Genomic DNA, 124,217 nt, shown 5'->3' on the forward strand with positions numbered 1-124,217 from the left:
TACCAGGAACACATTTTGCTATGATGACACATATGCACACTCAGAATCTGAAAACAATACCAGCCATGCTGTGGCAGCTGATAACAAATGGGAGAACCACTGGAATATTAACACATATGTTGCATGACTGCACAAGAAAACACGCACTCTAGGTTAATGTTAAATTGATTTAAATGGCATTTCTATTGCATCCTAATCAGATCACTTCACAATGCTTATAAAGTAGCATGCCTGTTATCAAGCAAGACTGACTATCACTGTCTTTAATCCAACTGTCCTTAAAACCAAGAGTTAATCGTCGGTTGTAGTCCAAGCTGAAGCCATTAGGACACATCAGTGGCCCATTGTGTATTTGAATTAGGCTAATTCATCTATCTTCTTAAACAAAAAGTTGATTCTTCCTAAAAATATCTTTCATCAAAACAAAAATAAAACAGTCTGAGGGATCTAAATCAAAATCGAGTTACAGCTTTCTCATTCTTTATAGCTCTGCCATATAGCATCAGGAAGATTAAAAGCATATGGCCTTAATACAGCTCTAGACAGACACCAAAGAGATCAAACACACTGCAGATAACTGATTTATACTAAAACCCATATGTAACCTGAACACATCTTTATGACCCTGGGTGGAATCACAGATTATTAAATATGCCGTGTGAAATGTATATTCATGAAATATGGGATGGATTTAATGGATTTCTATAAAATTTCAGTTTCCATGTAAAATTCTCAAGAGCTTTTAATACAAGAGACAGATATTAAAACAGTTTGACAGCTTTGCAGCACAGGCCACAGGTTATCTGTCTAAATAGTTTCCTGAAACACCAGGAGGTTTCCATTGTTTGATTTTGGTTTTTTTGCTCAACCGAAAGTTATGGCTCAATGTTGGACAAATTACTCTTTATCTAAAAAGGTACACAAGATAATAACCCTTTTCTCTGTATTATTGTAACTTAATATAGAAGAGAAATGTCCTCTAATGGAAGGTATTGTATTACTTTCACTCAAACACTTTCTATCACATACTGTCCTGATATCTGATACTCAAAATGATCCCTTTCTAGGGTAGAATAACCTGAAAGTACAGCCAGTTCAGTCAAAGCACATCCACATGATGTATTTAGATTGCATGTGGATTGTTTAAAAAAAGTATCATTTAAAAATCATTTGAAGCACAGATAGAAAATGTTGTATGACAAGATGATCATAACTATATCACACTGAATTAAAACATGTTAAGTAGCCGAACCTCCCTGGAAGTCGCTCACCGTTAGGCTCTGAATTACCGTGCGGAGAGTGCAGTTTTGGTTAGCCTTTCAAATTTAGCACGTAGCAAATGACTGGTGTGTGAAGGATATGTTTACAGTCGGATCAAAGAGTTCACTCAAGGTTGTTTCAAAGTGAATTAATACTTTCAAAAAGAACAACAGATGTTCCTGTTTATCATTTGAAACCTACAGACCTTAGCTTACAGTATAAAGGCTTTTGTCCAATGTAATAAATAACTCAAGATGCAAGCTACCCAATGTAGGGCTGTGAGATGATCCTTCTCTCTTAAAAGGAATACAGAAAGAATACCTTACCCCTAATGTTGTTGTTGGTTGCCCAGACACACTCCATCATCACACTGCTTTTCTATGACAGTGAGAGTAGCCTCACCATATTAACACATGATGGTGGTGCTTAAACTAATCTGTAAGCTCAGGGGCAGGGCCTACTGCGAACACAGAGCTAAAAGTAGATTGTATAATGTTCACTCAAAGTATCACGTGCCACTAAAACAACAATTCAAAGCGGACAAAGAACAAGAGGGGGAGGTGAGGGGTCAATGGCAGAAAAAAGAAACATTTATCTTTGGGGACCCCTCACTGACCTAATGTAAAATAAACAGACATTATGTGGCTGAGAGATACTAATGATTAAAAACCAATGTATTCAACACAGGTCCAGGGTCTGTCCTTTAAACAAAAACATTCCCGGTTTCATAATGAATGCTAAATTAGTCTACATTTCTTTCAAGAAATGCCCAAAAAGGATCTGGATAAATCACAGATGGTGATAACGGAAAGAGTCTGAGGGAACAAAAACACAGACACCCACACACATTATGTACATACCTTGACCTTCATCCATAATTCAACATTATTGGGTGGTCTCACTTTTGTCAAACATCCCAACTGAATACCACACAATACATAAGACTCGTATTCCACCTTATGTTATGATTTAGCCTCATTACCAAACCAAAGACAAATATTTCTAAAAAAGGAAACCAGGCTTATGTCCGGCACTGTACTGTGTATAATCTTAGGATCAGTTACATGTGGTAAGCATATGTAGAGTCATTACATCATTATTCCATGGCAATCGCATCCATCTAAGCAAAAATAAATAGAGGCTTTAAAGTCAAGGCACAATCTTCACTGAAATGTCAGACAATTAGGCATTGTGGGTCTCTAATGAACCCAAACACAGGCTGTGAACTACACCATTTTCTCATCATCCAGCTAATAAAGGAATTTAAGTAATGGTTAAACTGTTGGCAGATGTTTCCATGTATGTACATTATCTCACGTACTCCTCCCTTAGTAAATGATGTTACTCCCTAGACTAATATTACATAACAGTAATCATTACAAATTACTTAAATGGAGAAATGACAGATTTAAGGAAAAATATGTATAATAATAGATAAATAAACCTTTTCAGCATTATTGCAACATATAGGCCACATGTTGCACTTTCAGTCTCTTGGCTGTGACTTGTGTGACATTAGGATATGGAAGATAAATACAAAGGCGAGCCTTGGCGCCTGGACAATATCAAGAAATGTGATGGCCATTCCCCGGTCATGCGCTGGGATGAAAATATGTCACAGAATGACACTAACCAACAATGTGATGGAATGAGAAGCTGTGGGAGTCATGTTGTCTGGTTCAGCGCAGAACTGTGGCATGCAGAGTACATCACTGAGGACTCAACACTAAACTGCTGTTGGACACAGGAGTTGTATTCAACACTTGTGATGTCCATTAAGTGGTAAAAATGTATAAATATTACATCTGTAAGGCATTTTTGAGACCTTTACCAACTCACAGTGTCTTCTTACTGTTTAACTATCTCTCTGTAGTAAAAAACATGACATGGCACATCACTTCAAGTATCACAGGAAAGGTTCAGAAGCTCCTTTGCTTTTAATTGTTCCTGTGGGATTTATGAATGAGGGAATAATGCAACATATCAACTAATTAAACCATTGCCATCAATCCACATGATGTTTAACCTGTTTTTCTTTTAAATGGCTGATTGGAAATGAAAGGGAAAAGAGTCAAAATGGCGACATTTACGCTGATCTTGGCCCTCTGAAAAAGTTTTTAGGTTTTCTATTTTCATATATCAAGGTGCTCCAACATCTAATACAATGACATGTGTGAAGCTTTATTCTTGTATTGTTTTTTTAGATCTGATGACATGATGTCTCCTGGCAGCTACATACCACAATGAAAACACAATGTCCTTCATTCCATTGCTATCATAGTGACAAGACGTAAAAATAGTCAAAGGAAATATGCTGGCCTTTTCGTACTCAAAAGGTATGTCACTTCCCCTCTTGTTCAAACTTCCGTAACTGATCCTGCCAACAACAAATAAACAGAGTCGCTGACCTTGGCCATGACATAGAGATTACAATGACATAACAGGAAGTAGCATGAACTGAATAACACTGCAGCAGCCACATTTGTTGTCAAAGCACAGACTTCACTGGTGGAACACAATCTGCATCATTTGAATGATTAGTTAGTTTGACAAGAAGCAATGTTAGTTTAACTTAGACACTTCTGATACTCTCGGGTTGAAAAGACTGCTACTTATCAGACAGTGTAGTGTCATTTGGACAACAATCTTGCATAGAAGGCCCTTCACAATGAACATAAACAGTGTGAGCATGTCTCATAAATAGTACTGTTTTACAATCAGTGGGACAGCCGCGCAGCCCTCCTCCCAGCTGAGGGCCCAACAGGTCAGCCGGAGCCAAATCCCAGGTTGAGTTTTTGGGGGCCCAACTCCTGTTTAAAGGTCCCCTATTATACTGTTTTTCATCAATATATTATAGGTCTCAGATATATACAAAACATGTCTCTGAAGTGTTTGGCTCGAAATACCAAACAGATCATTGTAGCATCCCATAATCCCCTCTGTTTCAGCCCTGTTTCAAAAGTGCTGATTCTCTGTCTGTTACTTTAGATGAAAATAAGGAGCCCCTCCCCACGCCCCTCTGAGAGATATTTGGTTAAAAAGAACACAATGGTGCTCTAGGAGGAGAGTCAGGTGATAAGGTGTGGGGGGGGGGGGTTACAGTACCTTGGTTGGTTATTGGCTAATGGTTACACAAGCCAACAAATCGTTATGACATCATAAAGTGGCCAAAATCTGATCAGCTCATTTTCAGACAGGTTTTTATATAAATGGATCAGGACAAAAAGTGAGCAAATCATTTTTCCTGAAACTTTCAGAATCTCTTTACACAGAGGGGATACATGTTTATGTATAAAAGACATTAAAAAGTGGATTTTGCATAATAGGTGACCTTTAAGGTCAGGTTCTGATGCTTTCACTGCAGAACCAGTATACATATACATCGCCTGTGCTTTGTATCAGGACTTAAGACGGGGAGAAAGGCCAGAACACTTTGCATCATCCCTCATCTGATGACCAAAATGACAGCAGCCACTAACAGCTATCAGCTTAATCTCCAAAATATACCCTCAATGACCGTCTGGGAAATGCTAGGGAGTTTTTTTAATTGACGGATATTGTGGTTATGGTTCAGTTATGTAATATTATTATGACAATAGGTCTGAAGTCATGACTGTGAGGGATTGATTGACAGAGGCCATGAGCTTTTAGAAAAGGTGTCTAAATCCAGCAATGACTGTCACACAGGAGATGAATGGCACACGCACTTTCATCATTGACGAGTCAAATGGCATCACGAGCCTGTACTGAATGCCTCAGAGGTGGCAGTCATGGAATGAAGGGTACATGGGTGTTTTGTGGGCATGTTCCACTCACCCGTGAGATGGTGAGGGGGAGACAGAAGTCCTTCCCTCCTTGCAGTCTGAAGCCCCAGGGGGCGGGGCCAGCCAGGGAGACGCTGTAGCTGCTGCTCATGATTCACCTAGAGACAGAAGAAGAGATATTTTTACATTTGATAGTGCATGAACCAATATTTAGAGGGATATCAAACACCAAGAGACAAAATCCACACTGAAAAAATCCCAGACAGAGATAACACAACAATAAGGAAGAGAAAAACGGGAAATGAGTATGTAAACAAACCGTGTGTCACGTAGTTCACAGTCAACTTAGTGTGTTCAAGTCAGTGCACTGTAAATGGATATTCTATTTGACCTGAAGAAAAGCATTCCTATGACGAGTGTAGATTCAAAAGGTATGCCAGGTATGTTTTTCATCACTGTGTGTTATAATTATTTCCTTTTTGTCATCCAATAACATATCACCAGACCTTTTTGGGCTACTAGCTTACATTTGATTACAGTGAAACTATTTAGATTCAAGAACAACTGTCTATTAATAGTCCTTTTCTAAAGCTTTGTCCTAGGCAATGCCATTTACGATAGGGATATTACTGAGTCTGTCATATATCATATACAGCACAGGGCTCGACTAAGGGTTGCCACATTGCTATTGCTAATGAAAATGCACATCCTCAAGCAAATGAGTGTGACTTGTAATAAGCAACACAAAGGTAGTCTGAAAAAAAGAAACAAGGACAACTCAGGGATATTTATAGTGTTAGCATTGACTACCCTTTGTTTATCTAAAATAATCTCAGATCAGTGACTCTGGAGCTGCACTTTGGACCCATGATCTCAGTGTCCTCTCATTGAACCCACTGCTTGAGAAAATGATTTTCTGACAAAAAGGTAGCCAGACTGAGAAAACAAACTATATTAAAAAATGAACTGGCATTATGGAGGTACTGTCAGCCTATTGTAGATAGATCATATTGTCCTTACAATACATAAGGGGTAAAACAATCAAACCAGTGGCAACTTCAGCATTTTTAAAATTATGCATTGGTAGGCAAAGGCATTGTATCTCCTTTTTCCAAAATACTTGGCTCCCTTTGGTATTCATCTTTTCAATAAGGCAAAGCCTAGTGAACAGTCCTGTACCTGTATCATCCTTAAAATAGATTCCTGGTGTTGAGAAATGGTCTTTAGAAAAAAAGACGTTATATAAAATATGTCGTAAGCACATCCGGCAAAAATATCTGTTTATCCCTAATATATAACAGAGTGAGCATTAACCTTTCCTCAGGCAACTGTCTGTCTGCATTCACACCAAATCAGGCGTTGTGGCAATTAGCTAAGGGTTGTGCAACGGTGTGTGGGAGTGTCAATTAAATGGTACATTTGTGTGACAATGAATGCCAAGTCATTTCACAATGATTACTGCGTTTGTACTCCCTCGTGGCAGGGTTGTACAGATCTGGACAGCTGGTTACGTGATTGGCCATGCTACCGCAGCATGACATCAGGATGATTTCTCCAAAAGACGACTCTGTTTTTTACTTTTCACAGTGGGTAACCCATGCAATCCGCACATCAACATACTACCCACTTGAAAATGAATGTAGGTCTTGCATTTTTGGCTCAGCCTGCTGATTTTCTGTGAATGCAGCATAAATGCTCGACACACCCTAGATGGTCATAGACTTGATACATCTCAGCTGCCAACTCTACGTTTCATTGGAGAGAAGGTTTGCCAACATCTCAATGGCCAAATGCCCCATCATCTACATTACCTCATGGATGGATACCAATACCATATCCTGATTATACATGTGTGCATTCAAATCAAATGGACAGTTCCAAAAGTGAGACAAAGCGAAGACTATTTGGTGCAGTAAAATATTTCATGCACTATTAAGTTTCACTGGTTGAAGCCCTGCCTGTCATGCATTCCTTTTCCACTGAAAATTTGAAGCTGAAAGCTATTTATTAGAAGCTAAATTGAGGTTAAGTACAGTCACATGCTTACATTTAGTGCATTATTAAATATATTAGGTTAATGATTGGGGAAATTGGTGTACCATATTTGCAGAATGCACTTTAATTTACTGGAGTATTCAGCCAACAGCCTCTAGTGGATCTGTCTGTGTGCCTGTGAACCACGTTCAGAAAGAAACAGATCATGTGGAAATATATCACCTCTGCCCTGCACAACAGGGAGGGTGAATGTGGACATAAAAACATAACATCAAAGGCTGACCCACAAGCCCTATGTCACAAACAGTACACTGCAATCACTTGGGAAAAAGTGAAATGTAGGATAAAAGCCAAGTCTAACACTGATGTAATGTTAGTGGCAATCAAATTGCATTTTAGAAAGAAACTGAGAACCAAATAATGATGTTGTAAAGAACTAAACATCTGACATTTCTGCTAAACTAATGAATGAATAGAGGGGTGAATAGAGGAATTAAAGTATAGCTATCATTTGGTGCTGTACAATTTGAATATCTACTGCTCTTTTATTTCTAGCTTCAGTAAAAAGGATATCACGTTTTCCTCACATAGTCCATCCTTAAACAAAGCAATTCAAGATTCAACTATTGCTTTTGTGCACTTGGCACTGCAGAGAAAACACATTTTTCTGATCAGTATTTCATGAATAATAATGCCTTGTCATCCCAGAGGCATGCCATTCTCAGGTTGTAAGTCATGCTGCTGTCACACAAATTCCCTCAGGGACCCAGCACCACCTGCTGCAGACCATCACCTGGTCCTTGTACGAGACACACGTCAGATCAGAGGGTTGGCCAACAAACTGACTCATCATCTTTCCGGGAGGGGAACGGGCTCTTCAAAGAAGCCAGCAACTAAGCCACACAGAAGGCATGAGGGCGGTTGGAAAATAAAATCACGTGTGAAAGTGATCGTGAGGAGGTGAACACCTGGAAAACAAAGAGCACATAGCTCTACTATTTATACAACACACTCTCAGAATCAAACTAGAGTACACCATGGCCACATGGAGAATATGCAGGTCTATAATAAGAAATAAACTACTTATAGACTGCTGTCTCCCTCTTCAAGGTGATCGAGGGTCGATGTGAGCCAAGACGTTTATTTTTGGGGAATTTACAAGACCTAACCCACATCCATTATCACCAATCAATTACACTTACTCTGTTTATACTCATCATATTGCATTATTTGAGACACATCTTTGAACAACTGTTAACACAGAGATAAAGAACACATTTCAGATGTGAAAGCAAACGTAGGTGATGTCCTAACCTCAATATAAGGAACTTAAGGAACTGTTGCAGACCTTGCTTAGAATTTCATTAAAGTATACACCCCTTAACTGCTAACGCTCATTTAATGTTAAGGGGTGATAGTACAAAAGTTATTATAGACATAGATACTATACGTTTTATTCAAATTTCTTCAGGACTCAATGTCTTGAGGTCATTGTTCAAAACAGCCCTTAAGGAATACAAAGCATTGCATAGCTCTGTTAACTATGTCAGTTGTTCCCAAGAGATTATTGCGGTATTACATTTCATAGCCAGCCAACTGGGGCATTTCAGAAAAAAAAAGCTACATAAAATGCTGATAGAAAAATGTGGATCACACACAAATCATACCCACATTTCAGTTGCATTTCATTCCCTAATAAGGAAAAAAAAAACATTAGCTCATCTCATGTCCCTGCTTGTTTTGCAATCCATAATGATATCAGGCATAGACATGAGCAGACACACCTTTCAGTGTTCCCAACCCTCACCGAGGGAAAAGCAGTTTATCAGCAGCAATCACATCAACACTTCTCTAAGCCTGTATACATCTGGGTATTTTCCACTTAGGCCTTATCTTATAAGTTCCTGTCATAATGGCACTTTTTTATGCCCAATATTTCAGCACATTCACACCAAAAACAAGATAACAACACAATCCTTTCAGCGCAGCACACATGAGGCCTGCCTACTGTGTTATCATACATTTATACATTTGTGTAGATGTATTTTAACTTGCTTGATCTAATTTGTAGGTAAATTACCAAAATAGTCTAAAATTGCAATTCAGTGTAGCTTTCTAGTCATGGTTGGATTAGACAAATATTGCCTCACAGGAGAAAAGCTCTACAGTAATTGGGAATCAAACAGGGGTCGACAGGGTTGTGTTTTACTGCCATTTAAAAGCCTGAACTCCATGCCCTTTCACTGCATGTGCCAAATACAGATGTTTTATTAAACTCATCATTAAGTATTGGGAAGAAAACAGTTATCTTGGTTATGGTGTAGATAGAGTGTATGACTGGCCTCTTTAGACGTCATGCTCATTTCACAATGTTTCAGGAGACAATGTGTTGCCAGGTGACATCATTGCAGGACAGGACATTGACTCACTTCACTAGTGGGCTGTCTATGACATCCACTTTAACTTGTCAATACAAGACAAAAAATATCTGATAAATTAGTCAATGTAGCACATACTGTGAAAGTATTTTCTTATGTAAGACTACGACAAATTAAAACTTAAAGAACAACTGATTGAAAGTCATATAAAAGGCATTTGTCATAATCCTTGTATTGGGACAACTTGTACCAACCTGAATTTATTGGACACTTTCTGTACACCAGCTGATTATACATGTTTGTTCTGAAAGCAACTCTTGTTCCGTTTAACACTTTCTTACATTCAGAATTCATAAAATATATACTTTAAATGCCTAGGGCAGGCTTTAAGTAGGCTACCTCAGTGTGTCAGTCTAGACCAATAAATATACTATAACTTTTAGGGGTAATACTCTAACACAATATTTAGCTTTAGTTGTAGACTTTAGAGAAAGTGATAACTCCCTAGGTCACCATCAGTCGTGTGTTTACTTTAGGGAACACACATTAGCGTCATTAAAGTCCAGCACTCCTTGTTTTTTTTTTCACGGAAGCTGACATTTAATGTGTATTTGGTTGCCTCAGTCAGTGGGTGTGACATAAAACACATGTCTGACATTAATAGTGCACTTTTCTTATAAACTTTAAACCAACTTGTTTGTAAGTAAAACAAACCTGTTACTGTGTTAGGAGCAGCGTAACAAATCGTGTTTTTTTAACTAATGCCTAAATATTTCGTATGCCATATGTTCATTTAATTGCAACTTTGTAGCAGGCACATAAAGCAGTTAAATATAACGGTAACACAAGCAGTGGCTTCCCCTGGGCCGCTATCTGTGAGAAGTTGTCAGATGTACCGGACTCACCTTGCCTTGTGAAGCCGGGTCTGGTGCGGAGGGAGAAGTGTGACTTTAGTCCGTCTGTTCTCGGAGTCAACTGGACTGAGCGGAACTGAAGCTTCCGCATATAAGCCAGCCCCATCTGGCTGCGGGTAGGAGGGCTCACAGCAGCGTGTGTGTGGGTGTGTGTGAGTGTGTGAGCTTTCTCTGTGAACGCACAGCGGCAGGCATGGGCATGTCAGACCGTGGGACAGAACAGGTGAGGCTGAAGAGTGAACTCCCAAAGTGTCCCTTTGTTGTCGGCTCAGGTGAAGCTTAGCCTGCAAGCCCTCCTGAGGTCATACCTGGCCACAAAATGCAAAACTGACGAAATCACTACGAAAGATCTCGATCTCTTTGTGAACATGTCAAACAAATGAGTTGTTGTGATTGAATACATTAACTTGGGAGAAGTACTCAGATGTTGTACTCGAGTAAAATTAGAAGTACAGTAGCTAGAGTAATAGACTATGTTACAAGTAAAAGTCCTGCATTCAAAAGGTTACTCAAGTAAAAGTACAAAAGTATTAGCAGCAAAATATACTAAGTAAACAAGTACTCATTATGCAAATTGGGTTATTATTTGGGTTGGTTATAATTATTGATGCATTAATGTGTTATCAAAGCTGGTAAAGGTGCAAGTGAAACTAGTTAGAATGACTTGGTATACTGCAGGGTATTGTGAGCAGAAGATTTATTTTTTAATATTGAAGTTAAATGCATCAATCTGGTGCACTTTGAGAGCAAAATTAAGAAATATATGGATACCTCTCAACATCCATATGAAACAGAACTGTAAACAGATTTACTTTTTCTTTATGGATATAAAAGAAAGTAAAGCCTGACTCCTACTGGCGGCTGGTTAAATGACTCCTCGTCCCTGAGTACACTCATCTTTCAGCAGGAAAGGAGAGAGGGAATCAATTGGAGCTGCCAGGGAGGACACAGGGGAATCCAGACGGTGGTTTATGGGATGCAGAACTTGGAGCAGGAGGCTCGAGAAGGCTCCCCGTCAGACACCATTTCTAACACAGGCACAGCATTTTCTGTATTTGCAGTCGGCTCCTTGTCCGGCGACAACCGCTGTTTGTGAGTCTACTCCAGGTGTAACTTAAAGTGGACCTATCATGCTATATTTGAATAATATAGTGTAGGACCATACCTATATAAGGCATATTTATACTTTTTTTTTCTTCAAAATACCAAACAGATCATGCATTTTAGCCATGCCTCATTTTGCTCAATTTGACATTTTTTATCTCTGTTTTTGCAAGGGCAGATTATGTGAGAACAGCACCATCTACAGGCCTGGCATATGTACTACAACGTCTCCAGCGCTTTCGAACGGCAATGGCCGTGGCTGTCTCCTAGCCGTAGCGCCACTGTCCTGACGTCAGGACAGTGTTCAAATCTGCATCAGTTTTTATCAGATCCGTTGCAGCCCCTTTTTTAGAGATTTGGGTATGGAGGAAAATAGAGAGGGTTGTGTTTTCTGACACTTGGTGAGTTCCCTGGAACACCGGGGACACATATTCATGTTTAAAAGACGTACAAAAGTGCATTTTGCATGATAGGTCCCCTTTAAGTCTTATTTAAAGTGGACCTATCATGCTATATTTAAATGATATATTGTAGGGCCATACCTATATAAGATATATTTATACGTTTCTGTTTTCAAAATACCAAACAGATCATGCATTTTAGCCATGCCTCATTTCGCTCTATGTGCTGTTTGCTGTCTACGGGTCTGATTCTGCTGACCACGCCCCGTGCTCTGATCAGCTGCTGGGCTGTCAGAAGAGGGGGAGAAAAAGAGATCTCCGTCCTCCGTGTTTTATTATATAGAGTCGTTATTCATTTGTTTTAAAGCTCAATAAATAACAAAGAAGACCTTTGACCGGCACTTTTCTAATTTTGTCCGGAAGATTTAAACTTTAACGGACATCTTGACCGGTGAAAGAAACTGAAACTGAAACTCTGCCGCACGGTCACCTCGTTCCTTGGAAGAGGCGGAGAGGTGGGTGTTTGTCATCTGCTGGTGGACTAACCGGAGAGAATTACAGTGCTTGCCTCGACGGGGAGGGATTGCATTGAAATAAAGCAGCGGGAGCAAACGCTTGCCTCGGGGAGGGAGAAAAAAAGCCACAGCGGAGAATAAACAGAAGGGTAACCATGGTAACTATGGGCGGGAAGTCTTATTCGCTGCTTTTGTGGCAGACTACAGCGCCACTTACAGGCCTGGCATATGTACTACAGCGTCTCCAGCGCTTTCGAGCGGCAATGGCCGGCCGTGGCCCAACCCCACATTCCCCTGATAGGTGGAGAGTTGGCCCAATAGCCGTAGCGCCACTTCTGTGACGTCATAGAAGTGTTCAAATCTGGATCAGTCTGTATCAGATCCGTTGCAGCCCCTTTTTTAGAGATTTGGGTATGGAGGAAAATAGAGAGGGTTGTGTTTTCTGACACTTGGTGAGTTCCCTGGAACACCGGGGACACATATTCATGTATAAAAGACGTACAAAAGTGCATTTTGCATGATAGGTCCCCTTTAAGAGTTCATTATATTTCAACACTTCAGTAACTAAAGGTAAAACATACATTTAGTAGAGTAAAAGTACAATTTACCTCTGAATTGTAGTACAAAATAGCATAACATGGAAATACTCAAATAAAGTACAAGTATCTCAACATTTTTTTTTACAGATGGAGCATCTTATTTCAGACTCCAGCTTACTGCTTCCTGCCTACTACCTGCCAGTTACCTGCCTAAGACCTGCCAAAGACCAGTATCTGGGAATGTTAAGCCCTCCCACTATTTTCCAAGAGGGCGTTGCCAGATTTTCAATTTCAGGATTTAACCAGGAGATGGCGCTTCCTTCACAAAAACAGGAAGACAACTTTTCATGGACTTTCAGTTTTGTTTAGAAGAGCATTTGAACACATCAATATTTTAGATCAAATGAAGTATATCTAATCTTGTAATTCAATAATATATAGTCTTTATATATTAAATAACTATGGCCAAACTAAGACTTAGTTTTTCACAAGAGAAAATGCAGATATTATATAAAAAACTAAAGTTAAAATCTTGTTTTTAATGCCCCAAGAGCAATAAAAACACTTGGTAAAAAAATCTACAGAATACATTTAATTTAAGGGGAGCAGTTACTGAGAAGTATATAATGAGAACTGCTACCAATGGTGGCCTATTTAGTTTATTAAGAAATACATATTTTTAGCTTATTTCAGACTCCAGCTTACATACATTTCCCGCCTAAGGATAATATTCCCACAGTGCAGCATAATGTACAGTATCACACTGTATTACAAATTCAAAGTAAATGACTGTGGGTAATACAGCAATTTACTGCCTAGATTACAGATTTTGTTTACAGTGTATGTTGCATGTTTTAAATGTATTGTATTTACTTGTTTAAAATGAAATGTGTTTTAGATTGACTTTTAAAATCTAACTAACTACAGATGAAAAATAGCCTCCAAAAATCCTGAGTGAGGCTTTCATAAATTGCATTTAGCTGACGCTTTTATCCAAAGCGACTTACTATTTAATAAATGATATATGATTATTCATAACAAATATGAGTGATGTGTGATTATTATTTATGCTATATACTGATATAGGGCTAAGTAAGCAATCAATCCTGCAAATTAACCCTTAGTTGTTCAATATATTTATTCAGACAATGTGAGTAGAAATACAGAAATTCTGCTCCCACCTAAGGCCAACGTTGCAATATTACAACATTTTCCCCCAAAACGTAAACATTTTTAAAACTCTTTCATTTCTGCTCCAGAGGCCAGGGGTTAAATTGGGATTTGATATGTGGGGGGGCTCTGTTAGAAGGTGCGACGGGGGGGGGGGGAGAGAGAGTTAGACGCTCGTGAATTGTCAACGGGGGGGGGGGGGTGGTGTTGGCCAGGGATAAGTCCCGACTCTCCCGACGGCCAATCCGTGCCTCCCCTGTCTGCACGTTGCTGACACACACCGCTGCAAACTCTCTGCACGGAGGAGCCGCGGAGGAAGAGACACACGTTCACTGAGCCGAAAAAACTATATCCGGTCACAGTGATCTGCTATTTTAAAGTAAATTCAACACATATCGACCCTAAATATAGCATATATTAAGAACGAGAAAGTGTTAACATCGTTTTTTGTAAACATATGACAAATGTGCGAGGGTGATGACATCAGAGCATCGTCCTATGGGCTTAGCCCCGGACAGCCCCGGCCCAATTTAACCCCTGCCAGAGGCTATACAACAACATCTGAAAGGTCAAAAAAACAAACAGGGCTAGACAGCCATTTGTAGCATATCGTCACCTTCTTAAACTAATGGCCTAAGTCATATTTGAAAGTTTTTCAAAAAACAGAAAAAACTTAACCAAATATAGAATATATGATATATATTAATTATTTCACACAAAAAGGTTATAACAATATATGACTATTGACGTACAAATAACACTGTCTGTCAATTGTGTAAAATAAAAGGATTAGATTACTTAGGCCAATTTACGAACATGTTGTTGTGACTTAGGCAATTTGAAACCTGACTTAGGCCTTATTACTTCTGGAGTAAGTGACTTAGGCACAACAGTGCACTTCTCTTTCCCGCACTACTGTGACAGACCATGGGGCTGGGTCAGCCACTAACAGTTTAAAATGCTAGAAGAGCATACAGAGACTCAGAAAACAGAGGGCAGTTACCGTGGTTGGCCCTTTAATTCAATATAGCAAACTCAAAAGGTACAACTTAAATCACTCTTAGCTAAATAAAACAAAAGGCAAGTCAATCAAACCCTGAGGAGGCATGTGCCTCTCCTCACTACTCCCTCCAGCTCTTCTTTGCTGTGTTTTTAATTGTAACCCTTTTCCATTTAAATCAGTTTCTCCCCTGAATCTTTCTCAGTCATCTTGGTGTGTGTGTGTGTGTGTGTGTGTGTGTGTGTGTGTGTGTGTGTGTGTGTGTGTGTGTGTGTGTGTGTGTGTGTGTGTGTGTGTGTGTGTGTGTGTGTGTGTGTGTGTGTGTGTGTGTGTGTGTGTGTGTGTGTGTGTGTGTGTGTGTGTGTGTGTGTGTGTGTGTAATCAGACAATGCAATGATCCATTGCAGCTGGCTTCACAATAATTCAATTTATTTATCACGGGGGCGGTATCAAGTCAGACTGGGGGCCGGCTCTTCATCACGAACCGATCACGGGCCGATCACGGACCGTGCACGAGCCAATCACGACCCTCGTGTTTCAAACTGTCCAAAATAAGACGCTCCATCTGTAAGTGTAGTACTTACAGTACAGAGTAAATGTACACAATTATTTAGGGTGGTATAAACATAATGACTAACAAAAACTAAAAAAAAATATTTTTATTTTTGTTTTATTGTGTGTCCTTTGTAGAGGACATCGGGTGTTAGTTATGCGAAGCATAGTATACAAACAACATTACCATGCAAGTACATTTAGACAACATTAGAGCACAACAACTCAATGCAACAAATATTGAGCCCTCATTTGTAGTACTCCATCCTTTTTTGAAATGCAGAGATACATCTGACACTTGAGGCACTTGATGTATGTTTTCCCCGTGCATCCGTCTGCCATGAACCCTACAGAAACCTACGTGTTAGTTTTGGCCCATGGTGGACTCCATTTGTGTTGTGTAAAATGGGGGAAATAAAAAGTTAGCAAATCCCCATGTCCTCCTCAGAGGACATTCATAAAAACATTTAGTTTTAGGTCAAATAAGTATTACTGTACACTGCTCTGAAAACTCACTAACTCCTAAGATGTTCCCTTACTATAATTAATTAAAATATTGAACTCACAAGACTGGTAATTACAAAATTACAAATTGACCATTTCTCTTTCTATAAATAGTGCTTGTGTTGATGGACGCCATTTTGAAATATAATGAAATTATCTTTTTCAAAGCCACACCCCCACATATATGTTTGAAAAGCCCAGGATGTCCTCTGTGGAGTTCAATTGGACTTAATGCTGTGGCATGTATAACCTCAAAGTAATGGACCAAAACCCAATGTGCTCCACAGAGGACAAAAATGAATGGGTGGGTCTCTGGAGGTTAAATTATTGTTAAGTCTGTCAATTATTTAACACCTCACGTACCACAATAATATGTAGCTCTGTAAATCAAATGTGTTTCTTTTAAAATATAATATTTTACCATGCAATATTTGCCCTTGTTGTATCTCTAAGTTGAACAAAAAGTGCATTGTTTTTATTTTGAGTCAAAGAGAGTTGTGTCATTATTGTAAGGAAGCAGACTGTCAGCGGTTACAGGAATGTAAGCGATATTTTTGTATGATGTTATGAAAGAAGTATTTAAACGTTGCTGGGTGTCAGCTTGCCTTGTTTCATCAGTGGACAATGATGTCATTCTCTCCACTAAATACCTCCTATATAAAGGACAGACAAGTCACATGCCATCCTACTATTACCCACCAGATGTTTAGAGTATGTGAAATATGAAATTATCAATAAATATATCAAATATAAAAATCCAAATGGAGGAAATGTTCATTGAAATGTAGAATTCAAATGATTATTTGCTTATTTATGGTCCATTATGCAGTCACAGTGATAAGGCATGTACAGTAAGCAGGTTTCAGTCACTCTGATTGTACTGCCATAGTGTTGGTCTGCCCTCTAGTGGTCATCAGAGGAAGTGCATGCTTCACTGTTTAAATACTGTGGATTTAAAGCCGCTCAGTAATTCATTGCCTGGGGCTGAGATGTGTATCGTCTATCGTTCCCTCCTCCGCTAGTTTCTTGTCTCCATAGACATCGCACCTAGCCTGAGGCTGAGCTTTTCATAAAGCCAATTTAAGGAAATGGAGATTACAAAAAATGGTTTTGAATAGTGTGTCTCATGACTATCAAAGGTTTTAATTAAAACTAAAAGAAACAATGATTATTGTTATTTCACACGTATATTGTTTCGCTTTAATATTCTTTCTGAAATAATCACAAAACATTGCTGAGCTACTGTCACTGTATGACTCGTTATACCTAGAATGATCACCAATGAATGACTCAAATTATACAAATATGATGGACAAAGTTTTAAAAAGTATGATTTTTAAGATACAGATTTCCATACGATTTTCTATGGACATATCTTTCCTCTAGCACCACCAACAGGCCAATTATTTGAGCTGTATAGAAAAATAGCAATCAGCAGTCAAATCAAAATTATTGAAATTATTGAGCACATTTGTTGTTGCCCTGACAATGCACATTCGTGGGGAAATATTTTAGTCAAACAACATCAAATTACTATGCAATTATTTTAATCATTACATTTTTTTTTATTTAATCAATGTTGTAATTTGCAGATTAATCAATAAAAGGTGAAATAGTTGAAGCCATTTTTCCTATGTTTTAACAGTTTCCTTTCTTGTCTGACTGCTACTGAAAAGAAGCTGAGTTGGTTAGGAGAGTAAGAGGTTTGGCGGCAGCAGGGGAAACCCTCTCCAATTTTGGTCAGTTTATTTATTAAGACAGACATTTTTCATGTACTCAAAGGTAAAACGCTGCGTACTTATTTGGTGGAGGAAAGCCTGTAATCCCTCAGTTTGTAAAGTGTGATTATAGCATAAGCCACAGATTTAAACAGGAGAGGAATGTGTGGACTAGGGTGTCGGCTTTGAGAGGAATTTGTTAACACATTTTCAAAGTACTGATTCACACTATTTAGGGTATTCTAAGTGTTTCCACTGTGCTTTAAGTATGTTTCTACTAATGTATTACTCAAATTAATAAATGATTACTTGTATGATGTATTACTCTGTCTAATCTGACCTTAAACAAAAATATACCATTACTGTGACTTGCATCATTTTAGTTAACTGTGATATTTTGTTAAATAGATACATTGATTTGTGTAACATGCTAAAAGGCATGTGCTATTATATTATTGATCACCATTAACTGTACTAAGCCAGCGAAGCCAGATGCTCTTAGTTGTTTTCATTCTGCTGCGCAGGTCAGCTGGGCATTCTTTCAGCTACATGTCTGCCATGTCAATATATGGTTATAAACTAATGGCTAAACCCAGCAGAAATCCCCCTGTGCAATGTGACTGAAGCACTGAATTGCAGCAGTCCTTCATGCAAGGCTTCAGTGCATACCTCAAGATCATCTTTACATAACTGGAGGAGCACACTGTCAGGACATCTTGGAATTAAAGTTCAAAGACTTCTCAACCAGGAGCTCTCCGGGTGTTTAAATTTAAAAGGGAGAACACACTTCAAGTGTCAAACTAGATAATTGGCATCATCCGTGTATTGCCTTGTATTAAATGAAACTGGATGCATGATCCCCTTGCCAATAGAATAACACATTCAAAAGATCCATATGATTAATGAACATTTGTCACCCTGATGCTTCAGATGATCAAAGCACATGTAGAGTGTGTAATCTACTCTTAATGCTTCTCAAGGCGTGCTAAACATCGACTGAAATTGGACAAACATTTGATTTGCTGGGTTAAAAAAAAGAAAAATTAGTGGGGAAATTATATCCTCATCCACCTGCTTCCTGAGAGTGCTTTAAAAAAGGTAGACCAAGATACTATATTAATTCTGCAGACTCTCACACATGACACAGAATTTGTAGTAATACTTTTGGAAGGCCATGTAAATCATAATTGTGCTATAATGCATGTATAAAAGAGTAGACCTTTATATGAGATACATATATATGAGATCTTTTTATATATATGCATAATACCTTATATCAAAGTTTATTATGTGTGAATTGTAAATTCAAAGCTACAGAAAGTTGTAAAGACATTTCTCTGATGTGCTAACATTTAATTATTAATAATAAAAAAAAACGTTTTAAATAACATTTTATGGTCCATGATCCGGATTATTCAAATGTGTATAATAGCCTTTATAAGAGATTCTGCGTTTCAAGCTTTATACAGTAGGCGATTGGGCAGAAACATGTGTTGAGAGCTACATGAGAAGTTTATTTCTCACAACAAACACACACATGAATGACCATAGTTTAAAATGTAACAATAGCACCGGAAGCAACAAAGATGCAGTAATCAAAGAAGGAGAAGGTGCAAAATGTCAGTGATTGTTGCGGTGCTAATACTGTTCCTGAGAACATGCAGGCTTAATCCTTATTATAAAATCATAACGCATGATAAATGAAGATACATCAGGGCATCAAGTGTCTTTATGACTATGGCACATGGTAGCTGTTTATGCAACATGACTCCCTTTGGTTAGCAAAACACTTTATATCAAACATGTAACTCTGGTTTCAGAGTAGCTGCAGTGAATGAAAGTTACCGGTTTTATATCGCATGATACAGCACATTATATCAGAAAACGTACACCAGTTGCTGGCGCCTTACATGTATTATATTGAGTTCTGCAAAGATTTATAAAGGCATAATAGACTAATTAACTTGCTAATTGTGCATTATAGACATTCAAATATCAACCACATTTAAATGAACAAAAGGTGGATATAAAGTCAACTCATGAATATATTTGCTTTCTCATAAAATAAAATAAATAAAGATAATTGATAATAAATATGGTTGTTTAATTACTTGTTCTTGTTATACAGTAAGTGTTTGGCCCCTTAGACACAGGTGCATTTTAGAATAAAATTGCCTTATTTTGAAGGTTATTTAAAGTCGAGATTTCATTTGTAAGATTTCTATACGAATGCATAAAAACATTTAAACAAAGGAATTTGATTGCACTGTATTGCTAAACGCTTGAGATAAAAGTTTAAAAGCGACTTAAAAGACATTCGTAAACAACAAAAACAACTTTACTCTTCTGCTCACACATAGACAAATAAACACTTTAAACATTTAGCTTATAGAAATCTCTGCACGGACTCAAACTCTTGAGCAGAACAGTCTGGAGGCTGCAAATGGAGCAACAGTTCTCTCTTCAGACTCTGTGAGCTTTGTTTTTCCTCACAATAGCCAGGGTCTAGAGGGCCTTTCTTTAGGTCGAGTCTGATGACTGCTTGGGAGTGCACATACGCGATATTGTCCAGAGAGTCTGGCTGGAGGAGGACTTCCAGCTCCTTCTCACCGTTCTCCTTCTGATCTTGTTGAGTCTGTTCTTGCCCATCGTCTTTATCTTGTTCTGCTTCCTGGTTCTTGTCTTTATTCAAACTTTCAGGATTCTCCTCCATTCTCCTCCCAATGGCCAGGCGCATTACTGTGTTGACAGACTCCAGCGATAGGGTGTGATCACATCTGTTGGATGAGACTCTCTTTGGGATGTGGATCTAAAACACAAAAGTAATCGACATGATTGTGCTGACCAATTACGTCTTCAAAGCCCCAAAATGATGAGAATATGTCCTACCTGTTCCTGGCTGTGGCTTCCCTTTCCCTTGGAATGGTTAGCCAATGACTTTGGATCTTTGTCCCTCAAAGCTCCAAGGGAATAGCTGGACTTCCGACTATAGCCCTCATCAATAGGGTCCAGCTCCACGTCACTCCAAACCTGCTACAAGGGATATGCACATTTGTACATTCACATGTAAATCAAGGCAAGAATGTACTACAGTAATTAAAGTGGGGACACATATCTATGTATAAAAGACATCAAAAAGTGCATTTTGCATAATAGGTGACCTTTAAAGTTTCAATTTCGATTTAAAAAGAAAGCTGACTTATTGATATTTGTAGTAAAAGTGTTAAAAATCAGTCAACCTAGGGGAAACACTGAATGCGACTCTGTATGACAACTCATATTACCATTCAATTGCGGTACTAACAGGATTTATTTTTCATGGTTTCCTCGTGAGAGAGAAATGGCATATTTATTGTTATGAATGCATAGAATTGTTTCAAACCCACATAATAACACAAGGAGTTCCAGGGACTTCTATTTGCCAAAAGTGTATATAACAAAACAGGGTAAAAAACAAATGCAGAAAATAATGTGGCTTTCTGTGCATTTGATTGTTGGTTTTTGTAAACCACTGATAAACGCCTGTTGTTCTGTATTCACTGAAACTACTCAAAAGCATGTGAAGAAGCCAAACTCACTGTGTCGGCCGTAGACATGGAGGAGACTCTGTGGAACCTGTTTTTGGAGCAAGACGACTGTCTGCTCAGCATCGAGTCCCTGAGGGAGGACTCGCTGTGTGACACTGATATGCACTTCTTCCTGGGGGGCTCTCCTAGGAAGTGAAGACAGGGAACATTTTCTGCCATGGTGTCCCTGTTGAAAAAAGAATGAACTTTCAGCACAACCCCTAGATTTCCATTCAAGCTTAAGTAAGTGATTAGACGGATGACTGCACTCACCTGTATTTAGAGTGAATGATGGCGTAGATAAAAGGGTTGTAGATGGCTGATGCCTTGGCTATAACAGCAGGCACAGCTTTTGAATAGGGAGTGAGGAAGCTTGCATATCTGAAAGGTGTAAAGATTGAGTAAAATTGCCCAATGGCTGTAACAATACTAGTTATGTAGTTTAAACCTGTCTAATAGCAATTCATTATCTCATGTTTAAGGATTTTCTACAAAAAGTGAAATATGGATCACGGTTGATGGCTGAAATGAGTTACACAGTGCAACCAAGCATCCTGTATTATGCCTGAGGCTACTTTACTGTCTGTACACAACAAAGCAAGTACACATAATTAGACCGTAAACAGCCCTTGTCATACTGTATATTTACCCAGCCCAGGCGATGAGGGTGACACATGCATAGGGCGACCAGGAAAGCACAAACACTATGATGACCACAGAGGCAATCTTGGCCAGCTTCCATTCAGTCTTGATGGACTGCTGTTGGATCAGCGTTGACTTCCTCACCTGATACCCAAACTTCTCAATATCTCTGTTAGGAAGGAAAAAACACATTCGTTATTCAGAGGCTAAATAAATTAAAATAAACACAAAAAACTCAGTGTTGTGTTTGCATACAGTTGTTATCATGTAACATGGACTATGGTAACGAACAAAGTGTATATTGGAATGTTCTTATTCCTGTACTTGGATAAGTATTTTAGTCATTGTTTTAACAAGGTTTTTACGGGAAAGAATATGAAATAAGACAGAATGAGAGCAAAGCTGACGTTGCGTAAAGATATTCCTTTAAGTGAATGATGTCCTTAAGGTAAATACTTAAAGATAGATACATTGTAACTTGGTTGATACAACAATAAAAGGAATCCTTGCTTGGCGGCATTAAAAGTCCCTACTGTATACAAACCTATATAAATACGATTATATAATAAACCTAATGGTTACATTACATTACATGTCATTTGTTAGACGCTTTTATCCAAAGCGACTTACATACTCAATACTGTGGACAATCCCCACAGGAGCAATTTGGGGTGAAGTGTCTTGCCCAGGGACACAACGACATGCTGACTGCAGTGGGACTCGAACTTGCTACCCCCTGATTCGAAGTCCAGCACTATATCCACTGAGCCACAGCCACCATGATGTATTCAGTCTTTGAGAATACCTCTGAATTGGGTAACAGCTACATTCTTATACTGAGGGGTGAACTTAGAGGCTAATAGTGACCACAGACAGTAATGTGCAGCATCTGTAAAATATATATATACATATGTGCACAAAGATAAATCATGAAGAGGAAGAACTAAAGGGAGATGCAGAAGCAAGCATCATAATATACATAACATGCTTGTGATTTCATTAAACAAATTGCATTGCATAATGTCAAGCCTCTAGGACATCTCATTACAGTAGTGTTGTGTGAGCTATAGTGGTTCAGCATATGCTATAATCTGCAGATCAATTGTACAATGCTGATTTTAAAGGTATTAAGGCTTGCTTTGAATTAAATCATATTTTCATCGTGTTTAGTGCATTCAAATGCTGCATATTCACCTAGGTTAATTCATTCACCTGCTTGCACTGCGGATGGCCAGGAACATGCACAGATAACAATAGGATATAATGCCCAGAGGGATGAAGAATACAAAGCAGCATAACATCAAAGTATAGCTTTTATTGGCAGGAGTAGATGTCACATAGTCCCATGTGCATGAGGTCATCAGGCCCTCGGGTATGTACGAACCTTAAGAAATAAAATGACAGATAAGAAGGAAGTCTAAGGTTTAAAAGTAAAAAAACTGAGGATAGTTGAATAAAAAGAGGAAGGAGATGAAAGACTAAGTTACTTACTCCACCCTAAAAGGGGTGCGAGGCTCCAGGCCAGAGAGTACAGCCAGACCAGGGCGATAATGAGGCAGGTGCGTCTCTTTGAGGTCCAGCGAATGGCCTGCAGAGGCTTGGTGATCACAATGTAGCGATCAAGAGAGATGGCCAGGAGGTTTATCATGGAAGTTATTCCAAACAAAGCTCCACAGAAGGCGTAAATCTTACAGCCTGTGGAGGAAAACAGAGGAAAAAGGGTTTTATTGATGTGATTTGTTCCTCTTTAGGGAAAGATAAGACAAGACAGAATGGAACTTTATGTATCCCCTTGGGGAAATTCAGGCGTGTATAGCAGCAACAGTGTCAGAATGAAAAACAGGATTCACTCAAGGTAAAAATAAAGATAAAATAGAATACAAATTGAAATAATAATACAGCAAAAATAAAGTGATAAGATACTATTGAAACAAGATATCATCGCAAAAAGTTGAGCAATTGTATGAACATGTTAAATGTATTTACATAAGTGTGCAGATGTGAGTGCAGCGTTGTATAACTATAACAAAAATACACAATTTAAACTGTTCATTTAGCCGAGGGTACATATCTGTATATTCTGATACTCTAAAATAAATACAGTATATTACATGGGAAAAGGACATTTTAGTGTTATAAATATATATGTGTACTATATGTTATTCATAGCTCCATACGTAGACAACATTGATGGATACATATAGGATGAAGCTGTTTGTAAGAGTTTATTGTACTGTAAGGAGAAAATACCTGTTTCACCAAAAATCCAGCCCTTGTAGAGGGAGTTCACAAAGAAGATGGGTGACTGCGTGATGGCCATGAGGAAGTCACTGACTGCCAGGTTCATAATGAAAAAGTTGGGAGGAGTCCGTAGTTTTTTGTTACTGAAACACACAACGATGGAAAAGTTTCAAATCAAAAGTGTCAGTACAAAAGCAGAGCAATATGATAAATGTATCTCCAGAATGAGTTAACCTTAAGAAAAAAGACAATAACTATCTTTTTGTTGTGTTTAGTTAACATTCATGCCATCCCACTTTGTTGTAGTACATCCACTGCGTTTCAGAAACACCTACATACAAAATCGGATTATTTCTATTAGCTTATTATAGTTACTACATTATTTCACTTTGTACCTAAACCACACTATACTGGGATACCTGTTAAGACTGTAAAAGTATTTTAAATGTCAGTCTGTGAATTTAAATCCAGGGTAAGGTTTCATAACAAGGAGAGTCTCATGGTTTTGAAAGGTTGTTTTTTTAAATGACTTGTCCTTAGGGGCTGTGCTGTACAGACATGTAGTGGGATATGGATTCATAACCTGGCCAATGCAATATCCCTCCAATAACTCTCAAATCCTCATCTTTTCAAACTCAATTCCACCTTGCTTACCATAATAGGCAGGGGGTGGAAATCAATTTCAATGGCACATCCATTCACCCACTTTCAATAGTAATATAGCTGTATTTGAAAATGCATTCTAACAACAGCATGTACTGAATACTAACTTTAAAGGGGACCTATCATGCAAAATGCACTTTTGTACGTCTTTTATACATGAATATGTGTCCCCGGTGTTCCAGGGAACTCACCAAGTGTCAGAAAACACAACCCTCTCTATTTTCCTCCATACCCAAATCTCTAAAAAAGGGGCTGCAACGGATCTGATAAAAACTGATCCAGATTTGAACACTGCCCTGACGTCAGGACAGTGGCGCTACGGCTATTGGGCCAACTCCACCAATCAGGAGGAGACAGCCACGGCCATTGCCGTTCGAAAGCGCTGGAGACGCTGTAGTACGTATGCCAGGCCAGTAGATGGTGCTGTTCTCACAGAATCAGCCCTTGCTAAAACAGAGCTAGAAATTGTCAAATTGAGCAAAATGAGACATGGCTAAAATGCATGATCTGTTTGGTATTTTGAGAAAAAAAATGTATAAATATGCCTTATATAGGTATGGTCCGACACTATATTATTCAAATATAGCATGATAGGTCCACTTTAACTGAACAGTTTGTATTCCATTCCAAGCAGACTGTTCACACTGAAGTAAATCAAGTATTACAACTTCTCTGCATTATGTATCGATCAGAATATCCGAGCTACCATTAAATGAAAACACTAAAAAGGTACGTCTACATTACCTTTTCCACTCAATTGAATATGTTTCTGTTTATTTAAAGACGATTTAGAATTATCTACACTCAGCTTTTCCTCTTAACTCTACCTCAACATTACTTGCCATTATTTGTCATTATTTTATCCGCTGGTTAATTATTTAAAACGTGTGCCTTGCAGACCAACATCGGACACTCTGACGAACCGCAATGTATTTTGAGTATGTCTAGAAAGCTTGCATCTAATACTCAGAAATTCATGCTAATCTATTATACATCCAGGCATTTATCAAGTACACAAAATACAGATGCAGTCGGAACAACTGCATATTCAATTTTACACCAATCTTAGAACAGGATATCAAGAAAAGCACTATTCTCTTGAGACGGATTCACACCAAAGATTGAAACTCTTAGCAGGGGATTCACCAGATCAAAGGTGAACACACAACAACTGTCCTGTGAACATACTATAAAATGTTGGAAAACTAACAAATATAACATACAGTAGACTCCCCTGACTCATTGCAGCCAGCCAAACCGTTACAGTCAGTAAGGACAGTGACAGCGAGAAAAGAGTCAGACAAAGTAGCCACTTTATTAGAGAAAACCAATTATAACTGACCTTCTAAATGTATTAGGAGGACAGCAAGGAAACACCAAATGTCTACAGGATATCCATAAAAGCCAAGCAGTATTGGCAGCAAATGGATTTCTATAGTATTCATTTGTGTTTCTCCCGAGACTGCCACACAACAAGGTATATCTCCCAGAACAAATAAGTACCTTAACTTTTGATTGTCAAAGCCCATACTGTCAATACTTTCAGGAAAGTCTAATTGCAGCATTTCTTGGGGCATGCTGGATATGTAGCCATTCATCCAATCTAAACATTAACTTGTAGAGTTGTATGAAAAATACTGAGCTTGGAACCAGCGGGCTTGCAGCAGATGATGCCAGTGCTTTTCTAAGGCTGTGTGTTGGCACAGATGGTCATGTTGAAGGCTAATGCATGGTAATGGTGTGTGCTCAATAATATTCTGGTAGGGTGCCATTGCAAACACATACAGACGTCAGATTGTTTTTTGGCAACAGTCTGTATAAATAAAAGCTAATGCCTTTTTCTTTACATCGAACCAAGCCGCCAGGAAATTTGTCAGCCGACCAATGTGTGACGATTTTCTCTATTTGATGAACTGGGGACATCAGATCATGTTGTATATCTTTTAAATGCATGCTTCAGAATATGAACTATTTATCGCAGCTTTTGATGTCTTTGATCTGTGGTGTAATCAGTGTCAGTGAACATTGGTCAGATGGTCAAAGAATATTTGTTTCCTGACCAAAATGAAAACAATTATACAATATGTTCACATAGTGACATATTAGTTACATCAGCTCCATTTAGCCTACGAGCATAGTCCTCCTTGTTCTGCTCACTCAATGTGAAAAGACCAAAAAACAGTACAACAGACAAACAAGTCGGAGTGTATTTGTGTGTTTACATGCAGGTGAGTGGGTATATATATTGAAGAGTGACTACCATGGAGATTGAGTGATGCGACATTTGAGATGGTTGTGTGTCACTGGAGGTTGGACCTTAATGCAGAAATCATGTCAGGCCGAGGATTTGATCTAACACTTGGTCCTTCACTGCATGCAGTGTATTACTATATACCCAGGAGGAACCATAGTGCACTGTATGTAACAAAAGCTGGTGTTAGCTTCAGTGACTTTACAGTCATTCATTCTAACCAAATCTTTTTGTATTAAAATAAACATGGAGAAGATGAGATCGGAGTTTTTGACCCTGAAGATGTGTTAAAATTAGAAAAAAGTTTTCCAAAAATACATTAGCTGGCAGAATGGTTGTTCATATATTCAATGTCAAAGGTTGCTCCCAAAATAGAGATATGAATGGATTTATAATAATAATGGGGCACATACATTATGGGATCTCCTCTTGGTATAGTAGTAGTTAATTGGAATAACCTGAGCTGCAATACTATCATTTGAGCTAGTGTACCCTATTTACGCGGTTTAGGTGGTATTGTACTGAGTTTATACTGTAAGGGAGAAGCTGACTTAATTATTGAATTGACACATTGATATATTTAGTACAGCTAGAAAATCACTGAACTGCTTGCTGATATGGAATGCCTGGAGGCTGGTGCAAAGACCTCTGCCTGTGCTTGTGACATCAGTGCTTTCTAATGTAAGAGCACATTGTGTCTGAACTGAATGTGGGATTCAGTCCTCTAAATCTCTGCAACATCAAAACACTGCACACTGTGCTGTGCAGGGTTGAAAGTACATCACATGAACTGCTAAAAGCTAGTCTCTAAATATTTGGCACGGGTATATATATATATATTTAGTTAAATGTTACTAGTTATAGTATTCAATAAAATGTACATATTCAATCAGATACAGCATCTCTCAATCCAGTCAAACATGCTATTTGATATTTGAAAGCTTCTAATCCACTATTTTTCAGTAGTACATTTTGTTCTTTTTACTTCACTGCATTAATCTGACAATTTAAGTTCTAAGTTAATTTACATATTAAGAATTTACAAAACAAATGGTGATTTCATAAATGTGCAATATTATAACACTCTAAAAGGGAACATTTTGGGACGATGAAATCTATCGATAGCTTTTGACAATGTCAACAGCAGAATAATGCTTCCTTAATCTATACAAGAAACAACATTTTAAACAATTTATGTAACTGCAGAGGTAAATTGCACACAGATGAAAACAGACTAATGAGTGGGCAATACAGGATTTTTTGGCAAAATTGCTTTGAGTTGGTTACTTAGCAGTGATACCAGGATGTTTGCCAAACAGGGAAATTGGGGTATTAGCCAATAATTATTGAGATCTCTGTTGTGCCATACATTTTACAAAATATTTAAGTGAAAACACTTTTAGATACCGGAAAGGATATTACATACTAAAAAAAGATGTGTTACTTTTTCCATGATAAATTGAGTGGAAGGCTTTAAAAAGATCAAATCTAGTCTGTTCCAGTTGATTTCCTGGGATCAGTGGGTTTATAATGCATTAGGTACATGTCTCGGAGAAAAGGTGTGATGTGAACTGAGAAGCATGGTTTGCGGGTTATATACAGGTACTATTAATAGGTGTGTGTCCTGTTTACACATGCTTAAAAAAAAGACTTGCAGCAGCAAAAGTGCTTATTAAAGGCTTTTTTTTAACACTCAGTGACATTTGACATGTGAACATAAAGAATAAGTGTTTTCTATTTATCATTGAATTGAACTGTCTTCCATAAATTACGCTCGACTTGAGTATGTGTGTTGAATTAACTTGTGTGTTAAAAAATCATTTCATTTGGCTTCTCTTATAGATACTATGCATATATTTCTCAGTTGTCTAAGGGTAGGCTAATGTGATAAGTCCCCTGGTTAAATACATGCCCCTCTTAAATTGGCAAGGACAGACACGCACATTCTTCAAAATGACCTGTTCACTTACCAGAGGAAGGCGTACATGACCAAGGCGTTTCCTGTAACACCCAACGTTCCAATCACCAAGACAAAGAAGGCAACGATATAATGAGCATGAGCATGGACATCCACCGGCCGATAGAATCCGGGATCCAGGTCCATTTCTGTAACAACCACACGCACACACATGCACACACACACACACACACGCACACACAGATGTCAGCATCAGAGGGTCTATCTCAATGGAAAGCTCGTCTCACAGACTTTGATTCTAACCCGATCTCCCTTTCTGTCCCTCTGACCCACTAAACTCTCTGGCACTATGAAAAAGTACTTATTCATAATCAGCGAGTAAAATGTCTTCAGGCAAGAAAACAAGATAAGACATAATGGCATACAGTACAGCCTGCATACTGTCTGTTTATTCAGCCATTCCTACATATCAACACTTTATTCAGTTTTGTCAGTTTGGTTCTAAGTAATTTGTCTTGTTCTTATTTGTCTTAGTTGAGGTTTCTTTGTAATAGTTCAAACATTACAAAGTGTCAGTATTTAAACCATTACATTTGTTTTCATCGTTTTCTATCAATTTGAAGGCAGTATTTTCCAATAGGAAATCAGAGGATATCCACACATTTCCTCTCAGTTGACTGTTGATTCAAATTTGAACTTTGTTGAATTCTACAGGAAATGTTGGGTTACTGTTGGCACTGTGACAACATTTGGAAGTATATCTGTAAGTTGTGGGGACAAATCAGTACTGTTCTCGTGCCTACACTGTAAAATACAGTATGTTGTTTGGTTGGCTGGACATTACACACTGTCTATCATGTCTGGCTTTCAAGCTGCATAGGGAAAAGTATTGAAAGGCTTTCACACAAAACAGTGCTAAAGGCCTTAAAACTATACACCTGAGCAAGCATGGCTAGATGGTAATGTCCGTTTGTCTGTAGGTCCTATTCTATGGTCAAGATTGAAAAATCTAAACAACAAATACATTTCTATAACATTTTGCACAGACACTAATGTTCTGTGGATCATGAATGATTTCCATTGATTTCCATGTTTACGTCTGATTGAACATGGCTGTACTTGGGAAATGACTGTTCAGCGTTCAGTGACACAATGCTTGAGATCTGACAAACCTGACCCATAAAGAATGAATATGCATGGTTTTATCTTTGTGTTTACACAGTTGACTTTTCAAATCTGAGTTCCATGAATCTGCCTTCACATATTTAGTTCTCTTTGTGTCAGTACAGGTGTTTGAGACTTTGAAGCCCTTCTTTTAGCTGTTCAACTCTTTTTCATCTATGTTTTCTCAGATTAGAAGATCAGTCATGCTTTCAGCTCTGAAAGGTGTTTGGTTAGGAATTCTCGTTCGATAAAAATCTTTCAATAACAACTTTTTCCTGATAAAAAATACTTTTTTTAGGACTCAAATTCCTCCCATACATTTTCCATTCAGTTTAGACACTGTATTTGTTTGTAATACATTACATTTCTGTAGCTTATAGATTATCACAGTTGGTAAGTTGTAATATCAATCATTAACCTTAGAAACATTGTTTAATAAGTTGGAATTAATTATTAATCACAATAATAGTGACCCACTGTTTGGAGACTGAAGAATCTCACTGAGTATTATTGAACTAATGGGCTTTGAGAGTTGTTCTGAGCTCTTCTTAGAACGGCCACAATAACAAAAAGAGCATGAAGCCAACAAATGAGAAAAGATATTTTTTTCAAAACAACTCTGGTTAGGAAACATACAGTAGGATTTAAAAATGGATGGCAGTCAGACAGACAAGATAGGAAAAGTGGAAGTTGTTAATGTGTCAATAGGGTCCAATGACGACTTTGTTGCAAGTAAATGAGGAAAATGTATCAAACAGTTGATTAGGTAAAGGCTTTTCTGATAATGAAAATGGCTGGACTTTCACATGCTGTTCCATGTGGTCGTTGCTCAGTGATTATACAACAATGTCTTTGCTTTGTTAATGTGATGGAATCAAGAGTGCGTATTGAGTCACGCAATGCTACCATCATTTATCAATGCAAACCCACTTCCTGTTTGCCTCTATTATAGGAATGAGTTATGTTCTAGCACAGCACAATGCTCTCTGCCACATAATATACTCTGAAACATCTATCACATTAATCATTTATTTGAGAACATGTTATAAATCATGTCTGCTTGCTCACAGTTGGCAATGTAAAGCTATGTGATGGTATTGTAGCTAATCCATCCAAGCAGTAGGGAATCTGCTCGTTATGCATATACATGAAAAATGCCTTAGCATGTAGACATTTATATCACGGCACGATGGGTTGAGCACACATTGACGTGCAGGGAGTCAGGTCCAAACAGGGAGCTCTTGCTGTGCTCAGTGAAGCCTTGTGCGTCACAATCACCTCTTACTTCCCCTCATTAGTCATCAAAGCATTGTCTCAAAGGCTGAAGGCCCATTAATCAAATACATATCGGATTTAGTGTGACTAAAAGGGAAATGCAACCTTCGTCGTCTTCTATGAAGATGTCATTACTGGTATGGATGCATTGAATATGTTAATTGTTATTCAAAAATGGATGCAAAGTTCGTGTTCATGGAAACCAAATTGGTCTATGACGATAATCGAGGATAGTAAGTCCTGTCTGCATACCTGTTATCCTTTTGAACAGTTTCTTTCATATTTATACTTCAGTTTATATAAAAATACATTTGATAGCCATAATACCTTTAAAAAAAACAACACCTCTTTTGGTAAATCAATTAAGACATTCTCCTGATGAACGTATTTGTATACATTACACAGAGCATGATTTGCATCAACAAGTGTGTTTGTTAATAATTTAATATACAAATCAAGTTATAAAAGAGGTTAGTTATTGATGAGACACCTGCAGTGTGCACATTCCCAGCTTGGGGTCAATTCAATTATTGATCTGCTAACATCAACATCACTGTATGATCACCGGTGTACATTTCCTGATGAGTGTCAGAATTTAAAATCTGCATAGAATGCTTGAACCTTAATAAGACATGCAAATTAAACTGGTAGAAGCAAGCTGAAACTTAAAAGAATGTAAATATTTATAAGTAGCGTATGGAAACCACATGTTCTTCTGAAAATGCATAGTATAAAATAACTATAGAAAATTAAACACATTCTTGTTAAATATTTGTGTCAAATTGTTGATTTTCATAGATTTACATATACTGTACATGGTATTATACAACTGAAAAACATACATAAAAACAAGTTGTTATAATAAGAAAAAGTAGTTACTTTACCTCAGACAATGTAGTCCCTTTTCCTCTTTATGTTTGCAGTTGACTGTAAAGAGGATCAGAGACACCGCAGCGCATGTAAAAATGCTGGTGAAAAATCCAGATTTAAATAGAAGGAGTTAGAAGGAGAATCTCTCATAAGCTGCAGCCACAGTGCGCTGCTGCTTCCCGTGCTTTAGAGAATATGAGAATACACAGAAAGCGAGCAGCAGCCCATTGACCCATCCCCCTGCTGGCTACCCATCACACACAGCTCTCACATGGCAAAATACATCGATCAAGCCAGTGTGTGGTGTGTGTGCATGCATGAGGGTCTGCTGTTTAAGGGTGAGGTTGGCATGAGGCTGCACTCATCATATTTAAGGCATTTTATTTTGTTTAATCTATAAAAAACGTTCAGATAGAAAATAAGCTACACAAAATTCCCCTTGCACTGTTGTAGTTTCGTTACCTCAAATTACATCTGTGTGTTTTGTAAATGAGTTTTTATAAGCATTGATTTTTGTGTATATATAATATTCTCAGTAGCACAATTGTGTGTCGGCAGCAGATGCCTGGGCTGACTGAGACAATGACACAGCCCTGTTGCTGCTGCTTCCCACTGGGTGCTTAGAGAATTGCAAAGAGAGGTCTTGTGGTTTTGAAACCTTTTACATAGTATCAGACTTGTTCACTGCTCATCCTTGTGTAAGGTGATTCTTGAGAAAAACACTCAGATAAAAGCTTCCCAATGTTTATCATCTCATGCACAACTGAGCAGACAGCTGCAGTGCCTCTTCTTGCCCTTAATATTTCCCTTTTGTACTTTGTGATCTGGCCCTCTTGTTTGACTGTCATAGCAACTGGCCAGTTCACAGCAGGTCTGAATATAAAGAGATGAATAAAATGCAATTTCTGTAGAGATTTATTCTGGATTCCATCTAGCAGGGGGAAGAGATGCCCTTACACTTCTGGGTCACTGCACTTGCAAGGGAAATTGAACTATCAATGAAACACTAGTTTCCAACCAGTTTGCTTCACTATAATGTATTCTGACATTGTAACACACAAAGTCAGGTATTAGCTGTGCTTTCTTCGCTGATTAGTTTTTATGTTGTGCCTTTTTTGAAAGATTTCCTGCGTCAACTACAGGATTGTGATGACCAGCTGATCCACTGGGAGGGAATTGAAGATCATGGGTGCAAGGCTTCACTGTGTTCTTTATGCAGCTAAGACAAAGAGAGCTTTCAATAACTTGATATACTTCATCAAAAGAGGAAATGTTTTCTTGGGAAGCATCCACAGTATGTCAGAGAGGTGTTTTTACCCACCAGGTGGTCTTTTTTTCCTTTTTTATATATGCTTTTGTGTACCATGAACATATGCATAAACGGATCTAAGTTTTACAGCTACTGAAGATTATTCAAATTAAAAGTAAAGTTAATACTAAGAAGATGTGGTCAAAGAAGAACTGTGTGGGAAACTCAGTTTCTCTGACTTCCCTATAGCCTGGAGAAAGACAAATAGAGTGGCTATAACCTCATTTTTTATAAAAACTTGTCATTATCAGGTGTATGATGTGATGCACATGGTAATGGCTATAGAATAATTACAACATTAAAGTTCCATTTCACAATAAAGGCCTGGACCAAGAACAGTCCTTTCCAGTCTGCTATTGGTAACGGATGTTGCTAACAATATATGAACTATCTTCAATATGAATTCATATAAAATAATATGTTCTCCCCGTCTTTGTTGCACAATTTGTTTGGAAACAAAATGTGTCCTGTGTTGTTCGTAGGTCTAAGGAAAGGTTATCCAAATGAATCTTAGAGTAGAGGAAATAAGAATCATTTGTAACACCTTGTTATGCCAAATGCCGTGCATCAAAGCTAAGTAGGGCAATAATCCTCAAAGGACTTCAAGATATGTCCTCACACGTATACATGCGTATGTCAGTTATTTTCGTCAGGCTATAGGAGAGGCTGACAGTGCTTTTTGTTTGCTTCTTCTGCTTAAGGTGACCCCACCATGACAATCAACCATCCAATTACTGTCAAAAAGGTCTGTCACCTCTTTCACTCCCTCTGAGGTGTGAAAGGGAAAAACACATCCCACAAAACACAATCAGATAAAAAAAGCTTGTACATGACGGTCGGTTTGCTCTTGAGTGGGTTTAGAGGCAAGCAATGGTCTACAGAATAAGATTCAAGAAAATGTGTGGGGCCAGAAGCGCATATATAACATCTAACATGCAAAACAATCTGTAAAATATCTAATCAACGAAAGCCAACATGGAAATAGAGAAATTATTGTAAATATACCTCAACCATTCTGAGGTCACGCAAGAACTGACCCAAGGCCAATCAGTGGCCATTGTGTCCGGCGTTTTGAATTGTAATTATGGTCTCCATGAGGCCTTCTAACATCTAGCCGTACGTGCTGCCATCACACTTCTTTATCTTGGTCTACTACTCTAAAACATGATTTGATTTTAAATGGAATTTTCTGTTGAAGCTGTTATCTCCTGATTGCTTACCATTTACTCTAACCCTTAAGTAAGACATGGTCTTTTTGAAATTGGTTGGTAATTATTTAGCTTATTGGACTGAGCCTCTTTATGAAAAGGTAGGACATGGTCTTGCATAAGTCAGGGATGCACTCTGTAAAGACAGACAGAAAAAAGAATACAGGCTACTAGTGCTAATAACGGCCATAGGTCTAACTGCTCAGCCCCAGGAGACTTCAATAGATCAATAGAAAGAGTGTTAAAAACTTCAAAGATGTTTTTGTGGAAATATCAGATTTAGTGAATTCACACTCTCCCTTTCATGCAACAAATCAGCCATTTTTGAACAAATAAAAGGATTGTTCCTGTGTTTGACTAAAATACACATGCTTTCATTTAAATTGATTCATAAAACAATCCAAGAGCATGTTTGTATCAGGGAGTACAAAATAAACAAAATGCTTGTTGAGAAAAAGGTTTGAAATGTATTTTGACAGTTTTGATAATTCATTTTGTATGTTCTTTTTATTTTACTTTTCACAATATATAAAAGGAAAACCATTCAAGAGCATCCAAGAGCCCTGTAGGACACTAAATGTAGCAACATGTGTGTCATCATCATTTGTGAACCGCAACAATTGCTCACAAATCACTTAGAAAGCAGGCCCCTGATTGTGGCCGAGCCCTCTGCAGGCCAGGCATGACCTCCAAAGTAGATGAAGCCCATCTACTTTGGAGCTGCTAAAGACCCCTTCACCTCGTCTGAAGGTAGGCAACTCAAAACACCGGTGCGATTGATTCCTTCACACAAAGGATCCAGCTGGGTGATACATGGTCAATTAAAGTCACCTTCACAGCTTGCCCATGGTCCTTTTAAAGGTCCCATGTCATGGCCATTTCTACTGATCATATTTCCATTGTTGAGGTCTACTAGAATAGATTTAAATTGAGCAATGTTCCAAAATCACATTGGTTTCTCATACAGCATCTCTGTATAGTATGTGTATTCACTCTCTGTCCTAAACGGCTTGTTGGAGCTCCTGCCCCCCCCCTCCCTGTGAGCCCAGTGTGCTCTGATTGGTCGGGACGTTGCCAGGCTCGTTGCTGCTCGAGGAGCGAACAGGTTTCCGGGTCCGCGATACAGCGAGACACAGCAAAACTCATCCTGAGCACACACAAACACTCACAGCCGAAGTAAAAACAATAAGTGTGGCTTGATATTGAGTAAGAAAAAGGTTTATAACGCTGTGAGAATGGCTCTGCGGAGAGCATTTCTCCGCGATCCCAACTCGTCTATTACCAGCGTTCAGGGAGCTCTATGCAAGTCAATGGGGACTCCCATTTGGACCAATCCGGTCATTTGTTGTTGATTTGGGTATTCACACGTCAGAGAACCCAGGAAGAAAACAATGGAAAATGAGAAATCTCCAACGAGGCGTTCTGGGGCAGCATAGACAGGTATTTTCTGTGTTAGAGTTTTACTCGCTACAGGGTGTACTTTGAGGGTTTGTGACTGCAGACCGTTTACATGCATACAAACCTTCATAACACACAAGGGGACGGGTAATAACCGGAAAAGCATGACATGGGACCTTTAATGTTGTTATATTGATTATTTTTCACGCTGAGACACTTGTGTAATTTAGAAAAATAATGGGAGGCAGGGGATGGTTACAGAGGTACACTCTGAGCCATCAAGGGCCGTCATCAGGAGAAAAGTGTTATCTAATGGCAGAGGATCAACTACTCATTTATATTAAGGGCTCCTGCAGACCTGTGTGTGGATTACTACAGATTTAGCTAGTGGCACAGAAACTCACAGGAATGGGAGATTATGAATGAAGCTAACCTCAGTGACACAGTGAACTGTAGCAGAGGATGTGACAGGGATTTACAAAGACATTAATGAATTGTGGTCGTTCTTTATTCTATGGCATTAAAGGTCCCTTATTATACTGTTTTTCATCAATATATTATAGGTCTCAGATATATACAAAACATGTCTCTGAAGTGTTTGGCTCGAAATACCAAACAGATCATGCATTGTAGCATCCCATAAAGCCCTCTGTTTCAGCCCTGTTTCAAAAGTGCTGATTCTCTGTCTGTTACTTTAGATGAAAATAAGGAGCCACTCCCCACGCCCCTCTGAGAGATATTTGGTTAAAAAGAACACAATGTTGCTCTAGGAGGAGATTCAGGTGATAAGGTGGGGGGGGGGGTTACCTTGGTTGGTTATTTGCTAATGGTTACACAAGCCAAAAAATCGTTATGACATCATAAAGTGGCCAAAATCTGTTCAGCTCATTTTCAGACAGGTTTTTATATAAATGGATCAGGACAAAAAGTGAGCAAATGTTTTTTTCCTGAAACTTTCAGAATCTCTTTACACAGAGGGGACACATGTTTACGTATAAAAGACATGAAAAAGTGGATTTTGCAAAATAGGTGACCTTGATGAGGTGAGTATTTAACAGCACAGCTTCATGCTTTTGTTGGAGGCAGGGAACTGTGACATGTGTCTAGGTCACATATATAGTAGTACATTTTGTAATTTATTTTGTCTGTTTTATGAATACCCTAATTTATTACTTAGATTTTATGTGTCAACTACATTTCAGTGAAATTGTCTGCTTTTTGAGGTAACTAAAGTAAGATTGACAATGTTTATAGGGGTATAAATGATATGTCATTGTCCTAATGTCATAATCAACAGCCCTGCAGTCAGGCTTACAGATGTCCAGCTTTGTTGAAACCTGTCTAAAGATAGTCGGTTCCGACTATTTTTACAGAATGAAGTGTCACTCTATCTCCTAAAATGCCACACGAAATCTGTCATTTATGTTATTATTTATTCTTGTCCAAATTTGATCAAGAATACGAAGGAAAACAACACAATCCAGTAACATGTAAGAATTATTAATAATTATCCTGTGGTAAACATATTTGATATGTGTCTCTATTAACCGTTGGGAGTACAATCCTTCAAGACTTTTAGTCATGAAACCCAGAGGACGGCCGTGCTGAAAATGTGAGGTGATGACGGCCCATCAGAGGTTGCTCTGCAAATGAAACGAGGCACAGACACTTTTGTCTCTCATGCATTATTCTTACATACTGTAGACCTCAAAGTTTTTTGAGAGAACGAGTTGCACTCTGTTGATAATGTGTTTGCATCATGTCCTATTTTTTTTCGGCTCTCCATTGCTGTTTAATTGTTCTGTACTAAGAACAAAGACCCTGCTGCACTTTCTCTGCAGTATCTGAGCAGCAGTGGTCACATGCTGTAGCAGGTCTTCTGTATTCGTCCAACCTATGTACAGTTTGAGTGTCAAACTCAATGGACTTGCAAATGTAATCCACAAACCACAACTTCAGTATGAGACTAAGGTAATTTAGCAAAAATTGCCAATGCAAAACTATTTTTTGAATTATAAAATGGCAACTGGCAAACTTGTTTTCTGTGCAGGTACTTTGAATTGTACAAAATGAAATAGTGTGGTTATATAATTATGTAAGATATATTCCACTATTATTACTATTGTTGTATGTACGATATTGGTTGTTTTATTTATTTTGGCTTCAGGAAGCTGATTCTTGCTTGTTACCACCAGAGGGCGACATGATAAATGTGCATGCTTGTAGGAGTAAAATGCTCATACATGCTGTAAAACCCATGTCCAACACTAGTAGAGAAATACTCTATTTTTGATGTTATGCAATACCTCAGGGTTTTCCTGAAGTAGTTGTGAAATTCATCCACACAATTGCTCTTCAAACTTTGTGAATACATAATATGAATGTATCTGGCAGAGTACATGTCAGTACTTTCAGCAGTACACACTGTTCTTCAAAGAGAAAATGATGTAAGTGTTACACACACTACTACAGAAACTATAACACTCCCATTGTTAAATTGTATCAAGTTTATATAAAATATACATATCTTTCTATCATTGTACATACTGTATATCAAACAATTGTTCTCACAGCTCCTTATCCCGCATGTTATTTGCATGTGACATACAGTATAGTACCTAGTATTTTTCCCAGTATTTTGCAGATGTATTCTGTTTTTTCCATAGGTCTTTAACATATCTTATATCTGTTCAGTTGCTTCAATTCAGCATATATCCTCTAATGTCCCATTCTGTTATTGTTGGCATATACATAGAGTAGGTTTGGCTATTTATAATCTAGTCTGCATGTGAATGATGAATTACTGTATCTTGCATCTACAGTAATTCATTGGAGGACTTGGATGAGTTGAAGAATGATCACAGGATCCAGATCAGGGATCAAAAGATATTCACGGTGCTGCAATGAGAGATCAGACTCTCATATTGCATTTAGAGTTTTATTCTATTTAAAACCTTTGAATAATACATTTAGCAAGTTTGCTCATTGCTTTGAGACAACTAGCACCCATTCCAATACTGTTAGCCACATTCAAATCCTTGGTGAACTTGAACTGGATCCCAGAGGTCAAGGATCCGTTTTAAATTAACAACATAGTTATGCAGATGCACGCATGGCAAATTATGCATCTGAAGCTGTATCCGACCTCATGTGCATGCTTTCACTTCACAGAAAATGAAGTCCCCTTATATTTTCAGTGTATGTTTCAAAATCAGGATATATCACTTTGAGATTCAAAATATATTTTTCAATGGAGTCGTCGCCAAGGTAGGCAACAGCTCAAAGTGTATTGGATACGTTTTCGGACATATTTGGATTTATACAGATGGATATACTGTCTCTGACTGATGATAAAAGTATTTTATGTCAGGATGTCATGATAAGACATGTTGCTATATGGAGCTTTACTACCACCTAGTGGATCCTGAAGCACAGCACCACCTGCAGATGTACAGTATTGAGGTGGAAGAGCAGTTGTAGGTGGTCTGAGGTGGGCCTCTCCAGTTGTAAATACTGTTCTGACACGTGTGTGACCACTCCGGTGTCTGTGACCCCTCACCCCTGAAAGCTTAGCTTTACCACCTGGGTGGACTGTTCTTGATCTAGCGGCACCTCCAGCAGGCTGGCACACAGCTCTCTCGCTCAGTCTCCCTGTAAAGAACCCCAAGGTCCACTTTATTGTGCACACACACATACAAATACTTATGTGTGTGTGCACGGTCGTTTTTAAACAAACAGCTCCATTACAAAGGTATTTGTCGTTGAGGTCTTTGGGACTGTGCAAGTCATTTCTGAGTGGCTCATGTTTCCAAGTGTTACCTTTATGTCCTTGCTTGTTACAGAGGTTGTTTATGTTATAAATACCTCCGTCAAAGTACGGTCACATTCAAAGGTAAAGCATGTGTAAATTCTGTCTATTATGGTTTCTAGTTTAAATGTTTGCGCAGTGTATCTGGTTGGCTGTCTTGTCTCGTTTCACCTCTGTTGTTTGATCTGTTTAACTCTGAGGATGCACACTTTCTTCCCAGTGCAAGTGAAGGCTTGTCAGTGTAAATAGGACTCAACACAGTAAAACTGGCTTGAGCTATTGCTTATTTTGGGCTTAAGAACATCTGGCGTGTGTTATCACTAAGGCACTCTCTTCCTCTTTAGATCCTCACACAAACACTCTCCCTTTCTCTCTCTTTCAATTGCATTGTGTAAAAGCATTACAAAAGCTGTCATTGAAGATGTCTCAATATCTGACATTCAAGTGGGAGATTTTGCGTGTAGCTACCTTGAATGAGACAGATGGTGATAGACATTTAGGGTATTAAAAAAAAGGTGTGGTATTCCGTGAGCGGTCCTCAGGTGCATCTTTTCAATATATGCACGAAGAAGTGTGAATTACTGTTGACAAGCTTCTCTATCTGCAGCATCATTTACCTCCTCCATGACACATAAGAACTCCCAATGCCTCACCGCGTAATGATCTCCAACACCCACCAGAGCAATCATATACACCCCTTTGATCATCTTTATCCCTCACTTTAGTACTGTTAAAAAAAAAGCTACAGCACCAACAAAGGGCCAAAATGTGGCTCACTCCCACTGCCTAGCCTACTCTCTTTTTCATTATCTATTCTCTTTTATTACCTTGTCCACATGCAGTACAGAACAATACAGCCCAGGCGGACAGATTGGAGGCTCATGACAGGACCTGTAACATGATGACACACCAAAGGCAAGGTGAGTAAAATCCCCCTCCACTGTGGGACATGTGTCACAGTCCAGCCGTGTCTCCAGCCTTTTTTGTGGTCTCGCGTCTCTCTTATATGGCTCTCACCCCCTCCGGCCATAACGATAAAGCGCCCATCTGCTGTGGGGACGCGGGTCTTTCTCTCTCTGAACTGATCCCTCACAGCAGTTTCCCCTTTGTCAGATATGCCGATCGCGTTTCACTTTTGACACCTCTCTGTTTTACACTTGCGACAGGTACGAAGGTTCTTCTGTTCTCAGAAGAAATGTATCGGGAATCGGATATTCGTCCCTTTCCAAAGCTTTGCCCCCCGCGCCCTTGTCCCCCTGGTGAAAACAGTATATTTTAAAGAGCAGAAAAACAGTTCTAAAGGAATGCATGAGTGTGTTGAGCCTCACAAAGAGTTGGATAATTGACCCTACTGCTGACCTATTATTCAACACTGAAGGTGAAACTCTGAACTTGCCATACAGGAATTTAATGTTTTTGCAACCTTTTATATTCACTGTATTCTCTTTCTATTTAATGCGGTACAGCAGTGGGCAAAATCTAGCCTCGGGCTGTAAGTAGAGTATCATATAGGTTGCTGGGTGGCTTGCTGACCATTTTTCTAATCCATATTGACAAGCAATTAGGTCAAATTGGGTATATTCTTTGTATTTTAACTATAGATAGGATGCCAGAGTGCATACAAAAAGATAAAATAGATGAATAGAGCTCAAATCTAAAAGTAAAAATGGCCAAGGAGGATTGTTATTAACTGTAATTCTGCAAAAGTGGCCCCTGGACAAAGCTGGTTCAGTATCGCTGCTATACAGTCTACAATATTGTAGCAACCACTTTGATATCTAAAGTATGTTTATATGGATCCGCCTGGATATCTATCCATCTATCACCTGTCTGTCTGCCCATACAGCCATATATCTATCTATGTGTCACATCCATTTGTGAAGCTGTCGTTCATCCCTCGTGTTCTCAGCTGTCTCACTGCGTCAACGGTGTTGCTGGTGATTCTACACACAAACTCGCACATGCCAATTGTTAGTAACATGAACCGACGCAGCATCCTAACCTGCAGTGAGATCGCCTGTCACAGGTCAGAGAGACAGCTGGACTGTTTTCAGACTCGGGCTTAAACTGATAAAGTGTCTTGGAATGGGAGAGATGTCTGAAATGAGGCCAGATTATCTTGTTACAGGCATGATAAAGTTCATATGCTGTCTCGCAAACCCCCCAGAGCTATCATCATTTGGATTTAGATTCGATTTCTTGATTAAAATCCCACAATTTAAATCAAAACATGTATTTTTAAAAACCTGTTATTTGTTCTTCTTTTCAAAGTTTACATTTTTTGTTCTATTAAAGGCTAGATAAAAGTATGCCAAGAGCAATTCAACATCTGACACCTGGACCTTGACCTATGAACCTATGAATGTCTCCAGATACTTCGGCTATCAGGTAGACTCAAAACAAAGAATGAAAATAATGTTACATTGTCTCTCCACCCTGAATGACTCACTGCCTTGTTGTGTACACATGATTCTTGTCCTTGAAGCTTAACACCTTAGTGATTACCAAATAAAGCTGACCTCCATGTACTGGTATGATAACATGCATAATTATTTCCTAATTGTGTGCTCTTTATCAGCACTTAGATTTCTACATCAAGGTATTAAATGGATTTAGCTTGGAGTCAAACAACATGTTTACTCTCTTTTTAATTAGATACAACATCCACCAATGTTACAATAAAGAGTTTAATTAGTTCACATCTGATAACACATTATAGCTGATTTAATCTAGGATCCAAGGATCAATGTATACAACTAGAAGCGATCCCTCATTTTGTTGACCTTGGAAGTACATTAACACAGCAACTTTCCCATAACCTCTACTCCCAGTGAACTGATTAGATTATCGTGGTATTACTTCCAATTGTCTCTTTGTAAGCTCCACACTGTTTGTTATTGTAAGCCTCTTGTTGTGTGCTATTCATGAAACAAAGTTCAAGGTTGATGCCACATTTGACTCATGAGTGGATAACAATATGTGCAAAGGCTACGCATACTTAAAACTGTTAAGTGTTAGAAGGGTAATTTAATTGAAGTGAAATACGACGCACAGGGAAATGCCACATCCTGTTTAGCATTATCATGAGTCATATTTCTCAGGGCTGGAAAAGTTCACCTCCCTTCCGTCCACATCTGTCCTTAATGGATTTGGACCGCCTGGCAGGACCAGGAGTTTATACATATTGACATGGGTGGCCCCAGTAAAAATCTGAACTTCTAACCCTAACAGCCAGAGGGCCATGTTCTACGCATGGAGGTGTGCATGTGTGTGTAGTCAGATTGCACTATTGGGGTGTGAATGTGTGACTTGTACAACACGGGAGGATACATTCAGCCTTCAGAAAAGAAGTCAATCCATTTAACAGAGAGAGTTTACATTAGGGCAGTGCATGGCCAGATATAACCCAGATTGCAATGAGTTAGGAGTATTAGAATACCAAACTGACCAATGCAGAATTCTTAAATGTGCCTAAGTGTTGGTATGTATTGTGTTACTTTATCATTTTGACCTGAATCTGTGAAAATATTGTGTTGATCTCACAATAAATTGATCTTTATACTTTGCTACTGGAGCTTTTTCCTTTTCTTTTTTTCTTAGACTTCCTTTCTCCATGCACCTTAGTAGTGTAAATGAGGTTGTGCTGATCTGTATGCTAAGGAAAACACATCCTGAACACAGGTATTAAATCATTTTCTCATCTGTTGGAGACGTAACTAAAATAGAGCCTTTCCTTCAATGACCGACATTTTGAAAGTAATAAAATCTTATAATAAGTGCCCCTCATACCAATCTGCCACGTATTCTCATGAACATTAATATATTAATGCTAAGAACCGTAAAATATTCAAAAAAATAATGAAAAAAATTGACAAAGAAACCTATTCTCTCTCCTGTGATTGAACCAGTGAATCAGATGATTAATCTGTGAGCAGGATTTCTTTCTCATTTTTATAATTCAAGCTCTTTTCAAGGTGACTGCACTACGTGATTTACATCAAAGTGACCATGTGGTCACGCTGCTCTGATCAACCGTCCAGTCTGCTGAGAGAGACATAATATCCTCTGGGTATTACTGACAGGGAGCATGATACGTGTGTTTATGCCTGAGTGTGTGTGTCACTCTATGCATTTGTGTGTGTTAGTGTGTGTATCTGCGCCTGTGTGAGTGTGCACATTTACACACAGGCCCATGTGTATGAGTGTGAATGTGTATGTGTGTCACAGTGTATTTATGTAAGCGGCTGACAGAAATACATCAAGGGGAAGACACAGCTGTCCAGTGCCATGTTTCCTAGGGGTTAGGACCTAAGATGGACTGTGGGACTGTTTCTCTTGTGGGGTCACTGCATTTTTAAGTTCCTTTCATTGAACTTGGATCCGGGGACGAGCGTGCGACAGAATGCCTTCCAGTGCTTTCTATAACACATTTGCAGCAGTTGAGGAAATGGGGACTTGTGGGGCATGTCCCACTGCACAGTCACCGGATGGCTGCAGTGAAAGGGACCTGCTCTGATCTCAACACATACCAGGCTGGATTAAAAACAGGGAACCAGAGCAGAAACAGGATCTGACTCTCTCTGCTGTCTGTCTCTAACCCTGCGGCTCCTTCCCAAAGACATCCTCAACACTTCCTTCTCCAATTAGTGCGACCTTGTTACGTCGGGCACAGGGAAGCTTTGTGAAAGGCAAGACCCAGCTTCATGCACCACACTTTTAGCAGAGCTGTGCAGCGAGCAGGCTAGAGGTTATAATCAAAATAGCTCAGTTCAAATCTGTAAACCGATACAGATATGAAAAGCAAACGGACATCAAGCAACTTAATCGTCTCCCTTCCCCCGAGGGAGCGTTTCATCTTTGCCTAGAGGTTGTGATCAGCACTTAGCCAGCCCTGTTTGTGTAGTAACACAGTAGGAGGAGGCCCTGGCGGATACTCTTTGAATGCTAAAAACCGTAAAGCCAGCATAGAGTCTGACACTGTGCCACCTTGGGGAGGAGCGCTCATATCCCACATGTCCCCTCTTCGAAGAGGGCCACCACTGACAGCTGCCGAAAGTCAGAGGTCAAAGTCATGCCAGGTAGATATCAGCGGTCAGGATTACAGGCGGCCGAGGCAAGGCAGTGAGGGATGATGGAGAGCTGAGGTCAAAACGGCAATAGACAACTTTGCTTTAACATACCATTATGAACTACATATGTTGATTGCAGGCTGTAATAGCTTCAGAATAATGACACCATAGGCATTTAAATTTGCTCCGTACAAGCCCCGTTCCCACTTCTTTTAGGATGAAATTCAGTTTGACACCTTTGCATTACTGCCTATTAGTGAGCATTTTGCTAAGAGGCAACTCAAGAAAAATACAAATTATGCTCTGTTAGTGGAACAAACAGAGTAACGTTTACTGTGGAAACTCTCCATGGCAAAAGAGCCCGATTTAGGGAGAAGGCACATTTTTTCTTGCTTTGCAAATTAACATTGGGCAGACTTGTAATGCAATATGAACAAGAAAAAATAAAATATCTTATTTACATCTCGGATTCCACATTTTGTTAAAAAAACATATAGTGTGTTCAGTGTTACTAGTGGCTCAAAAAAAGAAAAAAATACCAAGTGGAAACGCAAAGGGGTAAAGGTGATCTGTTTCTGCTTTATAGAGCTGAGCAACTCTATCAGCCTAACTACAGGCCACCCTTTCTAGGTGTAGTGTGTGTAGGATTGGACCTATGGCCCACCATACAATACATAATACATACAAAATTCGCTCTGAAATTTCTTATTTCAATCAATCTTTTGTCATGCAGACAGCTGAACACAGGAGCGCCTGGAGGTTTTCAGAGTTTGGGCAGTTGCCAAGATGTCTCAAGTGCATCTCAGATTCATCTTTGTATCGCATGCTGTCCAGCCCTTTACACTAAGGCAGGATAATGCCAAAATCTTTTCTCTGTATTGGTGAAGAGTAAAATAAAAAAACAGGAGCAGCGTCATAAATGTGTAAATCAATAACTTTCTCTGTGCTCTCCTCCACTCAAAGGACCTTGAATTCATTGCTTTCATCATGGCCCAATGAAGTAACTGGTCCGTGGGAGAGAGCTTACTGGATTCCCATTTGTGCATGGGGTGATAATTCACCCTTGACCAGTAATAAGCTGTTCACACAGCAGTGCAGCTATAGGTTGCTGCCATGATGACAGGCATTTATAAAGCACCCTAAAAGAGGAAAACAGCTTTCAACTTTTACAATCGGACTATATAGTTGACAAAATAATTAAATACTGTGACTACCTTGGTCTACCTTTTACACTGTATAGCAGGAGAGCACCAAAAATGTACATAATGTAAATATTAATACATTAAATAAGTCTAAAAGTACATGTGGGTTTTCAAATGGCTCCCCTCTCTCTACACATTTAGTATCTGTGTCTCAGAGATTTAACCTTCCTTACTTCCTCTCTTCTATTTATAACAGTGTCATAGTCCTGACTGCACTTTGATAGTACCAAGTGATCTCATTTACACACACTCGCTCACACGCACAGTCACACACACAGATGCTAGCAAATACTTTTGCATGCATACAATCTATGCATGAATGATGCCAACAAATACTCATAAAATGTTTGAGCAATGACTGAAACAGATGGGAATACTGCTCTGAGTGCCACAATGGCTGAGCATTTGGTAGTGTGCCACGGCTGAATTGTAGCATGTCCTAATGGATCAGCTGAAGGCTATGAGAATGCTTCTGGATCTGCCCTGACTACCTGCTCTCTGTCTCTGCATCTCTGTGCCAAGGGTGATTCAGGGCTCAGTGCCTGCTGACAGCTGAGCTCACTCTGGCAGACAACCGTTACTCCTGCACACAACTTCATGCAGAATACACAGTGAGAGGCCACTGTCATGATCCGCCTTTCAGCCAAAAGCACTGTGGTGTTTGGGCTGCTGGAGACAATGAAAGGAACAAATCTTTATAATTGTATCCATTGCTACTGCCCTTAAATAAATGAAAGAGGACATATTATGCTCATCTTCAGGTTCATATTTGTATTTTGTGCCTCTACTGTGTCATGTATGTTTTTTCTCATACTGCCTGTGCTGCAGCACCTCTTTTCACCCTCTGTCTGAAACCAGAGCCCAGTCTGCTCTGATTGGTTAGCTGGCTAGCTCTGTCGTGATTGGTCAACAGCTTAGAGATTTCCCGCCACTTAGCCTAATGTACGTAAGTGTTACATAGTGATGTCATTATGTAACATATGTAAACAAAGGAGTCCAATGGAGGAAGCCAGGGGGAGGGTGTCGGAGAGAAACTCCCTCTGTCCTGAATTTGGGGATTTTAGTCTTTGCAGACCAAAACTTTAACATGCACACAATTATATAGTATACAACACACTACAGGAAGGGGAAACCCCCAAAAAGCATAATAGGGCCCCTTTAAGATTATAGCTTGTAATGGATGTATGATGGATTTTGGGTGTTATGCTGAACACTACAAAATGTTCAACTTTAATTGTGTAGATACAGTCTATGGGAAAAAACATGTCTTCATGAGGCAACTACTTGTAAATTGGTGCATTGACAGATTTCAATAAAACTAGATTTTTTTATCCATAACTTTCCGGGGAAAACACAGATGAAGTTGTACCCCTAAGATCTTGGTGATCTGACGAAAACAAATTTGTAATCCTCCAAACCAAAACAATGCTCCAATTGAATTGTTTTCAGTTGATTTTTCGTATAGTTTAATTTATTGCATCCTCTTCCTGAGGGACTCATGTATAGTGCAATGACATATTTTACTCATGAAAGAAGACATTGTGTTGTTGGAATGGAACATGCTAAACAAGCCAACAGATGTCACACTTTTATTGCATTTTATATACAACAGTAACTCATTTACTTAAGAGGCGGGAAACACATTAACATAACCATGAACAGGTTGCTAGTTGAACAGAAAAGATGATTTAAACAAACCAATTCAAATTAAAAGGGATATCATACGCAGAAGAACACAAGCCACTAAAAAACCAGGAAAAGTAATAAACCATTTCTTTCAGATTATGATTTACAATTATATATTTGAGCTGAAACGGCTGCATTGATCTGGATTGTTTGCCTGAATGGTGTTATGTGTTCAAATAAACTCTGTGGATGGCCCATCATTGCTCTGTGGCAACTTGCCATCAAACATTGAGGTGCTTGTCCCATCGGTGGCACAAATAATGAAAGAGGGCTCTTCAGCGAGAGTGACGCGTCTCTTCCTCACACCCCATGTGGTGGTGATTCGTTCGGCTTACTCATGTTCCTCCTCCAAACAAATTAATATTTATTAAAGTCACTCAAGTATTCAGCGCAGGGGATTTATGTCACCCCCGGACTGTGCAGTGCTCTCACATAAAGGAACTCTGTGAGATGGGTCTATTTTGAGTGACCATTATCTTCTCAGCTCTATCTGGATGAGACAGAGGAGAGTCACAGAGGGATCCTATCGTGACACTGCTGCAAGATATCAATAAACAATATGGCCTCTGTCTGTCTTATCTATGAGCAAGCTATGTCCTGGCTGGAGATGTAATATGCAGTGACGTGTCAAAATATATATGGAAAATCTGCAGTCATTCAAATTAAAATGTATTTTGTGCTACAAAATAAATGGTCATAATATAGAAAATGTAAGGGAGTCACAGGATTAAAGAACACTGATTCATCGATGTTAACATATTATGCCAGGCTAAAACTAGCATCTGTTCTATATCGATTATTTTGATAATTATTCATTTGGTCTGTAAAATGTTGAATGCCCAAGCTGAAGTTTTAAATGTGCTTGTTATAATCATAATTATTCTGTGATAATAAAATTAAAAATTCATATTATATATTATCAAAGTATCAAAACTGTTGTTTATTGAAATATTATCAATTCAAGTCAGTAAGTTGCAGCTCTAATTTTATAACCTTTTTGATATTCTCATCAACTGATTTCCATGCATGAATATTAATACATACATTAACATAGATACAAAAAACACACTTATGAGGTTAGTGGAATACAATATATTCAATATGATGTTGTATTTTAAAATGTACTGTATGTATTAATGTGTATGTGTATAACAAGGTTTACTATGTATTACGATTTATCACATTTTTCATTAATCTATGTAACAATAGATTATCGTTATTTATATCACAAATTGCCATATTCAGATATACATATGAGCCATTATATAAAGGGTTTGATAGATAAAGCACAGGAGTAAGAAATAACAACACATGTAAAACCCTATAAATTAAATAAAAGTAATTATCTTATTACACAATTGTTTTAAAATTGAAAAGAAAGAGATTTCTATTTCTCACTTTCTACTTCAATAAACGTTTTGTGATAAACTTGAATTAAACTTGAATTAACCTTGAAGAACCAAAGCGTTCTAACAATGCTCTGATCTGCCTTTAAATGACTCAGTGTTTGACATGTCATTGTTTATCTAAGTATGATTTCCTTTAATTCATTATTTGTACCTGTTTATTCCTGTTCAGGGTAAATAGGAGCCTGGAGGCTTTCCCATTGACACATTGCACAGACCTGTTCCTAGAACAAATTAATATTCCTGTTGAACCACATAAAATGTTGTTGTTTTATCATTTGACTTGTAGCTTTATGTTGAATGGTTATGGGGCAGCTGAGTTGATCACTAACCCTGAGCCAGTGTGATGCTTAAGTGAGGGCAGGAGGGCAGAGAGAATTATGACCGTTGATGGGAAGGATTGCTGCAACAACTAAATCACAGGAACTGGGCTCACTATCAGCTATGACAGAACAGCTCATGAACACAGTACATCCAGGTCATTGGAATTTGTATTACATGAAAGAGACACTAGTAATAAATACTAAACAGACTATTTCTATTCCAAGACATTAGTTACATCGTCCAATTAAAATAGTTTGGAAGGGTATTGGAAGTTGGAGAGGATATGTTCCTGTAACAGCAGGACACTAATAGCAGGAGAATGTCAGCAGTGACTAACACCAGGGATTTTTTTGCCATAAAAACAAGTCTGCTCCATTAAATAAGTTAAGTCAGGGTCAAGGTATCATACATTTACCAAAACAAATTACATGAATTCAGAGTATTGTATCATAACAAACGAAACATGAGAAGTTGTCAGGTTTTGCAAAGAAACCATGTGAGAACATGACGGAAAGGAATCCATACAATGAGGATTGGCTCCATGTATTCTCAGAATGGGCAGGGCGCACATAAATATTTGAAAGAAAGCATGTATTGACAGGAAGCTTGAGCCTATGAGCAAACAAATATGAGCCTTAATACCACTGCATAACAGATAAGTCAGTGTGGATTTAAAGTGTCACTGCTGGGATTTCTATCCCTTTATTGAACAGCCATCTTTAGCAGCATTTCACATGTTAAATTAAAACCAGACAGATTCTTAGAAAAGCAAGTGTTTAGTTGTTGGAAGGAGTCTGACTTTTTTGGCACATGAACACAACACGTTTAATTCTTTAAGGACTGGGTAGCTTGTGGAATTCAGTTGTGTGGAAGATGAAAGGAGGGTGCAGAGCTTGTAAATCATGAAGGGTGATGGAAAGGCTTTCTCAGGTGCCATCTTAGCCTTTCTACAGGTCTTCTTTTGTGGTCTCTGCAGTGTTGCCCAAGGCCATGCTTATTGAATGACCAGATGCTCCAAGGTGTGTATGTGAGATACATGTGTATGTAATAAATCTGGAGTGCAATATATTGCCAATAAATATAGGTTAATATGACCTATCAAAGTGTCCACTGTGCCCTAAATTCTTCTCTCGCCTATTTACAAATGTGTTCTAGTAAATAGCAAGTGAAGTGGGACTCTTAAATGTGAGATGTGTATCAGACGGAACTTGACACCGGTGCGCAAAGAGAGCGCGGAGATCAGGTTAGAAACATGCATCGCAACAGAACATCTCCAAATCGCATTCCGCATACTGAAATCTAATCCGAGGACATCAGGATGTGTGACATAATCCCCAAGACATCTGAAAACTTCGCTCCTCCAAACGGGGCTCCCGGGGTGGTTTGGAGAAATATGTGGACCTCTGTTTGCTCTTGCGGGGATATATAAAAGAGGGGCGGACACCAACTGCCCCAAACGTCAGAGCGCACTTAACTATAAATCTCTCCAAACTGCCCTCTGCGCGCGGTGCGGTGTTATGCGCAGACATCTGTCCTCCTTCAGTCCAGTATGAGGACGACGCGCGTGGTGACTCTTCGAGCTGCAGACACTATCTGACCCGGAGAAAATGGAGAATCAATACCCCCATCTGAGTTGTTTACTACGTCAAGATATTGTCAGATGTTGGCGATTATGAACATTTAAATCAGTTTTGGATATAACGACGCTTCAATTGTTTTATGAAGAAGCAGACGGGAGCTTTTCTGCTCTGTGGGAAACCGATATTGTGCACCTTTTGCGCCTTGCTTATGCTCTGGAGACGCTGATGTCTTCATTGGACTCCTTTCAGACGGAGATGGTGGAACTCTCTCGGATTTCCAACGTGGAAACGTAGCATCCAATTAATCAGCGACTGCAACTGTACCCCGTAAGGCGCAGTGGCACTTGGTCCGCTCTCTTCAACACCTACCTTTGGACTCCAAAGTGTGGAAAGACGCATGGTTTGGTTGCTGCGCCGGATCGGAGTATGAAAAACACACCTGGTGCGGAATTTCATCTTTTTTTCAATCAAGACATGAACCGAAATTGAACTCCTTGTAAGGAATTTTTCGGATTGTTGCTTTTGAACGATCCATGCAGTGGATTCGGCTTGGGACACTCAATGAGTCGCGTTTTCTGTTTTGGATTTTAAAAACAACAGCCAAGCGAGTTTCAGGTCTGCATGGCCCATATTTAAGGTAAGTAAAGCAATATATTTTCTATCATTTGAGGGTGTAAAATAAATATATGGTAATATCTCCTGATTGTTTGTGCGCAAATGGTTTACACACCTCACTCCCATATTCGTTGAAATAGCAAATCAAAATGCAACTTGTGCATTTGTTAGGACTTTCGCATAAGCTAGTATTTATCTATGCATAGCTGTTTAGGTTTACTGCAGACTCAACATGCCATTAGACAGAGTCACGTAAGCTTTGGCGATCGCCATCTGGCCAACTCACACCATTATTTAGGCTATGGTTGCCAACACGCTTTGGTGCGTGCTTTAACCAACGCATTTTTGTGAGGCTCTCCCTCCGTGCCTCATTACAAGTAGCAAGAGCTGGCCTGATAACAACAACATGATCATATCCTCTTATATTTCTCATTGGTCCGTAGTGAATACATGGCTGCTGGATGATAACAAATGCTTGTCATTTTAAAAACAACACAGGGCTTTTACGCACCAACGTACAATTTTTTTCCTAAAAATGTGTTCTATATTGTTTGCATATCTTGATATTATTAAGTTAGTAATTTTACTGACTTCATAATATTTGTTTCATTCATTTATAAGATTTTGGTAGGTTAACTCCATCAACTGATATTGATATTTACAACAAAGCCAGACAATGTGAAGATGAAAGCCTCTTGACATGATGACACAAAGTTATAAATACTCAATGAGTCAGGGTAGGCCTGACCACACTGTTTCAAACTCTTTGCTGACTTCATTATAAACAAGAGTTGCCCTACATAATGACTGTGGTTGTATTAGACTCCTTTATAAGTAGTAGTAGTAGTAGTAGTAGTAGTAGTAGTAGTAGTAGTAGTAGTAGTAGTAGTAGTAGTAGTAGTAGTAGTAGTGATTTCTAATGAATAAAGGTATTCTGATTCTGATAATCAATTTTGTTTTATCTCCCTATTAAAAATATATATCCTCTCCTATTTTTGCAGCTTTCTTCATAGGAACTGAGTCTAAGATGAAGTTATGGGATGTTTTGGCCACGTGTTTGTTGCTCCTGAGCTCTGTTGCTACACGGCCTCTCTACCAAAACACTCAGCCAGCCAAGAGGACTTATTTCTCCAGCAGCTACAGTGATTCTGCGTCCCTGTCTGTGGAGGACGACGAGCCAACGTACCAGCGTGAAGACCACAACCTGCAGGAGATCTCCATGGAGGATCAATGTAAGACATTATGCACAGCATGTTCTGACAAATACTTTAGTGCCGTGCAGTCACTGAAATTGTCTCTTGAATGATGGATAATTGGTCCTCATCGGGGTCACATAAAATATCTTTGCATTAAATAACATGAAACTAACTATTTAATAATATAGTTGAAAAGGAAACTAACATTTTCAGCCATGTGTTGACTTGTGAGAGCAATAGTAGGCAGCCCATAGCTTATACTGTAGATTTTTTAAAGGGAAATTTAGACATGAATGTGACACCGTTGGTTTGCTTGCCAAGTAATTTACACTAATTACACTTGAGAAACAGCAGGTAAAGTGATAGCCAGTGGGTTGAGCAAAGAGTGGAGAGTCCTACATTGATAAGGCTCTCAGACAGGAAGGTTATCAGACGGAAGATCTTAATTTGTGTTTTATTGCTGCTGTGGGTTACATCACTCTGATGTCAAAACAAGCCAGCAGCATGAATAAGAGTGTGAGCAGCTCCGATCCCGGAGGTCGCTCTCCACATTTCTCCTTCTCCATTTGTTTATATTCACCTCTGCCTCTCTGCGACATATGACATGACCTTTACCCATCCGCCAAAAGTCAGAATTCATGGTTTTATAAAAGGCGGGGTACCAGGTTGCAGGAATTTCCCACAGAGAGGCTGGACAACACCGGAAAGTTTCAAGCATCAAGCGAGAGTTCTGTGTTTATGTTCATTTTAACAGCGACCGTGGGCAGGAATTTATTTTGTTTGGACCAATGTGACACTGTATCATCTTCACACAGAAGTAGAAGCAGCCAAGACCTAGATAAGGAATGGAACATTTGGACAAATGTTTGTCCTGCCACCTCATATTCTTGTTTGGGACGTGGTGACATCACTGATGTGCTTTGTAACCCAAGACCATTAGCCATGCACTAATAGTGTAAACAACACTGTAGCTCCAAGAGAGGATGGATCTTTTAGTTTTTGTGTAACGTCTGAGAAAAAAGGGTGTTTCTCTTACTTTTAACAGCTAAAATCTGCAGATAGAAGCTGTAAGAGGAGACTGATATTGTAGTATTCAGCCAATGATGGCACAATTTGCACCATTAATCGCTCCGTTTGCTGCCACCGGCCCAGTCTGTGAGCAGGTGTACACTGTCGCCTGTCAGCGGACATACAATAGGAGGTGTCTAAATCAAAGGGCAGGTGTGTCTAAACAGATTGGCCCAGGCTCACCTGATATGCGAGCGGCGGCCCAATCAGCTGTAGAGTGCAGGCAGATCAGATAGCCTGTGTGCTGCCAGAGGAACAGGTAAGACAACAGAGATAGGCGACACTGCAATAGAGAGGCACTGTTAACCACAACACCACCTGCCAGACATTGCACCCCGTCCCCTGTCTTTTTCACACACATCCACAACTCACACACACACAGGTAATGTAGTTAGAGTTGGACCAATTGATACATTTCAGAACAATACGTCTTCATGATTCTCATACGTGGTTCACTGTTGCCAGACCCACAGGCATTAGAGAGAGTCTTTACTTTATAATAGAATCAACATGTAACACAGGAGGGTCCAAGACTTTCACTCTGTCCTCATCACTTCTGCCAGCAGATGGTGGAGAGCTGTGTTGGTGCATGTTTTCAGTTTCAAGCAGACTACAATCTGCTTCATCTAAATGACTCAGAGCATATGATATCCTTTTATATGGCCTTTGAAGTGTTGGCATTCAAAAAATTACATCCATGAAAGAGTTAAATGACTGAAAAACAATCTCTAAGTGCGTCTCTCTTGGTGGTGTAATTGGACTGTGCCCATGTTCTTAATGCAAAATCATGCTTGCCTGATCCTACTGTTACAAAAAGTTACTACAACTACTCTCAAAATGTAACTTACAACTGCCTCTGACCTTTATCTGCCAACTCATCCGCCAACAGCTATCTTGAAAGAGTCAAAGCAAGGCACCTGCCCCACCATATGAACATCTCTGCATGAGACTTATCTATAAATCAGCACACACCTTTTCTGATCTGCACATTTCCAAGTATTTATTTGAACTCCTCTGCATTTCTGTGCAGCCTGTGTTCCTTACTTTCTTCCCGAATGTCTTTTTCAGTCTCAAGTTTGTTGAACTGATTGATTTATTTCATTTACCTGTTACATAAGTATCTGCATTTGTGCAATTAAAAGACTAGATTTCTGCAATTTGTGAAATACACATATTCAATTTTGGCTTTCACTAGACAGTCTGGCTGTCTCCCTGTTTCCAGTCTTTGTGTCTATTTCCAAAAATGTCTACCTGTTCCTTGGTAATAAAGAGGTTAACTGCTCCAGCTGCATTAACTTGCCATATGCAGAGAGAAACTAACACTTAAATAGTAATAAAATCAACACTAACATATAATTATCTATTTATTTGGCTCACTGTGCAGTAGTGTTGGCTGCAATGTGATGGAAAAATGCACTGTGCATGCAGACAATTGTTAATTTAAAATGTCGGTTTCTAATTAATGGGAAGCAGTCAATGATCTGCACATGTGATAAGAGTGTGCTTGTGGCAAATGGTTTAAATTCACTAAAATGTGCATGAATTCCTACATTACTCAGCTAAACATGGATCTGCATGTTTTTCATACTCGTCGCTTAGTTTGATTCGTATTTTGTTTTTCCCACAGGAATATTTGAAGTCTAATTGCATATATGCTCATACAGCCTTTGAAAGCAGTAGATTATTGATACTATGGTGATATTTCTAAAAGTTTATGTCAGTTATGGCATTATTATTTGTATTATCAGCTTAATACATTAATATTCCCCCCCTGTATGTTTCAGATGACATCGCAGGTCCCTATCCAGAGCAGTTTGATGATGTGATGGATTTTATTGAGGCTACCATTGGCAGACTCCGGAGATCATCGGAGACCGGCGAGAGCTCCAAGGGACGGAGGGAGCAGAAGCAGAGGGGAGCAGCAAACACGGGAGGCCTGAGAGGCGAGAAGAGAGGACATGGCGACAGGAGGCGTGGTCGGGGGCGAGGGGGAAGTCGAGGGCGTAAAGGAGGGCGAGGCGAGAAGGAGAGGGAGAGGGAGGGGATATCAGTGCAGACCCGAGGCTGCTTGCTAAAGGAGGTCCATCTCAATGTGACAGACTTGAGGCTAGGATACCAGACTAAAGAGGAGTTGATCTTCAGGTACTGCAGTGGGCCCTGTGTGGAGGCGGAGACAAACTATGACAAGATCCTTAACAACCTCACACACAACAAGAAGCTGGACAGGGACACGCCCTCTCGCACCTGCTGTCGACCAATAGCTTTCGATGATGACTTATCTTTCTTGGACGACAATAATGCGTATCACACACTGAAGAAGCATTCTGCCAGGAAGTGTGCCTGTGTATGAGGACAGGCATGACCTGAATCAGTGAAATAAGGATCGTCTTTATGGGCTGATGGGATCTCTAGTGGAGTGTATTTTCTGAAGGAGACACATGGAAGTATATAAGGCCATCTCTCTCAGTGACATGAGGAAGATGGGACAGTCAATACAGAAATAAAATCCAACTTTACATTCAACAGTCCATGCTAAGTCATCATCCCTCCTGACCACTTTGGAGTTTCCGGTCATACACTTGCAGAAACGTACAATATCTGTAACAATTTGCGGGAGGAACAATACTGTTACACTTCCAGATTTGCCAACTGTACTGTCTAAAGAAAGTGAAAGTGAAGAAAAGTGAAGACTAAGCTGGCTTTTTTTCTGGAGGATCTCATTTTCCCAGGAACATCAGTTTTCCCTAGCTGGCTCCTTGCACTCCAGATGAACACAGAGATATGAAGAGTATATTCAGCTGCAGTCTAAATCACTTCTACTCCATGGTCTGAATGTTGACATTTACATTCAGAGCCAATGGATGAAAAAATACCACATGGGAATTCAGAAAAAAAATACTTTTTGGTGCAACGCATCTATATAAAATCTAATCATATATATATGTATATATATATACATACATATATATATATATATATATATACACGTGTGTGTAAGAGGTATATTTATTAAGATGGGAATTAACTTATTGTTATTTATTTCAATCCATTTTATAAAAGAAATTGTTGTTGTTTTTTTATTTATTTAAAAGCTTTGTTTGTCCAGGATAGTGGAGCTTTTTTTCAAACTAAATCTATAAAAGGTGATCCAGAACTGCTAAACACATCCTAAAAATACTTATTCGCTTTAGATTCCAGGGTTTCTCAATTCATGACTCCAAAGGATCATAATTAGCTATCCAGTTTAGGGAGAGTAGAAAGAGACACAGAGGAGGGGACCAATGAAATGTTTTCGAACTGAATTGACCTGTTGTTTTTAGAGCATTTTGAGAGACGGCAGGGTAGATATTTCACTTCAACTTTCCAAATGCAACTATGCTAAGACAAGGGGAGCTCTAGATCGGTTTCTCAGCAAATTACTCTTTGCTGCTGTTTATTTTCATTGTAGTTTTCCAATTAATAATCCAGGAGAGATTTCATGTCAGTCCAAATGGGAGCCACAACATCTTTCAATTGAAATCTAAAATGAGTAGTAGAAGGAGAGTAGTGGTCTCTGAGGATCTGCAGGTGTCTTTGAGGATCCATAGTTTGAGTCACAGAAGCTGCTAGAATGCCTGCCTATCAGCGTACGTTACCCGAAACCTCACTCTGGCCTTGCACCAAGTCTGAGCAAAGGCTTTGCAGCGGTTACTGTCCCAATAGGCTTTAAAGTTCACAAGACTGCTTGTGTTTCTGTCTCGCCTCTGACAGACAGGTCTTACTCCCTGAAAGGGGATTTGAAAGTGATCCTCTAACACGAGTCTTAACCAAATATCCCTGTGGGCAAAGAAATATTGGTGAAGGCAGTTTAAGGAAGATCTAACTGCTGTAGCTGTCATCACACAACTGATGTAAATATCTCTAAGACTAGACATTTGGACAAAAGAATATGTTTTGGAATTAGAGAGCAAAGTAGATGGGTAAGCTCAACACATGCTTTCTACATGTAATGACTTGTTCAGCCAGGTTTATTCCCAAACTATACACAAATATACATCCAGGATAGAAGAGGCTCTTTAAAAGCATGTTGCTATGCCCATTGAGACCCCGCAAGGGGATCGTTTTAAGTGGAACAAAGAGTGCCCTCGTGTAGGTCTTGATGTTAGCACGGATTAGGGACCAAGGTATCTGTGCCCACCCAGCAGCAAGCAAGCCAGCTTTACTGTGTAATCCCCCTGCACACAGAACAAATCCACTGCATCAAGCTGAATTTAGGCCAAACACTACACAGAGAGGGGAAAAAAACTCTAGCTTTTATCACAGCATACCTCATCAATTGGATCATCTTCCCCTTTAACAACTGATTTGTGCATAAGCCTTTCCAGATGAGAATGTGCAGTTAGGAGACTTCCCAGAAGCCTCAGAGCGCCTCGCTACTCTACGCTACTATACGTTAAAGTGTGTAAACTGTGACCACTAGCTCATCTCCATGATTGTTTGTTCAACTGTTCCTTGATGAGAAGTCCTCTGGTTTAGATGCAACGGTAAACAAGCAAAAGATAAAGACGCAAATAAATCCTTAGTGTTAATATTAGACGAAATAATTGGACTTCTTATCGCTCCTTATTGTGTCATCACCTCTGTGTCATGTCGTCTCACTTGTTTTGTGTTACAGAACCAAAGCTCTCTGCAAACTTTATTTTTGTACAATATTCATTTTATAACTTTTTACAGAATTAAACTTGTTTCTATTAAATGTATGTGTCTTCTGGTATTTTGCCATGTACAATACTGCACCGGTGCCAGATGGTAAAAATTGGACTCTGGTGTGTTTACGCAACCATCATGTAAAATTGAGGAGGAAAATTTGGGTTAAATGGAGATTGAGGGGATGGTTTGAGATATGGCCTCTATAGTGGGGCATACATTCCCGAACACTAGCCCAGGGTCGAACAGTAAACAAAAGCTAGCTGTAATGCACCGCTGAGCTGTAAATCAAGGCGCTGGAGAATGTTTCCACTGCGCAAAGAAGATCTGTAAATGCTGATGACAAGATGGCATCAGTACAAACATTGAGTCATTAAGCAGGGGCTTGAGGTGTTTATATAATGTATAGCTGAGGTACTACAAGAGCTTAATAAGTCCAAGTCAAGTCTTAAGCCTTGTAATACCAAATTGCAAGTCTAACAACTTAATTTCCAAATATTTCGGCCCTCTAAATAACATTCAGTTTTTGTGCCGTTGACTGTGCTTTGGTTTGCAATATGGCTTGTCTTTTCATTGCTTTGATCTAATCATTTAAGCTGTTATCAATAATTGTATATGAACAATGACTGAAATGACCTTGTGTACATATAAGGTGGCTTATGACAAACTTACAGAGAATTATCACACAACTCTGCAGCGGAGCGTTTTGGCGTCTTTCAGCTCTGTTTTATTTTCAAAAGGCCCAGGACTTTAATGTTTTGTTTCAGCTAACGAGACACACATTTCCATTATGAGTTAGTAGAGAATATGGGACTAACAATAACCATGTAGCCAGAAACAGGACGGATATTTTGCCCCATAAAGTTCGGATGTGTAAATAACCAAGAGTTTATTTCACAGAGCATGTGACAGAAGTAGTAAGCTAAAAAACGAATTGGATTATTTGTCTTATTACCGAGTCATCTACCTGTTCACAAAAACTAGCACGGACATATTCTGTATTTGGGGCATAGATAAAAAAAAACTTCAGGTACTGCAATAAAGATAAAAAATACATTCAGAGTTGAAGGAAAGGACCATTTGCCAGGTTTGTATCTTAAAATGTCTGCAACTGGGGGATAAGGTTTCATCTCTGCACACAGCTTCTCTTCTCCACGTGCCAACTAGTTGATCACACGCTGGTGGAGTGAATCAAAAAGCAGTCACTCCTCACCTCCTCCTGCTGGCTGAGAACTTTTGTTCTCAAGGAGACCTTGACGTCAGAAGCCTATCTCCTCTAAACCCCCCACTTTCTTTGCTCTTTAAAACATCACTCTTTGTTTTAGTCCTTCCATATTTCTTGTCTTTGTATTTCTCTATCTCATATTCATTTTATGGCTACAGGAAGTATGCCAGGACGCGGAGACATTCGATTGTCTGCTTGTAACTCTGCTTAGGAATTTAAGACTGCTACAGTTTCACCCATTGCTAGCCAGTCAGTAAAAACACTAGTCAGATGTTGTATGGAGTGTAAAGATGTGCCGTGTCTTTACATGTAAGGTAACATCAGATTCAGTGAGTAAGGTGGAGAGAGGGTTACTTATAACTAAAACCTCATCTTCTTGTCAGTGAAATTTGACATATGCAGAATGAACTATACGACTCAAAAGCTTGTTACAAACTAGTTGTACTTGAAAACTCTCACGTAAAGTGTTGCTGTACGCAGAGGTTGCATTCCTGATAGATGTATAAAGAACACAAGCATGGGTTTCATTAGATCTGTATGGTGTGGTTTTCTCTGTCGGTTCAAATATGTTTAGACATTGAACACAAGGAGAAAATAGAGAAAAAGTTCCACTATGTTGTAGGTGGAAATACAATACAGTTATTTCAACATTATTTGCTTTTTTAAGTTGAATGCAACACATTTAAGTGGGAAGCAATTGGAGCCCCAAACAATTTGGTACTTGGGTTCAAGGTTGCATTTCATATTCCTCCTAAGACTGAGAGGTATGGATGAAAGTGGACCTTGACAAGAAGATTATTATAATTTTTGTCATTTCTTATCTACAGTGAAGTTTATCAATCACCCAGGCTCTGCGAGGACAGGGTGTGCTTTATATCTGCAGGTTGGAGCCAGTGCCCCATAAAAACGTTTTTGGCAGAAGAATGCCTTTGATCAGCTGGTCAAAACAGATGTATCACTTAATTTGAGATCAAATAAATATACATTTGACAAGAGAATACAAATCCCTTTATAGGTGAAATATAGAACGTAGGAAAGAAATCTATGGAATCAAAGGGGAAGAGAAGTTTTGTATATCACATCAAATAAAACTGCACAGCTTTATAATCAAGTCAACCCTTGTAAAATAACAAACTACAAAAGAATGGAATTGGCTGCAAGATTGTGTACTTCTTAGCAATTTATTTTTTACAAACTAGTAAACTGCGCTTCATAGTTTGATGAACACAACCAGACCACAAAATCTGGAGACAATTTATGAGGCATTAGAAAACTCCAGGGTTGTGGGAGGATAGGACAATAGAAATGATGAAAATAAAGTCAATAAAATCAAAAAACAACATAAAAAGCCAAGTTCTACCAAAGGTTGAATTGCAATGAGGGGAACATGAAGAAAACAGTATAAAACTATGTTATGCTTGCACAGTTAAAATGCCTACACATTTATGTGCTACCTCTTAACACAGAAGTAGGCACATAAATACATATATGCAAACTTTACGAGGGAGGTCAGGGTCTGTACAATTAGTAACTTAAGTGATGCTCCAATGCACAGTATCTGAGTGTAACCCATTGTTTTGGATTGATCCTGAGACCTCATGGTTACTGTGATAAATATACAAACACAGGCCCACCCTGTCTGCGATCTAATATAAAATGAGCTGCTGCTATGGCTCCTCAGATCTTGCGTTTCTTCCACTCGGGTTCCTTCTCAGCTTCCTCATCCTCCTCTGATTCCTCTGCAAACAAAGGCTCTGGCTGGGTACTGAAGGGAAACAATAATGGGTCATTATTAAGCAGATCTTTTATTCTCCAGACAACTTTAGAGCAAAGCAATGGACAGCAAATTAAAGATAACAACCAGATGACGGAGCTGTGAGGACATGCATGATTTAAGAATTTAATAAAAGAACTTCAGAGCCTTGGAAAAATCATTTCTTCTATAAAGACCATCTGAGGCTTAAGGAAGATCGGTCTGCAGATGAAATAACTACAAAGTGCAGAGGAATTGTACTTTATCAGATTCATCTACTATAATGTACATCACTAGTGTATTTTATTTAACTAGAGAGTGTTTCCTTGCACTATGTGAATCTGTCTGTGTTTGGCTGCAGCTTTGTTCCACGTTTACATAGCTGTCTGAGTTCGATAAAGATCTAAAGACGGCCATTACGCTCCTTTTGGCAGTGTGAAGTGTGTACCTGTAAAACTGTACTACTCTTTAAACATTTATGTGTCACACTGGTAGGAAGAAACCCAAGTACCATCACAATAGCATGAGTAGCGCTTCTGATACTCATCTTACACTGTCTGCTACTGAGAGCTAACCCAGAAATAAGAGAAGATGAGGGGGACCGGGAGTAACAGTAAATAACTCAAATGAGGAAATTAGAGTTTCTTACAGTGTGTATGCCGGAGCAACCCAGTACGGGTTCTCTGAAGCTTCCTGGGCGTGACGGAGGATCGCCTGTCGTGGGTTACTGTCGTCGGTTTTATCTAAAGCAATGTTCTTCACGATGAACGAAGACAGAGTTCCTCCATGAGCTGCTACTCTTCCTCCACGACCTATCAGGAGAAACATTTACAGGATTATATGTAGTTCAGACTTAGCTACAATAAAAACACATGTTTAATGTTAGAGGACAGAATTAGGACATGACTACAATATGACACACTATGCACGCTGACACACACAAGTTAGCACATGACAAATAATGTGTTAACTATAATAGGAAAGCGTTTTCAAGTGGTATTATTGTAGGTGCAGGTTTGAACAACGAGATTAAATTACTTGTTTATATATCTTTAGCAACATGGTTACTGCTAGCAGCCTGGCTAACGCTAGTGACCAAAGCAAGTAAATGTGCAAATCCACAAAAACTAGAAACCTTAAACTCAGTGCTATGAATAAAGTGGTGTTAATAGGTAGGCAAGTTGTGTTACTTACTGAACTAGTTTTCTATCACTCTCCCTCTTCACCCTCCCTCTTCACCTTCTCTGTCTTCTTTCTCTGTCAACGCGGCTCTTTTGCCAGGTAGTGTTTTCATAATTCCACTTTGAAGAAGCTCGCTCTTTCCCTCTGTCTCAGTTTAATTGTTAGGCTCAATCTTAGCCACAAGAAAATAATCATAGTTCACAAAATGTTGAACTATTCCTTTAACTATATCATCAGCTGGATAGACAACAGAACAAAGTTTATGCTCTGTTGGCAACAGCATTTTAGATTCATAGCACTTTAGGTAGAATTTTGTTATACACATTTTTCTTCCTAACTCCAGGAAGTAGTGTGTTAAAGCTACACTGATCTTTGTGGTAGTTACAGTACTTCTGTGCTGTTGATTGTCTTTCAGTGCACCTAATGGAGTTCTGGGGGAGGACATTATTACGGTTGTCCTGAAAGATGAAGGATAGTTTACACACATGCATGTGCACACACACAGATTTCCTGTTACAGTTGGGCAGCAGGGTTGTTTAGGGGATTGTCAGGCATCTCGTTCCAATGCTTGTAAGCAAACAGCCAACCACCAAACATTGTCTCCCTCTTATGCAAAGTTATTCCACACACAGGATAAACAATATAAAGGAAGCCTGTATTCTAAAAGCCACATTATTTTTATAAAATGGACCTGCATTTTAATTTGCAGACTATTCAAATGTATTTTCCTGTCCTCCTCTGAACCTGATACTCTACGTGTTCTCATACGTTTATACACAATACACCCTTATTCATTATCATTCAGCCGAGTGGTTTGATTTCCAATGAAGGCCTAATTATCTAAGTTGTTACTACAGTACAACTTATTTAAAGTGAAGAATAACAAAGAAACATTAAATATATCAAACTCTGTCAATAAAACCTTCCTTTGAATGCAAATCGTGGCTCTTTTAGTTAGTTCGGGCATCATTTTCATAACCTGTGTTCTAAAACGGTGCTACTATTTGTATGGTTTATGTTAACATTCTCATGACATTTCCCTGTGTTTGATTTTTATATTTGCTGTTGTCATTTATTGTCTTCTGTTTGCGATTGTAGTAATGTGTTATTTATTATTTGCATGTACAGCACTTTGGCTCGACCAAAAATCGTTTTTAAAATGTGCTATATAAATAAAACCTGATTTGATTTGATTTGAAAATACTTCAAACCAGTTTTTTCCAATCTGAGAAAAATGTGAGTGAAAGTAAAACCAAACATAGAAAGCAATAAACCAGCTGGAATACGTTGAAGCTGGAAATGTTGTCTTGCGACTCGACTTATTGAAAGTAAGCTCAAACTGTGTCCGTGATCGTGCATTAGTTTAGAATTTGTGAAAGTGTGTATTATAATAACACCACAGAGATTGACCATAGGTTCCGAATAATGTTCACAAGCTATCATTATGTCCCAGCAGTTAGAAAATATGAAGCAACAGCGGGATCCAATGAGCTCTGGACTTCAGCTGGGTTGCATAATACTGACACATCAACAAATGTGGACACCTGACTCAAACATGATCCTGTGTTCATCCAGTTAAGAACATGACGTATATACGCTTTCAAAAAATAACGATAGTACTGTAGCTGTTGCTTGTTACTATACTCGCATTCAAATGACCGTTTCTCAGTTGTTATTGCTTTGACTCGTCTCCCAGGGACACTCATTGTACACGCTATTGCATGCCTTTCCTGTAACTCTATTTTCTTCTAAGTTTTTGTTTATTCTGGGAAGCTAATGTTTAGCACAAGTGAAAGCAACAACAACAAATAAAGCACTTTACCTGGTCCGGACACAGGAGGCTCAGGTTTGTGGGATTTCTTTGGGTCCAGTCGGTCCTTCTCCAGCTGTTTCCGTGTACTCCGCTGCCGGGCCTCTCTGAACATGGGTAAGGCATGAGCTGGAGACACACAAGGTAAACAAGGATAATCAAGTTGCTTTGGAAACTGCAAGATCACATAACACAGTGGAATAAATAAGCAAGCAGGGCACCTGGCAATATGTTCAGTGTTTGCAGTGCGTGTATAGCGCTACATCGCTAAATAAAGACAACTAAAGCTGAGATTTGGCAGTGTTTTCAAACAGAAAGTGAAGAAAAACAGTATAACCTACTACTACACCTTGCAGAAGATACTCTGCTTTGGCTCAAATATACACACACACACACCTGTTGACCTCTGGCAGCATCTCTCCTCGTGTGTGCTCTTTCTGCCACAGTGCTCACCAACACACTCGTTCTATCCCCCATGTTTATATTCAGGCAATCACTCTGCTACTCTTTCACACTTTTGTGAACACTATCACAATAAAAGGCCCCCAGAACTTAAATCCATGAGTGTGTGAGTGAACGTGTGCATAAGTAAGTGTGAATGAGTGCCCTTAAAGGAGAAACTGTGTGTGCATGCGTGTGTGTGTGAGTGTATGCTCTGCTCTTATCCTCAGACGTTACAAAGAGACACTTTAGTAAAGGGCTAGATAAAGTGATTTTCCATTCAGGAGTTGTGTCGCTGTTCAGTGTTAATTCTTCTCCTCCACGCTACATTAAGCAAAAAGGTTACTGTTAACAGATTCCCTCGCTTTTCTCAATGGGCCATCACTTGCTTCCTGTCCCCTCTAATTTTCCAGTGCCAGGACATCAAGTGCGTCACTCTCCCCTTGTAGCAGCCCAATCCACTGCCTATTTCACACCCTGTTGGCATGGCAATGAAATCACATGATGCATCTGAAGAGGCTGCAGTAGCCTAAACAATAAATTGTGTCTGAATTGGGTCTTAGCAGCCAATCAGGGGCGACGTGTCGGCAGCTGTTCCGTTCGTGTAGGATCACGACTTTAGTATGGGGTCAAAAGAGCGAGAGGCACGCACAAAGGAGATGACAGCCTCGTGTGTCTGCGATATGACAGGATGACAGGTAGGGGGTCATTTGTGTGTGTGTGCGTGTGCGTGTGTGTGTGTGTGTGTGCTGTGTGCTGTGTGCTGTGTGCTGTGTGCTGTGGGCTGTGGACCAGCAGGCGATCACGCCATCAGAGCAGGAGAGGCTGCTGTCCCTAGCGTGATCCTGTGACTGCAGAGCACATGGGCGCAGCGTGGCACGGTGCCCTGCGGCTGTCGCTCCACTCATCTACACCCTGCTACATCAGCTAATGGGCCCGTAAAAGCTCTTAACACTCTATTCTTTGAAAAGCCCCCCCCAGTATAAGATTGAGTGTTTAAATGTTTCTGCGCGTGTGAGAGAACAGCAGGAGAGAGGTAGCATGCTATCTGGCTGGTTTACTTTTAGTTAAAGAAGGAGGAAGCTTAGAATAAGGCCGACTTGTCAAATTTTATCGAGGTCTTTCTCTTGTTTTCAAAATTGACAGTGCCTTATCATGTGAGGAGCAGATGTGTTAGCGGCTGAAGGTAGAATAAACTTCTGAAGGGCTTTGAGTAAATGTTTACTTGTGAAATGACCATGCACAGAAAGGCAAGAGGGTGGGATATTATGTTCATAATGTATGGCAGATTTGAAGAAGATATGGATGTAAGTGTTTAAATGGGCAAGGAAGAACTTACGTGTGATGATGTAATCTTGTGTTAGGGTCTCTGCTTGTCTCTCCTTGCGCTGGCTCTTCACGACACACAGCTTAGCCCCCCTGGAAAAGAGCCAGTTAGTTACACATTATGCTGTTTGAATGTTTCATGTAGGAAAAAGGAGGTGAAGGGTAAAGCCTGTCTTGTTTTATTTAATTCACCTGAGGACACCAACAATAAATGTATTGAACAACATTATTTGCAGTCACAGTATGTATATGTATATATGATTATGATATGATATATATTTAAAGCTCTTTGAGCACCAGGAAAAGTGCTATATAAATCACATGTATTATTATTATTATTATTAGATGTTTCCGGCTACTGTAATATATTGTGAAACAGTCTACATTTTCTAGAACATTGTGTATATATAGTATTCTTATGTCCTTTATACTGTAGATATGTACATAAACTTGCTGCCGTTTATTGTTTTTATTGTTATTTTAGTTCATTTTATTATGTTTATACTTTCTTCCACCTTTAAAGATTTTGAAAGATACACTTTGCTGCTGCAACAAAATCATTTCCCAATGTGGGATCTGTTGGGAAAATACTGAATGTACTCTTCCAATATCAGAGTACACATGATAACAAAGGCCCTACGCAGCTGTGTACACGACAGGATGTATGATTACCTGCGTCAGGACACACTGTTTGAGGCATATGATAGCTATGTGACAACGATTAACATGATGATACAGCCTCTATGGAGATAGACATATGACAAGCATGATCATTTCTGACGTGGGTCTTAGCTAATCTAAACTAAACATTGAATACTGCTTTGAACCGGTATTCCTGCATCGTGTGACCGTGTAACACCCTCTCTTGTATAAAAGCATGTGAAGGACACTGTTCGAGGAACCATATGCTCTGTATGTGATGACCACCTCCATTCTTGCAAGGATAATAAATACATGTATCCTGATATTGAAGCTCAAGCCGGTGACGAGTGATATTTTTCTAACAGGATCGATAAAGTACCTATCTATTTATCCATCAGTCTTAAACACAGATAGAGATGTAGCTGCATGTTAATGTTAAAACTGTATTTACACTGTGTTGATGGAAATTAAATAGTAGTGCAACCGTGTGGCTCTTGCATACGTTTTTATAGATTTTTGGCAAGTTATTTCAGGCTGTGACTGCACAGACAATAAAAGGCGAATTGTTTCAAAAGAAGCTAAAATAACACCAGCCTGTTTTCTAAAAGGTCGAACTGAACTTACCTGTGGCTTTTAACAGGGTCATAGTAGACCTTGGCCAGGCCACTCGAAGTTCCCACCATTATCTGGTTAAGTTTGGGGTGCCACAGGCAGCGGACGACACTCTGAAATACACAGAAAAAACACAGCGTTTATTGTCCAGTAACTGCAGGTAGTGAGTGTGAGGAGAATAGGTCATGCTTTAAAGCAGCAGCTCACAGCAGGTTGAGAGTAGTTCAAATATGAAGTATGTTTCTGCTTCTCTGCTGACAAAAGGTGGCGGTCATATTTGATTGTCTTCAGTATTGTGAGTGTGTGACCCAGGTTGGTTGTGGTACAGTGGGGATCAGTCCCAGCCTGCTCTGCTGCTCCAGTTGACTATATTTGGATGTTGGGATGAGGACTGGATCCCTCAGTCTGTGTGTGACAGATGGCCCAGTGCCAATAGGCAAATGTGACCACATGTATCCAGAGGTGTGTGTGTGTGTGTGTGGGAGAGATAGAGACAGAAAGGGAAACAGGGGTAGAGAGAGAAATACACACACAGTGATGAAGACCCTCTGTTCGTTCTGTGATATGTGAGCTTCAGTAGAGAGCTGCAGTAAAGCCTCTACACACATTATTAGAGCATCACAACTTCCTGTGACGAGTTGTGTTTAAGCGCGTCATGTATACGTGTACGTCCAGTAATTGTACAGCATTTTGAAAGCACTTGTCTTTATGTGGAACAGAGTAGGCAGTCTGGGTGGGGGGGGACAGGGGCGTTGGATGGGGGGTGGGTAAGAGAAGCACTATGACTGGGATGTCCAGATTCTGTGACGGTGAAAGCTGCTTAGCACCCAGCTGTTCAGCTTCCCACCAGGATACCATGGGAAGGAGTCTCAATCACACACACACACGCACAAGAGGAGAAACACGTATGTGTACGTACTCATGCATGTACATATAGAGAATGTAAGCAGGGCTAGTTGTTTTCACTTCAATATACCTATATATGAAATCTATCCTAACACAAAAGCAAATTATCAAATCAAATATAAAAAATAATACACCCAATATTCCATATACAATACATTTCTCTTATCTTGTAAATACAGCATAATTATCTTCCAATATTTTCATGCAAGTATGACATAAGACTTTTTGACTTAAAATTGTTCACAATCTGCTTAAATTTGAACCAAACCTCCCACAGTATCTACAGTGTATGGGCAACAGCTCAGTGGTGTGTAGCTCATGGGACAGATGAGGGTTAATCTGCTCAACCAGATCATGAGCCGGCTGTAATTGATAGAACGATCTAGAAAATGCTTTAAAAAGGATCTGCTTAACGTGAGCCTCACATAAACCATTAATGCACTGATGGAGAGATAATAACATGTACAAATAATTCTATTATAGGACTTAATAGGCACAAACATAAAAGGGTTTGCAGTGCACTGCATTAACTTTGCATTAAAACAGTTAAATTACAAAAGAACAAATACAAATCTGCTCTGTTGGACTTTAGAGAGATTCTGTTTTTATAAACCGCTCATCACTTTTAGAAACATGTATCAACATGTATGCATTTTGCACATTGAAATCCCACTATGGATGTGCTTCAGTGTAACTGTGTAATGGTTATAAATTGCCCCGTCAGAGTTGCTAAAGCAACACGGACAGTCCCTACAGGAGAGGGACGGCTGAGACGACAGTTAGGAATGTTGTTACACTCCGCAGGTACCGTCACAGCTAAAGGAATTCACTGCAACACAACATAGCACGACGAATCAGGCCGTAAAACCAAAACAACGGCCAGGTTAGTGCAGCCCAGCCAAGTTGAGAAAATAACCTCATCAGACCCAAACAAATCATCCTGTCAGCAGTGAAACCAGTGAGAGAGAGAGAGAGAGAGCAGAGGCGTTCAGAGGGGCCCACCCCAGCTGGATCCACTGAGGAGCCCACAGCCAAGCCCAGCTCAGTCCAGTCCAACAGTAAAACTGCTCTCCAGATATGCAGAGCAGCATGTTTATACTCTAGAAACCCATGTTTACGCTTCACGTCCACAAAATTACATCACATCATGAAGGAGGAAACTTTAATCAGTCAGTTCTTCGGTAGCAGCCTTTTTTGTCCCGTCAGATTAAAGTACCAAAAGTTGATTATGGATAAATAAGACAACAGCGACTCGCCCAATAAGTATGGTGATTATGATATAAAGTTATGCAGCAGTAACGGGACACCACAGTCACAGCTGTGTTCCTTGTTTGGTCCATGGTGAGTGGATCCAAATGTGCAATGCTTCTGAAAGACTTGGCTGCACAGGCCAGCTGAACGCAGTCAGGGAAAGGACAACCATCAAATTAGCACCTCAGCTACACACCGAGTGGGCACATGTCCGAGAACTCTGTAATTATGAACTGCCTTACTGGAACGATTGGCTTTTACATGACGCAAGATTTACTTGGGTTAGATGCACAAGAAAGAACACAGTTAAGGCCTCCCTTTCAATGTTCAAGCCTGACTGCTCTGCGAGGATGAAAGGCTGACCATTCGTATCAAAGGCCTCGCTGAAGAGCATGGTACAGCTCACTGTTTAAGAGCAATTGAGCATGAGATACTTAGTGTAGCGTGGGCAATCGGCAACAAGTGAAGGGGACCCCATTACATGCCAAGAAGCATCATAAAGTACATAGTAGGGCTATGGTTCAATTGGTTCTGTAGCAGCATCCTGACATGCATTTTTTCAACTTTTCAGCATATTATTCTAATTATTCTGATAATTTTTTAATTAAAAACACCTGTAAGCCAAACTGAATATCAGATTTCAAAATGTACGTAATATGAAAATCATATTGGGTATGCTCTGTTGCCACGTTTTCTCACCCAATACACATACAGATCTCCTAATTAAGATTCATTTACCAGTATTGATCCAAATACAGTGATCTTTTATTTTTTCATTTTTAAATATGTCTGTATCACTGATGGATATGATTTGGCGTAATGTGTAAGGTCATGAGACTGTAACTACACATAACTGGTGGGGAAATGATCCTGTACCAACCTTAGTTTTAGGAAAGTGCAATGTTTTTATTTTCTACAAGATTTATTTAATTGTGTTTTTACTAAATAATGAATTACTGGGACTAAGAAATAACTTTTGGTTGATACCCAATCCATTTAATAAGGTCACTATCATAAATACTAACAATCTTTGGTGGATGAAATTGGTTGATTATTTTTAGGTCAACTGTCAAGAGATGAGAGACAGAGATATAACAAAGGACTTCGCCAGATTTGCCAATTAAAGGCGATCACAAAATACCAAGTACCTATGGATACACACATGCACTTAAGTTGCGTACAGGACACAAAAATATATTCACATGTTTACAGAAAGTGCATGATGATGGCAGGTGTTGGATTTGGGATCCAGCCAAATGCGATAGTCAGCTTGGTCTCACCTAGTTTCTGACTCTTTTGATGAACTAAATTAAGCTTAAGAGTGTCCCAAGTATTTACCCAATGGGCCTAAAACAGTCTCTGCTCCAAAGCGTACCCCAGAATCCAGGTCTGGGGTTATGTAGACTGTTTAGGTAGAGATGATTGGTGGCCCTTCCTTTCACTCGCCTGCCTGGTACGCCACTTTATAAAGACTGCACTTAAATTCTTGGGCCATCCGAGGAGCAGACGGCTGATGTAAACATAGTAAATAGCACATTCATCAGGTTCACTGAGTGCATGTCAACCACACAAAGCTGATCTGCAGCAAAACTACATTTCCACTTTTTAAAGGGGGTAAAGCTAATGATGCCATTGGGTGTGTACAGTATGTGGGATGAGGGGCAACTTTCATCATACAGTAAAATGCCATAAAACACATAAAAATAGGCTGGGCAATCTGGCAGCTTACCCTTACCGTTCCCTCTAAAAAAACTCTCCTTATTACTCTAAACCTCTAATGAGGTTACATGACAAGAACGATGGCAAGAAGCTGCTCAAATCTGTGTAAACAAAGACACGTCAGTGGATTTTCTCTGCAGTAGTTTTAAGGAAAATAAAAGGCTCATTAATGTGTTCAAAACATGACCATATAACTTTTAAGAGGTAACAATTAACACAAATACAAATATTGCCAAGACATTTGGCAGCAAGAAGCAGTATCTAGACCGGATTGTTTTATGTGGCACAGGGTTGGATTTTGTGGGAAACTAGCGGGAATGTTCTGCAGCACAAAGGGTGAGCAGATGGGAAGAGCTTTTGACGTCTTTCCAGGGAAAATGAACCCGAGTTCTACAATGGTAGATGGTGGAAAGCCAATGGAAAACTCACTTCCAAATGTGTACCCACTTCTGTAAAGTGAAAGAGAAGAAAAGTGTCCATGGATTGATGTAAAGGAGGTGGGTTGTTAAGTGTATACATACTCTTTGACCCAAAGTATCTCAGGTCTTTCTTTGAGGCTGCCTATAGAGATTTTGTGACCATGGTGAAGTGAGTTGGAATGACTCTGCAGGAAGACCTTAAATACAACTTATAAGGATAAGATTAAACCTACAGTTGTTGAGTAACACCATTATCACCAGTGTTTTTTGATTGAGGTGAACCATTTAGCTGTCAGGTTTTGTCAAATGTCCTTTTCTAACAACACATGAGCTATACCTATTAAAACGAGTACAGAAGCAACACTTTCTATACAGCCGGGTATGTAGAACATACGGCATTCATTTTGAGACCCTTGCACAACCACTAGTGTCCCATTACGGTGAGACAGATTGTTGTTGTTGACCCTCTTAAATGAAGGGACACCAAGGTACTGACAGGAAGTGTATTGATGCTAAAACGAATTATTGTGCAATTAAAGTTAACACAAAACTCAGTCATTTTGTTATTCTAACTTCAGATGAGCTCACACTCTCCTTTGAATTCAACAATCATCCTTCTTTATAATTTGACAGTTTAAATAACTCTAAAAGGTCTTCTTAAGATAACAAAATGTCAATAGATAAGAATGAATTTATTAAAGTAAAAAATATTAAATGGGTCACATTAAACACAGAGCTCACTCCCCTCAGTTAGTGCAACTGTGCACTAAGAGTGTGTGCTGTGCTGTGCCAAGGTTTGCAAGCGAACAGCTGGCTGGCAGGACAGTGGGACGCTTGGACACACAAACCCAGCTTTTGTCCCTTTCCTCCTCTCTCGAACACGTTGCTCATGTGAAAGTGTCATGCCTTAGTAAGGCAGACCAAGCTAGAAGCCATTAGCCTCTGTCAGACCTCACTGTTATGACTACAGATATACAGTACTAAATCTGTTGAAAAGGAGAGGAGGAGCAGGAAGCTACAAAAAAAGTATTTTTACTGAATACAGCACCTCTGCCCTTTATTTCAGCACCTATGGCTGGTAGCCCTCACCACAAATGGATTTCTGAGAAAGCAGGATTAGTATAAAATACACAGCACGCCAACATGTTTGACGGTGGGGTGCATGTGAATGGAACACGCTGCTTGTGTTTGTAGATAATTCAATTTAAAATGTAACTTAAAGGAATATAAAAGCGTATAAAAGCATTAATAGCTGTCTTGCCAAAGGTCTGTGGGAATGACTTGCAGTAAGGAAAGGTCACATTACTCTACTTTCTCATAGGTGGCCTGTACTTTTTTTCTTTACTTTCCTCGTCTTTTGCCTCCATACCCCTCTATAATTCATACTCGTATTCCTCCTGTGTTTTCCCCAAAACAGTGCCACCGTCAATCTGTCATCCAGGGAGTCTCTGAAATACGACTAGCTTCGGACAAGCAGTAATTTAAAAGGGAAAATGTTTAGTCACTGCTTCATAATCTGGGTATTTGATATTTGATTTACAAACAATAAAGAAACCCAATTCCCTTTTAAAGATTCTTTAGTATAATCACTCCATATCAGACTGCTGACACAACTCTGCTCACCATTCTGGATACGTCGCTATTATTTACCCTGGTGAACACTTCTACATAGTTGCTGGTACCATTTAATGAATAGGACAAAAAGAAAGTTCTAATCCGTTGGCAACATCTCATGTTGGGTTAAATAGGAACTTAACTGAACCTCCATTTTATGTCAGTCAAATCTGTCCTGCTACCATTGTTTTCATGGAGTTTTAACCCAAAAACATTTAGAGGCCGCAGTTTCTTTAAGCCCAGACTCCTTACATGGATGAAGAATGACATACACATTGTTTTCATTATGTGTTCATTATGTGTCATAGTGGATTCATTATGTTTGTTTTCCTCTGCACATTATGTTGGGTCATTTTGGTTTGCAACAAATCAAGCCGTTGAAAAACATCCTTCAAACAGAGCAGCTGTGGTTGTGAAGATTAAGGCAGGACTTACTGTTTTGGGCACTTCTATTTCATAGACCTTCTGGAAGGAAGCTCGCTCATAGAAAACCAACTTTCCATTTCCCTCGTCTTTCTTCACAGAGGTCCCCGTAACAAGAAGCTTATCATCAGGGCTGAAGCAGCAGTCGGTCCTGGCAGAGAAAACGACACCCATACATTATCATCAGTTCATAATTCACACATTATTTACATGAATCAAGCAGATTTTCGAAGAAAGTTTCAAATTCTCACATTGAAAAGTAGTTGGTCAGACCCGTAGCTACGTTCACGGGCTTTTTGAAGTTACGTATATCCCACACCTTCAGAGTGTCATCGCCTAGAAAATAGATGGAGACAACAGGTCGGACAGACTTTAAATGATGATATTTACAGAAAGTTCAGACAGTTATTTACTTTGCCTTTTCTTGATTAGAGTTATTTTCATTTACATTACATAAATATGTTGACTGAAGGACTCTTGCACAGAGTTATGGGCTGTTTGTCTTTGTGTCAGAAACCTCCTGACTGGGTCACATGCCAGGGAGTAACTCAAGAGTTTCCGTCTCTATAGCTCTAGTGAGTCTTCTTTGTTTTGTTGGTGGTGGCGCCTGCTTATTTGCAAAGTAAGAGAGAAGCTACTTCTCTGCTTAAAAAACGTCACTTTAAGAGTAAGAAATTAGACCTTAAGCATCCTCAATGTGTGTAACTGCTGGCTGTGGTGTTGGAAGCATACTGTAAACTGAATGCCTTACCTCCACGTGAAGCGAGGGTCACGCCATCGTAGGAAAAGGCGATGCAGGAGGTGTCTGATCCTGGAATGTGTGCTTGCTTACAGTGAAACTTAGTATGGACCTGAGAAGAAAAATAGAAAACAATGCATTTTAAGTTTATATTTAAAGACAAACTAGCATTAAAAGGGTCAAATAAATGTAAATAAATGTCATTAATCCAGGTCATGTGCTTGGTCTGGCTAGTACCAAGGTCATAATAACACTTCTTTTCTCTAATTATAGTTATCTGTAAGTGACAAAAGTAGATGTAATCTAGCAAATACACAAGGGGATTTATTTCTATGCTGTTCAAATGTATCAATTATCACAGGAATTACAAAGAAAACTAAGATGTTATTGATCAATGATTACAGAACAACATGAATAAATAGTGCAGTCCTGGCTACCACTGCATTTCCCCTACTGCTCATCAGTATCAAAGAGAGCTTGTATAAAGGTCCCGGTGCACTATAGTATCAAACTGCCAATGCTTTGCTTCAGTAGCAGATGTTTCGCTCACTGCAGTAACACAAAGACCTTTTTTACTCTCCGTGTCTTCAAAGAAACACAAGGTTTCCATTTCCTTTATGAACACCACACTGAATAGCCCAGTAAGTCTTATGAAACACCAGCAGCGTTACATTGCACCCACCGCACTCTTTAGCGAGACTAGAGACCACAGAAATGTACCTTGGCACGTGTAGGCACCAAGTCTGGAAGATTCAGTTTTCTGCTTTGCTGCTATCTGAAATAATATGAACTATTGGTACTTCAGGTAGTTTTCCAGTCAATAACGCACATCAGACACCCTGTTACCTGAAGCCATGAGCTAGGTAGCATCTCTTTGTTGATTCTCTTTGATCATTAGCCATCCTATAACAGGACAACATCAATGTGTACAAAAACACAGGAGTCAGCAGCAGTTTGAGGTTGAGAAAACTAAGATTTAAAAAAACTGTTTGATCAACAACGTCTGGGCTTGGAAGTAAATAAGTAACCCCTAAACCCCTAGAGCAGTTAAAGGACAACTCCAACAATGTTACATATCAAAGTCAGGTTTCTAGTTATGGTGAGGACTATTGTGTTTTAGAATGTATTTTCTGGCTTGAAAATAGTATGCCAAAGCTGAGAAAACACAAGATAATCTGATGATAATAATATAAATATAATAATGTTAGGGTAAAGTGGGTTTACACAAGTTACAAACCGGGAGTTTTGAATTTAAAAGGATTTTAAAAAAGCAAGAGAAGTCCGACGAAAGAGTCCCATTATTATTTATCTAAAACTGAAAGAAGATAAACCTGCACCTAGTTTGATAATTGATTTGCTTCTTTGTTTAATGTGATAATAAACTCAATATCTTAGGGTTTGGGACAGTTATCATCAGATATAATTGATAAAGACAATAAAGAACAAAGAGTTGAATCCCTAAATATCATTAAAGTTATATACAATTCTGAAGCCTAGACAAAACGACACAAGCCCCAGCAACTCACGATGGAAAGAGGTGGTCCACACGCTGAGTATCACAGCCCTCTGAGCAATGATTCACCAATCACAGTCTTCGTCAGGAGATTTTGCCCTGGTAACTATTTCCTCGGCATGTTGCCGTATATGAGAATGTCATCTTACACATCTTGGCTGAGATGATCAGCATGCATCACTGAAAACCAAGAAGGCTGAGTGATATTTCAGCTGAGGTCATTGTATAAAGGTGAGAACAAACTGATGACAAAAGCGAAAGGGGGGGGAAATCACACCTTTGTAGTTCATGGGGTTAGAGCAGATAAATTAGTCGTTTATGAGTTTCAGGAGAAGTGTTGTAAAGACAGTTTGGAAACTATTACAAATAACATTAAAATACAAATCATCCACAATATTCATAATGAATCTCAGCCAGAAATGCTGAAAATTAAAGTCACGTATTCAACATGGCCAGCCATGAGATTCCCTTCCTTACTCTGAGCTAGTGGTGTACTGCTGTAGGGCAGAGAGTGTGTTTGCCAAGGTCTGCAGCTCCAGGCTGGAAATAACCCAGCTCAACACACCGCAGCCCCCCCCCCCCCCTTTCTCACACATACACACAAAGGAACAGCAAGAATGAAAGCTCTCTAAAAAGTACACGGCCACCCAAAATGTGTACAATGTACAGATGGGAAGAGAAGATTACCAGTAAACAAAATCAACAATGTTAAAATGTGTATCATGCTTGTTTAATTCAAGTGTATTAAATGTTCTATGACTAAGAAAAAAGCTGTAGCATTGAGGTTTTAGATCTTTTTAACTCTTGATTTTCTAATTAGAGAAGCAACAACTGAAACTGCTACATCCGCGATCAGACTCAGATAAGTGGTAGAAGATGGATGGATGGGAAGCAACTAGTTATTACATTCGTAGTCAATTAATCTACATTTCAATTATTTAATTTTGTTTAAAAAAAAATGAACAACCCATGGTGATGTCTTCAAGTAGCTTGTTTTGTCCCAACAATCTGCAGGGTTCTTACACCTTTTCCAAAGTCAAATTCAAGCACTTTTCAAGCATTTTCAAGGTGCATTTTCAAGCTTTTCAAGCATCTTACAGCTGTTGTAAATTACATATTTATATACACATACTTATACTCAAATGATTATTTCCCTACCTCACATTAAATCAGATGTTCTTTATGCTATAAACAACCAAATGTGTGTTTCATAATAGCATTCTACATGAGGATGAAAAATTAAAAATGTTAGAAAAGAAAACTAAGTTTAATATTTCAAAATGTGTGACCCATCTGTACGTAGACTGGGCATCCCATATAACCTGGCTGAGCCAATATAAAACAATCAGCCAAATAACTTTTCAATATATTATTGATTACTATTTTTGAGGTACTTTTAGGTTGGCAGTAAACACAAGTCAGAGGTAAATGGTGTACTTTTACTCCACTACATGTATTTAATACCTTTAGTTACTTTACAGATGTGGATGAATGATGTGAAATCTAATCAAGTGTTAAATCAGACTTTAGTTCCACCTGGAGTAAATTCACAAGCTACTCTGTAGTATACAAAGTCATTCAAACTAGCTGCACCTTTACCAGCTTTGAGAACACTTTCATGATCAATCATTATAAAACTTATCATATACACAATTATTAGGGATGCTCCGATCGCCAATTTTGGAGCCGATCGCCAGAATCAGTATCGGCCGATACCGATACCGCTCTCTTTTCCTCTCTCCCTCTCTCTCTCTCTCCTGACAGCCCATCAGTATCTCCTGCAGCTCACTGATCCAGTAATGAGCGACCCGACAGTGAAGAATAAATATATTTATAACTAGTTTAGCTTGTTCCAGAGGTAGATAAAATAGCTAAGTGTGTTAGGTCTAACTCTTAATGTGTGTTTCGCTCCGCTCACCGGTCCGTCACAGCGGGTGGAGCTGCAGGATTTCTGCTTCACACACACGTTGCATACCGATATTTTATTGTCATTTTCGGACACTTAAAATACTGCCAGACTAGTGAAGCCATTTTGGCGAGCTTGTCACAGAGAAAAGTGTCATGTATTTTACATGCAACGATAGCCTAATCTAAAATGCTCTACTACGGCGTACCTTTCGTGTGGTGTGTGGCTCGTCAGCGCAGACTCTCACATCGTTATTGTAGCACACTTTGCAGGAGGCTACTCTTGGGCTTGACCCTCGTCTTAGCCATGGCTTGTATTTGTCTTCTGCTAGCCAACGCTCGTTGAAACGGCAACCTCCTGGCATACTGTCATCTATCACTCTCATCAGAATGCCCAGGTCACACACGTAACAAAAACACTTGCCGGTCACGCGCATTGCGCGGGAAGGCCGGAGCGGAGCTGTTTTATGTAAAAGCGAAGCAATTAAGCGCGCTCCGACTTCTTTATTTTCTTTTAATCTAAAAAGCGAGGTAAAGCATTTACAATTTCAAGCACTTTATCCCAAATTCAAGCACCATTCCCAAAATTCAAGCACTTTTCAAACCTTGAAAACACCTCGTACAATTTCAAGCATTTTCAAGGATTTCCAGCACCCGTACGCACCCTGAATCTGAGACAAGATATTGGCTGCACACAGATGTATGAGCTAAGAATAGCAGCACATTAAGAATATCTGGGAGGCTGAAACCAGCAAATGTTTGACATTCCTGCTTGATGGATGACTTTAATTATCAAACAAATAAACTAGTGGTTTGAACTGCAAAGTCTTTCTGCCTGTGTCTTCCCTCTTCCTCATCTACTTCCCACTGCCTTAGTTTTACGTAGATTCAGCCAGATTACACAGATCGATGATTAAAGGACCGTGATGAAGCAATCGTCTGGGAAGCAGGCTTGCTAACGCTCAAACAAACATAACCTTGGTTTATACAGCTACATTTTCATTAATTTCAAACGGAATGCAAATAAATCAGTGAAAAGAGAATTGCAGCAATACGGGCTTTTGACTCGGAGAGGTGGATAAGTAATTTGAAGTGAGCACAGAGTGTGGAAGACAGATAAGATAGAGACATTCTGGCACAAAGAGCAGAAGAGAGCGGAGCATGGGGTGAATGAATGATGTGTCCTTATGATACAAGAAGGAAACGAGGCCATACTTTACTTTCAAAGTAAATGGAGGGAAGTTATTAACTCGGACGAGACAGATAACACTGTTACCTTGAACTGTAGATAACACGGATTCTACTTTTTCAGCCCATGGCCATTTAGCCTCTCCAGGGATACTTTCCTGCTTCCCATCATCATTTTACTCATATATTACCTTTGACTCAAATCCATTCTACTCATTCCTTATCTTAGGTAATCCTCCTATTATTTTATTCGCAGCCTTGGAAATTGACATGGTTGAGAACTAAAAGTCAAAAGGTCGTTGTAGTATGAAAAAGAACATTTTCTAATCTTACAGCGAGTTGAACAGCTAAGCCATTGCCTATCTCAGGCCTGCTAAAGAGCAGCTAAAGCATAATAAGTAAGGCTTTAACCCCGTCAAACACAACGCATGGTGACTCACTGAGTTGCCTACTTTACATAGGAGGCCCAGCAACAATCATGCAATCAAAACAACCTCAGTCACCACTGTGTCATGTGCACATGAACAATGGGAACGATTCCAAACACACGAAATATCCATTCATATAACTGTAAGCGCATCTATGCATGGCAGCACAAATAGGCTGGGTGGGGTCAGCGGACTATGAACAGGAGGGTCTGCTGATGAACTGTTTTCCTGTACGGTATTTATCTCGTCTTATGAGCTGTCGCATGAAGCTCAATGGCATACAATAAAGGCGGAGAGATAGTCCATGCAGATATGTGTAATGAAAAATAATAATGATGTTGGAGAGATGCAGGGTGAAAATACAGCTCATCTTAAGTAGATATTACACCATAAATAGACTTCTAAGACAAGCGTATTTTAATAAAACATAACCACAAAACACATGTTGTTCAACATGGCGACACGTTTCCTCGGGTCAGCGGGTAAGTAAAGTTATGAGTTCTTGTTCAGCACTCAATAAATCATTCCACAAAGTGTTTGTTTTTTTGTTCCTCTTTTCATCGGATGTCTTTCTTTCCAAAATGAACCCCATCTGCTGCTAGCCCACGCTGTGCTTTAACCCTTTTTATGTTGAAATGTTATGTTATACTGTCTGTCTTCAGTGTCTGATTTGTTTTCGACTGTTTTCTGCATATCAGTTTATATATTTTGAAAATATTCTCTCGTCCTAACAAGAAAAAGGTGGAATGAGAAAAGGCACACCTCGTTCAACTCTGGAGTGTATTATGAAAAGAAAACAAACACAAGGGTGCTAAATGGGTCAAATAAAACAAACCCGGCGATAATACGAATTATCTCAGTTTTATAATAACCCAGTAAGTAAGAGCAGTGCCTTCAATAGGGAAGCTTGTGGTTATTCGAGCTGCTTATTGCAAACATACACTCCTCCAGCTATTTCTAGATCATTTACTGCTGTTGTGAAAGCCTGAGTGTTTATTTACTATCCTGATGTTGGCTGGCATTGGAAGATGCCATGGTGTTTGCTTCCTGTGATAATCTACACAGCCGGTTTGTGAAACCCGATTCTCATACACATTTTGAAGCCTCTCTTGCGCCTCGTGACTTCCTCTGTGCACTGTGCCCTTCTCCTCGGCCTAAACTGATTTTATATGGCCAGGCAGAGTGTGCAATTTCACACACAGATATGCATGAATACCATTTCATATAAGGTTGTCAATACAGGCAAGCATATGCACATGTATCTTTCTTTTCTTTTTTTATGCATGCTTCGTGGGTAACATTAAGCTGTATTTGGCTCTTTTCTGCTGTAACAATGTACATTCCCCCTCTGTGGGACTAATAAAAGGTATTCTGATTCTCATTCTGATTCTGACTTACATGTGCATGCTCACAAACAGAGCCTTTAATCCACATCTACACCCATAGAGCAGCAGGGTTTGATAAATAGCTGATGGACCACAGCGTTGGGTTTCATCCGCAGCAGACTATGCTAACAATCTACCACAGGACCAACTGTTCCAACCACACTGTCTCTGTTTCATTTTATAAATACTGACTTTCACCAACCTTCATACTTTTACAAGTGCATACACCTGAAAGACTGAATGATGCCCACTGTGCAGTAACATCTCTCTCTGACCTCTGTTACTTTCTGAGGATCAAGTGGCCAAACCGCAGTCCTGAGCAGCTGCTCTGATCTTTCATGGAACTCAACAAGTGGTGATGGCGAAGCTGTGTGTGTGTTAGCAGATCACAGTAGAGTGTGTGTCCACATCATCTGACACTGTGTTCCATTGAAGTGACTTGATTTATCTATTTCTACACTGCAAAATGTAGGATCCTGTACATGTTGTTTACGGGTTTGTTTTGTGTGGGTGAGGAATGAGAACTAAACTGAAAGCTGACAAATTCACTTTAATAAAAACCCTTTTTGAAGGTCATTTACTAACTTTTTACCTCACGTGTAAAAAAAGAGTCATGGAAGAGTTACAATGGAAGCTGCAGGATGAGATCCAGCGTAAATGGTTATAATCAAACCGTCTTTATAAACACTTCCATGGAGACATATTCATGATGTGAGGCCCCTGTATGCACTTCCAGCCTGGACTGTTTTCTAAACATTTTTATTAGACTTGGAGAGAGTCCTTTGTAATTCTCAGTTGTAATCTTCCACAGCCCAAACTTTTACGAGCCTCAGAGTTAGTAGTTTACAGTGATGCTGTGCAGGATAGCATTACTGTGTTGAGCGTCCTATTAGGCCAGTAACTGTAAATGGTGTGACTGGTGCGTGTGTGTGATGAGATTAAAAACCTAGTGTTGAGTGGAGTTTACAAAGAACAGTATGGGCTGAAGACAAAAATGAGGCTAAATAATTTAACATACTTATTTTAAACTTCATGGGTATCTCTGGTTTCTCCAATTAATAAGGACTGATGTGACAAAGCCAGCAAAAGCAGAAAACAAGAGAAAGTTTGCCATCATCTCGTGATACACTCCCCCAAAGGAGTAGTCCATCGAACCCACCTCGTCTGGGGTCCCTCTTTGAAGTCTGGAAACATCCAAGTCCACCAGTGACATCATAACATTCCCCAGGTCTCTGTGGTAATGTTTTGAGCGAAGGCCTGCACCCCCCCAACGCACGGACTTTCACAGAGTGCACATTACCTGGCAACCATTTAAACGCAGTCTTGTAATTCTGGCACCGACCCCTCTGGTCAGAGAATGAGCATGCAATCACTCTCTGTGGCAGTCCACTAAAAGAGACCTACTTGACTTCCATCGCAGGATCAATCAGCTTAGTCAGGGTTCAAGAGCACGATGTGTCATCCTCAATAGCTTCTACTCAGGCTCAGCTCGAGCTCAAGGTCATGTACATGATTGATTTTGATTGATCTGCCTGCATATTCCGGCCGTGAGTAATAGTAGGCGATACAACGGGAGATGGGCCTGGTTCGAGTGGGGGAGGGCGCAGTAATAAAAGCGTAGCGAGGTCAACTCCTTTTTAGGATTGTGGCTGGATTGGAGTCAGCAGCACAGGTTGCAGTTTGGGGCAGAGGGCACCCACCAGTCAGGCTCCAGTGGTCAGGCAACAGACACGACTATTGTAAGCTGCTATGGTACGCAGGGTAAATATTTAGCTTGGAGAAAGAGGGGTAATAAATGTGGAGAGCCTTAAATTGGTGGGACGGTGGGATGATGGGCGAGTCTACATTGAAGCACAAAAGCTCCCACAATAGCAATTCTCCATCTGAATACATTTTTTGTGCGTCCTCTGATTACGAAGTTGACTGTCGGAGTAATTATCGTGTAGCCTACTTCTCATTCGACTAATCTGGATAAGCCCCTCTCTCCAATCAAGCTGTTCCAACTCACTAACTGCAGCTTAATTGTCACTGTCACTATTCTCGGATGAAACAACAGAATCATTCAACCTTGTCCACACACGGGGTCGGACAGATGAAAGGATATGAAGTGGAACAAAACGAATTAGAGTAAAAGTGTGCCGAATTGTTTGGCGGGCAGAAAAACAACCTATTATTCACAGTTCATAAAAAAAGACCAGCCAATTGTTCCAAATGGTTTTTGACCTGATACTGGCTGTTTTAGAAAGTATTAAAAAAACATTTCCAGGCAGTCCTCTATCAATTTTTATTTTTGTGTTTTAAGGATTTCTCACACCGTATTTAATCTTGTGAAACTATTTTGGAAAAAGGTTAGAAATAGTATGAGACATTACCTAACTGGAATGACGCCTGCAATATGTCATCTTTAAAAATAATGAATTATGACTACTTCATATCCCCAATGTAAAGCCCCCTCTTCAACAGGAAGCACCTCTCACGATTCTTCACATCTGTCTAGTGGGGATGAATTTTGCGAGTGAGCTGTAAGCTGCGAAACATGTTCCTTTAATGCCCGTACACTAACCAGAGATGTGTCACTGTGACAGGCATCAAGAGGAGAGGCTCATGGGTAATAAGCAGAAATGAGTTAAGGTGAAACAACAAAGGAGAGACCCGGGTTGCGGTCGAATACTCCAAAAAAACAGCTCCTAAGTTCTAACCCTATCGTCTATTCCTTGACCTCGGAGTGAAACGTCATGGGGTTAAGGGATAGTGGATAGGAGAATTCAAAAGGACTTAGGAGAAGAGACTGCGGTACTTTAGAGAATCCGACTGCACTTTCACTATCCGACGTGTTTATGATGCGCCAGCGGAGGTCATAAATGTGCGCCTGCTGCTGTGGGGAAACTATGGAAACTACAGTTTTCTATACAGCGGACTACAACATGGATGTTTAAGAACGAGGGACTACTGTAAACTCATCTAGAGACTCTGCACCGTGCTCTGATGCTGTTGTTTTATGCTTTATGAACAGGGACAACAGAGAAACATATTCTTCATGACCAAAGTTGGAATTGAAATAAAAAAGGAAAGTGAAACTTATGCTCGTCACCCTCTCCCTCCGGTCCACATTAATACAAATGATCCCAATACGTATGATTGTATGAAAAGATCTTAAAATCAATACAAATGTATTTATTATAAACGTTAGTCCTTAACATCTATCACTGTGTATATCACCATTCAAACATCTTTTAAAAGTTGAACAAACCCCACACAGCTCAGTAAAGACTGTGAAATGTTGACTTTATTTGATCATTTCAGTAAAAACTAACGTTCATATTTCTCTTTTTGATTATAATACTGATGAACGTTCAAAACAAAAGCACTTTGGCAACTTACCACATACGTTTTAAAATGCTTAATAAGCCGTAACTTTCATGATATCATTTCTCGGTCATAATCGGTTGTTTCCGTGAACGGCCGACTGTTGTGTGACGGCAAATGCGGCGGCCGCAAGGCATTGTGGGGCAGCATTTTCTCCTCTCCTTTCGGTTAGGGAGGTCCAGTGGTTCCTAAGCTAAAGGAGGTTATAAAGGAAGTTTGAAACCTCCTTTCCTTTTAATTTAGAGAATTCGAACGGCACTTATCATGGCTGCCACTGAGGGACTTCCGGGTCATTTCACTCCGTTAGGAAGGTTCCTAAGCTAAATGGACTATTCGACCGCAACCCCGGAATCTCTCCTTGATGAAAGATGGAGGACATGCATTCTGCAGCCCAAAATGGAAGTCCTTTTAATCCACAGATTTGTCGAATAAGTGAAAACAACCAAGTAAAAGAAAGCAATGCTTCTCTGGAGCCAATATCAACTATTACCTCAACATTGTGAATGCTGGAAACGGTAATGAACACTTAATTAGTCTAATTCACTAAAGAGGAAAACATACAGAGGGAAATTGTGTTTGGCCCTCCCAGTAACTTTCCTCGACTCAATCGTCATACGTCAGTTAATTCAGTTACATAATCAGCTATTTTGAGCCCCGCTGGGGGTATGACTCTAGGGAAAGCAATGACAGTCTGATGGTCAGCCCTAGTGCAGTCAAATTAAACAAACAACTTCTAGATCACTATGATTATCCCTGGAGTTTTATCATCAGATCCAAAGTCTTAATCAAATTCTCCCAATACTTTGGTTAATGGCCAAATAGCTGCACAACTCTCTTCAGCTTGAGCTTTACTTGTGCTTATTAGCGAATGTTGGCATGCTAACACACACAAATAATGTTTTAAAATTGATCAATATCACAGCTGCTTAACATCATGTTAGCATTGTAGATGCTAGCATTGATTTAGCTCCGCTGTAACTAATTACAGCCTCACAGAGTTTCTAACATGGCTGTAGGATCTTTCTCCAGAGTTTAGATGGAATAAGAGCAACCTGTGATAATGGGGTCAAAACAGGTCAGACAGGCTATTTAATAATGTTCTCAACTACTCCTGGTTTGGACAAAATGCATTTTAAAGTCAGGCATTTTCAATTCTGGTCAGTGTTCCTGACTTGTTGAACTCTGACCTCTGTGGCCTGTGACCGGCTGACCCATGTCTCATGACTCTGTACCCGAGGCCTTAACAAATCAGACATCCTATGTTTACAACCAACTGCACATTGTTTGTGTTTGAAGACTTACGCTGAGGTTTCTGTCCCAGATCTGGATGGTGCCATCCTGGCAGCCGGCTGCGATGAGCTTCCCGTCGCGGCTGTAGGTGCAGCTCGTCGGGATGACCTTCTTCCCCTGGAAGGTTCGCGGCTTGAACACGGACTTGTGCTTCTTCTCCGAGCTCACGTCCCATGTGCGCACAGTGCTGCGGACAGACAGGGAATTTAATTTATACTCATCACTCAACTCAATCCCTCATAAAATATCTATCCATCAAAACATATTATGTGATCAACACCATTCACCGCTGTAATAAATCTGGATCATATCGACATTACAGTAATTCTCATGAACATAAGGTTAGGCAGCTCAGTGTTTCAGAGTGAGGGATGAGCGAACAGCAGACCTGTAGATCAGCCTGACAGGCATGTCTGAAGCTTTCAGGAAATATTTGAACACATTACACAACTTTAAAAAGGATGAATTAAATGCAAAATCTTTAGAATGTAAATTGTGTTTTTAAAAAAAACGAATAACTGTCATAAAAGCATATGTGATTTATCCATTAAACCACCAAATAATTTACCTGTAAAAAAAAAAAAAACTAAAAAAACAATGCTAAATTAAGATATATAAATGAATGTCAAATGATAGCCTAAAACGCCCACCCAAAAATATTTTGGGAATATAGCCTTTTTGATTCCCTATAATCTAAAAAAAGATAGTCAAATAAGTTGTATGTATTTCGGCATTCTTTGTATTTCAAAGAAGAGTGGGCAATGATCGGAGAAAACCAAATTGTTTATATTAAAACAAGGTGGAAAGTTTCACCTTTGACCCTGTTGGCATTGCAAGGACGGCTGCTCACAACTTCCTCTCACATTATCTCAAACTTAACAATATACTAGCTTCATATATTTCCAGGGCTTTGTGAAAGGTTTATTAGGGATGCTGCAGTGATAAAAAAAAATAAGACTATGAAAAGAAGAGAGATAAATAAACTGTTAAATAAGAAGAGGACAAACTGAAGTACCCAGCTACGTGACTTCAAGAGGCTGAAACCTCCTCATGTATTTATTGAACTACCTGACTACACACAAACATGTTTAGCCAACCTCTCACACACACCAGACAGAGCGTGTCCAAATGTGTCTGTGACCCTCTGCTTGCTTTAGTGAGCATCCTGACCTCTGGGTCACGGGGTCGGAAGAGGAGTATAAACACACAGGCAGGACTGCTGCTCACAGCCAGGCAGAGATTCCTCCATGACCGGCTACAAACTCACAGACACACACACTCAACTGTGTTTGGATAAGTCTAACAATGTGATACAAATGCCAGCCGAAGACATATGGTTTGAGTGAGAACTGGCAAGGGTCAAATAAAACTCTGTTTGATGCATAGTTGTGTTTAAATCCACATAAACCAAAGCTGTTTATAAATAAAAAAATCTCTTGCTGGAAAAAAATGCAAAAGCCACGTATATGAGAAGTGTGAAGGCTGCTGCAATTTACAGTACGTTTTCAAATGTGTGTGTGTGTTGAGAGTGATTGAGAAAGAGTGATAGCCATGGACTGGATGACAGATCGGTCCACCTGCTGCCTCACACAGACATCTCCATTTTGTTTACAGAGACTGTAGGCGTCTGTCAAGCCAATAAAGACAACATAACCTTTCGCGTAGCACACAAAACCTGGAATGCTATTTATCGTAAGGGCTCTTTCCAAAACATGGCACTGCTGGCAGTCAGAGAGAAGAAGAGAGAAGCTGGAGCCCACCAGTGTTGAGCCAACCCCGAGCACAGGGTGAAGACTGCCCCCCCCAATAACCTGTCAGGGGCCAGATATAGAGCAGGGCAGGGAAACTGTCGCCGCTCATGTGGTACTCTAGAATAAGAATTGTTCATTAAAGTGCATAAACGTCCCATCCCCCCTTTCAAAAAGTAAAAATTAACTGCAGCTTCAACTAATTGAAGTTGATTATTTTATTCCAGAGGGAAACATCTGGTGCAGACTCAAAGCATTTTTCTCTCAGAGGAGGCGGTTGTTTGGGGAAAGTAACAGCAATAAAAAAAAAAGGAAATGTCAAAATATTCCCATGCAGCATGAGGACTCTCTTCAATCAGCAGTCCCTTTTTCCCGCACAAACGCTTCACAGACAGAGGGGTGAATGTAATAGAATGAGAGCCATACATCCTCAGTCATGCGTGTGCACTTTACGAGGCAGCACAGTCATTCACACATCAACTGAGGAGTGACAACTCCACAGGCCCCAGATTCTATCTGTCCATCAGGTTATATGGCTGCTGGGGGGAGACGGCTGCTGGGATCCCTTTCCTAGATGATTAGATAAGGAAGAGAGAGGGATAAGAGAGGCGTGGGTCTTGTATAAGGTTGTTTATTGGTCAAACTCCAGTGTTGAGGATAAGCTGGGATGCCCAATGGTCGGTTGACTGACTAACTAGGGCTCCGTTATGAGAAATGCGGATTAGGAGGTAAGATCTTTGCATCACAGCTGAAGAAGATAAAGTGGGGAAATAACAGAAGGATTTGGGAGGAGGCATACACATAGTGGTACTCAAGCAAGCAACAATAAAAAAAGTGGTATAGGGACAGATGCTCTGTGGGTACAGTAAGATAAATAAAGTCACAATATGAAAAGATCAAAAGAAATCTACCTGAAAAAGTCCTTAGCAGTGAGGGTGAGACCACACACTGCAGGAACACAATGCTTGACTCAAGCTTAAAGAAGTCAGTATGACAGCTCTTCAGATTTAATCAAGCAATCTGGTTGATAATGTCTCCCCCGCATATTCAATAAGAAAAACAAACAAACACCCTGTTCACACACTAAAAGTTAGTGTCAGTGAAATATCCAGCCATGACTGTAAAATGAACCAGAAGTAGAAATGCACTCTTTAAAAAAGGTATGGTATGTGCATTTTTGGGCATGATATGGAACACTTGCAGTGTAAGGTGGGGAACAGTAGGAGATGAGCTGCACTGTGGATGAACCTGATGTGTTTAACCGTGTGAATCGCCCCAACATGCTCACACACACACACTTTGTAATGTCTGTCCTCACTTTTCATCCCTGTTCTGTCACGCAGATAACACTTAATAACCCCGCTGTAGAGCCCTTGCCCCTTAAAAATAATTTGAAACTGAGGTATCACTAAGCATTTGGCTGAAAAAACTGGAACAAAGATTACTTACTGGACCAGTATGCTAGCAATAAACAGTAAGGGCAAACGGGAATAAAAAAACATTGAGAGAAAGAAATGCCGACTTTAAAAATGTCTATTCTTGCATTATTAATGACCAGGAAATTCCAAGCAGTAGATCATGAATCTGGCTTGTTAAACTATATTTATGATCATTTCCTTAAGTGTCATATCATGATAAAGAAAAAATATTGTGTGCCTCGGCAGTAGAAACATGTTTGCCATGGTGTCCTCTGTGCCTCCTTGCACACAGCTACACATCCAGCTGCAGCCCCGAGAGGCAGCCAGCAGGAAGGGAATCCCTGGCATTCAAACCTCCTGGAAACATTCCTCAAATTGTGTGTTTTTGTGCGTGCAAATGCGCATGTGAGCCTCAAAAACTGAACAGAAGTAACATGTGGGCCCAATTAGAGAGTCGCCGTTTGTCCTATCCTCGTGTCCACCGTGGTTGAAATTTCAGTCGTTTAAAGAGCATAACATCAATTTTGTATCGTTCTCCCGGCTCACTGGAAAACCCAACAATCAGCAGTGTCATGGCCAATAAGCCACATAATCGAATCTTTCATTCGTTATAGCTTACTAACAATTCTACAGTTTGCAGTACGGTTTGTTATCTTTGAGCATAACTTATTCAAGATGTTTTCAAGGCACTACTGTTTTTAAAAAAAGGCTGCAGCTCTCAAAAACATGACTGACACAAAAGTCCAAGCCATATTTCCAGTTTAATTGAAGTTCAGTCCTGCCAAAGAAACACTTCCACCAGGAGTCGACCCAGCGCATATAGCCTTTGCTTTCTGAGGAATAAATGTGCGGTTTTCAAACAGGTGTTCAGGCTTTCAGCAAAGACTTAGTTAAAGTGGCTCAATGCTTAATACACATTTTCCCTCTTGGATGAAATGTCGGAAAACATTTTGGCGTTTAACAATCACACATCTTTCAAACAGAATGATGAAGAATGTGAAATGTTGACAACCTCACACCAGTCCAAGGACTAATCTTCCACTGACAGACTTGACACAGTCCCGCTGAAGCCCCCATTCAACCCTCGGTGTGAAAGGAAAATCACTGCCGCCCTGCTGCTGCTGCATTATGCTTCATCAGTACTTTCCTCTCATCCACTTCCTCTGGGGGAAAAAAGAGTTTCTGTTCATGAAATCATTCAAAAAAAGAGCTGGGCGGCAGTTCTTATGAATGAGATTCCATACAACGAGAGGTACCTTTAATTAAGGAGCTGGGCGGTCCACTGATCAGGCTTAATAAGCTATTCAGATGAACACAACAAAGACTCTCTAACTAGGCTGACACAGGAAGAAAGACAGAAAACGTAGGTGTGGGTCTGATGTTCAAACAGAAACAGTGAGCAGCAGACACCCACTGCTACTATTGGCCCACTGCCTCTCTCAGGAGGGCCCCTGACCACAGAATGGCCTCTGCAGACTGCATAGTTCTTCAGGGGGGCCTGATGGAGCTACAGAAGGATGAGCAAGAGGCCACAACTGCCAGTGATAAGCACTCCTGTCAATCAAGCAAACACACTTTGAAACATAATAGTTAGAAGCAATTAGTAAACGTATCCACTACTAGATCGACAGAAAACACATTGTTTTTTTTGCAGCCTCTCAAGATGACGACTGTTCTGCTTTTCTCTGATCAATAGCATGTACAACTAAATATCATAGGGATTTGGTCTGGCTAAACAAGACATTTAAAGATATCAAATTGGAATGAATGTGTGTTACTTTGTTCCGAACTTTGAGTAGATAAATCAATTAATGCAGCTAAATAGTCTATTTATCAGAAAGTAAAATATCATTTGTTGCAGCACTAAAACATAAAATCATTATTTCATGTTTTGTTAAAATTCCAACCAATTTAATTAGCAAAAAAACAATAGACTGTGACTCTAAGCCTGCAGTAGCAGTCTTCACGAGTCCTGAGGCAGCCTCCAAGAAGCATTAGATATGTACAGAGTAAAATCCAAAACCACATCAGCAAATGCCTGGCGGCCTTTTGTCTAGCTTACTGGAGCTTCATGTGCAGCCACATGAGCTCTGCTCTGAGGCTTTGCAAAGATTTACCAACGCAAACAAACAAACATGCTTTTAAAGTCTCAAACGCTGAACTCAGAAAAAGAGGAGAACAGAACCACAGACTGATGTAATGTGATCAGTGTGTTTGGCACCTGTTTAAACCCTGGCGCCTACATGCTGTTTGCACTGGAGGAATGAGAGTGACTTTTGATTGAAGAAGTGTGAAGTTTTAGGGGTAATGGTTCAACCAAGAAGTACAGCACTTCATCATCAAGAAGCCTCTGTTTTTCACTGCACACATTACTGAAGTGATGATAAGTAACAGGGCAAAATGAGAGGTTTGACATAGGGCTATAAGGACACCTTTTACCTGTAAATCACTTCAGGCAGTCACTACCTCTTTCCATCTCTGCGACACAGACAGGTTGTTGCTGTGAATGCCGCTCTCGTGCAGCTGTTCTGCCTGTGAATGGTTCCCTGTGCGCTGCTCTCCGCTGTTCTCCTGTGAGCTGGCCAGGGGCAACACCCAGTGCTAACGTGCCAGGGGAGGATTTCCAGAGCCTCAACAAGAGCTAAATAAACCAGCCTCCACATCTGGGAGAGCAGCAACACTGGTAAACACCGGTCTGTACACAAAGCCAGGCCCCTGTTTCCCCTTAATGATGAGGGCCATGGTTTCTGCACTGCTGCCTGTCACACTCACTTAGACTCATCACTGTGCAAGTCACACATATTCAGAAATATTAACTTGCACCTGTACACATGGAAAAGGGTTAATGCGTCTGTATTCATTCAGGACTAGTGCTGATTTAAAGTAAGACTAATAAAACGTTTTCTGAAGCAAAACGATTGAAAATATGTGTGTGAGGCGTCTGCTATCGTCTTAATCACTGCATGTGAAAAAAAAAGGCTGATTTTGGACCATATCCAGTATAAAATGTGCCATGTGTCAATGCACAGATGTGAGGCCAAGCGAGTCTCTCCATTGGCATAATCTGGACTAGAGGACTCCCTGCTGGTGGAGGAGGAGGAGAGCAAACACTATTGTATTGTAAGTGTATTGGGCATACACAAGTTAGTATATTATAAATAATTGTTACTGTACAGTAGGCCATTTGAAAATGTTCTGGACAGTCATTTAGATCAATGAGAAACAGCAAACAGGATAGACAGGGTTTAGTATTTGTTATAATTACTTTTAAGCACAGCATATGTCTCGTACCATCCAAAATATTAGAATCTGCATTACAACTCAAAGCTCAAAACACTTCTATAAAACTCACCCATCATTGGAGCAGGTCATGAACTCTTCTTTAATCTTTGGATGCCAACAGCCACTATTCAGCATAGCCGTGTGGCCCTGGAAAAAGAAGAAAGTGAAATTCAACACATTACAAAAGTAGAAGCCGATAAAGAGCCGGTGGAAACACAATAGGTGAAATGTCGCCAGGAGGAACCACTTTAGACAATGTGTTATGCAATCTTACAGCTCACAAATTATATGCAGTGACAGCTGTTGGTCTTCATTTATTAAATCTCCAGCCAAAATGACTTAGAAAGGGCACCGGTTAAATATTTCTGGGGTGCTTTTCTTTTTTGTGACAATGGATGTTTCTAGTGGAATCTGTGCAAAGCAACTTAAAAAGGTCATAAACTACGCAAAGAGAAGTTCCCGGGGAGGAACCAATGATGTTGCCTGAGCTGAAAACTCCTTAAAGAGGCTCTCCCTTGAGGAAGTCTTTTTGGACCTTTAAATTTGATCATATTGTAACCTTGACTTTGAGCATGTGAACTCGGAGGCAGAGCAGCACGCAGTGTCACGGCTTCAAACAGCTAGCTCCTTCAAGAGTAACCTTTTAGACATTTCCTCTGCTGGAGTAGTCCTGTGGAGAATTACTCATAACAAATGACTTCAAAGCGGGATAACCCAGAGACAGGCCTGCCAGGTCAGAGAGGAGCACTTCAGACATGACGTACCGCTTTCTGACAGGATGCTCAAGAAAGCAGAGCCTTGCAAGAGCAGAAGCTGACTGAATAACATCGGTATGTCTGATTCAGAAAGAGGCCTGTCTATTCACCTTCAAATACTTCAAAAAACACCACTTTAATAATGGATTAAAGGGGAACTGCTGTTTAATTGTTGAAAGGGTTTAATAACAGATTGCTTTTCAAAGAGGTTGAAGCTCAAATGGGATGTGAATTACTGCTTCCCTGCTGTGTGCAATAACCTCAAAACAAACAGACACGCTTTACTATTGTCTCATTGTTAGGGAAAAGGAGCCGCTACCTCCCTAAACACATTTGTTCCTCTTCCTTTAACAGATTAGGACAACAAATTGCCAAGACTAAAGAGAAGCAGACTGATGTTCGTACTAACAGTGAACTAAAATAGAGCAGGTTAATGACAAACAGCACTAAGAGTGGAAACCTTTGTGATAACAAGAAGCGACTAACTGGGGACAACAGTAACATGTCCAGCTTGCTTTCATTACAGAAGCATTTAGCATTGGTTACTGCATTAAGTGCATTTGTAAGGTTTAAGCTAAGGTCATTTGTTGACAGACTCAAAATTGGAACCTCATAGTCAATAAATCTATTAAGCAGGTGACAGCAAATTAAACGTGTTCATCTGGATGATATTTATAACAATTCTCCATCTTTTATGAAGCAAAAAGGCCAATGTTTTTTCTGGTTTCAGTTTTTTTGATGACGATTTTGCTCTTTTTCTTGTTTTCCCTTCCCTGAAAAGTTGGCAATTATTGGATCAAAACAACCAATTTCAAAACATTGGGATCTAGGACACTGTGCTGCAAATTTAGCACAAATTATGATTCAAAACATTCCATTGCATGTGCACAAAGGTGTCTGTTTGACAAATCCCTCGGCACACAGCGGGATGAGGTAGAAGGCAAGTAAGTGCCTGTCAACAGAGACTTAATTATCACATGAGACACGTCTAATCGACTGGGACACTGTCAGCGGGCCAACACGCATCCTCGTTGAAGCAAACTCTCCCATCAGATCCAGATGGGACTGAGCAGGACAAGAATGTAGGACAACCAGGAAAACACTACTTGCAATCAATGGGCCTTCACTTGCTCAAGTAGTTCATATGGCTGGTATAAACTCTGGCTAAATGCACTGCAGATGGCACAGATGGTTAGTGACCACCAATACAGCTTTCTGAATCACAGTAAAACCCAAACATGGGCAATAAATTAGGATCCTCCTTTTTAGAAAGAGGGTACAAGCAAGAGATGGACCACAAGGGTCCTGAAAGCATGTGGTGGTCCTCTCCCCCTGATACTGCCTCTGGCTGGTGAATACAATACAAAAACAGAGCAGTACATGGAGCACCTTGCTAACATTATGCGCTGGCAGGATCCTCCCTCAGAACATGAGAGCAGCTAGCCTGTGTTTAGAACAAGCAGTCACTCTTGGGCTGCTTATTCACTGTTGCTATTGAATGGAAAACCCAGATGTCTGTGTCATACTTAAAGCGGCTGGATATATTCAATAATTGTTCATAATTATCCATGAAATGACACTGTGAAAACAATAAGTTACCAGAGCTCAGCAATTGCAGAGTGAGTACAATGTTATCATTTGATTCAATGGCTTTTTTTCTTATATGCACAATAGTTACAGACTGTACAATAACCATTTTAAATCCCAGGCTCCTCCAACAATGCAACATAAATATAAATAAGACAAAAAACAAGAAAAATTGTGCAAGTGACTAATGTGCAAGTAAATCCAGAAATTAGAAAACAATATATATGGAAAATAGAATAGGGTCAAATAAAAACACAATGTAAAATAATTACTGAACAGCGAAATAAAATACTGCTTATTGTAATAATAATAATAATAATAAGCAGAATTTTGTACTGTACACAGACGAATGCTTTATGTGAAATGATGTCCCAAAACTAGGGCTGTGCAATTAATCGTATTTTAATCTCGATTACGATTTTGGCTTGCAACGATTACGAATACAATGTAATCGAAATAAAACGATTATTATTTTTATTAAAAAAAAAAAAAAAATGTAATTTCTTCTTTTTTTTTTTATTGGTTTTTCTGTTGAATTATACTTAAAGTTCAGGGTAATCAACTGTTAAAAACATACTGTTCACATTTTTTTTTTCAATATATGGATGTTTTCAAAGTAAATGGATAATCGTTTTTAATAATCGTGATATCAATTATTGACCAAAATAATCGTGATTATGATTTTTGCCATAATCGCACAGCCCTTCCCAAAACTACAAAAAGATGACCCAAGTATAAGTAAACACCATTTTACCTTGGTTTTGGCCATGTCCACGATGTACTGGTCTCCCTTCACACACTCCATGACATTGAAGCCATCGCGGTCCAACACCTTGGCCTGTGCATTGCCAGAAACCACCAGGATGACATCACCAGTGTTGCTGTACTGCAGGGACTTGATCTGATGGCTGAGGGGACACACACACAGACACACACATTAAACACATGAAGAGGACATCTGAGGGAAAGCTAGTTTTTGCATTTCTGTTGTGCTGATAGTTTCTGATAAGTGTCTTGTTTCCCATAGCTGCGAGTTCTGCACCAAAACATTTGTATACAAGGAGCTCTTTAATCCTATAAAGGGTTCAGAAACCAAAACAAATAAAGATATGTGTAGCTATAGGAACAAACAACACAACATCTGATGTACATGTGATGAAGGGTCTCTTTGATCCACAACACGCGACAGACAGTCACACACAACAACTGAGCAGTGATGGAACATAATTGCATTTTAAACCAAGACATGGAAAGAAAAACTACTTGAAACCCATTACACACATATTGTGGTTCTTTTGTTTTTTACATTTTACACAGAATAACTTAGAAATATGCATGTCATTGTACAATGCACAGCAGTGCATACAATGGAGGACACACGCAACAATCTGGACTACTTAACCAGAGTGGGAGCAATTGAGGTCAGTAGTAGTCAAATAGCATTAACACAGCAGGGGGCGGCTGGGGCGCCAATATTTACATACACTGAGCAAAACGCTCCATAGCTAAAATGAAAGGGAGGGAAACATCAGTGCTGTTTTTAATTGGGGGGCTTTGGCTTCTTCAAAGCCTCTATACAGCACCAAATGCTAATTTTAATTTTTGTTTTAGTCTGACTAAGCTTGTTGGCTTTTTGGGTCAGAAACGAGGAACACTGGACCTCAGCAGCACAGCTTTCTATTCGAGACCAGCTTGTTAGTAAACCAAACAGACTACTCGATCACATTGTAATCAAATGAAATGTAGCATAAACGTCTGTTAATAAGGGGAAACCTGCTCCAGCTCAGCCCACTGGTTCCCAAAAACAAAAAAAATAATGTAATCTTTGATGATGGCTTCAGTGGAAGACAGAATAAACACACGCACACACAGACATCTCCACCATCTGCTTCTGAAAGGCTCATTTTGAATGAAACGAGAGGATGTCACATAGTGAACACAAGGCTCGATGAAGCTTAACAAATGTGTGTTTGTGTATGTGCTTACACTTTGGCACAGGGAGTTTAATGGATGTTTGCGTGAAACTAATTAACCACATGTTAGGCAACTGTGTTGATGTTCCACGTTGCTCCCAGGACATTGACTCACCACTCACAGGGCTGGAGGGATCTGAAGGCCTGCAGAGCCTGGTCCATCCCAGCAAAGTCCCAGAAGCGCACATCGTAGTCGTAACCACCGGTAACCAGACGGGCTCCAGAGGGGTCTAAGGCAAGAGCCGATACCTGAGGAGACAATATGCTTACATTTAAAAATGAAGAAATTATCTGTATGATTAAGAGGCCACCCAACCGTAGAAGGTTGCTTCTGCTGCTAGAAATAATTGACAGTTTAGTCATACTCCTCTGAAAAAGGCAGCAAAAATAAGCAGAAGCCAAATATTTAAAGTCTTGTGTCATATTCAAATTATTCAGATGTGAAATGTTTTAAAACTGCAATACAGAGTTCAGGATCTGGATACCAGATTTGCTTTACACTGAAGACATGGAGAATTCAAAACTATATTTTTCCTCACTGCTACAAAATATCAAGGAAAACAGACCTGCTGCCAATGCTATTGCTGGAAATCAGGAAAAAGTGAAGGAACATTGGCAAAAAAAATCCCAATAACTGAAAAAGATCTCCAGATGTTTTTGGCATGTGCATAATTTGAATAAATGTGGTGCTCATTACAAGCCACTTACGATGAATATAGACCTTCTTATTCTTCTTTCCAACAGAGCGTCACTGAATCAATTTCCACACATAAGCAATAATCACTGAGTGCTGAAAGAAGTCCTTACCGTCCTGGTGCCGTGCTGCAGAGTGATCTCATGGGTGTCTGGAATCTTCTTCACTGGATTCTAAGGCGGAAAGTTGAGATGAATCATAAGGAAACAGTAAAAAACTGAAGAAGGCTCAATTAGGTGTGTAACTATAGTTTTTAGCATTTCATTCCAGGATTCAATTACACATGACATTTTAACTGGAATAGACTGTATGGCTAGACATTCTGGAATCACAGCAATCACCATCAAAGGACTCACTGGGAACAGTCAATCTGTTGAATTGAAAAGGTTAGGATCTGAGCTATTCACTCGTAACCTAAGACGATTACTTCCCATATCTTGAATTTAAGATGCTGATATGTTTCGAGTGGAACATACATTTTGAAACAAAGAAAACAGAGGGAAACCCCTAAGAGACAACAATGTAATGTTCAGTTACAAACAGTATGAAAGTAGGTGTCTCATGTTGTAGTGTAACACTGCCAAATGAATACATTTCCTTGTGCTGCCATCTAGCGGTGAAGCTTCAATATTACACTGTCTGGTTTTATTGGTACTTTGGATGACCTAAGCAACAGTTATGATCTTAGTAGCACTATGATCTATGAGAAGTAAAAATGTCTACAGAAAAAAAGACCTGTGTAAAGCTGCAGAAAGAGAGGTTGAATGTTTGAACAGGACAAATAAAAACTAAAGGAAATAACAAGTGTGGGACCGATAGGAAATATTTAACACTGACTACTGTTAAGTGAGTTATTTCCAACCTACATCATCATCATCATCTTGTCCCTCCTCGTCATCATCGTCATCATCATCATCATCACTCTGAGCCGTGCTGCCTGATGGACCAGGAACTCGGGAACGTTCATCATCTTCCTCGGCTTTGTATTGGGGAGGCAGCGGAGGACCAATAAGCTCCGAGTCTGAGTCCGAGTCCGACCCACTGTCACTGCTGCTGTCACTCTCCTGTTTTCTCCTGAAGAAACATTATATTCTTTCATTTAAAAATGTCTAATATGCTTGACCTACAGCCAGGTTAACTACATCTGATAGTTCTCAATAAGAACAATCAAACTAAAATCCCTGGTTACCTGAAAGTAGCAGCTGCAGGTTTGTCTCTCTGGGTGTGGACTGATGGCTTTACTGATTTGGAGCTTTCCCCTTTCTCCTCCATTTCTTCAACCTTTTGCCGCTCCTCTGAGGAAGCAAAAATGACCTGGTTGTAGCATAGGGTTATACGCACCTTCATGAAAGAGGGAACAGCTTGCAATGTTGGTAAACGTACCTAATACACGCTGAGTCCTCTCAATGGCTGTGCGACGTGTCGATTCAAAAATGGCATCAAGGTCAAATGTGCGGGCCTTCTTACCTGGATGGATTAAATGACAGCTTGTTTGAACACTAACTGACGCATATTGTCAGTGCATTATAGAATGAATTAAGTAAACATCTAAAGTTATTGTCCATTTGTGCTTGACTGTACATACCAAACCCAGAGAATCCCATGACAGATGCCATTTCTGCATCGCCACTCATGTCGTCAGATGCTGCAGAAGAGGCAAGAACATTAATCAATACTGTGTTATCTTGTTTATCATGGAAACTATGTTAACAATTGGGTTTTTTTCACATGACATTTGAAAAATAGAATACAGCTCTCTCTCGGTTTTATTATATCCACACTTATGTTCGCATAGTCCATTGCAGAGGATTTTGTTTACAGGCAGACACTTGGATATCTGCCTTCATCGCAAGATTTAACTGAACTGTTGTTGCAAATAATAAATATAAGTCTTTATCGATCTAGATCGGAGTACCAAAACAAGTTAAAGATCCACCGTTTACACAAACCTGCTTAGAATATAACGTTATGATAGAAAACGTTCAGATGTTAACTCCTGCCTGTCAGCTAAGGTTAACAATACTGTAACATTTGAGCATGAATGACACGTTAACATGTATCAATGGTTAGAGTGCCAATTATTTCTCGTTTGAAATACAATAGCAGCTTTTCTGGAAATGTAAAGCTGCACTAGCTAACGTTACAGTTAGCTTTTAAATAAAATGGTGGAAATTGGTTAACATCATAGAAGAGAATAAGCTAACACACAAGCTAGCAAGACCAGAAGCGATGCGAGTTTCTTTCACATAGCCTACTTGGCGTAATGTAGCTAGCTGATACATGTCAAACAACTTGGAAGTACAGCCCAATATGCCTGCACATACATGCAATACATTTAAAATGAATAAACACTGAAAGACGTGTAAGAACAAAACGTTGTTACCTTCATCCACTTTGTTGGGGTCCATGTTTTCAAATACAACGGTCACCTTTGCCCTCCGGAAGTTCTTCTTCTACTACTTCTTCTTCTTCTTCTGCGCTTCTTGCAGCACCGCTGAGAGGTCGTTGATGGAACTACAGTCTGGAATCATTCTCTTTAGATACAATGCTGTGTGAGCGTGTTTTAAACCTTTAGAGATGATAAAGTGCTATACAGTTTACATTTTGTATAGTTTAAATATACACAAGACTGATAACAAGCATAGGATATGTCTTATGTAGGAAACGTTTAGAGATCTGATATGATGAATTGGAAATGGGGGACCCTGATGTAAACAAGACGAAAGTCTTTCTCTGGTCTGCATCCCCTTAACAATTGTATGTTTTGAGCTGTACTGTACTGTACCCAATATACAAGCTGTTAATAAACTTTTCAATCAATCAATCAATCCTTGCCTTTTAGGCAATAAAACAACTCAATAATCTGTGTGCCCAAATACTTTATTTAGTATGAGCAGTGGCGACTGGTCATTAGGGGCAGGTGGGGCACAGCCCCACCTAGTGTCAGCAGAAAGTATTACAAATAATGATTACAAAAATGCAAAAAAATAAATAAAAAAATATATAAAATATATTTTAAGATCATGTTTAATCATCTGATTCGTCTGTACATTGCTGTTTTAGTCTGTGTTCTTCTAATTAGTGTGTCTACAGTCACAGTGTGTGCCTATTGAGCTGTTTAGAGCCATGTGGGACAAAACCTGATTATGCCCCTTCCTCTCGCTGTGAAGTCAACGGTGACTGTAAAAACTTCACTGCGCATGCTCAGAGTATTTTGTAATGAAATGTGTGTGGCAAAAAAATAATGACCAGAGGGGCATGGAGCTACCATCCCCACCATACGTCATCTCAAATCATTCAGAGCTGATTGGCTGTAAGTACGTGTGCCGCGAAAAGTGTGCTGTGTGAAGAGGAGACGAGAGAGCTGCAGTGGCGCGTCCTAAAACCAGGAAGTAAGCACAAAAAAGCAATGACATTTCTCCAGAGGATTTTAGAAAATAGCTCGAAATAAGATCTGTGGGAAACGTACCTGTTAGATAAATGCACGTTTTGATTAGCCGGATAACATCCACATGTCTACCCTACTTATATAATTTTTTTATCATAAATCTATGGATTAGATTTATGATAGACTTTTTAAACTACAAGAACATAAGGAGGACTTTTACAAAAAAGTAATAGAAATGTTTGTCCAGAAGGATAGGCAAATGGACTTCATCTTCAAGTCAAGGTAAGACCGCCATTTTATTGAAAATGGGATCTTACTAAGAGAGAACAATTCAATATTTAAATGATAAAATGACATTTTTTGGGTATCCTTTTGTTGAACTGTCTGTTTAAAATTAATCGAAGCATCAGACAAAAAAAGCTTTTGAAAATAATATTATATTTTGGTTTAGGTCAAAATATAATATTTGTAAACCTGAAGAGTCAGTGCCAGTGCCTCACCAGCCATGAACCTCACTGCACGTCACTGCAGAAGCTTATATATAGACATCTAAGTTTTTTGTGCCCCACCACTTTTGTACATATAAAAACGCCACTGAGTATGAGGAGGAAAAATTCCACAACTTTTCTTCTGATTGACTCTATAGCATCGGGCAAGTGTCTATTAATACAACTTTGCAATTGTGAGATAACATGAGCTATTTAAAGAACTTTTATTAGAAAACTGTCACAATAAATCACTTTATTTCTGTCACAATAAATCACTTTATTTCTGTCACAATAAATCACTCTATTTCCCCAATTCACAATATCTCTTAAGAAAAGGCAATATTCAATATAGGCTCTATATACCTACCCAAATATTTCTCTCTCTCTCTCTCTTTTGCGCACAGACAAGAATTACAACAATAATGACAGGAAATCTCTTCAAATGCTTGAAGCCAGATATTTAATAGTCAAGTCTGTATAAAAATAAATTATAAATGTAGAAAAACATACACAAAAATTGCACAAACCTACAACTTGAAGAAGACAACTATTCAAATGACAGTGCAACAAATATTCTATTGCAAATAATATGTTATCGATTTGTTATACTTTATCAATAAAATAAATATTTTTTGACTGATTTATTATCACTGCTGATCATATCTAATTTAATAAACATATATACATTGTAATTGTCATGCTATAAAATGAATTGCAGTATATTCAATAGGAAAATACAATCTTGAAGTGTTTGTACAGTAATATAGTATCCATTGAAGTGTCCTTGTGGTTTGTTTCTCCTTTCCATGAGACCCTCGAGCTCAAGCGTTCTCTGCAGCCACCATCCTCTCGATAGCTGCCCAGTCTATTTTGCTGAGGGTGCTGCCGGCGCTCTCAGAAAGGTTGTCCAGCCAGTCCATCGCAAAATCACCAGCTGTCGCACCATTCTCCTGCTCATCCACCAGTCCAGCCAAAACCTAAGTAGTGTACAAAAACGAAGGAAACAACATCATCTATCAAAGAAGACATACACGTATTACTTTGTTCCATCTACAGTGGTTACACTCGTCACAGATATATGCCAATATCTGATTAATGTGATCCTTACCATGTCTGACTCTACGTTTTCTAGCAGTCTATTGGTTTGGGAAGTTGGCCCCCTAAGGTTCTCCTCTTCCATCCTCGTCTGCTCCCTCAGGATCCCTCTCCCTACAGCAGCCCCTCTTGAAGGACCTTTGTTTGGCCCCGTCTTCCTCTGTTGTCCGACAGGCCGCTCCTCACTCTGGCTGACTGTAGGCAGTTTAGTGTTGCTCTTTGTGTGTGTGAGCATGCCCCGCCTGGTCACCTGAGACAGACGGTCCTTTGGCAAAGAAGTAACTGATACGAAACACACAACATAAACCAGTTTAATATTATAGTTTTTACAATAGAGAAAAAATACAGTGCAGACAATTAAGTTAGTAAGCTTTTCCTCTTTTACCTGGTCTATGTAGTCCCAGTCTCCTGCGGTAATCCTCTGAATATCGTTCCTGATTCTCAGCAGTCCATGGACGAAGGGAGGGTTGGGATTGACCTGACTTAAGACTTACTTTATCATTAGCAGACACACTGTGAGCCCTAAAAACAGATAGAAACGTTATTACTAGATCCAGATGTTAACAATCAACAGGTTTGGGTTTCTGCTGAATCTGATCATCGTGGAATAATGAATGTTTAATGGTTTGTCCAAAAGCTAGATCAAAGTACTATTATTCTTTAATGAGACGAGATCCTGGTCAGATTACTGTTACCTGTGAGTGCTACCAGGGGCTGGAGCAGAGTTGGGTCTTGTACTGAAAAGCACTGGTAATCCTCCAGTCTGAGAAGCAGTGCGTAGGGTTACAGTGCTGCTGGGAATGTCACTGACCAGAGAACAGGCTTCACGGGCCCTTTGATTGAATCGCTTCAGAAGCTCAAACCTATATTAAATGAAATGGAAATAACAGTTAGGCACATGGATGTTTCTTGTCCACAGACAATGTTAACCGGTACATACTTTTCTTTTTCCTCTCTGGTTCTCCAATTTGTTGCTTGATTCTTCTTTGTTGATTTCTGAAGGGGCAGAGCAGGCAAACAAAAAAGTGGATATATTTTTTTAAATAACATACAATAGAATACAAGAGCAAGTAAAGAGCTTTGCATATCTTACCACTGCTCCTGAGTTAGGAAAAGGTTTGTGCTCCCTCTCCCTTAGGCTCTCTCTGTGTTTTTGATAAACAGCCAGGTTTTCCCTCTGTTTCCTCCTCATCCAGATCCGCAGCTCTTTCCTCTCGTCCTCTGGAAGGACACGTTTCTGCGACATCCAGCTACTTTGCTGCTGGTCCAGCCTGCTAGGGATGACTTGTTTAGCTTAATGATACATTAAAGTTGTTACGGTAGACATTTGGACATCACTGAATTGTAGGTACCATACCTGCTGTGGAGAGCATATTCTGAATGGGACCAGTCCAGGTCAGACGGGGATAAATACCCCTCCCTCACCAACTCGTCTAACATTTCTGCTGTATCGGATAACCCGGTCTGACCCAGATCCTCGTCAGCCAATCTAGACACGGACAGGTAGAGGGCAGAGTATTGTGAATAAGAAGAAATAACCGAGCGAAAAGCACATCCACTATAAATATTTTGAGTTATAACATGGTTAAGATTGACTTAAACCTACAGAGAAGATATTCCGGACACGTCAGTCAGCTGATCTTTCATTTCTGATGGAGCAACACAAACAGATGAAACTTTTAACATTTTGAATCTCCTGAGAAAATAATCATGTATTTGACATTACAAAAATAAAGAATCAATTGTATTTGTATTCATCAACTCAAAAGGCAATTTTGTTTGCCACTATGCGAGCCACTTAGGGTACTAAGTATTTAGGAAAAGTCTGATTAGAATGCCTCTTTACTTGGAGAAGTGTGAAGGTTGGAAGGAGCCCAGGAGTCATTATGAAGCACACTTTCTTCCTCCTCTTCACTTGCATTTGGTTCAATTAAAGTGTCCAGTCGTGGTAACCATGCTGTTAGAGACGGAGAATAAACAACAGAGTTTATAAGGTTTGATTTTCCAACAATACAACAGGGTTATACTGTATATTACTTTATCAAACCTTTACATTTGTTAGAACTTACAATGTCATTTAAAATTCAATGCGGCTTTGACTAAGATTGCAGATGAATAGTTGTAGGTCTTACCTTCCCGTGGGATAGCCAGTCTGACAGTTTTTTTAACTGCCGTGGTTGTCTTCACGTCAGGAGCAAGATTTTCAATGGTGTTCACCAGCTACACAAAGAACGATATAATACATATATTTGTCAGCATTTATAGACAATTAATTGCATGTCATTATAATTAACGTAGGATAAATAATAACATGCTTATGTACCATCCTGGAGTTTGAAAAGTCCTTCTCCAGACAGTCAGCGATGTTCTGTAGAGCAGCCAGCTGGGCGTCCAGCTCCGACAGGCGGGAGGAGAACTGGACTGCAGGAGGGGGGGGTGAGGCACTGTGAGGGCCAACACTCTGGGTCCTTATAGCTCGACAGATTTCAGAGTCAGACTGATCCACCATGTTTTGTGGAGAGAATCTCTCTGGATCCCTACTGGGCTCAATGTGGCCGAGTGACAGAGACTCCTCAGGGATATCTAGAGGTACAGTACAACATACATTAGGATCAAACTTTCAAGATGATGTGATATTAATCAGTATATAGTATATTAGAAAAATAGAAAAACCTGTGTGAGATCTCCAGTTGAAATCCTCTGGAAGTGTGTATAAGGGTTGTGGATCAGCAGCAGCACCACTCCTTAAAACAGAAGTTGCAAGTACATGAAGCTCAGCAGAAGTAGGTGAAGGAGGACGGACTGAAGGAACATCGTGTCCCAGGCTGAGACAGGGAGGCAGGTCCTGATGCATGGCTCTGTCTTCTAGATCCAAGACACTTATGAACTGGCGGCCATCTGTGCCCTAGGAGACAAGGAAAGAAACACAGTCAGTGAATATAAAATACACATTAATAAAAGTAACAGGTGCGCTAACAACATGAACGATAAACGGGAAGTCACTCTATGATAAAACATGCTACCTTTATGTACCTTTATGTAAGTACACAAGTTAGAGATCAGCTGTTACTAAGTTTGATTAATTTTAAACACAGGAAAGCAGGCATTGATGTGGTATGTGTTGAATTCAGTACATAGTTTATGTAACTGAAATGAAGGAAACGGAGTCTAAAAAGCACCATTCACAGACACTTTTAGGTCTACGTTGTATTTGTGGCCTCTTACCAGATTCCTCTCTGGCTCCTGCGGGGTCTCCTCTGTTTCTTGAGAAAAGTGCTTTTTGCCAAACTTCTGATTCCCTGAAGTTTGTGCTGGATGCAAAAACAGATACAAAATCAAATATTGCGTATCTTTCTATTAAAGGTGGGGTAGGTAAGTTTGAGAAACCGGCTCGAGATACACTTTTTGTTATATTCCATGGAATGCTCTTAACATCCCGATAGCAATGAATATCTTAAGTGCTTTGACAAAAAATCCATAAAAAAATGTCATCTGTGGAAGCCGTAGTACTGTAAAAAGTACGACCAATCATTTTAGCCGGCCCGGCTAAAATAACTGGATGGCCTACCTGCCTGTCAGCCTTCCATCGGGGCACAAACTTATCTCGTGCCCTCATTGGTCATGTGCGCGTTCGTGTGTGTTGGAGGAGGGGCTCTATAAGGAAGTGGCAGATTTTCTCCGGTTGTGTATTTTCAAATTCTAGCGATCTCGAGCCGGTTTCTCAAACTTACCTACCCCACCTTTAAATTTGCGACAAAAAAGGCAGTGTGATATCTTTGTAGCTAGAGTTTTACTTAATTCACTCACGTTTAGGGCTACCAGTAGTCACAGATGCTGACACGGCTTTATCCACAAGTGCAGGAGGACAATCTGAAACATTTAAAAATACTTTACTTTCTACATTCTAGGTTTAGGAAACATGCGTTTGAAACAAACCAGGTAGAGCAGAGAAACACAATGTATGTAACTACTCATTAACACTTCCAGTCAACTTCAAATACAAGCAACAACTGTGTAATTACATTCCTGCTGTGCAACAACAATGTAAACGTAAACACTGTATAAACACAACCAGAACTCGAACTCACCTGGATCTGTGTTTGTGAACGCATCATGGCACTCTGGGGGATTTTTACACGTGGAAGCAAAAGCATGGAGCTCAGCTGAAGTGGATTCGGCCCTGTCCAATAATCTTCGACCTGTCAGCAGAGTATCAAAGGACCCTGGGAGTTCAAGTGAAACAGAAAAAGAACAACAGATCAATCCTGAGGTTTTGAAACGGAATAAGAGAGCACAGAGAAACTTGGTTTGACTGCAATTCATCAGAATGGGATCAGCGCAAAAACGTTATTATAAGTTAGGCGGAGGGTGCTGTTTATTGATGTAGCAGGAAAGTGAAATTATGTATTTGACACTAACCAAATTGAGCAAAATTGGCAACTTCCTTTCCATTTGTGATGTCTTCTGCAGCTTGAGGCTCTTCCTGTACAGGCTCCTTTGTTGGCTGGAGATATAACAATACCAACAAAAGATAATAAAAATGACACAGTATTGGTAGATGCGCAAAATACTTCTTACTAGGATTACTACCTCTAGTGTAGGGATGATAGACTCTTCTGGTCTGAATGTGACCTCTGCTTGTCTTGCCATCCCCGCCTTCTCCTCTCTCCTTTTATCCCTAAAAGACAACACCCAGTGTGTTAAGTGAGTAAAATCAGTATGATAAAAAAAATACATCAACAACGTGAAAATGAATATGTGATATATGCCTCTTGCTGGAGTTAGAGTAAGGAGAAGTGGTCGCCCTTCTTTCTGTCGGTTGTTCCACTCTGAGCAACCGCAGTCGAGCTTCTTCAGGAGTCTGCCTCCCGAACGCCAAACTCGTCAACTCCTCCATGGACATGAGACGGATCGTTGGGGCTGAAGGGGCTGCCTCGTGAAACATCTGTGGCAAAGACATCTGTTTATAAACCAAAATGCACAATTTAATTATACCCAATTTCTTGAAACAATGACGGTATTGCTTACCCTTTGTGGTCCAGAATCTATGTGCAGGAGCTTGATCATAGGTGCTTGTCCCATAGGAGCTACCATAACAGACACAGGCCTGGAGTAAGAGGGTATGGGTAGTTTGGGGAACGTAGTGTTGTTTTGTGGAGGAGGCTGAACGTGCAGCAGACGAAGGCCCTGCATCGGAGCAGGTGCGTGAGCTGGTAAAGCGGGAGGAAGTAGAGGGAACCCTTCCCTTACCCGCTCTGATGTCTCTCTCATCGGTTGAGAGCTCCTGTGAGTTGGATCATGTGGATGATTAAAGCCGAGGTGTCTTTTTGGAGCTGAGGTGGATTGGTTATATTCTTCAGGTTTATGGGACTCTATAGTTGCAGGGTGTTGGTGAGGGGCATTCTGTTGGGGCAATGAAGGGGGGTGGAGCTGGAGCAACTTCAAGCCAAAGAAATGTGGAGCAGGATCACTTTGAATGCTAGGTGGTAACACAGGTGCAATGGGAATAGCATGACTTGTGTCAGTAGTGGCTAGAAGCCCCTGTGAGGTCGGGATTAACCTCCTGCTTTCCCCAAACTGGATTTCTGGTGACGCCGCACGCACAGAGAGTGGCTGCATTTCCTAAATAAAAGAAAAATAAAACAGTTCAAAGCTGGGTTTCACTTGTGTTTATGTATTGCTTACAGACGTGCAATATGTCACAATTGAACAGAAAACATACCTGATAGCTTACACCTGCACCATTAGCAGCAGATGGTAGATTTCCGTTGATGTGATTCTGGCCTCCTGCGTGGGAGGTTTTCCCTGAGCTCTGTATGGCAGGCTGTTCTGCAAGAATACATGCAGGAGCCTGACTGAACTGAAGGTTGTTGGATCCTGAACTTGGCACATGTGGCTGGGTCTGAGGTGGCACTGAAATGGTGGTTTGAAGGGGTAAGGCATTCGGTTGAGGGATGGCATTGGGGGCATAAGATGGTGGCACATTAGGGTGTGAGGAGTTCATGTTAGACTGGGCCAAAGAAGAGCTCTGCTGGGCAAGTTGGAGGTTAGAAAACGTAACACCCAAAACCTCCGTTAGGCTCATGTAGTGAATATGCTGTAAGAAAGACAGTTGGATCAGAATCAAAACTAGTAGTCAGTGAAGTCAAAAACGATCCTTTTGGTTTTCTTACCTGAACCAGTCTGAATAAATCTTCCCCCAGACGCTGTCGCATTGGCGAAATCTGATTGAATAATGGCTGATCGGGGGCGGTGGGCTCTGCAGGGGGTGCACCAGCTGTGGAGCTTTGACGTTGAAGGCTTGGAGGATCCACAGGTGTGTTGGGGAGCAGCACTCCAGTCGAGCCTGAAGGCTGTGCATCGGCCACCGCCTCAGGCTGCACAGTAGGAACAGCTTGGGGCTCTTTGTGTGGGGGGGCTTCCAGGCTTATAGCTTGACTAGGGCTTGAACAACAAACAAGGATGATGTCAACAGGGAACAGCAGGGATTGTGTTTTATTCAGTTTTTATAATTTCATACTGTGGTGTTAAAGAAGTCAAATCGAAAATAATTCTGCAACCTTCTGCTAATACTTACTACAGTGATGGATTTTCTAAAATGAAAAACATTAAAGCCTAAAATAAAACTTATTAACAAACTCACAGAGATGCAGAGCTGGACACGTCTTCAGCATTTTCTGAGAGGTCCAAGTCAGCAAGCTTTAAACTCTGCAACAAACAAAACAACAGTTCTTTGTGTGTTCTGACACACGTGGTGATGTTATACAGTATATGAAGAACTGGAAAGCTGATTGGTACCGTTTCAGGTGTGCAGATGGGTCCGGAGATGCTATGATTGGAAACAGAGGACGACACAGCCAAGCCCTCACTGTCACTACTTTCGCCTACAAATATCAAACACATCAATTCATATACTGTTTTAAGGGTCTGCATCACAGAGGCTTTGATGATCCAATCACACTTAGGTTGTCTACCTTCTTTTTCAGGCGTAACGTCTAAGTCATCAAGACATAGTTGTTGTGAACTTGATTGTATCTGCTGAGCATCAAAGGTTTGTTGGTTGTGGTCATTAGGGAGAGGTGTTCTTTGCAAAGTCAGGTCATCTGTGCGAGAACCACTGCAAGGAAACAAATCATATATAAATACAATAGGTTATTCACATTTACAGCAAAATGTACAGTTACTGTTTATATGAAGCAAAAGTCAAATGAAGAATAAGTAAATACAAAACAATCGCCTATTAACATGAATATGATTAACTGTATAAACTAAAAGACACGTGTACTAGTTGATTTAATTGTCTAATAAAACATTGGGAACTTACATGGACATTTCTCCGTGCTGTATATTGTGATCAAGACCAATGATGGGAGTGTGGGCAGATCCCGGGTAGCCTGTATCAACACTGCTCTCTCTCTCCAGATTCCTGTGCACCTCAGGGTGCAGCACAGGGGAAACGGTCCATCGTGTCTCTGGAACTTGGATGTGTGCACTGTAGCGGTCAGTCCCGAGTAGAGCATTGTATCTGAGCTCCAGCAGGTTCAGTGACGTGAGGACAGCGGCCGCAGAGGCTTTGACTCGCATCACTACTCCTTCATCTGCTGTGCCTCCATCCGCTCCGCCCCTGTCTTTCTTCTTTTTGCCATGATGTCCCAGAAGCACCCTCCTATCAGCCCAGCGTACCATCCACTCCAGCAGCCGGCCCAGCTCTGGAAACTGGGCTTCCAGTTTAGGACCAAGGCCCTGCTGCAGTTCAATGACAGTCTCCACAAAGGTTGATGAGCCAAATATGGAGCTCTGTGAAGGCTGCTCCGGGGGAAATACACTTCGCACAGGGCTGGTTTCAGAACCAAAGAGCCCTCCCTTCATTCTCTGGCCTACAGTACCCTGCCTTCTGAGGCCAAACAAACCTTTCTGCCTGGGAGGAGAGCTGACAGAAGCTCTGGATGCGGGAGCTTCACTCCAGACGGAGGGAGTCTGAGGCTCCGGTGTTGCACTTTGTCTCACAGGCTTGTAGCAGCTGCCAGCTCTGAACACAGGAGGGTCATTGCCCAGGTGTTTCCGTGCTGGATGGTGCACATCTCTTTGACGGCGATGAATAGTTGTGAGCACATCGAATGTGAGGGAATGCAACTCTCTCTCCCGCAGCTGGGAGGAGAAGCCCTTTAACAAAGGAAGTTCACCAGCTGAGTCTCCATCGTCCTTCTCTAGCACGTAGCTGAGGAAGAGCTCCAGGAAATTAAGGTACTCATCATCTTCAAGCTCAAACTCCCAGGTGCCGACCACTGGCAGAGGGGGCTGCTCGTTCTCCTTGGCAACGCCTGGCTGACCCTCCTCATGAATGACACTTTCGATTTGAACAGCTGTCTTCTTTGCATGTTTTCTGTCTTTTACCTTCTTGGCTTTTTTGCCCCTGAAAACAGCACCACAGAGCACAAGATAAGCCACAACATAGATGCATGATATCTCCGTGTAATGGTAGAGCTACGATCCCCCTCTAGCTACCTTAACTCAGGAGAGATAGCCTCAGACGTATCCACTGTGTCTCCATCGCTGTACACTGGAGGGAACCCACAGTCAGTTAGAGTGCTGGTGCTCAGACTGGTACCCAGAGACAGTTGCCTCAACACGGCCATCCCATGTTTGCTTCCCCTGTCCTCCACCTCCTCCTCCTTCTCCCACAGGTGGAGCTCAGGTGGTGCCAGGTGCCTCCTCAAACGCCCCAGATGTTTTCTCCTCAGCCTGGATTTGTCTTGAATCACGATCATCATCAACTCGTTCTCCTCCTCTTGTTCCCCATCTAGAGAACAAACAGAAAAATGTAGAGTGACATTTATAAGTAATGATGTTTATTATGATGTAATAAAGTAACAACATCATCCTACATTATAATGTAGTAAAGCATTGACAATGATAAGTTAGCATATAGTTTTTATATATAAAAAGTAGTACTCAAAGCACAAAGACTGGTGTTTGACCCGGCTTACAGACCATCATTATTATTTGGCTTCAAGTATATTCTTTATAATTTCTCATAGTTACAAAATAAAGTACAAATGATACAATGTAGCCATCAGATACGTTTAAAGGTGGGGTAGGTTAGTTTGAGAAACCGGCTCGAGATACACTTTTTGTTATATTCCATGGAATGCTCTTAACATCCCGATAGCAATGAATATCTTCAGTGCTTTGACAACAAATCCATAAAAAAAATGTCATCTGTGGAAGCCGTAGTACTGTAAAAAGCACGACCAATCATTTTAGCCGGCCGGCTAAAATAACTGGATGGCCTACCTGCCTGTCAGCCTTCCATCTGTGCACAAACTTATCTCGTGCCCTCATTGGTCATGTGCGCGTTCGTGTGTGTTGGAGGAGGGGCTCTATAAGGAAGTGGCAGATTTTTTCCGGCTGTGTATTTTCAAATTCTAGCGCACTCGAGCTGGTTTCTCCAAAATTACCTACCCCACCTTTAAGCAAAGTTAGGATAAAGAAGTCAATGTAATAAAAACTGCATGCCAACAGTTGAAGTGCTATATGATGCTTTAAAGTCACTTGTTCAATGAGCAAAGGTTTCCATACCAAGGACATTGCATCGCCTCAGTCTCTGCAGCTGGGAGTTATACTTTTCTCTCAGAGCGACTCTCACAGACTCTTCCTCCTCTGGGAAAGCGCGCACCAAAGTGTCTGCCACCTAAGAAGAAGAAGAGGCAAGGATAAGACATTGGGTCCCATGAAAGGCGCTATATAAATCTAAGCTATTATTATTATTATGTACTCACTCAGGGTCAGTCTGTTAAACTTATGAAAGTAAAGGCAACACATTACCAGGGAAAGAGGAGGAAGTTCAGACACAAGGCTGAGCAGAACGTCCTGGAGGATCTCCTCAGCGTTGAGGAAGCAGGAGAAAGGCAGGAAGCGACCGGCCCAGCGCAGAGCATCGATGCAGGTCGATCTCACGTCTGAATCGCCAGGGGTCTGAGGGGTACAAGTACACACATTATAGGGCCTCTATGGCTGAGAATAACTTCCATAACGATGTCACACAATCAAATGGATTACCTGCTCGTCTCTACCCTGCTGTCTGGCGGCCTGATACTTCCTGCAGGAAATGGAGAGCTGGTCCCTGACATGAAGCATCCAGCACAAACCACACAGCTCCCTGAAACAGACTTGTTGGAAAAATAAAGTTGATAAGTACTACGTGACAGTAGATTATTGATTAGATATCCACCATTTACTATGTAAGATTTCTTACTAATAGTTTGAATAGTGTCGGGGTCCAGGTGACCATCTTTGTTAGGACCCCGTTTGAAGAATCCACTTCGGGTGACAAACTTCATCAGGCCTTCTGGGAAAGCCTTTTCTTCTTCCTTAGCTGATGGATAGGCGTACTTCTTCTTGATCTGAAAACAAAAGTTATAGTAATGCTTCAATTAGAGTGTAGTAACAAAGATTTGGCGTTTCCTCAGGTTAAAAGTGTCTTATCGAACAAACTTGTATTTGCAATGCATGAAAGTGCAACAAAGAATATCAGCTTTGTCAGCCTCACCTACGGAACTTGTCTTTTTCTTATTGAACCAGATGTTCTTTTTAAAAACTAGAAAGTACCTTGTGTAGTACATGTCTGGCACGGCGCAGATCTCTGATGTACCACTGGGCAGCAGGATGACAACAACGAGCAGATCTCAGAAGTAACAGTAATCTTTGGAGAACTCCAGACACTTTGTGACGGGATGCAACTTCTGCAAACTGCCCTATTGTCCCAACTGGGTCCTAAGCATGAGACACAGACAACATTTAATCAGAGAATTCATACATATATGTAAACAAACGGTATGAAATGTTTTTTGTTATGTACCTGTGTGTTGGGGGAAGGCTGAGGGCAATAGAGTGGGGGGGAAGGCAGATACAGTCCACTTGGCACCAACATTGGCAGGCAGGAACACAGCTCTTTGGCTGTCTCCAGCAGGGAAGACAAGGGGGAAGACAACACATTCACTCCAGCCATGACTGAAGCCTTCAGAATCTCCTGGATGGAAACCTGTAATAAGTCCCAGTCTTCTCCTTCAGAGGGGTCTAGTAAAATGAGACAAATCCAAGGTTAAAATCCAAGGAGTTCAATATGAATTATTTTCATCTTATCACAAGGCTTTTCAGGTCTCACCCACCTGTGAAGCTCTTGTCGCCATATCTATCCGTGGACTCTTGGGAGTCAGACATGCGTAGAAGACACTCCAACTCAACCTGAAAAATGCTTTCTGGTTCTAAAGCAGCTGGGAGTTGCAGCTCTCTCCTCCTGAGCCTGTCATAAAATATATAACTGAGGTGTTGTATTAAAACAAACATGGTAAAAGATCTAATACAAATGATCTTTACATTTCATTCACCGCTCAAATAAATAGAATGCCTTTACACTGACCGGGTGAAGTCAAAGTGGCCGGTGCAGTAATTGGTATAGGCCAGGCTCAGAGAGGCCGCTGCCTTCCAGTCCCCAAGATGATAAGCTAACCACACGGTCTCAGGAAGCAGACCCCCGAGCAGCAGCAGGTCCTGGGCGTAGTCTACTGTCCACACCTCTGACAGATGCTGCTGACGCACTGCTCTTGACACCTCTCCCTGGCACAGTGGCACCAAGCGCTCCACACCAGGGGCTGAGAAGGGACATACTGAGTCACATAAAGATAGAAAACAGCACTAAAACTGTTTTTAACTGACAAATGATTTAAAAAAAACTCACCATGAGGTAGGTGAAGTGGAGGCAGAACGGCCACATGGTGAGGAGGCAGGATGCAGAGGGGTTGGTTTGTGAAATAAGAAGCCATGAATCTCCCCAGGGTCTGAACCACAGCACAAGCTGCGTCACTGTGAAGGTCTGCAGGCAGCCATGGGCAAGGAAGAGAGTCTGCAGCCAGACAAAAAGGCAGATCATAATTTATTACTATAACTGACTAAAGCTACTGTGAATTTAGTATGGTGTTTGAGGCTGGGAACATCAATGATTTTAAAAACAGCCATCCTAAGGAGAGAAAGACTTCAAGGTATGAGGTTACATCAAACTATTAATCATCATGGATAAAGATCCTACTTTCAAGCACCTGAGTGAATACATTTGTTGCAGACTGATAAGTGACAAAGGGATTAATAACTCCCTCTTTTACCACACAACTCAGAAAATGTTCTTGTCCCAAGCCTTTTCAGTGTGACAAAGCTTACTCAAAGGCCAGTATGACATGTCGTCGACTTTTGAATGCAATTGTATGTTCAGTTTCATTTCCATTAAGTGACTCACACGTGACATTTCTCAAAAAAGTAATTATTGTCCAATGCTGACCTGTTTCCCAGGTCACGTTGTCCCTCTGGTGTCCGGTCCTGTTCAGGATCAGACGGGCCATGTGGTCCCCCAACTCCTGAGCTTCTCTCAGATGGTACTGGGATAAGAGACTGTACAGGAGTGCCAGACAAAGCCGGGTCTCCTTGAAGACGCTACGATCACAGCCTAACAAAACGACACCTTTAATACATTATATTACAAGTTCATACTGAATGTGAACACGTGGTGTATGTTAGTGAAAAACAATTAAGGAAGAAGTTCTTACTTTTGTTACTCTCCTCACAAATTTGAAACCGCAAAGTTTCGGCACTTTTTGGGTACGAGCCACACAGGAAAAGATGTTCGCCTGGAGGGAGAAGAGTGAAATACAACAACAATCATTATTTAGACATCACCCATAGGCTATTTACGGTCCTGAAAATGGAAAATGGAAAAAGGATAAACTCCATGTCTCCCTAGAAATCCTTCGTGCTTGCCTTTCTGACTACCAGACGGCAGTCAAAGCAGCCAAAACAGAGCACATTTCTCTGTTAATCTCCAAAAACAGTCATAAACCTCAGGTTCTTTTTAATGTCCTCAACTCGATCATTAATCCCTGTGATGTTTCTTCTATTGTCCCATCGACTACTCTCTGTGATAAGTTTCTTACATTTTTTATTGAAAAGGTATCTGCTCTTAGGCTAGCCCACACTAGTGCTACCCCAGATCCTGCTCCTTTTCTGTGCCCTGCTGTCCTCGACCACTTTGACCCTGTATCCCTCTCTTCTCTCTCGGATGTAGTCAAGCACCTGCGGCCGACAAACTGCACCTCAGACAGCATTCCCTCTCGCCTTCTCAGAGATGTTTTTGATTCAGTTGGTGCAAGTATTTTATTACTTATAAACACCTCTCTTACCTCAGGATGTGTCCCAGCTGCCTTCAAACATGCCGTGGTCAAGCCACTACTTAAAAAGAAAAATCTCGACCCCTCCATTCTCGCAAATTTTAGGCCCATCTCCCAGCTACCTTTTTTATCAAAAGCCCTGGAGCGAGTAGTCTACGCCCAGCTGCAGTCTTTCTTAACCACGCATGGAATCCATGAAAAGTTTCAGTCTGGCTTCAAACCCATGCACAGCACTGAAACAGCCCTTTTAAGAGTTTTTAATGATCTGCTCCTAGCCGCCGACTCAGGTAGCCCAGCTGTCTTGGTGCTGTTAGACCTGGCAGCTGCCTTTGACACTGTGGACCATAGCATCCTGTTGTCACGGCTTGAACATAAATAAAATAAATAAAACTTGATTTGATTTGATTTGAAGCTGGTGCCTTGACCATAGTTATATGAATAGTAATTGTGCTATTACAGACCTGTGTAACTCAGCAGTGCAGGACCCTCCTCTAGCCTCTCTCCTGTTGCCTGCAGAGCTGTTTGGATCCGGGACATGATGACAGACAACTGTTGCTGTTCCTCCTCCCAGCCATCCCAGCCCTCACAGCTCTTTAGTTCTTCTGTATACTGCTGGGTGATCTTGTAGACCCACTGCCACACTCCAAACAATCTAGCCAAACAAAAAAAACACCAACCTTGTTTGACATCCAATCTTAAATCCCAGCTAAAATGATATGCAATGATTAAAAAAAAACACATAATTGACTATTTGCTCAAAAAAGCCAGAGATGGTGCGTACCTGCTGGACGGTCGCTGGGGAACAGGTCGGGCCTGATGTCCAAAACTGGATTTCCCTTCCCTGTCATCCTGTAACAGAGGCACATGGTGTACATCTGAGGGCCAGAGCTTGGAGAGAGGTCCCTTCTCCGCAGAACACCAGACAGTTCTTTGCTCTAGGCTGTAGGCGTGATCAAGCGAATCAGAGACCAGCCCCAGGATACGCAGGACTGATGATAGACCGTGAGATGATAACTGACAGTGACTGGTCAGGTGTGACTCAGGTTGAGGGGTCAGCAGGAGGCGTATCAGCCGTTTACTGAGCTCTACCACCAACCCCAGGCAGCAAGGCCCATCTGAGTGAGGGCTATCCCAGGGAAGAAAAGATAGAAGAGCTTTGAGAAGGTTCAAAAGGCAAACTGAAATATTCTTTTCCCCTGTGTGGCCCACTGGGCGAGGGGTCAGGTGGAGTAAAGCAGCAAATCGCACCACACAGTAGAGCGTGTGCTTCAGCAGACGAGTTCTGTTTTCCACAGCGTTTCCTAGAGACATGCCAAAAGCCCAAGCTGTCAACAGCTTAGTCTGGATTTTCCCAAGTTCTCGATGAAGAAGAGATGTCTTTCTCTCTGTTTCTTCAAAGTCTTCTTCAAAATCTGGGTTAGTAACAAGTCCAGTCTGTGTGTCCAGGGCGTGGAGTGTGTCAAACATTGAGGCAAACTCCAGACGGCCGCCATCCTCCATGTGAGAACCAGCAGGAGGGCCATCTACATCAGAGTCGTCTTCAAAGAAAGTCTAGGAAACCACAGAAAAACAGCAGGTTAAAGATAGCTAACAAACATAAATCAACTAATAAAGCACCTGTAATACATTTTTACTCAAGGTAATCACATGTAGTCATTTTCACCGTAAGCAGGCACATACACTTTAATAATAATAATAATAAATTATATTTATATAGCGCCTTTCAAGGGACCCAAGGTCGCTATACATGACAAACAGACAATCAAAGGGCAAACAAAAAAGAAAGGAAGCCGGGGGACCAAGAAAGGGCTAGGGCCCGAGGGTCAGGGTGAACAGGTGTGTTTTTAATGATGATTTGAAGATGTCCAGGGAGGCAGCATTACGGATCTCGGCAGGAAGTGCATTCCAGAGGGTGGGGGCCGCAACACTGAACGCCCTGTCACCAACAGTTCGGAGGCGAGAGCGGGGGATGGAGAGCAGGCCCGTGTCTGAGGACCGCAGACTCCGAGAAGTGAGTCTGCGGTCCGGTGGAGGAGGTCCGATAAGTACTGGGGGGCGAGGGTATGGAGGGACTTGTACGTGAGGAGGAGTGTTTTGTACTGAATCCGGGACTTGACCGGCAGCCAGTGTAGGTGGATGAGGGTGGGGGTGATATGTTGCCATGGCTTGGTGCGGGTGAGAAGCCTGGCGGCAGAGTTCTGGACGTATTTAAGACACTCCCGGAAAAATACAGGATTTATGAGAGATTATACCTTTATGTAAATGTGGCCTGTCTGTGTACTGTATAAAGCCTACACTAAACTCAGAATATGAAGCAATATATTTCTTTCTTATGTTCTTCAACCCACCTGTACTCTCTCAAGAAGCTCCGTGGTACCACCTAATGTCCCCTGATCCTGCAGGAAAAGTGGCAAAGTGGATCCGTCTGTTGCTACAGAAACCACAGAGTCTGCGGTGTTGGGCCCACGTGTGAGAAGGCTGCTGTCAACATTCAGACAAGATACAGACTCCAACCATGCCCTCACATGAATCTGAAAAAACAAATATGAAGAAGAGTATTGTCAAGAGTAAACTAAGAACATAAAAAAGATGAAGCTGAGGAAGATGCAGGTTCCCACTTCTACAATCCCCTGGTTCACCTGTGATTTCTCCAGTATCCGGCTGGCCTTCTCGAGGTCCTTGCTTGTGTCGTTCAGAAGTGTTTTCAGCAACAGGGCAGGAGTAGGCTTATCTAGCACCCTCATAACTGTGGCCATGTAGCCATCAGACACAATGAGGTACAACAGCCGTGGATGCCAGGTGACAGAATAGCGCTGCCTCAGGACATCCCGCACCGACAGGCTAGAGCTGGACAGAGAGGCATCCTCCCTCCCTGCAGACATTGGTGCCCTGCAGAGGGAACAGATCATCACAGACATTAAATTAGTGATGTCGAATGAATGTTAATAATAATAATAACTTTAATTTATATAGCGCCTTTCATCAACCCAAGGTCGCTTAACAAAAAAACATATAAGGACAAAACATAAAACAGGGGGCAGAAATGGAAGTGTTACATTGCTAACTATCAACTTTGATAATAAAATAATTGTGAGAGGAAAATACAAAAGCTTTTGTTTGAGATTCTCTTTGATATCATGGTAAACTCAATATTGATAGATTGAGATATGAGAATTCAGAATACAGAACATACACACAAGCGAATCAACAAGGGGAACAAGACAGGCAAAATGTATTTAATGTGTACCGGTAAGTGACGAGAGGGTGCAGTGGTAGGAAGTGTGCAGGCCCAAAGTCCACATTGCAACCGCAGCTTGCTAGAGTGAGAAGCCCCCCGAGGCGAGCTAACATCAGGAGGGAGCCTCTCTTCAGAACACAGGCCAGGAAAAGACCGCCTGGTGACCAGCTCACACTGCCCACCCAGTAGGACCTGAAGAAGATAAAGTACATTTTTGAATTAAAACACACTATACATCAAAGATTTTCAGTAAAGTTATGACATTTGGCATTTAGGTAATGCAACACCCCTGGCGTTCTTTATACAACTGTACAGACACACTGTCAACACTACTGTGAAGATTTTAAGTAGAATCATACTTCTTTGCAATACAGGGTGACACCCAGTTTAAGCCTCTCATTGGCTGACACTGCACAACATCAATCACTACCCATTTTTATTTAGGCATACTGTACCTTATGTACTTAGAAGGGATCTCCATTTTCTTGCTTCCACATCCTCCAAGGCTACTTGATATTGAGACAAAATTCTGTGTGCTCACAAAGAGGACCTGCGTGGCCTGCATTCAACAAGAGAATATATCAATCTTAATTCACACATCCTGGAACAAAACATATATATTACAAAATGTGTGGGAAAGAATAAGATAGACAGGTTACCTTAGGCTGTCTCTGATTCAGGACAATGGCTAACAGGCTGCCATCTGGGGAGAAGGCTGGCACCAACGCCCCTCTGGACTTCACTGGGTGGCAGGGAGGGGTGAGACGAGACATGGGGTATGTCTTGGTGGCCCACTTTATGCTGTATCCCACAGAACTACAAAACGAAATGTGTACTTTTAACCACTGTAATACCCAATGAGAGTCCTGTCTGCTACATAGACCTGTTTCACTCACCCTACTCTCAGGTTGCCCTCCTCCCACTGAATTTTCAGGCAGGTGAGGATTAGCTTCTTCCCAGATGTGAAAGCAAAAGCTGCTAAGCAGGCATCACCTATAACCTAAGATTGGAGATACAATTCATTGTTAGGCCTATAGAAAATCAAATGTTGTCATGAATTAAAACATGACACAAAATATAATACTTTCATAAGACAGACCTCTGATTTGACGAAGATGGTGTGTACAGATGCTTCCTTGTCTTGTGAAGAAGGCAGAATGGAGTCTTCTAGGGGCTGTATATGTGCCCAGTGTCCCCTGACTGTGCCATCTCGTACTCCCGTCAAATCCCTGACATCCATACACTCCCACAGGAACACTTGCCCTGTTATGGAAACAAGGAGCACACGCATCCCATCCCCTGAAACCCGGAGAGACAATCGTGTGGCATTGCCTGTGAAAAAATAAACACAAGGATCGAAGATTTACCATTTCATTTAAATGGAATAAATGGAATCAGGATACTCAATGATCAGCCAAAGGTAAAAGACTAAACATAATCTTATTAACCCACATCAGTTGCATCCCTTCTTAAATTCAGGATAAAATGTGGAAGCAAATGTAAAATTGTGCATCTCAGGTCTAGAATGCACCCTCCCACATCTTCCAAGTGAAGCGAAGTATGTTATAGACTGACTCACAGTATGGAGGATTCATATGTACATGTAAAAATAATGTACCATCCTACCTTGAACAGCAGTTATCATTTGAACTACTTCAGGGACTGCTGCAGCCGTCTTCAACAAGTCTTTATCCCTGTTCCACAGAAACAGCTCTCCTGAGACCAACAGTCCACAAAGCCACATACCTACAAACAAAAACAATAAGAGACTTGCAATTAATTTTCACAATGTATAGGTGACATGTATTTTGCCTTGAGTTTACACATTTTACTCACCACTGTGGGATGAAGCCATTGTCACCACACTGTTGAGTAAAGGATGGAGTTTAGGAGTCCTCTTCTTGGTGCGACCAGACACCATGTTGATCTCACTGATCCGTTTGTCATCCAACAGGAACACAGACTCCTTCTCCTGATGAGGGACATGACACAGGTTAATTTTCTCCTGCTGTTGATATTGAGTGACTCTGACTGAAATGCTTGACTGTCCTCACCTTCCCAAGCCAACAGAAGCGCGGCCATGGTTTCTTTCGTTTGATGCTGGATGACAAAACAACCTCCAACTTCAGCTCCATGTTTTAAAGACAGCATCAGGTATTCCTCTTGATTGGTCCTCAGAAAGGGCTTGTTGTGCTTACAGGATTCTCCTTTACAAGCAAGACAATATAAAGCTATTGGTTAGCTGACAAGCAACATTTGTATTTACTGCAATGTAATCATTCCAAATTAGCCACGTTTCTAGTAAGAAATACCACTCCCAAATATACAATGTAACCGTTATACGTTTGCAGCAATGGGTGTCATGTACTGGCAATGGTTCAGTGTTTATAGCTAATGTTATCCGTTGTTTGAAGCAACAAAAACATCACCATGGTCAACCATACCGTTAACTAGCATTAGCCACCTAGCTAAATTTGTTTACTGCGCGGAGCATTGGTACCGATAAAAATCCTTACCTGAGCACTTTAACTACATTTGCCATGGTCAACTGTTTTAATGGTCACAATATTGGGTTGCAAAATAACAATTAAACTATTTTATTACGTGTTATCCCGTAACTTATCATGAAATATTTCGAAACTCCCTCCGCTTCAATAGCCAGAATTATTTCCCATGATCCTCTTGGAGGAAGCGTCAACGCGTTGCCGTAGGAACGTAATAGTGCCCTCTGTTAAACACTCACAAAAGCAACGTTACCCTGCTTAAAAATATGCGTTTTCATTTCATTTGTCGACTTTCTTTAGTGCGGTCTATTCCGCATAGTTGTTTTTGTGTTCAATGCCAAATGTCATACTTTAAAAACACTCAATAACGACAAAAACACCTGGCAATGTGTAGTGCACTGCCCATTCACAGATGCTTCAGAATTGCTGCACAAGCATACCCTTTCCAGCAGATGGCAGTACATCCACATGCATTACTGTAAGTATACCCAGCACAGTGTTTGAGTACATAGAGAAGCCAGTTCTGACTAGAGCAGAGATCAGTGTGGTAGATAAACGGTGGCATAAGAAGCTTTTTGTACTTCGCCTCTGAGCTATTGCAGATATCTCTCCACAAGGTCAATTTTCTCTAAGGAACATGCAGGCCTATTACTGAGACTATCCGAATGTTTGCGTGCACTAAGTGGTTCTCTTCACTATTAACATCCATTGGGCTCTGTGAACTCTCAAGCAATAAGCTCTCCTATTGGGCTTGTTACAGAGAGTTATTAGGATTGCCCCCCGGCCTTGCTGGTATTTAATTACCCCTGCACTCTCTCCTTTTCATCATGATGAAGATGACAGCAGCCATTGCGATTGGGTGAAAGAGGAGACTTCACCAGACCTTAATTGGTTCATTTGCCTCTGCCTGCCAGGCGCAGATGGAGCTCTTTATTACTGTCACTGCCAGGTACATTCTGGTCTGATGAGAACCGTCTTAAGAGGCAGAGCTTGACAACATAAGGACATGATGACATTGCCAGAATAGATTGATAATCAGGATCAGAGTAATTCAAGAAGCAAACAGTTGAATCCCCTACAAACTGTGTGCATTCAGAATATCAACTTATTCATTCCTCGGTGACGAATATGTTTTGTTGTTCCAACAGAGCAAAACTGCCATGCTGTTATTGTCATGCTAATGAGCCTATTGTTCAATCTTGCTGGTTCCAGTCTTTCAATTGTATATCTTGGACCAATCCTCAATAAGGCTTTAAGCTTCGTGTTTATATTTATATGCTCACACATTTGTATGGTCACATTCCTCTTGTTAAGCCTATTGTTGAGATATTTAAGTCCCTATAAATGTGTTTATTTATGAATATCTTGACTTTGGACGTCGTTCATAGTAAAACAGCCATATGGCTAAAGTCAGGGATGTCAGTCTGGATCATTTGGAATAAGAGTTTTTTTCTTAACAGAACACCAATGAGGAGAAAAATCATGTTTTATTAAATATCCATTACCATTAGCTAATGGCATTACTGTAAAAAGCATATCCACACAAATCAATTTGTATGACTGATCACAACCAACAAACAAGTGAAAACGTCTAGTCTGTAATGACTCTTTAATTACTATTTCATGGTGTCACTCTCAACAAGGCATACCTGCACATAAGGTGGTGTTGGGTTAGGATTTCTGGATGATGATCTTGACATTTGAACAATTACAACATGTGTATTCAAAAGATTTGTGTGTTTGACCTCGAAGGATCAGAAGGATGTTCTTTTTTTTAATGCTCTTCAAGAATATACTAACAGTAGGCTGCTTTTAATTGATATGACTGTATAGCCATTACAACAATATGTGATGAACTAGAGAAGCGTGATCCATCTACGTCTTCAGTGTTCAATGTAGAGACATTAGTTGGCATGGTAACCCCATTTGCTATCTGCAGGCCTCATTCATACAGAGAAATGACACTCAGGAAGCTGTAAGGAAACAATTCAATATTATATCAACATGGGTCTGCTGCACATCTCTTGGTGTGCACTGCATGATTTGATGGGTTGTTTTTTTAGTGACTGGTGGTTTATATCACGTTGTGAAGATGTATTGGTGTACGTGGTGCTGATGCAGCATTGTGAGTTGAATATTGACGAATTGGTGTTCAAAGTCTAATTCAGCCTTTGAGGATGACATATGCAGATAATGATATACTTATTTGCTTTCATGTTGAGAATTGAGCTTCTCATATAGTTTTTAACAAGAAAGCAAATACGTATATTTTCTTATATGTCTCACTATTGCTGCAGGAGTGAGTTAATCTATGATCAGAAATACATTAGGGTGGTCTTTTTAACAGCTGACATTTTGGGTTAAGCTATCAATTTGCAGTGAGGCCATAGTCCTGAAATAACTATTTGCTTTAAGGGTTTCCTCAGTTAAGTTTTTAATATGAACAAGCTTCTGTAGAAAACACAGTATCATCCATTATCTTTGTTGACTGTGGTAGAGTGAGATGCTGATTCATGCTTTAGTGATTTATGAGGCTGCAGTTTGTTGTGTCGCTCACTTGGATTGCATAATATTTTAAAGTGCGGCTTTGTGTCAAGTAGTACACACTTGAAGTACAAATGTTGTTCTACATTACACTTCTACTTTAAAACATTTCAAAGGGAAGTATTGTACCTTTTCATTCACCCATCTACATTTATTACATCATTTAGTTTAGCGTGGAGAGTTACTGAACAGT

General features: G+C 40.2%; 5 protein-coding genes across 8 annotated transcripts in view; 1 reads left to right on the forward strand and 4 right to left on the reverse strand.

Annotated features, from left to right (window-relative positions):
• The window catches only part of pdlim5b (PDZ and LIM domain 5b), a 35,547-nt gene extending 25,121 nt beyond the window's left edge, over positions 1–10,426 (reverse strand). Inside the window, exons 1-2 of one of the 2 annotated variants that reach the window (XM_034123184.1) lie at positions 10,303–10,426; positions 5,077–5,182 (exon numbers count right to left, since the gene is read on the reverse strand). In XM_034123184.1, the coding sequence (XP_033979075.1) occupies positions 5,077–5,175 (99 nt within the window). In that variant the 5' untranslated portion in view covers positions 5,176–5,182; positions 10,303–10,426. The remainder of the gene's footprint in view (positions 1–5,076; positions 5,183–10,302) is intronic. The other variant, XM_034123185.1, reaches the window with a different exon arrangement.
• An 8,827-nt stretch (positions 10,427–19,253) lies between these two features.
• opn4xa (opsin 4xa) lies at positions 19,254–32,462 on the reverse strand. The gene is made up of 10 exons (XM_034123361.1): positions 32,419–32,462; positions 29,148–29,283; positions 24,273–24,406; positions 23,514–23,717; positions 23,235–23,406; positions 22,030–22,191; positions 21,654–21,761; positions 21,393–21,567; positions 20,704–20,844; positions 19,254–20,623 (listed from the first exon to the last, which is right to left on the reverse strand). The coding sequence occupies exons 2-10, from the start codon at positions 29,279–29,281 to the stop codon at positions 20,201–20,203; spliced, it is 1,653 nt and encodes a 550-aa protein (XP_033979252.1). The 5' UTR covers positions 29,282–29,283; positions 32,419–32,462; the 3' UTR covers positions 19,254–20,200.
• An 18,971-nt stretch (positions 32,463–51,433) lies between these two features.
• gdnfa (glial cell derived neurotrophic factor a) lies at positions 51,434–57,138 on the forward strand. Its single transcript, XM_034123424.1, has 3 exons — positions 51,434–52,031; positions 53,011–53,241; positions 56,058–57,138. The coding sequence occupies exons 2-3, from the start codon at positions 53,037–53,039 to the stop codon at positions 56,621–56,623; spliced, it is 771 nt and encodes a 256-aa protein (XP_033979315.1). The 5' UTR covers positions 51,434–52,031; positions 53,011–53,036; the 3' UTR covers positions 56,624–57,138.
• Positions 57,139–61,174: 4,036 nt separating this feature from the next.
• On the reverse strand, positions 61,175–100,003 carry LOC117476537 (WD repeat-containing protein 70). The gene is made up of 18 exons (XM_034123152.1): positions 99,937–100,003; positions 99,139–99,198; positions 98,937–99,020; positions 98,743–98,848; positions 98,420–98,627; positions 97,667–97,726; positions 96,975–97,108; positions 95,641–95,794; positions 92,615–92,691; positions 86,109–86,283; positions 75,034–75,133; positions 74,534–74,618; positions 74,295–74,433; positions 67,963–68,063; positions 66,710–66,789; positions 64,942–65,058; positions 62,587–62,749; positions 61,175–61,949 (listed from the first exon to the last, which is right to left on the reverse strand). Exons 1-18 carry the CDS (start codon positions 99,959–99,961, stop codon positions 61,862–61,864), a joined length of 1,956 nt encoding a protein of 651 aa, XP_033979043.1. The 5' UTR covers positions 99,962–100,003; the 3' UTR covers positions 61,175–61,861.
• Positions 100,004–101,862: 1,859 nt separating this feature from the next.
• Positions 101,863–121,620, reverse strand: cplane1 (ciliogenesis and planar polarity effector 1). 3 transcript variants are annotated; one of them, XM_034123150.1, is made up of 50 exons: positions 121,493–121,620; positions 121,031–121,183; positions 120,813–120,948; positions 120,603–120,722; positions 120,076–120,308; positions 119,873–119,976; positions 119,636–119,792; positions 119,432–119,535; positions 118,986–119,168; positions 118,378–118,627; positions 118,087–118,269; positions 116,520–117,289; positions 116,200–116,390; positions 115,121–115,201; positions 114,856–115,020; positions 114,262–114,426; positions 113,944–114,175; positions 113,693–113,826; positions 113,383–113,600; positions 113,133–113,297; positions 112,780–112,927; positions 112,584–112,693; positions 112,350–112,499; positions 112,104–112,215; positions 111,030–111,324; positions 109,849–110,937; positions 109,499–109,641; positions 109,323–109,408; positions 109,168–109,232; positions 108,698–108,968; positions 108,247–108,621; positions 107,553–108,146; positions 107,294–107,469; positions 107,115–107,202; positions 106,944–107,028; positions 106,613–106,747; positions 106,332–106,394; positions 105,750–105,835; positions 105,198–105,429; positions 104,848–105,107; positions 104,657–104,744; positions 104,371–104,481; positions 104,131–104,173; positions 103,882–104,013; positions 103,618–103,798; positions 103,465–103,520; positions 103,220–103,387; positions 102,910–103,046; positions 102,538–102,806; positions 101,863–102,406 (listed from the first exon to the last, which is right to left on the reverse strand). In XM_034123150.1, exons 2-50 carry the CDS (start codon positions 121,109–121,111, stop codon positions 102,251–102,253), a joined length of 9,576 nt encoding a protein of 3,191 aa, XP_033979041.1. In that variant the 5' UTR covers positions 121,112–121,183; positions 121,493–121,620; the 3' UTR covers positions 101,863–102,250. The 3 variants fall into 3 exon arrangements, with proteins under 3 accessions (XP_033979041.1, XP_033979040.1, XP_033979039.1); XM_034123149.1 differs by having other exon boundaries at positions 103,618–103,795; positions 113,944–114,190; XM_034123148.1 differs by having other exon boundaries at positions 113,944–114,190.
• Positions 121,621–124,217: the final 2,597 nt, after the last annotated feature.

Source organism: Trematomus bernacchii, unplaced genomic scaffold (assembly GCF_902827165.1).
Source record: "Trematomus bernacchii unplaced genomic scaffold, fTreBer1.1, whole genome shotgun sequence".
Taxonomy (NCBI): domain Eukaryota; kingdom Metazoa; phylum Chordata; class Actinopteri; order Perciformes; family Nototheniidae; genus Trematomus; species Trematomus bernacchii.

Excerpts from the sequence above, each read along its gene's own strand:
- LOC117476537 (XM_034123152.1), bottom strand. The coding sequence starts at position 99,961 with ATGGACCCCAACAAAGTGGATGAAG. Across the intron at positions 99,021-99,138 it reads CATGGGATTCTCTGGGTTTG|GTAAGAAGGCCCGCACATTT; the intron begins GTATGTACAGTC and ends TAATCCATCCAG. Across the intron at positions 98,849-98,936 it reads GAGGACTCAGCGTGTATTAG|AGGAGCGGCAAAAGGTTGAA; the intron begins GTACGTTTACCA and ends TTGCTTCCTCAG.
- opn4xa (XM_034123361.1), bottom strand. The coding sequence starts at position 29,281 with ATGGACCTGGATCCCGGATTCTATCGGCCGGTGGATGTCCATGCTCAT. Across the intron at positions 21,568-21,653 it reads ATCATTCACTCTAAATACAG|GGACACCATGGCAGAAAATG; the intron begins GTGAGTGCAGTC and ends TTTTTTCAACAG. Across the intron at positions 20,624-20,703 it reads GAAGCCACAGCCAGGAACAG|ATCCACATCCCAAAGAGAGT; the intron begins GTAGGACATATT and ends TTTGTGTTTTAG.
- gdnfa (XM_034123424.1), top strand. The coding sequence starts at position 53,037 with ATGAAGTTATGGGATGTTTTGGCCACGTGTTTGTTGCTCCTGAGCTCT. Across the intron at positions 53,242-56,057 it reads GATCTCCATGGAGGATCAAT|ATGACATCGCAGGTCCCTAT; the intron begins GTAAGACATTAT and ends TGTATGTTTCAG.
- cplane1 (XM_034123148.1), bottom strand. The coding sequence starts at position 121,111 with ATGGAGCTGAAGTTGGAGGTTGTTTTGTCATCCAGCATCAAACGAAAG. Across the intron at positions 120,949-121,030 it reads GCTTCTGTTGGCTTGGGAAG|GAGAAGGAGTCTGTGTTCCT; the intron begins GTGAGGACAGTC and ends GTCCCTCATCAG. Across the intron at positions 119,793-119,872 it reads GAGGGCAACCTGAGAGTAGG|TTCTGTGGGATACAGCATAA; the intron begins GTGAGTGAAACA and ends TTCGTTTTGTAG.